Source organism: Alligator mississippiensis, chromosome 4 (assembly GCF_030867095.1).
Source record: "Alligator mississippiensis isolate rAllMis1 chromosome 4, rAllMis1, whole genome shotgun sequence".
Taxonomy (NCBI): Eukaryota; Metazoa; Chordata; order Crocodylia; family Alligatoridae; genus Alligator; species Alligator mississippiensis.
Window position 1 is genome coordinate 87,204,674 of NC_081827.1, and position 144,179 is coordinate 87,348,852.

The 144,179-nt window shown below is 44.1% G+C and overlaps 1 long non-coding RNA gene across 2 annotated transcripts; it reads right to left on the reverse strand.

Moving 5' to 3' along the window:
* Positions 1-27,195: 27,195 nt before the first annotated feature.
* Positions 27,196-90,648, reverse strand: LOC106737872 (uncharacterized). Of its 2 annotated transcripts, XR_002088159.2 has the most exons (5): positions 89,689-90,648; positions 85,308-85,442; positions 30,886-32,126; positions 28,708-28,779; positions 27,196-28,252 (listed from the first exon to the last, which is right to left on the reverse strand). It is a non-coding gene; the product is annotated as an uncharacterized LOC106737872 (long non-coding RNA). The 2 variants fall into 2 exon arrangements; XR_009461644.1 differs by lacking the exon at positions 30,886-32,126 and having other exon boundaries at positions 89,689-89,913.
* Between the last annotated feature and the right edge of the window lie 53,531 nt (positions 90,649-144,179).

Consider the following 144,179-nt stretch of genomic DNA (forward strand, 5'->3'; position numbering starts at 1 on the left):
CCAGACTTTCATCTCTCTCTCTCTCTCTCTCTCTTATGATTATTTGTCTGCCACCCTTCTCCATTTCTAGTGCTTTCTTCATCCCACATACCATTTATGGAAGGAAGAAGTCAGCATCAACCCACAGTCCTCTAACTTTGGTGTGGTTCTTAGGAGAACTAGGAAAGTGGTAATGTTCTTGGCTGGCCTGAATAGCTTTACTATTGTACATTGGCAACAAGCCCCCAAAACGCAGTGCTGGGCTAATATTGGGTCCTTTATTTTCACCTTACTGTGCTGCTCAGCTGGCTGAGTTCAGTATGCTCTATTGGCTTTCCAGATGCCCTGAATATAGCTTTGCTAAACAAGTTCCTGTTCCTCTCTTGGCTTGGGGTAAAAGAGCAGGTAAAAGAGCAGTAGCAAGCCTGCTGAAAATGGAAGAAAGTTTCTCATGGCCCTACTACTAGTAATAGAGACCAAAATAGCTCCCTTACAAATAAACTGGCAAGAACCTTTCAAAATAATGAAAGATGGAGGCTCAAAGATCCCCAAAGCTAGCTTTGTGGGTGATCAAATTTGCAGAGCTTTTTCCAGCACTACACTTTCATCCAGTTACCAACATTTCGAATTAATTCCAGCATGTTGATTCCAACCCTGACTGGCCTATCTCCTCTATGGCAACATCCCTGAAATACAGTCGCATTAGAGTATCACTAATATCCTATTTATAGTTTCTCTTTGGTAAAGGTCCTGTTTACAAGGAAGCTATATCTTCTCATTTCCTGTGAATTTCAGGCCAGAAAGATGCCTTAAGCTCAAGTGTCAATAGGAAAAGTTACAGTATCAAGACCCAGAGGCAGGCAGAGACTTATCTCCTCCAAACAAAATCGCATTTTTAAAGCTAGTGCCTTTTCATTCAGAAGCAATCTTTTCAGTAATGGAACAACACTGCTAAAAACAAGTATCAGAGTATGGTACTTCAAGAGAGGGGGATAATAAGCCTAGCAGAGGATAATCTCAGCAGGTATTTAGGAAAATAGAAAACACAATACCTTGTCAACCCTTGACTTGGCAGGAAACTTCAAACTGGGAAAGACCAACATTTCTAGTATCCTGACATCTCTAAAGGGACATTCAACTGTCAAAATTTATAGAACCTGCTTTCTTAAAATGAGATTTCTAAGCTGTTACGGAGAATCTTGGTTAAAAAGCAGCAATCATGGATGAAAAAGCACTAGTGGTACAATGATCATTGTAATTGCTTACTTCGCCATCAATAACGTCCTATCACTGAATCAAATAACATTGATCTCCTGGTACACATTTCTTTTCCTTGATTTGCTCTCTTCTACCTTAACTTATCCCTCTCGTCAGTTCTCCTCTATCTGGAAAGTGTCAGCATGAGGCTATGATTCACAAAGCCTTCCCAAATAAAATTCTTCATACTGAAATACCATTCCCCAAAAGAACCTCAAGTACAATCTCACAGCCATCATTAAGATGAGAAGTTAAAACAGTGGCCTGAAAAAGAGGCACACCAAAGTTTAGATTTTAAAAGTAGGAAAAGCACAGTTTTAAAAAGAATAGAAAAATTCCTTTGCAGCAAATAATCAATTCTGCCCCAACTAAATAAGAATGTTTGATAATAGGCCAGCTATGTCATTGCCAAAGTCATGTACCATACCAGGGTGATTTGTGTTTCCTTTTAATATGTAAAGTTCCTGGAAAATAAAATGCTTCATGATGTTTTGCAGTAACAGAAGCAATTCTAGATTGTGCCTCACAATGTCTAACAATCACAGCAGCTTCATTTATTTTGCTAAAATGAACAGATGGGTACTAGGGATATTTAAAGTTTGGTTGTTCAGGAAGTGCTTTAGTATTCATAATTGAAAGGTTTTTTTATTATTTCTGCTAACATGATTAATAAAAAACAACTTATCTGGCAGATTTTGATGACAGGATCGGTTGATAAGCAATTGTTCAACTAAACATGTTCCAATGTACTATGGAAGGCACAAAGAGGAATGCATAGCTAAATTCCCAGCAGGTGAAATATCCCCAAAGCTGTGGCATGTCCTTGTGTAATGTTGGTTTAATACAAAGAGAAAAAATCCACCCATTTTATTCAATCAGCTTGAAAATTCAAAAACCAAATGAATACTTCTCTCATTATAAAATGCATCTAATTTTTTTTCAAAATGTACTTAGCTTTTCTAAGCATCATGATGATAGCAGCCATGTTATGGGGAAAAAAGGATAGGATTTGTGACAGAGAATGAGCACCAAATGATAAAACAGCATAATTCTACCTTAAGACTGATTTATCCATCATAAGGAATAGTTAAGGATTATAATTAATTGTAGTCTTTATTGCTTTTAGATGTATGGTTTTTCTATGAACTAATAAATACCTATTATTCCTATCACCAAAAAAATTAAGTTTAGGCCCTAATTGTTTAAGGTTCTTGGCTGCCAGAACGGTATGGAGCAGCTTTCAGAAATCTTCAGAATCAGGCCCAGAAACTATCCGGAAGGCAGAGGATGTGCATTGTCCACTTACTGCTACCTCAAAGCCAGCAGTACCAAGCTGGTAGTCCATCAACACCTAGGCAACAACAGCTTTATAGAAATAAGTTACAGCAAGGGCTGGCAATCTTTTGCCACAGTGGGATGCTGCTTGTAACCCAGCCTCACTGTGAGCAATCAGCAGATATGAAGGAAGTAGATATAAAAAGGCAGAGGCTAGGACCCTGGGGATGCCTCCCTTACTGCATGAGAAAGAATAAGCAGTATGGCAGTCAATAAGACCCTGAGGATGCCTCCTCTGCTGCTTTGGCTGAAGTCTGCAGCTAATTCCTTGAGCTGCCATGGGCTGGATCCAGTTTATTCACAGGCTGGATCTAGCCTGCAAGCCATAGGTTACAGACTCCTGAGTTCCAGTTTTGTACACTGTGGTCTTAAAGCAGCCTTATACTTTGAATATAAAGAAATTAACATACATTTAAATATAAGCTATTGAAAATAACCAGTTCCATAAACATTAGTACCAGACAAGTCTATTCTAAAATAAAGATGCACAAAATGTTTTATTGAAATAGAAGAAAGTAGAAGCCAGATAGTCATATAGTCAAAACACATGTTCATACTTTCTGCAGAAGCATATTCTCTCCACCCACCATATTTGGAACTATTGCAAACTCAAAGAGGAAAAAAAAAACACAAATACACACAAAATACACTCTTATTTTTTCTTTTTCTCCCCGTCAGAACTTTATTAGATCAAAAGGATGAACACACACACGAAAAGGCACAGATCTAATCTATCCATACCAAAAATAGCACAAGAACACAAATGTGAAGATGCTGAGAACTGGGATTACCTTACAATCATCTAAAATTCAGGAAATTGTAGCGGGCATTCCAGAATTTCCTATGAAATAGTTCTCTGCCCTCTCAGCACCTTCTGCCTAAAGCCTTTTCTTTGGCTTGCTATGTTCTGTTTTACAAGGACTTGAAATAGTACTGAAATTCAGATGAAAATGATGAGTCAGAACCAGAATCATTAGATGTGGGTGACATTTTAGTTGGCAAGATAACTATTACAAAATCATGTTGTGCTTTCTAACCTATAAAGAGCAGAAGGATGAAGCTAAACATTCAGATAGAGGTAGCAGCTACAGAAGTAACTTATACATGCTCAGAAATAACATCATTAGCATTAGAACTAGTTAAACAATATTCATTGCATTCAAAGTTGGAAGTCCAAGAAGTACTGGTTATAGCTTTATTGTCTATTCAATGTGCAAAAAAAAAAAATTCTGGAATAGGCATCACAAGCACCTAAATGGCAGATATGATTTAGCAGTCTCAAACCCTGACATTGAAGCTCCAGGTTTCAAAATTCATCAAGCAAGAATTTCTGTGGTTAGAATAGCCATACATTTTGATGTCAAAGGCAAAATATTTTTTCACTGAATAAGCATATTACATGCTGAACACATGTATTCAATCAAGCTATGTAGATCAGTTTAAAAGATTGTGAATTCACAAAACTTAGAAGTCTTAAATATCCCCAAACAAAACAAAAGCTCTATTATTAATTTGATTTTAGAGGGATTCTCCTTTTGGTAGGGGGAATTTGGGAAGGATATTTGTGGTTGTTTGAATACTAACAAAAATCTACTATCTTTTTGGGGGGTTTTTTAGTTATACCAAATAGATATATCTGTACTAGTATATACCATTCCAATAATATAAACCCACATGACTTTCTTATGGTAAAAGAAAGGTGCAAGAAGGGAGTGGGCGGGGGGAGCTATAACATCATTATTTCAGATGTTAATTGCAGTGAGGGCCCAGGGTCAAAGTTCTTATTGTGGGTATGAAAAATGTCTCCTCTGTTCCAAATCAGTAGCAGCAGACATGGCAAAGGGTAAATTTCATAATGGGAGGTGAAGGACAACCAGCCACTGGGGCCCTTGGACAGCTTGAGTTTTTAGTTTGTTTCTAAGACAGAACAGTATATTTTATAAATTTACCAATCCCTGTCAAATTTAACAGTGGTCATCCAGTTGTAGCATTTGGGGAAAGCCATGTCTTCTGAAGAGATGGGGAAAGGGTATGTTGCTAGCCAAGCCTGGCAACAAACTTGTTCATTGAACAGGAACATTCTTGTGCCCCTTATGCTTGTCCCGTTATATTGTTTGTTATTTTTCCACAGAGACAAAAACAATGGAGAGATTTTAAAACCATTTGTTAGGCCACGGATTTATTTGAAATCACTCAAAGCAAAATGATAAATAAAGACAGACCTTCCTTCATATAGATACAGATTACACTTGAATAGCATCCAGTCCTGCTCACTGGCATCTATTTATGCCACTAAACTAGATCATCAGGTGGTTGGGGACATAGGTTAGTTATATGAAAACTAAATCAATAAAGAGAAACATTACTTAGTTACCTCTTTCTACATCCCATGTTTAAATTCAAATTACCGTTCTGCTATCTTTGTATAGGGGGATTTACACGTGACCTGAAGACCTCCAATTTTCTGTCCAATGGGTTCAACAAAAGATAGAGAAAGCCAACAAACCCCACATTTGAAAATGGAGCTTGCTGTCTCATACAGGCACATGGCAACATAATATTGGCTAATACTTACAGACCTCACTACAGTTAAATTTTGGATGCATCCATCAGGGATGATCTAGGTCTATGTATACTGCCTCAGTACAGAGGGACTGATCAGGTGAACCTCAGAGGTGCCTTCCAGCACTGCCTTCTAGGATTTTATTTGCTGAAAAAAGATCCATTAGTGAACAACTTGTAAAAAACCTTTAATTTACATTGTGAACTGCACTATCTTTCCATGACAAATACCATAGCTCAGATAAAAACCTGACTAGGACTAAGAGCTGGATCCAAACACATGTAGAATTTCAGAGATGTTTGGGTCTGGAGTTTCAGCTCTAACAGGCTAGCAGGGTAGAAGCCATGCTCTTCACCCATTTCTGAAATCCAGATCAAAGAGTTCTTAATTCTCTTGTTTGTGTATTGGGATTTGCATCACAAGGGGTGCTTACATACTACATTTCAAACTGTAGCAACACTCTGGGAGCAGACAAAAGTTATATTTGTCACATGATTGGCCCCCTGAAATTGCTCTACAGCCATGCCATGACACATGCATGACTGCAGTGTTTTAAAGTGGCTATTTATGCCACTGCACTAGATTGTCAGGTTGTTGGGGACATAGGTTATAAGGGGATTTACACGCTGATCACGAAACGTATTAACCCTCACCAATTGAGGGGTCAGATGAAGGTGCTCCACTCTGGAGCACCTTAAGGAACCTCTGTTCCCTAGGGTCAGTCCATTGTGTGATTGGGGCTGGGCTGATGCAGACCAGCCCCACCCCAGGTGCTGTCTGCAGGAAGGGAGAAGGGAGAGGAAGTGAGTTGTGGGCTGGGATTTGCCCAGCCTGAGCTGGAGGGGTAGCGGGTTAATTGGAGCCCCCCTGCCTCAACCTCCCTTTTGCCCCTTTGCCAGCTCAGGCCAGGCAAACCCCTGCCCACAGTTTGTTCCCTATAACTTCTCCCCACTCCCATCCTGCATATAGCATGGGAGCTGGGATGGGCACAGCAGGGCGGGGCAGGGCTGGGCTAGTGGAAAGAGGTTGCAGGCAGACTCTTCTGCTCAATCATCTTCGAAGTGGAGCTTGGTTCTCTCCCCCCTGACCCAACAGGGGAGAAAAGGTCATTTTAACTCATGGTGCTTTATGTAAAGTGCCATGAGTTACAGCAAGGGCTTGCGCATCTGTTAGCACCTGCTAATGCAAAGCTCACGTGCCATGTGGTTATAGGATGCATTCTTCTGCATTGGAGAGAATTTTGACTATTGATTAAGTCTGTGCCCCATGTATATGCTCAAAGAATCATAGAATCATAGAAGTAGGGTTGGAAGGGACCTTGTAGATCTTCAAGTCTGACCCCCTACCTGGGCAGGAGGAAAACTGGGCTCAAATGACCCCAGTCAGGTAGGCATCAAGCCACTTCTTAAAGACCCCCAGGGTAGGAGCCAGCACCACTTCCCTTTGAAGTTGGTTCCAGATCCTAGCTGCCCTGACTGTGAAGTAGTTCTTATGGATGTCTAATCTAAACCTACTCTCCAACAACTTGTGGCCATTATTCCTTGTTATCCCAGGGGGCACTAGGGGAAACAAGGTCTCCCCCAAACCCTTCTGGTGTCCCCTAGTGAGTTTATAGACATTCACAAGGTCCCCCCTCAGCCTTCTCTTGTGAAGGCTGAACAGGTTCAGGTCCCATAGCCTCTCATTGTAGGGCCTGCCCTGCTGTCCCCGGATCATGCGGGTGGCCCTCCTTTGGACCCTCTCAATGTTGTCCACATCCCTCTTGAAGTGGGGTGTCCAGAACTGGACACAGTACTCCAGCTGTGGCCTGACCAGTGTCGTGTAAAGGGGGAGGATCACCTCCTTGGACCTACTTGAGATGCACCTGTGGATGCACGATAAGGTCCGGTTAGCCCTGCCGACCATGACCTCGCATTGTCATCCCATGTTCATCTTGGAATCAATGATGACTCCAAGATCCCTTTCTGCCTCCGTGCTCTCAAGAAGGGAGTTTCCCATCTTATAAGTGTGCTGCTGGTTACTACTGCCCAAGTGCAACACCCTGCACTTGTCCATATTGAAACACATCCTGTTTTTGTTAGCCCACCCCTGCAACCTATCCAGGTCTTTCTGCAGTCTTTCCCTCCCTGCTAATGTGCCCACCTCACCCCACATTTTGGTATCATCAGCAAATTTAAACAGGTTGCTTTTCACCCCATCATCCAAATCGCAGATAAAGAAATTGAACAGTGCGGGCCCAAGGACCGAGCCCCGGGGGACTCCGCTGCCCACTTCCCCCCAGGTCGAATATGACCCGTCCACCACCACCCTCTGAGTACGACTCTTCAGCCAATTTGCAATCCATCTGACTGTGTAGGCATCGATGCCACAGTCGCCTAGTTTTTTAATGAGGATGGGGTGAGAGACAGTGTCAAAGGCCTTGCTGAAGTCCAGAAAGACTACATCCACAGCGACACCTGCATCCAATGCTTTTGTGACCTGATCGTAAAAGGCAATCAGGTTGGTCTGACATGACCTGCCCCTAATGAAACCATGCTGGTTGCCCTTGAGCATCATCCCTGATGCCGGCCCATCACAGATGTGCTCCTTGATGATCTTCTCAAAGAATTTCCCCAGGATTGAGGTAAGACTGACGGTCCTATAGTTGTCCAGGTCCTCCCTCCTCCCTTTTTTAAAGATGGGGACCACATTGGCTATCTTCCAATCATCTGGCACCTGGCCCGAGCACCATGAGCACTCGTAAAGCCGTGCCAAGGGCCCTGCAATAACCCCTGCTAGCTCCCTCAACACCCTGGGGTGGAGAACATCTGGACCTGCTGATTTGAACATGTTCACCCCCTCCAGAAGCACTCTAACCTGGTCCTCCTCAACCTTAGGTCTGGAGACATTCCCTTTGAGTCCATCTTGAATCACGGTGGGGGAGTCCCGGTCCCTTCACAAGAAAATGGAGGCGAAGAATTTGTTAAAGAGGTCTGCCTTCTCCTCTGGTGCAACCACCAGATTACCCAGCGTATCTTGCAGGGGCCCCACATTTCCCAGTGCCTTCTTCATCCTCCCTATATATTTGAAAAAGGACTTTTTATTATCTTTGATCTTGGACGCTAGTCCTAGCTCTATGTCCACCTTAGCTTTCCTAACAGCCCCCCTACAGGGCTGAGCAGTGGAGGTATACTCCTCTTTGGAGATAGGCCTCACCTTCCACCAGGTGTACGCCGCCTTTTACGCAACCAGGCATTCCCAGACGTCCTTGGTGAGCCAGGGGGGCTTTTGGGCACTCTTGCCCCCCTTGCTTCTTGTTGAGATCATCACCCCTTGGGCCCTGAGTATCGTCTCCTTAAGTAACGACCACTAAAGAGATTAAGACAGATCCATTTCTTAGTAAATTTAAGCTTAAATATTTTAGATAATATTTGCCAATAAATATTACCTAGCAGCAGCTGTATAATGACAAGACTTGTACACAATGGAAAGAAACACACCTTAGTACATATTAGATGGTCGTAATGACTCTCCTCCCTTTTGATAGGCCTTGATCTCCCAGTAATCAACTGCTTCTCTTTTGCTAATTGTTTATCTGCTACTCCTGGGAATTTCTCTTCCCCCATTTTCCAACTGTTTTTTACTATCCTGTCCTAGCTTTTCTCCTCAGACCTGAAAAAGAATCTATGGAATTTGGAAGTTAGTTTAACTCTGTCCTAACTCTATCCTAACTATGCAGTTGGTCCAATAAAAGAGATCTTCTAAAGACATCTTTGCCTTGTGTACAAATTACAAAGCAATCCAAGAATCAAAATCCAAAGGAAGCTGGACAATGGCATGTTACAAAGGAACAGTGCATATGTTTAAAGAAAGAAAAAGCTGATCTCAAAGAAAAACAATTAGGGAGGATCAATAGCATCTCTCACTCTGAAAAATTAACCATTTGCCTTCAGAAGCATTAAACTTTCACAACAGTGGAATTAATTCTGACTTTAAGGCTTGTTGTATGTTATAATTGTAGAGTATATACCTGTGAGCTAGCTCACCGATCCAAGAAGGATCAGTGTCTCAGGGAAAAGTGAATCAAGCAGACAGAATACTCAGGCAAAATACCAATATGAAACATTCCCTGCCACATAGATTATGACTCCTGGAGCAGGCATCTACACATCTACTTTACTGCTCATTTGACTAATTAGCTCTGCAGTAAAGCGTCACCATCTACGCATGTGATGCTAGTAGACTACAGTAAATTAATTAACTCTGCCACAGGATAGCACTGCCCAACAAAGGTGCTATCCTATGGCAGAGTTATTTAGTGCACCGCAACGTATGTGTAGTAGGCAGTGACCAGAGCTGACTGGGGCACAAAGGTGCTACAGTGCAGGGGCTGCCTGCTGGCTTTCCCTACACTGTAGCACCCTCATGCCCTAGCCAGCCCCTCTGCAGCACTTTGATCCAAGGTGGAGCAGTTCTGAGCTGGCAGGCTGACTCCTGGGGCTCCTGTTAGCTGGGGCTGCACTGCCCTGGCTTAACGTGTTGCAGTCCAAGGAACACATGTAAACGCTGCACCCAGGATTGATAAACTCCTGTGTGAACTGTGCCAGAGCTTATTCAGGTGCACTAATTTCATGTGTAGATAAGCCTCCATTGTCTTTTCACTCAGTTTTCTCCTCTAGTGCCAGGACCTAGGGATAGGAGACTTTTTTCTCCCTGTAGTTTTCACTCTCCAGGCTTTCTACCAGGGAGCAAAGTTCTTTCTCATGTTACAGAGAATACTAGGAGAGCCTACCCACAGTTGTCTAACCCATCTAATCTCTTAGGGCCTTCTTACACATTAATTTTAGCCAGTCCTGGAGCTCTTAACCCCTGGATTGTCCACACATTAACATGTGAAACTAGTTTTAAGTACAGTTTAGGCTGCTAAAAATTACACCACTCCAGGACAGGTTCTGCGTTACCCAGCTTGTATTCATAGTTTCATAGTTGGTAGGGGCGGAAGGGACCTAAGCAGATCATCAAGTCCAACCCCCTGCCATGGGTAGGAAAGGATGCTGGGGTCAAACGATCCCAGCTAGGTGGTTGTCCAGCCTCCTTTTGAAGACCCCCAGGGTAGAGGCAAGCACCGCTTCCCTTAAAAATTGGTTCCAGCTCCTAGCCGCCCTGACTGTAAAATAGTGCCTTCTCATGTCTAGCCTGAATCTACTCTCAGTCAACTTATGGCTGTTGTTCCTTGTTACCCCCGGTAGTGCTCAGGGGAACAGGGACTCTCCCATTGCCTGCTGGTCCCCTTGGCAAGTTTATAGGCAGCCACCAGATCCCCTCTCAGTCTTCTTTTGTGGAGACTGAATAGGTTCAGGTCCCATAGCCTCTCCTCGTAGGGCCTACCCTGCTGCCTCCTGATCACATGAGTGGCCCTCCTCTGGACCCTCTCGATGCTAACCACACCCTTCCTGAAGTGCGGCACCCAGAACTGGATGCAGTACTCCAACTGCAGCCTGACCAGTGTTGCATAGGGGGGGAAGATCACCTCCCTGGACCTGCTCGTGATGCATCTATGGATGCATGATAAGGTGCAGTTAGCCTTCTTAACTGCGTCCCCACATTGGTGGCCCATGTTCATCTTGGAGTCTATAATGACTCCAAGATCCTTCTCTGCCTCTGTGCTGATGAGAAGGGAGTTCCCCAGGCTGTAAGTATGCTGCTGGTTATTCCTTCCCAGGTGCAACACCTTGCACTTGTCCATATTGAAACCCATTCTATTCCCATCTGCCAACCTCTGTAACCTGTCCAGATCTAGTTGTAGCCTGTCCGTCTCTTGTAGCATGCTCACTTCTCCCCACATCTTAATGTCATCTGCGGACTTGAACAAGCTGCTTTTCACCTCCTCATCCAAGTTGCCGATAAAGACATTGAACAGTGCAGGCCCAAGGACTGAGCCCTGGGGAACCCCACTGCCCACATCCCTCCAGGTCAAATATGACCCATCCACCACCATTCTCTGGGTACAGCCCTCCAGCCAATTTGCGACCCATCTGACTGTGTAGTCATCGACACCACAGTCTCCTAGTTTTTTTTAATGAGAATGGGGTGGTCGACAGTGTCAAAGGCCTTCCTAAAGTCCAGAAAGACTACATCCACCGTGACACCTGCATCCAAGGCTTTTGTGACCTGGTCATAGAAGGCAACCAGGTTGGTCTGACAGGACCTTCCTCTAATGAACACATTTTGATTGCCCCTAAGCATAATCTCCCCTGCTGGTCCCTTCCAGACATGTTCCTGGATAATTTTCTCAAAGAGCTTCCCCAGGACCAAGGTAAGACTAATGGGCCTGTAGTTTCCTAGGTCCTCTTTCCTCCCTTTTTTGAAAATGAGGACCACATTGGCCCTTTTCCATTCCTCTGGCACCTCACCAGAGCACCACAAGTGCTCGTAAAGTTGTGCCAGGGGTCCTGCAATGACCTCTGCCAATTCCCTGAGCACTCTGGGGTGGAGATCGACAAGACCTGCTGATTTGAACACATCTAGTCCCTCCAGAAGTTCCCTGACTAGGTCCTCACTGACTCTGGGCCTGGCTGCTCCTCCCTTGGGGCCGTCCAGATTCCCAGTAGGGGGGATATCCCTGTCCCTGCTCAGTAAAATGGAAGCAAAGAAACTGTTAAAGAGATTAGCTTTGTCATCTGGTGCTACCACCAGATTACCAAGCATGTCCTGCAGAGGCCCCACATTACTTGGTACCTTCTTTTTACCACCTATGTATTTAAAAAAAGGACTTCTTGTTATCTTTGATCCGGGTCGCTAGTCCCAGTTCCATCCCTGCCTTAGCCTTCCTAACAGCCCCCTACAATATTGAGCAATGGAGGTATACTCCTCCTTGGTGATGGCCCCTCCCTTCCATTGGGTGTACGCCTCCTTTTTGGCTTTGAGATGTTCCTGGATGCTTTTGGTGAGCCATGGGGGCTTTTGAAAACTCTTGCCCCCTTTGATCCGCATGGGGATTATCATCCTTTGGGCTTGGAGGATCGTCTCCTTAAGGAACGACCACTCTTCTTAGACTCCCAACTCCCCTCCTCTCCAGGACCTCAGTGCCTCCCCAACTAGTTTCCTTACCTCATTGAAATCTGCCCACCTGAAGTCCAGGGCTGCTGCCTTGCGGCAGGCCTTTGACACCCTGCACTGGATGGTAAATTCCAGTAGGCAATGATCACTATCACCCAGGTGGTTGAGCATCCGCAGTCCCCTCACCAGATCATCGCCTGTGGCCAGGACCAGGTCCCACAAGGCATTTCCCCTAGTGGGACTGTGCACCTCCTGGGATAGATGGAGGTCCTGTAACTCAGCTAGGAACTTACATGAGCAGTCAGACTTGGCTGACTGCTCTTCCCAGCAGATGTCCGGGTAGTTTAGGTCACCCATGATGACCATGTCCCTTGACTTAATTGCCTTAATTGCAACGACCTGACCTGAGAATTCCCGGTCCAGCTTTTCCCCATGGTTAGGTGGCCTGTACTAGACCCCCACCATTAGGCCCCTTTCCCCTCAACCCCCTTGTATTCTGACCCAGAGCACCTCAGTCTGCCCTACCTCAGCCCCAGTGCTGTTTGCTGAGGATGTGTATTGCTGTGGCATCTTGCGCCCTTCTGGCAGCCCGGCCTGTCAGGGTGTGACCCCTTCCCTCAACTCGCCTGCCATGACTTTGATGTTAAAACTTACTATGAGAGGGGTCTTCAGTGGAGATCTTTCCCGTGGGGGGCCCTCCCAACGGACAGCAGTACTTATGATCGTATGGCTCGATGTTCCATGGGGCTCCACCTTCCCTACACCCCGTCCACTCGCCAACCGGTTGGATACGTGTTGATGATGGTCTCTGGCCCCATAGGATGGCCAAGGGCCTGTCTACCTGGGTCCAGTTGCTCTTCCTCCCCTCTCAGGGTTTGTCTTATTTCAAAGAAAATATTCCCCTGAGTAGGAGGTGGCTGCAGGTCCACCTCCTTTATCCCTGCCTCCTCTAGGGATCTCCGATGCCTCTTCCCTCCTGCTGTATGCAGGGAACTCCCCTGCCTCCTCAGTCTCAGCTTCCTCTGGGGGCTGGAGGGGTGCCCCTGCTTTGCCTCCTGTAGAAGGCTTAAAGATCTCCCTATCACTGCCTGCAAGAGCCACGCAGGCTGGGTTGCTTCCTTCCCACGCCGGAGCCGGAGCCCGCCTAATGAGCTACTGGCCCGCGCTCTCTCTCTTCGGCTTTCCCTCCACCCCAGTTCCGGCGGGACTTTTAAACTTTCCCGCGGCAGCTGGTACAGCTGCTGGGATTGGCCCAGCTGTTTCCCACACCGGAAACAGCTGATTAAACAGCCGGCGTAATGCCAGTTCGCGCGGGCACAGCTCCTGCTCTGGCTGTGCTGTGGGAGGTGAGTTAGCTCTGCCGGGAGCCTACTCCCGGGGTATGGGGCTCACGGGGTTCACTCTCTCCCCTTTGGGAGCCTGTGGAGGTGCCTCGCCGCCACAATTGCTCTTTGATGTAGAGCACCACACCCCTACCTTTCCTCCCTGTTCTATCCCGCCTGTACAGCCTATAACCCTTGTTGTTTACCACCCAGTCGTGCATTGGATCCCAACAAGTTTCAGTGAGCCCCACTATGTCTGGGTTTGTGTTAGCTAGCAGGAGGGCAAGTTCCTCCTGCTTGTTCCCCATACGATGAGCATTAGTGTAAAGGCATTTAAGGCTTCCTGAGGGTGTATGCACCTCCCCCCCAAATCCCAGGACTATCCAGGTCCCTGTCTCTTACTTGGGTATTTCTTGTGCTCATCGCCTGTCTTGGCTGGGCTGTTCTTGTGGGTGTCTCTTGGTTCGTTGTTCTGTGGCTCCCTTGGTCCTCTCCCTCCCCCGACAAGCCTAGTTTAAAGCCTGCTGGAGATCAGCCAACTTGAAAGAGAAAACACGCTTACCTTTGGGGGAGAGGTGAAGTCCATCCCACCCGAGCATGTCTCGTTCTAAAGTATGGGTCGTGGTCCAGAAAGCCAAAGCCCACCATGAGACACCATTCCCAAAGCTGCAAGTTGACATCCCAGATGCAGGTCTCATGGCGTCTTCCACATCTGCTCACTAGAAAGATGGATGAGAAGACCACCTGTGCCCCTATCTCCTTCAGCTTGCCTCCCAGAGCTCGGTAGTCCTTCATCAGGTGATTTGGGCTGCTCCTGGCTGCATCATTAGCACCGACATGAATTAGGACCATGGCGTAGTAATCAGTGGGCTGGATGAGGGCCGGGATCATCTCCATCACGTTCTGAATCCACGTTCTGGGCAGACAGTAGACCTTGTGTGTCATGAGATCCTGGTGACAGATGGGACCCTCTGTTCCTCTCAGGATGGAGTCACCTATGACAAGTACATGGTGTCTCTTCTTCCGGGTCAACTTGCCCCCTTCAGCCCATTCTGTGTGTGGAGTGACCTCCTCACCAGAGGTTTCCTCCTCACCTTCCTCTTCCTCCAATGTCTCCAGGGCTTCATACCTGTTCTCATGCCTGAAGAAAACATGACAGCTGGTGGAGCTGGTACTGTACCACCATGAGCAGACCTGGCTCTGGAGAGAATCCTCTGCCATTCTGCTGTGGAGGGCACCTCCTGGGGCTCTTCTTCCTCTGGTGCATGGCCCTGCAGGGAAAGGAAATACCCATCAATTTCATCCTCTGCTTCCCTGATCCCCCTCAGCCTGCTAACCTCCTCCTGGAGCTCCCTCACCTGCCCATCCAAGGCCCTAAGACGAACACCTATGGGACAGGTGTGGGGGGCCCCCACCCCCTGCCTCACCCCGGCCCCACCAGGCATCCCCCTCAGGCCAGGGGGCAGGGTGACACCAGTTCCCCCATGGGCTCCATCTGGCTGGAGACCTCAGAGAAGCCCTGGGTAGCTGACGCCTCCTGGGCATGGGCCCTAGCGGCACTCCGTGTCCACACCATTTATATATACACACACGCACACACACACACACATATTTATTTATTTATTTATTTATTTTGTGCAGTTCCTTTGCCTCTCCTCTGCTGAAGATTTCCTCCTGGCCTCTTCTGCTTGCCCACCTATGTGAATGATGGCGCAAACACCGGCACACCCTCACAAAGTGTGCCTGTTTGCGTTCTCTGTTAGTGTGCGGCTCAGGAATGCAGCTCCCTGGCGACTCAGTCAAAAGGGATCTGGGGGGCTTCCCCTTCGGATCTGCCTCGGCTGCACCTGCTCCTACGCCCCACTTACCTTAGGGGGATCAGCTGCTGCTGCCCCCTCCACTGCCTCTGCTGCCTCCTCCACCACTGCCAGTGCCGGTAAGTTTAGGGGGCACACGTGTGGAGGAGCACGTGTGCCCAGTTCTCCCTCTCCTCTCCTCCTCTGGCTCCAACTGTTCCATTAGTGTGTGGCCAATCCTCACAAACTAGCCACCCAAGTTGTAGTTCTCCAGCACCCCAGGATTCAGTGTCCCCTCCCACCTTCCTGTTCTGTGTGGATAAACTTTCCACCCACCTAAACTCTACTGCCTTGGAGGGGGTTCTGACTCAAAGCCAACTCCCCTCTTCCCCTCCCCCCAGGGTGCAACCCAATGCAAACAGTCTGAAGAAAACATGACAGCTAGCCATGTTGCAGGAAACAGATGGGTCCAGAATGGGGTCTGGGGGAGTGGAGGAGGAACAAGGTAGGTGGCCAGATTGGATCCTCATGAGCTAGGGCTTCCTTCCTGGGTCAGGGGTAGCAGCTCCATGAAAAGTGCTGTCCCTCACTGCTCCCACCTTCCAGTCACCATACGGAAGCATGACCACCACCCCCCACACCCCAATCCCAAATCACAATTTATTAAAACATGAGACCTTCTTTAATTTACTTCTTCTTTATTTTAATTTTTTCCCCCACTTCTTTTTACTTTATCCTGCAGTGGCTAACTTCCTTCATTTTACCCCCTTGCCCCACCTCCATTTCCTTTACACTATCCATTTCATTAGCTACTTTATCCCATTAACTCCTTGACTCCCAGCTTCATGTTCCTGCCCCCCCCCACCCCCCACTCCAACCCATCTCTCATGAACACCCCCTAAAGCAGGGATAGAAGCCTGTCCTGGCTTACCAGCCCTGTAGTGGCAACTCACAGTTACAATGCCTAGTCAGGCCCCTGCTTACCAGCCTATTAGTGGCAAGTCACAGCTGTGCAGATGGATGGCTGTCAGAGGATTTTAGCCTTAAGGGCTAGGGACAGACATTACACATAAACTGGTTTAAGTGATCAGAAACTGTTTTAAACCTGTAACAGAACAGATGTTCAGTGCACATAAACCAGTTTGAAAATGGTTGAAACTGGTTTGAGATAAACCCCGTTCAATGTAGTATCATAGATGATTCATAGATTCATAGATGTTAGGGTTGGAAGGGACCTCAATAGATCATTGAGTCTGACCCCCTGCATGGGCAGGAAAGAGTGCTGGGTTTAGATGACCCCAGCTAGATGCCTATCTAACCTCCTCTTGAAGACCCCCAAGGTAGGGGAGAGCACCACCTCCCTTGGGAGCCCATTCCAGACTTTGGCCACTCTAACTGTGAAGAAGTTCTTCCTAATGTCCAGTCTAAATCTGCTCTCTGCTAGCTTGTGGCCATTATTTCTTGTAACCCCCAGGGGCGCCTTGGTGAGTAAAGTCTCACCAATTCCCTTCTGTGCCCCCATGATGAACTTATAGCAGCCACAAGGTCACCTCTCAACCTTCTCTTGTGGAGGCTGAAGAGGTCCAGGTGCCCTAGTCTCTCCTCATAGGGCTTGGCCTGCAAGCCCTTAACCATACAAGTGGCCCTTCTCTGGACCCTCTCCAGGTTATCCACATCCCTCTTGAAGTGCGGCGCCCAAAATTGCATGCAGTATTCCAACTGCGGTCTGACCAGCGCCCGATAGAGGGGAAGTATCACCTCCTTGGTTCTGTTCGTCATGCATCTGCTGATGCACGATAAAGTGCCATTAGTTTTTCTGATGACTTCATCACACTGCCGACTCATGTTCATCTTGGAGTCCACTAGGACTCCAAGATCCCTTTCCACTTCTGTACCTCCAAGCAGGTCATTTCCTAGGCAGTAGGTATGCTGGACATTTTTCCTCCCTAGGTGTAGCACTTTGCATTTCTCCTTGTTGAATTGCATTCTGTTGTTTTCTGCCCATATGTCCAACCTGTCCAGGTCTGCTTGCAGCTGTTCCCTGCCCTCCGGCGTGTCCACTTCTCCCCACAGTTTTCTGTCATCCGCAAACTTGGACAGAGTACACTTCACTCCCTCGTCCAAGTCGCTGATGAAGACATTGAAGGGTATTGGTCCAAGGACCGAGCCCTGCGGGACCCCACTGCCCACACCCTTCCAGGTCGATACCGACCCATCCACTACGACTCTCTGGGTGTAACCCTCTAGCCAATTTGCCACCCACCAGACTGTGTAGTCATCCAAGTCACAGCCTCTTAACTTGTTTACCAGTATGGTGTGGGATACCGTATCGAAGGCCTTCCTGAAGTCTAAGTATACGACATCAACCCCTATTCCTTCGTCCAGGTGTTTTGTAACCCGGTCATAAAAAGAGACTAGATTAGTCAGGCATGATCTACCTGCTATGAACCTGTGCTGGTTTCCCCTCAGCATAATTTTTCCTGCTGGGATCTCGCAAATGTGAGCCTTGATAATTTTTTGAAAGACTTTGCCTAGGATGGAGGTGAGACTGACTGGCCTATAGTTGCCTGGGTCCTCCTTCCTCCCCTTCTTGAAAATGGGGACCACATTGGCCCTTTTCCAGTCCTTCAGGACCTGGCCTGTGCGCCATGAGTGTTCAAATACTCCCACCAGTGGCTGTGCAGTGATGTCAGCCAGTGCCTTCAGTACCCTCGGATGGAGCTCATCTGGGCCTGCCGACTTAAACGCATCCAGTTCCTCCGAGTGCCTCTGCACCATCTCAGGGTCTATGCTTGGTAGTCTGGCGCCCTGCTGCTGCCTCTCTACAATCCCAGTGAGAGCCTTGTCTTGCCCTTCACTTAGGAACACTGAGGCAAAGAACTCATTGAGGAGTTCAGCCTTGTCCCTCTTGTCCATCATCATTTGCTTATGCCCATTTAGTAGAGGTCCTATTCCACCCTGGGCCTTCCTTTTACTCCCTATATATCTAAAAACCAATTTTTTGTTACCCTTAACTTGGGATGCCATCCTCAGCTCCATGGTAGCTTTGACCTGTCTGACTGCCTCCCTACAAGCGCGAGCAGAGGAGGTATACTCCTCTTTAGTAATCTCTCCCCGTTCCACTTTTTATATGCCCCCCCTTTTGGCCATAGACTGCTCTGGATTTCTCTGGTCAGCCAAGGAAGCCTCTTGGCCCCTTTCCCCCCTTTTCCCCACATCGGGATCATCTCCCTCTGTGCCCGAAGGATCATTTCCTTAAGGCACAGCCACCCTTCCTGGGCTCCCAACTCTTTAAAACTCTTACTCTGCAGTGTGTCAGATGTATCAGATGTAACTGATTTGACTCAAACTGGTTTATGCAATGTCTGCCCCAATCCCTTCCTGGTTTAACTTAAACCAGAGTCCACTAGCATTCCCAAATGCTTTGCAGCCCCGGGCAGGGCTCTCTGTTCCAGAGAGCTGGGATGGTCTCTATCCTCTGCTCTCTAGCTGGAGCTCTGGCAGACAAGGCAGACACAGCTGAGTCTGCCTGGCTTCCCCATGCCCCACCCCCATCACCACTCCCTGATCAAGCAGGGATCCCTCCTCCCCTCTCCTACAGCATGGACCATAGCCAGCATGTGGTATGCTAGATAATGCTAAGTGTCTGTGTAAGGCAGACAGGACATTGGCAGACAGGACAGTGTCCACTTAGAGCTTTTTGAAGCTAATCAACAGGTAGCTGGTAATATCCCTCCATTCTTGCCATGGGAAAACTAATTTAAGAAGACCTTGAACTAATGAGAGAGACCTTTGTTTTCTTGATGGGCTGATAAACACTGAGTTAGAGGTGATAAATACTGTGTTATCAGCTCCCTGCTGGGCTAGTCAGGAGCAGGGGAGAGGAGAACCCCTCCCTAATTGGAGCATCCTGCCAGAGCCTGGCCACACCCCTCCTCAGCTCAGCACTGAAGAAGGGAAGGGACAGCTGCTCTAGCACCCCCCAGCTTTTAGCCTGAACCACTACAGACATGTGCCTCTATTTCTTCAGTCCAGAGGGGATTCATAGATTCATAGAATGTAGGCTGGAAGGGACCTTAGAAGATCATCGGGTCCAGCCCCCCTGCACCAAGCAGGAAAGACAACTGGGGTCAGGTGACCCCAGCAAGGTGACCATCCAGTCTCATCATGAAGATCTCCAGGGTAGGTAATTGCACCACCTCTAGAGGGAGCTTATTCCACAGTCTGGACACCCTGACTGTGAAGATTTTCCTAGTGTTGAACCTGAAATGGTCTTCCAGGAGTTTGTGACCATTGCACCCAAGGGTGCCCTGGTGAACAGTTGTTTACTGAGCCCTTGATGTATGCCTCAATGTAGCAGTAAGCTGCTACCAAGTACACTCTCAGCCTTCTCTTCTTCAGGCTGAAAAGTACCAGATCCTTCAGCCTTACCCCATATAGCTTGCAGTGCAAGTTTCTGATCATATGGGTGGGCCCTTCTCTGGACTTTCTCAAGCTTTTCCACATCCTGGTTGAAGTGTGGTGCCCAGAACTGGATGCAGTAACTGCAGCTGCAGTCTCAGCAATGCTGAGTAGAGTGGAAGAATCACTTCCTTGGTTTTGCTGGAGATGCATCAATTGATGCACGCCAGAGTATTATTTGCCCTGCTGGCTACAGCATTACACTGCTGGGTCATGTTCATACTGTGGTCAATTATTATCCGCATGTCTCTTTCATTCATAGTGCTGGTCAGAATGGTGTTGCCAACCCTGTAGATGTGCAGGGGTTTGCTCATCCCCAGGTGGAGCAGGTTACATTTCTCGATGTTAAACCTCATCTGGTTTCGATCTGCCCAACTTGCCAGTCTGTCTAGGCCTGCCTGCATCTGCAACCTATCTTCAAGCGTGATCCCACTTTCCCATAACTTTGTGTCATCTGCAAAATTGGCCAGTGTGCTCTTCACTCCCACATCCAAATCATTGATGATGATGTTAAAAAGCACTGGAGCAAGCACCGACTCCTGAGGGACTCCACTGGCCACTTCTTGCCAAGACAACACAGATCCATTCAGTAGAACTCTCTGGGTCCTAGCCCATGGCCAGCTTTCTACCCACCTACCTGTCTCACAGTTAAGCCCACAATCTTCCAATTTTCCTCATAAGAACATCGTGGGATACCAGATCAAAAGCTTTTAGGAAGTCAAGGTACACATGTCAACTTCCTCTCTCTTATCCAGGTGGCAAGTTACCTGATCATAAAAGGAGATGAGGTTGATAATACAAAATATGCCTGCGATGAAGCCATGATGGCTGTCATTCAGAATCCTACCTTCTGCAAACCTATCGCATATAGACTCCTTGATTAATTTTTCCAGGATTTTCCCAGAGATAGAAGTTAGACTAATTGACCTATAGTTACATGGGTCCTCCCTCCTCCCCTTCTTGAATATGGGCACAACATTGGCCCTCTTACAGTCCTGAGGGACCTCTCTGGAGCACCACAAGTTTTGAAAGAACTTTGCCAGAGGTTCCGCTATGACTTTGGCCAGCTCCTTCAGCACCTTTGGATGAAGTTCATCCCGGCCTGCTAATTTATATTTGTCTACATTTTTTAATTGGCCACATGCTAGTTGTGCAGCAATAGTAGAAAGGTGGTCATTCCTACTCTGCTCCTTCCAGATGTCTGTATGGTTACAAACCAGTTTAACCTAGCCAGGTTAGACTAACCTGCAAAGATTGAATCAATTCAGGCTCAGGCTTTTTGAATGTCTGTCCTTAGCCAAGGTGTGATTGCTCCAGACTTGATCAAGCACTAATACATTTGAGCAGCTAAAGTGTAATCTGTAACAAGGCCCTTACTGACCTTTTTGATGACCTTTTAAGCTGTTTAAACTATCCCTCTATCCAGGTCCTCACAGCCTCAGCTGGAAGGCAGCTGACTAATCACAGTTGGGGCTAGTTGGAGGCTAGCTAGACAATGGGAAATTGTGACAAGGGGAACACTCAAGGTCGCATCTCAAGCTGGCTTGCCCACCTGTATATAGGGCAGTCTGCGCAGTCTCATCTGCCGTGACTTTGTTAGTACAATAAACAGGTCATAAATGCTGGAAGCTGCACATTACATGCCCCAATGCCAGGAGGTGCTATCCATGGCTCCATACCTCCCCTATACCATAGCCCATGCCTCACAGATGGCATCCAAATTTTATTTGCTCCCCAGTCTGAGGCCTGAGAAAATTCAGTCCATTGTTGGCCACTTGCTTGCACACTCATTCACACTGCCCCCCTCTCACAGGGGCCTCTTGCATACAGCCTAGCACTAGGACACACTCCACCACCATTGCTTCCCTTGAGCAGCTCCTTTCAGCCTTCAGGCTTTGCTACTCTCACGCTGGCCCTGCCACCCAGCTACTTCAGGTCAGTCATGCTCCCTTACTCCAAGTGGTGGCACCTTATGCCTTTGCTGGGCTGCTTTTGCCCTAGCACCTCACCAGGCAACTGGTCTTACACACACACACATTTGGGGCTGGCCCATGTATTGCCCTTCAAGCCACCATGGTGGCCCTACTCGATACACCCCTGGTGCAGCCCTTCAAGCTGCCCTCTGCACCCCAAGCTGCACCCCAAATCACACAGTCCTTCAAGCACCCTGCTGCACCCTACTCTGCACAGGCCCTCAGCATAATTCTATGCCCCTTGGGGCCTCTCAGCACTATGCCCCTTGGGGCTACTTATCATACTACTATGCCCCTTAGGACATCCCCTTAGTTCTTTTATACCCACCAGATGGTGGGAGCTGGGGTTAAGGCACCCCAACTTGCCTTTCACTGGGGAGGTGATCAGTCCTGGCATTTAAGTGGGGCTGCCATGCCACCAGCAGTCCCCTCCAGGTCTCCATACTATGGCAAGGTGCAGTTTTAACTCATGACCAGGACCAGGATCCTCCATGCCATCTCTATAGCTCCTGCCCTTACCTCCAGGATGTTCCTGAGTCATAGCTCAGCCAGCTGATTTTTATCTCTCAGCCAGTGGCAGTAAACTGCTGCCTCACCCTATATAAACTGGGTCTCAAAATAGCCACCATAATCAGGCACCTGCTGGATGTCTGTCTCCAGCCCTTAAAGTGGCAAGAACCCAAAGGTGTGCTGCCACAAAAGTCCACCCTATTTTTACAGTTTTAAGGAATGCATTTCTTAATTCAGGATGGAGAGTAAAAATCACAAAATATTTAATGGGACAGAAATTCTGAAATAGTCAATTTTGAGAACTGGGATTTTCCAGCCAGCTGGCTGCATTCTGAAAGATTTTTTTGTTTTGTTGTTTAAAAATCAATTTCACATTATCCCTATTGATATTTTACATCTGGGTTATAAAGGGGTTACCCATATGATGTTCCTGATAAAAAAGGGATGTTTAAGTAAAATTCATATTTTTATTAGAAAATTTCAGTTTTACCAAAAGGACTTACCCTGAGAAATTCATTACATAAAAAATTCCCAGCAAGCTCTAGAGTCAGGCCAACCTCCTCCAAAAACAACCAATCACCCTATGATAGAAATGATATCTAATATTTTGATAATGTTGATTAAATCTCAGTACAAAGCCTGCTCCAAAAATAAGTTTTCTACTCCCATCTTAGTTACAGCCTGAAATCTTGCAGCAGTTTGAGGTAATGCTAGAATGACAAACTGAAGGTAGACCTCAAGAAAACAGATGCTGACACCAAGAGTGGGAGAAACCTGGCTGCTAGCCAACTCCAGTACTGCCATAACCTCATCCAAGTTGCAGCCCACTTTGAGGTAAAGCATCTTGCCCTCAAAGCAGAAAATAGAGGTCAGAGTAAGGAAAAGGAAAGAAAAGCCACCCTACAGCTTACTCTCCCCTGCAGAAAGACCTGTGACTTCTGTGGATGGATCTGTGCCTCAAGAATTGGACTCTTAAGTCACCTAAAGACCCATCAGCAAGCCGTGGTAGAGGTCATCCTAGAAACAAGGGATTGCCAATGATAACACTTCACAAATCACTTTTACCCTTCTACCCTTCACTTCCACCCTTTTACAATGACACAGACCGTTGTGAAATTTGTAACTGCCTACTTAGAATAGCTGCTTGTGCAATATAGCATCTGGAAAGGAAAAGCCTACAACATGTGACAAGCCAGCCCTTACAGGCCACAAAAATTATTCTGTGTACAACACAGAAATGTTGAGTTTGGGTAATTTGTGAGCAGCTTAATCTAATAAGGAAAACATTAAAATGTGTTTTAAGTAGAGTTTAAATGGTACATCTAGTGTTTGTCATCAATCCTCACATAATCTCTGAATAGGACCCAAACAAATTCACAGATTTGTGTTTACTCCTTGGTTTATATACAGCTTTCTCCACTGCTAGAATATATTTCAAGTCCTTCAATCAGTTCTGCAATACAAAGTGTGACAGTTTTCCTCAACCAAAGGATATATATTTTAGGTAGCCAGATGTCTGTACAAACATCTTTTAATTTTATTTTTCTGTCTATATTTTTAAGCTGCTAGTTGTTCTCCACAGATGTAAATTTTTTAGTAAAAAAACTGTAATATTGATTTGTAGGAAAATGACAAGGCTCTTGATATACACTTTTCATCCTTATATATTGTTAATTTGTTTTTGTTTGGTAACAATTATTTATTTGGTATCATGCAAAAGTGATCACAAACAGCATGTGATCATATAATTAAAGACAGCCTCATAAGGCACACACAAACTTAAAGTTGCAAAAGAAACTAACATGCAGGCATTTCATAACATTTGAATGTTTCCATTTGCAACCTAGGCCGTGTGTAGACGAAACGAGAGGCGTGGGTGCACGGCACTTTAAAGCGGGCTAAAAGCTTTTGCATTGCTTTAATGGTGTCAGTGTTTGCATGCCTCGATGCACCTTAAATGACTTGGGGCACAGCAAACTAAAACTACTTCAAGGAGTTTTAGTTTGCTGCCCCTACAGCCACGGAGCAAAGCACTGGGCTCCATGCAGCTCCACGGCTCTGCAGGAAGCCCTGCAGGCAGCCTGGCAGCAGCCAGGGAAAGCAGGCTCCGCCCAAGAAAAGCAGGGAGCCTGATCTCCTCCCCCTCTCCCCTGGAGCCTGCCTGCCTACCTGAGCTGCACAGGGGCCTGGTGCTTCCCTCTGTGGCTGCGGTGCCCCCTGGGTTTTTAAAATCCACCACTTCAATTTAGGGTCCCCGTTTCATTTACACACGCCCCTCACTACTTTAATGTAGCTTCTAGTAATGCAATTTTTTAAAGTGAAAACAAACTCATGTGCAACTGTCATAATCCCTTTTTCCTAGCATGCATCACCAGCAAGGCTAGAACCCTAAATTTTCAGTACTGTAGCACAGACTTATGCCACATCAGGCCACAGAACTAAGGATGTTATTACACATTAATCTAAATATACATTAACAGCCCTTAAACCAGGAGTTTCCACATATTAGGGCAGGGAAACATGTGCTAAGGGCCTTCTGAGTGGCTCAGAGATAATCCTCTTTCATCACAGATTACCTCTAACTGGTTTTGGGCAGCTTGTGTTGCAGTCATGTGCAACTGCTCCACAGGCCCAAAACCTGTTGAGAGCAATTCTCCACCACCCCAGGAGGCATTGTGTCTGGCCGCTCTATCTTCCCCCACAGAGATAGCACAGAAGTAGCTAAAGGTAAGACCCCCCTTCCCCTCCCAGTCCAGGCTCTTCCTGGCCCCCAGTGCTCCCCCCAGCCCCAGGGCTCCTCCCCTGCCACTTGGGACCCCCCCCTCTGCCCATCCCCCTTGCCCTTCAGGGCTCCCCCATGCGTCCCATGTGTCCCAGTTTATCTGCACTGCCAGCACTGTCCCAGAGGAGCAGACAGGGAGAGGGAACTCACGTGCCTGGCCATGGCCACCACCACTGCCACTGGACCACTCCTACTCTCTGGGATGAGCCTAGCCCAGCCCAGAGAGCAGCACCACCACCAGTGTCAGGTGGGTTCCTCTTCCCTGCTTATTCCATCAGGACAGTCCTGGAGCTGCAGGTGAGTCAGGAGCTGCTAGGGGGTGGTGAGTGGGGATTTGGGATACAGGTAGGGCAGGCCTGATCTAGTGATGTGAGGGGGGCTGACCCAATCTAGGGCCAGTGGGGGTGGGGTTGGGTAGCACAATGAGTTTGATCTGGGCCAGTGGGGGAGAGCAGGTAGCACAGTGGGCCCAATGCAGGGGGGTGGCACCCAATATGGGGGCTGGCCTGATCCAAGCAGGTGTGGGGGCAGGCAGCACCTGCCCCCACCCAGATCAGGGATGCCACTCACCCCCACCCCTCGCTAACCCAAAATGGGTCAGCCCTCCCCTGAACTCCCAGAATGGGCCTACCTCCCCCATATCACAGCTCACTGTCCCCACACAGCTCCCAGTTCCAATGGAGCATGCAAGGAAGAGGAACCTGCCTTCTGCTGGTGCTGGTGGCACTTTGTGGACTGAGCTCAGCCCAGAAAGCAGTAGCAGCCAGGTGATGGTGGTGGCAGTGGTGGGTTCCTCTTCCCTGCCTCCTCCCTTAGGACAGTACCAGCAGTGCAGGTAAGTTGGAAGACATGGGGGCAGGGGGGAGCTGCAAGGGCCAGGGGGCAGAGGGAGAGCCTCAAGGGGCAGGGAGTAATCCTGGGATCAGGAGAGAGGAAGCAGGGGGACAGCAGCCAGCTTGATCTGGGCTGGCAAGAGACCATGTAGGAGCAGTGGGCTAGATCTAGGGGTGCAGGGGGCAGAAGGGATACAGCCAGGGCAGGCAGGGTCTGGCATGCCCAATGGGATCCTGCCCACCCCTCAGCTGCTCACAGTCTGGGCCACTTACCCTGCCCCAAAAGCAGGCAAGATAGTCAAGCACAGGGACAATTTGGCTCCTAGCCTGCCCCTGCTTGCCAGCCCTCTAAGGGCAAATCAGAACAGTGCATGCTACAGGAAGTATTAACCCTTAATATGTGACTGTTCAAAGCATGTGCTAAATTTAACATCAAATAAAATTACCACATGGTAAGTGTAATGTGTAAGAAGGACCTAACTACCTCAGATACTGTTATGGTCCCAGAGCTGCATCTTTGAGCAGGGGTAGGTAGGTAGTGATGATAGTCTGAAGTCAGGTAGGTAGCAGGAGAGATTTGTTCTGTGCATTTCTGAATTAGTTAATCTTTGAGGTGCAACTCCGCCCTACCTTAGTCCTCTTTGTGACTCTTCCCAAATGCTTCCACCCAGGAGATGGATGAGACTTCTTTCGCCTCTCTCACAGTTGGAACCCTGTGGTTCAATCACGGTTGCACTGGACCCCTACCAGCCTCCCTATTTTCCCACCATGTTAACACAGCAGGCCACATTATTTGACATGTGCAAGACACTTACTTCTTGAAAGATGTGACCAGCAGCTGCTTAGAGAAACTCAACACTTCTTCTTCAAAAGGAATGTATTCATTATTCACTCAAAAGTACATAGCAAGAAGAAAAGGATTCTAAAAACCCCAAAATGTCTCCATACCCCAGTCTCATATAAAACTTATTATTTTCTTTAAAGCCCAGATCTACCTCACTGCCCAGACCTATTCTGAAGGACCGGGGTCTCAGACCATCTGCTCTCCACACAACCCTTCTTCCCTTTCTGTAGAGAGAGATTTTCACTTCTTATTTTCCCTTTGACAGTGTGTTCATAGCCCTGGCAAATCAAAAGTGCAACTGCCTGGCACTTGGAAACAGCATCTTTCCAATTAATGGAGTAGCCATTGTTCTCTTAACTTTCTTGAAGTTGTTTCTCCAAGATACCTTATCTTTTGCCATTGTTGATTTCTGATTGTGCTTTCTTGCAGACAATTTTGATTCAATTCCATATAATCAATCACACAGAATAGAAGCAACCAGGTAACTGGGGTACACATAAAGTTCAGAATAAAATGCCACAGACATCTCCTTTATTCTCCATATCTCATAACAAAAAAAAGATTTTTGTCCAGAATCAGGTGACAGGTCACTGAGGCAGGGAGCTGGGTCTGCAAAAACAGAAAGGTTCTCTCTCTTCTGTCTCCTCCAAAATCATTTCTCCATTTTATACACTGGTCTGTCCATGTCCTTTCACAGCATCTGATGAAGTGAACTCCAGCTCACAAATTTAGTTAATCTATAAGGTTCAAATCTACCCTGCCTTCTGCTTGACTTCAGATAAACACAGATAAATACTTCTCTCTTCCTCTGGTTCCCAGTGCAGGATGCTCTGCTGCTGCTCCTTTTTCGGTTGCAGCAGGAGCCAGCCTTCATATAACATTTGTGTTCAGTTAGAATTTTATCAGGCTTTCAACTTTACTCAGCAAAACAAAAGAAAGAGAACGGAAATAGTGATTTATAACGTGTTTATGCTTTTAAACCAAGCTAGCACAGGTGTAACCAGATAGTTTTGTGCCTAAGTAGTGACAGTGCTGGGGCACCTACCCCATCCAAGTCAGCATCCAGGGCTGGGTCCAGGGGTGACACATAGTGGGTGCATGTGGATGCACGTGCACCCCCTGAGAATGGCAGTGCACCATCTACAAAAAGGTGCCGCCAACATTGTTTATTTAACATCAAATAAAATTAGTCAGTGCTGGTGGCATTTGCAGGAGCTCCACCGCTTACCGCCGCTGCACTCCCACTGTCACCGCCGCACTCCTACCGTGCCCCGCAAGCTGCCGGGGGCACGCGTCGTTCATGACTGGGGCCCATCTCAACCTTCCATTAGTTATGTGACTGTTAATTAGAATGTCATAGGACAAAAGACGAGGCACATCACTACTCCAAGGGTTTTCTCCCTAGGAAACTGTAAACTATGAAGGCATTAAACCTTTTCAAAAAATAGTTGCTCCACCTTCATGAGGTATAAGGCATCCATCGTTTCCATAGCAGCTGTTACAGGTTTTCTCCTTCAGGGCTTCTTCTGCCTCTATGAAGTCAATCAGCTCAGCAAAATCTAGGTGGAAATCACAATGAATTATAATGAGTTTATGACTTTTTTTAAAAACAGCTGAATAGATTTGCATTTTTCTGTAAGCATTTTGAAAAACCAGCAATCACAACAGTAGTGCAAGCAGAACTAAAATAAACCATTAGGTCACAAACAGAAAAACGCTATGTGTCAATAGCCCAAAGTAGGCATATAGATACAGAACACCATCTACAGTACATGAAACGTACTAATAGCTGTGGAGAAGCTGTCTAATGGAATAGACTTGTGGCTGAGGGTCCAGGAGATCCAATCTGACACCATTCCAAGGGTATCAGCGTATGACTTCAAGCACAGTATTAAGATATAGAAAGCTTAATAGCTACTTTCTGTTTTAGTGCAATGAGTAGCGATAATCTTGAATTTAGAACTCATCAAGTATCTGTCGCCTTTGGCAACACTGCTTTGCTGAGATCAAATACCTTAGTGAAGTGTGTCAAATAGGTCAGAGGCAGGTGACAGTACTTGAGAAATGCTAGTGCTTCCTTGAGAGCCTGTAAAAGAAAAAAGAATATCTGAAATGAGAATCAACATAAGGAAATTCAAATATTCTCTAGATGGAAAGGCACTGTCATGCCTTCTACTCCTCCCATCATGCATTCTATCATTCAAAGGCATTCCTTGCCAGAAGTATGATTGTTATGGGAAGTGCTCCCTGGAGCAAGGCTCTAATGCAGACTCTCAATATATGCACCAAAGCAAAGAACCAGTTAATAAGCCTGAAATACAGAAAAACGCCGTATCGGCTGCATTTTTGAAGTACTAAGATCTTTGTCACTATTTGTCTAGGCAGTGACTGCAATGAGTTCTTGAGGGCTGGCCATGTGGCATCCCATGCAGTTCAGTAGCAGGGCAGCAAAAGTGGCTCAGCTTTTAGAACCATGAGGCGCTAGTCCCATCTTATACAGAGTAAGTGGTCATGTTTCACTGCTTTGGACTAAATTGACCTAAGGAGGATTTGACTGTTGGCCTTGAGAGAAGGAATAGTTAATCACCCACCTAAGTCTGCTAGGTCCAACTAATTTTTTTAATTTAGTTCTATTTTTAAAATCTTTGTTTGAAAATGACCTATGAATTAAATACCTACAGTAACCAGGGCTTTTGAAATACACCCCGTGGAGCCATGAAAAAATGGTTACCTTAAAAATAATCAAAACAATAGACCCCATTTATTTAGTCTATCATCCTAATGACTCAGGGTTAAAGCTCAGCTGGCTGTGTTTGACCAAACGACTGATAATGAGCTACTGTGAAGTACCTGAACTAGTGGCCTTATTTCCATGACCAGCCTCAGACCAAGAGCACATCCAGGAAAGAAGTTATGAGAATTTTGGAGCAAAAGACTATACGGTCCATGGACATTAATCTGTCACAACATCATTTTTAAACAAAATTTCACAAAGCAAGGTCACAAAGGGCATTTCTTATTGTAGTCCCTGATGTCACTACTTCCTCAAAAAATGCTGACAGGGTAGAAATCATTTTCTGGAACCCAAATTTCATAAGTTTTGAGAACAACATTAGAATATAATAAAATTAAAATGCATATTCTTACCATGTCCTTTCCTAGGAACTGAATATTTTCCATTTAGTTGTTTTATGTCAAATAAGGGGGAAAACTCAACTCTTCAATAATTGTCATTAAAAGGGCAACACTCTACTCTTCAATATTCACAGTGGTTCTTGACTTCAGTGTTCTTCAACACTTATGTTCATGAACCAATATCATGTTCCATTCAAGATCCAGTTTTTCCAGGAATATTTTGACCTTACTATTTAAAATATTTTAAAGATCAGTAGCCAGATTTGCTGGCACACTCTGATTGTTTTGTGCTGCTGGAAGCAAAATTGTAAAGCCAGTTGAACTGGTTAGTTAGACTGAGTTTTCAGTACCTTTGTTTTCACATTAAATTACTTATCCTCAATGTTAAATACTCTACAAGATTGTTTTGAGACTGTGTTCCCTAAACTGCTATATTTGAATGACTGAGGTACAAAACAGTGCAACTAACATGCCTCTGTCATTAATTAGATGTATTAGTCAAAAAGGTGTGGTTTCACTTGGGGAAAGGTATCTGTTGGTCATCCTACTCAAAAGAACATCATTTACAATAACTTATTTTATAACATTTTCAGACGTCTTACTAATGCAACTTTTTAAAATAAAAAATAGGACAAGGAAAATATCTACAGGTTATCTAATCCAACTTTGTACCAGTGTTCCCTACAGTTGACTGTCTCATATTTTGTATAATTTCAAAGGCCTTACATAATGGCAGCTGGATAATGCCACTGTGGAAAATATTCAATAAGATGACACATCTCACTGCCAAACCATTTTCTTCAAATTCATCCTACGTTCCATTTTCTCAATTGTTGCATTGTTGTTAGTAGTTTCCATATCAACTACTCTAAATTCTTTTGTTATTCTTATTTATATTAATTATTATTTATATTTCAGAAACTGACAGAGGTTTTGTTATATTATGGGCCACACAGATAGAACACCAGAGGATACTTTCTGAAAGAGTTTACAACCTCAGTATTTCTCTCACAAATTTTTTAATGTTCTGGCAATATTATAAGAGTTCTGTGCCCACCTGGCCTCGAACATCTTGCTCCGTGCCTCTTTGGTTCAGGTGCCCACCGGAATCCGCCCTGCTGTTGCAGATGGTCTTTCGAGGAGGTCTTTACACCCGACGCAGACCACCCCTTTCTCGCCTGCCACGACTTTGAATCTTCTTCAGTGGGGGGGCTCAGTACTGCACGATTTCCCTCGCTGGCCACTCGTTCTTTCAGCAGTCTTCCACGAGGCTCGACCTCCCCTCTACCTTGCCCTATTCCCAGCCTGGCAGGTCACTGTTTATCCTACGGCCAATCTTGTGCACCACGAGTATCTTTCAATCCATAAGTGTACAGCTCCTCACTCTGTTCTCGCTTCCTCCGCCTCAACCCCTTCCGGCATGGGGAAACACAAAATGCTCTATAGCAAAAGAAAAATGCAAGAAAACCACCACCAACACCGTGCACGCTGCATGCGCCCAAGATACACCCTGTGCTCCTATCTGACCGCTAGGGCCCTTTCTTGTTCACCTAGCCCCCCCCGTCCCCCGGCTTGGTCCCCACAGCCCTAGCTATCGTTGCCCTCTCTCTGGGCCTTTACAATGTTGTCACCCTCTTCCTGGGCCTTCCGGTATCGTTGCCCTCTCTCCGTGCCTTCACACTGCCGTCGCCCTCTCTCTGGGCCTTTCGGTATCATCTCCCTCTCTCTGGGCTTTCACAATAGTGCTTCTCTCCTTCCCTGGGGCTCCTCAGTGATACTGCCCTCTCTCTGGGGCTTCACAATTATGCCGCCCTCTCTCTGGGGCTTCGTAGTAAGGCTGCCCTCTCTTGGGGTCTTCCAATACTGCCCCTCTCTCTGGGGCATCTCCTCAGGTCCCCTGGGTCCCTCCACCATCCCACCTGTTTGGAAGCTGTAGGGAGGGCCAGTACCTCCCCCTTCTCTGTGGAGGCCGCTAGGCTTGGGGTTTCTCCAGCTTCTGTTGTCCTCACCCGGCTTTCCCTGAAGTGGAGTTCCTGCCCCGAGTGCAAGCTTGTCTTTACCGCTGCCAACGGCTTCTCCCTCATCGCATGAGGCTCCGCTCCACTCCGGACTTCCAGCTGACTCCCTCGGCTGGGATTCCTCCCGGTGTCCAATCCCCCGCCTCTCTGTGGGCTGTCCTTTTTATCCCTGCCAGCCAGCAATTGCTGCTGACATCACCAGCCGGCCGCAACTGAATGAAAGCGTAGCTAATGGCTCGCGCAGGTTCCTCCCGGTGTTCCTGCTTTGCCTCAGGTCTTGCTGCAAGTAAGTATTCTTTTTTTATTTTTGCTTTTTCTGTTCCTCCCCCGTTTTCTGGACCCAGGGTTCCCCCCTTAGGCTTTGGGGTCTCCCCCATTTGTCTCTCCCTGTGACAAGTTCATTCACTAGAATTTTTTTTCTGCTTTTCAATTAATTAAATGTCTTAATTTTACTAAACCAGGTTTTAGATTTTAAATATTTAGCTAATACAACATTTATTCATTTTTTTAAATATTAGATTTTTTTTTTTTTTTTGTATGCGTGACAGTAGCCATCAAAAAGAAGTTGAAGCGAGCAGACCTGAAAATAGCACAGGTAAAGTCCCAACATAAGCAATTTAAAGTTCTTATATTTAAAGTTCAAATAGTTGTTTAGCTGCAGGTAAAGAGGCAACATAACCAATTTAAAGTTCTTCAAAATGGCCCACCAATATACTTCAGCTTTGATATGAAGGATATGAAGGAATTACTTTTAGGATTGAGAAGGACATTTTGTCTCCATGTTTGCTTAGTCCCTGATTTTACTAATAAGTATAAAATCTGAGGACTCAACTGAGACCATCAAACTAAGTGAGCATTAACTCGTAACAACTTTCAGTCACAATTGAACTGAGCTAGATGTTAGACAGGTATGTCAACAAGGATGTCTAGAAAATTATATTTATAAATTTGCTTTAATAAATTGGCTTGTAGGTAGAGTAAATATTGCATTACAACAATGGTCCAAGGCAACAGCAAGGGTTAACTGGCTACTAAAATCTGTTTATTGGAAAGATTCACATTCTCAGCATTTTAGTATCCAAGGGTCCAGAGCTAGCAGACAGACAGGCACATACATCCTGGGAAACTGAAAATATACAGTGGCAAAAGAACCACTATGATCTCTGAAAACCCATAACTGTCATGACCCAAAGGTCTGATTTTTTGTGTGTGTGCTTCAGCACTAAGAATTATCCCCGTGGGTTTACCGCTTCGTTGCACGGAGGAGTTCTGCTGCGCAGAGAACCCACGTGCAGGGGAGTGTTCCCGCCACTTTGCAGCGATCTTTCTAGGGTGCATTTCCTTTGCAACACAGAAATGCACGGTGCAAAGAGTTCCCGCTCGTCGTATGCAAATTCGTACCCCACAATTGGCTAGTTCTAAATTATTCACACGTGGCGGCTAGTGATTGGCCTGCTAGCCATATAAGAGGCTTAAGCAGTTCCCGCCCAAGCCGAAGAGGACTCCGCATCCATCTCGTGGGGACTCTGGGTGTGCGCGGCAGGGTAATAGAAACCCTGTGTGTCGCTCAGAGGGGTTTGGCAGCCTGATCCACCGCCCACCTCTTCCCGTCTTCGAACGGAGCCTACTATAAGACGTAATGACGAGTTTTATGCGTGCTTGTCCTGGACATCCGGAGTTTGTCTGCGTGGAGCCTAGCAAGCTCCACGTGATTGTTCGTGTTCTGTCTGCGTGGAGCCTTGCAACCTCCACTTGTGTTCGTGTTTTCTGTTGTAACCGTAACTCAAGCAAGTTCTCAGCCTACACCACGACCATCTCGGTGTAAGTAAAATAATCTTAAAATCAACTGTTACATGTCTGTGCCTAATTCTAGCTCGGCACCCGCCCTCTCCGATCCGGCCTGCCCGGGCTGCTGGCCACAGCCCGCGTGCAGAGCGACGAAAGCGACCCGGGGTCAGACCCGGCGCACACAATAACAAGATAGGAACATGCAGACTTAGCAGCAGGTCACAATGACCAGCTGTAACTTGGTACGAAATCCCCAGTTTTGGTGGAATGACCAAATTAGGAGACCAGGAAATAACCAAATTAAGATATATGCATGTGATGTGTTTGACAAACAAAGGATTATGCTGACAGGGCAGAATGTGGATATTATGACAACCACAGGAAAACCAATCAACGGTACCCAGATATCAAGAATCATCCTGAGAAAGAGAATAAAAATGGCGGGATACTGAGGCTAATGGGGGAGGAGGGTGCACCATCAGCCCATCTTGCCCATCCTGTTGGGGCAGAAGCATCAGCCCCCAAACCCCAAAACTGCTGACATCCTTCAAGCACGAATCATGAGGTGGTGTTCACATACTGTCCAGACATACCGTCTCCCTGTAAAACCCTAGGACTGATAGATAAGTAGGATTATGTAGTCATTTTGCTTGCTTCGCTTGTCTTATCTGCTATCACTGTGTATCAATAGAACTTGTCTATTATCAAATGAAGGTCTCATGATCAGTCATACAGAAAGGTTGGGCCTGCCCAGAACAAGGTATCAGTATTGGTTTGTAAATCCAATCGGTTTGTAAAGCCAACAAACAGTAGATTAATGGAAACTGGCAAAAGTGACATTTTGTCATGCAATAAGCCCCCTGAAAGTGTTCTACTGCTGTGCCCTGACAGAAGAGCATGGCTGCAGAGAGCTTTCATAGATTCATAGATTCATAGAAGTAGGGTCAGAAGGGACCTTGTAGATCATTAAGTCCAACCCCCTGCCCTGGGCAAGAGAGAAAACTAGGCTCAAATGACCCCAGCCAGATAGACATCAAGCCTCCTCTTAAAGGTCATGGCTCCTCCCAGGTAGGAGCCATGACCACTTTCCTTGGAAGTTGGTTCCAGATCCTAGCCACCCTGACTATGAAGTAGTGCCTTTGGATGTCTAGTCTAAACCTACTCTCTAACAATTTGTGGCCGTTATTCCTTGTTACTCGGGGGTGGGGGGGAGAACAGGGTCTCTCCCAAACCCTGCTGGTCCCCCCTGGTGAGTTTATCGATGGCCACCAGGTCCCCCCTCAGCCTTCTCTTGTGAAGGCTGAACAGGTTAAAAGAGCTTTAAAAGAGTCCAATTGCATGACAAAAGAACCCTCATGACATGAGGGTTGAGATGAAGGCACCAGGGTTCAAATTACAAGGGAGCTCAGGGGATAAAAGACAAGAACCCTCTGTAAGATTTGAAAAATCATAACCTGGGGGGTCTCTGATTTTATTAGGGCATCATTGTGGACATCCCAATTTTTTTGCAGACCACCTCCCAGAATCAAGGTGCAATTCAAACCCTGGAAGGCACTCCAAAGCAGAGTGGCTTCATTAATTTCATCCCAGCCTTACTCCTGGCAGGAAATGACAGGCCCAGTGCTGTTTTCAGGATGGGAGGGGGAAAGGGATAGGAGGGAGATCAGTCCGAGTTATGTCTAGCCTGTGCTGGAGGGTGGGCAGGTGGTTTGGAGCCTCCCCACAGAGATGAAGACAGCACTGGAGCTGGTGGGTCAGCAGGGCAAGGGGAGAAGCCATAGACATGCAGCCAGCTCCAAAGTGGAGCTCAATTCCCCAGTCCCCTGGAGCTAACAGACAATGTCTGTTGGTGTCAGCGGTTCACTGCAACTCATGGCATTTCCTGTAATGCACCATGAATTAAAGAAGGGAACTGCACATCTGTCAGCACCCAATATGTTTCAACACAAGAGCTGCTCAAAACTCAGAAATTCTGTTCCACAGGAAATTCTGAAACTTTAAAATTTGTTATCAGTTCTGCATCAAAAACAAAAATGTATCAATAATCCCTGGAACAAAGATTTTTTTTAAATCTTAAATTAGATAAAATGCAGCTAAAATGCCCCATTTTGATTTTTTAAAAATTTACTCAGATATGTCTTAATTTAAATAACATTATACATATTAATATACAAATATTGTGAATTTTAAAAAGACATTGCAAAACAAAAATTAAAAATCTTTTGTTGAAATACTTTCTACTTTTAAGTGCAATATATTTGAAATAGACATATTTCCACAAAGGTTTGTTTTTCAAGGAAAAAATGGAAATTAGAAGTCAGGAACTTATGACCATTTTTATTTCATATCCCATTATTCTAAGCCACGCTGCTCTCCTATAAGTTAACTGTTAATGTTTCAAACTCAAAGAAAAACCATATTTTTTCAGATTGCCAGTTCTTTTATTAGAGCAGAGAATTTTTTTATGTTGCTCAAGTGAGTGATTCACTGTCTAAGACTCAGGTTACTAATACCCTGGGTAACCTTACTCATATAGTTTTGACAGTTCGCTAATACCATAGGAAGGAGCTACTAAAGAAAACTATGCCAAGCACAGTTATGACTTGAAAAGAATGCATTCTCTCTTTACTGTTTTTAGATTATCTGATCAATCCCTTAAATTGATCTGATTATCCCTTGAATAATATTTTCTCAAGCATTTTGTACTGATCATTGCGCTCTTTGAAAAATTTGAACCTAAAAGAACCTTGTGGTTCAGAATTTTACCTAATGACTCTAATGAAAGTGGATGAGAGTTAGCATTTCAGTAACTGAAAAAAGGCCTTTTTTACAAATTTTAATTTTATTTTCCATTATTGGCAACACGCAGGAATCCAGGCCCCTGACACAGTGGGAGGTAGGCTCAGAAACTAATTACAGAAATTAATAACATTCATTTTCCCTACCTCTGAAATAGAGACATTTAAAATTTTGAATCTGATGCAGTTCAGAATTTCAGTCTCATTTTTCATGGAAACTTTGGAGCTCATGGATTCTGAGACATGCTTTTGGCTCTCATATACTTACTTCCTTATTTCTGTTTAGAACATACAAATATACCTCCTCTTATTTTTCAATCATAAATGATACTACAATAAAAGCTGGGCAAGTAAACCAGTAGCTGTGTTCCACTGTCTTAAATATTTAGAAAGTACAACAATTATGAATGATAAAGGCATATCCAGCTCTGTTTTATCTTGTGATGAAAGCTTGCTAGTTATTTGGGGGAGGGGCAGAGGGGAAAGAGGGGAAAGAGGGACAGGAACACAAAAGCCTTCACAAATCAGTCTGCCACTGCTTTTTGCATAACCATTTAGATGCAATTTCAGTGAAAACAGGAGTAGAAGTTTTCATAATTTTCTTGATTAAAATATAAGATTTTAAATGGAATGACAAGTTGTCCAAGGGGAAACCAAATTTCTTCATGTCAGGTTTTAAGATGAAATCTTTTAAAAAGTAACAACATAAAAAGAAACATCATTGGAACCAAAATAATTTAAGAGAATCAGCCATTGTTTAAAGTATCTCATTAGCCCCTGTAGATAAGTATATAACCATACTAAAATAAACTCTACTTGTACCTTATTGTTTTATTATACATTTAATTTGGGTGTAATAAACTATTTTTAAAATGACTGATTCTGTACCATGGTAAAATGTCTGTTGGACTAGTTGAACAAGCATATAGGGCAGATTCCTGTCTCTGATTCATTTAGTGCTTAACTTGCTTAACTTGAAATAGTCAAGTCATCCCCTTGACTTCAGCCTTTTCTTGTGGAGAGATGACTGGGTTGTTTTAGAACCTGAATATTCATACTGGGAGCTGCCACTCTAGCTCATGGCACTTTACATGAGTTAGATGTTCACCTGTTGGGTTGGGGGTGGGGGGGGACGGGGTGGAAAGAGGGGAAATCAAGCTGCACTTAGAAGCCAATCAAGTTGAGGAGCCTGCCTGCCGACTCTCTGCCATAGCCTCCTCCTTCTCCCCACCCTCCCCCTCCCCTTCTCCCTCCCTCGGGTGCTGTCTGCAGGAAGAGAGGGGGGGAAGAGGAAGGGGAAGTAAGCTATGGTTTGCCCAGCTTAAGTTGGAGGGGGAGGAGGCTGGGGGCCAGGCACAAGGCAGGGGATCTCCAATCCACCTGTCCCCCTCCAACTTAGACCAGGAAAGCCCCAGCTCATAGCTTGCTCCCCCTTCCCTTTCTGCAAACAGCACTGGGGATTAAAGGATTGACCCTAGGAAAGAGATTGACCCTTAGGTTCAAAGATGATTGGGGAAGTTCCCTAAGGCACTCCACTTTGGAGCACCTTCATCTGATCCCTCATTAGAGGAGGGATAATTTGTTGTGCAATCAGCCACTTTTAAAGCGCTCTGCAGTCATGCATGTGTGTCACATCATGGCTGTAGAGTGCTTTCAGGTGTCCAATCATGTGACAAATATAACTTCTGTCTGCTCCCACTGTGTCATGAGGTGCTTCTATACATCACAGTATACAAGTAGTCCTGAGGTCCTTTAGTGCCTCGAGTAGTAGCGTAACTAGGGGCAGGTAAGCAAAGCACCATCCCCAGGTGCCAACTTAGGAGGTGGGTCAGAAATCCACCCCCACCCCTGTGGAGTCTGTGGCCTAGCCGCAAGAGCAGCCCCATGGCATGGCTCTTGGAGCAGCAGCCAGCTATATGGACACCACACAGCTGCTGTAAGAGCAACAGCTGGGCAGGCAGAGCACACTGCAGCAGTGCTATAGCAGCAGCAGCAGCCAGGAACTGTTTTTGAGTCCCTGCTATAGGTAAGACTCCTGTACCCACCCCCACCAGCTCCCATTCTCAGAACCTGTACCTATCGGGCGCTCTTCCTCCCTTCACCCCTCCTCACTGTCCTCCAGGGTTTGCTCAGGGCACAAAGTCTGCTTGTTACACTTCTGACCTTCAGTGCCTCGACTTCCTCAAAACTAATACAGTGGTGATGAGGAAAATGCATGAGTTTTACACTGAATGCAAGCACCGCTTGGTATCTGCATAGGGAGAATGTTGTAATATTTAACTAGATCCTTGGGAGATGTCATGATGTTTATAACCTAATGATAAGCAATGGGGAGAATTTCAAAGACCAGTGATAGTAAAGAAAGTGCAAATAGTGCAATTAATGGAGGGAACAAAGAGAAGCTGAAAGGAAAGCAAGAGAAAGGCACAAATATAGACAAGGAGGCCAGGGGGATAATAAATCCAGTGTGTGCAACCTTTTTCTAGCATGTGTTGAAAAATGCACACTAAGTGCTACAGAAAATATTAGACCAAATGGCAACTGAATGACCTAGAAATGATGATCACACTGAAAATGTGATGTCTCAGCAATTTTATGAGGAGCCTGCTAGCAACACAATGCCCTTTCCCCGCTCATAAAACCAAAAACGCCAACCAAAAAAAAAACCACCAAGAAGAAACTTCAGAAGGAACTTTCTGACTATTGTCAGAGGTAGAATTCAAGGATGGGAATAGATGAGGTGGTTGAAAGATGACTGGGGGAAATGGCATTAAAAGTAAACATTAAAGGTGATACACTATCCCAGAATCTATATCACTCATAGACAAAAAAAAGGGTGAAATTCATCCCCCCTGCAAAGGCACTATATACTGGGGAGAAATTAATCAGAAATAACAATTTGTAGAATAATATACCACAACCTAATATTCCAGAACTTAAACCATCATTTTACCAGTTGCAAGGAGTTTCAAAGCAAGATTGTGAGTGACTAAACTGAGGAGATACTAAGAAATATTATTCAGAAGAATGCAAATGATTTCTAGTTTCATAGTTGGTAGGAATGGACCTGAGCAGATCATCAAGTCTGACCCCCTGCCATGGCAAGAAGAGTACTGGGGTCAAACAATCCTGGCAAAATGTTCATCCAGCCTCCTCTTAAAGACCCCCAGGGTAGGAGCCAGCACCAATTCTCTTGGAAGTTGGTCCCAGATCCTAACCACCCTGACAGTGAAGTAGTGCCTCCTGATATCTAATCTAAATCTACCCTCTGCCAGCTTGTGACCATTATTTCTTGTTACCCCCGGTAGTGCTCGGGGGAACAGGGACTCTCCCATTGCCTGCTGGTCCCCTTGGCAAGTTTATAGGCAGCCACCAGATCCCCTCTCAGCCTTCTTTTGTGGAGGCTGAATAGGTTCAGGTCCTGTAGCCTCTCCTCATAGGGCCTGCTGTGTTGACCCTTGATCATGAGGGTGGCCCTGCTCTGGACCCTCTCCATGTTGTCCACATCCCTTCTGAAGTGCGGCGCCCAGAACTGGACTCAGTACTCCAACTGTGGCCTGACCAGCATCGCATAGAGGGGGAGGATCATCTCCTTGGACCTGCTCGAGATGCATCTGTGGATGCATGACAAGATGTGGCTGGCCTTCCTGACTGTGTCCCCACACTGTTGGCCCATGTTCATTTTGGCATCAATAATGACTCCAAAATCCTTTTCTGCCTCTGCACTGACAAGAAGGGAGTTCCCCAGCCTGTAGGTATGCTGCTGGTTCTTCCTCCCCAGGTGCAGTACCTTGCACTTGTCAGTATTGACACCCATCCTGTTCTCATCCGCCCACCCCTGTAACCTGTCTAGATCTGATTGCAGCCTATTCCTCCCTTCTAGCATGCCCACTTCTCCCCACATCTTAGTGACGTATGCAAATTTGAACAGGGTGCTTTTTACCCCCTTGTCCAAGTTGCTGATGAAGATGTTGAACAGTGCAGGCCCAAGGACAGAGCCCTGTGGAACCCCACTGCCCACATCCCTCCAGGTTGAATAAAACCCACCCACCACCACTCTCTGGGTGCGGCCCTCCAGCCAACTGGTGACCCATATGACTGTGTAGGTGTCGATGCCACAGTCTCCTACTTTTTTAATGAGAATGGGGTGAGAGACAGTGTCGAAGGCCTTCCTAAAGTCCAGAAAGACTACATCCACTGCTACACCTGCCTCTAAGGCTTTTGTGACCTGGTCATAGAAGGCCACCAGGTTGGTCTGACAGGACCTGCCTCTAATGAACCTGTGTTGGTTGCCCCTAAGCATAACCTCCCCTGCTGGCCCCTCGTGGACATGTGCCAGGATAATTCTCTCAAAAAGCTTACCCAGGATTGAGGTAAGACCGACTGGCCTATAGTTTCCTGGGTCCTCCTTCCTCCCTTTTTTGAAAATGGGAACCACATTGGCCCTTTTCCAGTCCTCTGGCACCATGCCAGAGCACCATGAGTGCTCGTAAAGCTGTGCTAGTGGTCCCGCAATGACCTCTGCTAAGTCCCTCAACACTCTGGGGTGGAGATCGTTAGGACCAGCTGATTTAAACATGTCCAGTCCCTCCAGAAGTTCCCTGACTAGGTCCTCACTGACCCTAGGCCTGGGTACAGCTCCCCTGGGTCCTATGGGGGTCCCGGTGGGGGGGGAGGGGCAGTCCCTGCTCAGAAAAATGGAGGCAAAGAAATTGTTAAATAGGTTAGCTTTGCTGTCTGGTGTGATGGCCAGATTTCCTAGCATGTCTTGCAGAGGCCCCACATTACCCGGTACCTTCTTTTTACCCTGTATGTATTTTAAAAAGGACTTCTTGTTGTCCTCGATCCTGGTGGCTAGTCCCAGTTCCTTCTCTGCCTTGGCCTTCCTGACTGCCACCCTACAGCCCCAAGCAACCAAGGTACAGTCCTTCCTGGTGATGGCCCTTCTCTTCCATTGGGTGTACGCCTCCTTTTTAGCTAGGAGACGTTCCCGTATGCTTTTGGTGAGCCATGGGGGCTTTTGCGCCCTCTTGCCCCTTTGTTTTTTCTCCTTCCAGCACTGTGACTTCTTCAGAGAGTCCCACTGTCCAGCCATGCAGCCAGGAGCCACATGGTGCCGGAATGGGAGGCGGGCGGGCAGGAAAGAGTGGGAACCGGGAACATGGTAGTGGAAGTGAGTAGCCGTGCAGCAGCTCAGGGCCCATGCAATTGCAACATAAGCAGCCAAACAGTGGGCAAAGCATATCAATTAACAAAATTCACAACAATTTGTGAGCTAGGAAAACCCTACATTTGTTAAGAATTTTTCAGCTCCCTTTAATGGTGAACTATGTTTCAGCAAATGCTCATGCAACAAAACAAAGTTTTCATGTAGAGTTCTCAAAAGAAACAAAATGAGAAATAACATTGATAGAGGCAAAGGAAAACAAACAGATAACTGACAAATCCTTAGTCTGTAAGATCTAGTACTTCCAAAAGAGGAAGATGTGTTGCCAGTTGATAGGGTACTAAAGGGGAACACTGACATCTCAGTTGTGTTCCACTTTTTCTTTGAACAAATGTGACCTTGTCAAGTCATTTCATATCTCTGATTTCCCTCCCTCATTTGTCTCTTGCCCATGTAGGCTGTAAGCCTGCTTGGTAGAACTTTACAAAAATTGTCCCTTAAGAGGAAGTCTAAGATCCCTACACAAAATAAAGGTAATTCTATCATATAGCAAGAAACATTTCAATGCCAGTGGCCACAGATATCAATATGCCATATAGAGGTAAAAAATGTAGTTACAGGTTTCACTGGGGTTAGGTTTGTGAAAGTTCCCGTGGTTGGCAAAACTGTGGCTGACAAGACAAAAGGCTAATGGGAAAAATGGTAGGGGGCAGGCTGATGTGCAGCCATGGAAAACTGTGGTTATTCAAAACTGCATACCATGGTAACCAAAATGGTATATAGAGTACTACGGGTGGATACTCAAAACTGTGGTTGGCAAAACTGTGGCTGGCAAGGGAAACCTATCCACACTAAGCAGAAGCGTCACTATCAGAATCTGCACCCTAGACATCAGTGGTGTTTGCTGTCCTTGTGTCCACTCTAAATGGGTGCCTGGGGTCAGTGCCCCGGTCACCCACACCTCATTATGTTACTAATACTAAGAAAAAAAATTGGTTAGAAGTGCCATATTTTGTATGATCACATATTGCTACAAATGAGCATTAAGTTAAAAACGACTCCCCTGCCTCTTGTTAAAGAAGAAAAGAAAAAAGAGAACAGAAAAAATTTTAAAAGACTACACTTAATGCTGGAAAGTCCTTTTGATGTATTTATTTTCTTGATTAAGAGTTCTCGGCTTGGCAAGACCTAAATCAAGATACATCAAAGAGGGTTCAAACTAAGGAGCATCTGAATGAAAAGTATGAGATTACAGAAGGAACATGCAAGAATAACTGTGCATGTGCTTAAGTCATCTGAAAGTGATTGCATCAATGTATAAAATATCTGGAAATAGATATTTAAGTGGCAGTTTAATTCCCTCAAGAGAAAAAGAAATATCTGTTTAAATCTTAAATAAATCCTGTTTAGACTAAACTGCATCCATGCTTTCCTTAACTGAATTGTTTTAGGAGCTTTCCCATCCTCTTTGATTATGTATAAAGGAAAAACCACTACTGTTCCTCCCAGATTTACTGCCAGGAAATGGTAGATTTCTGGAAGCCAATGAATTAGCAATGCACCAAGCCCTCTGAAGGCCTTGTACCTTATACCCTGCATTCCAGACAGAAGTGAAACAGAGCAGCTGGATGCTAGGCCAGCTGAGATTTTTGCCTGCTAGAGCCACCAGCACAACTGCAACAGCAGAAGTTATTTTTCCACTCCTCCTAGTGGGCACCTGGGGCTGATGCCTAGGTTGTTCTGCCTTAATTACACTATTGATTATAGGCCTAATGGTGCCTGGGACTATCTCTTCACTGGCATGAATTTCACTGTATCTGAGCAATGGCATATTGAAGGGAAAGTGAATTTTTGATCCACCTCTCACTGCACTTGGCCACTATGGCTTGAAAGTTAAAGAAATTTTCCTCACAAAGCTTGCAAGACCTTCACTAATCATTCCAAACACTACTAGAGAAAAGCAACAAATAGAAATGAAGATGGTGCCAACAGGGATCAGGCTAGCAAGGAGAGACAGGATAATAAGAAAAGTCAAGGTGAGAAGGAAGATAAGTGAAAGCAATAACAGATGAGTAACAGTAAGGCACTGGTTTTATCTCTCAATATTTCCAATGCAATTTCATTCTTTCTTACCTATGGGAATAAACCTACCTAACACTGGCTGCATCTACATATGCACTTTACTTTGGAATAGAAAAATTAGCTGTGGAGTAGTGTGTCACTGACTACATGTGTGATGATCTGAGGCCACCGTAAACTAATTAATACAGCCATAGGATAGTACTTTTGGGGACAATAGCAGAGTAATGCACTGTGATTAAATGCATGTGTAGATGCTAACTACAGGCGTAAATTGTGCCCAGTCAGCCCAGCCAGCAGGGGACCAGACTCCTGCCTCCTGTCTAGCCACACAGTTCTGTACTTTTAGCACTCTTGTGCCCCAGCCACCCACTCCACTGCCTGACACCACCACCTGGAACCCAGGGGAGAGCAGCACATGAGTGGCCCTGGCATAAACTGCTCCACCCCAACTCAAATTGCTGCTGACACGGGTGCACATGTAGATTCTGTACCTGGGAGTAGTTTACTCTGGCTCAAACTGTTCTGGAGTTTATTGCTTCAAATGAATTGCACATGTAGACTTACCCACCATGACAAATCCAATAAAGTTACAACTGAAATTAGCCTGAGCTAATATATTGACTTTATAATAGTAATATAACTTTTATTCTGTTTAGGTGGTTCAAGCATAATTACTGAAATTTAAAAGAAAAAGCAGGAGCATAAATGTTTTCTCAACAGGAATCACTAAAATAGTGCTACCGAGTCCCAGAGATTAGTAGTTCTTACTTGCACAGTATAAATCAAAAGTAAGGATTCCCTACTATACCACAGTAAACATTTACTTTTTAAAAGTATCATGGTAGTTATATTTTAACAAGGTGACATAATAGTAGTGTTTTCTAGGTTGATTTTTTTTTCAGTGTTCAGACTTCAAGATTTCCTGCAATAAATGTTTTATAGCTAACAAGTAGAGATTAATATTTGGCCTCTAGTATTAACTGACAAGATGATGTTCTAAAAGTCATTATCTGTGACTACTGTCTTCCATGAAATGGATAAAAGGCACAGTATATCAGTCATGGGACTCCTTTAAAATACCCCTTTTTATCACTGGCTGTGTGTGACAGTATATAGCAGACAGGAGGGCACCAGCAGAATGTTTTGAATCATTTCACATATGCTGAACACGAGATATTTAAGGATAAGGCTGTAAAAATCTGTGTATGTATATATACTTTTGCCTTTCCCATACATTAAATACTGTAGCATGTTTAACACATGCTCTAATTTTAGACTAGCAGCAACTGCAGATGGACAGAGTGCTTCCTCTGAAATACTTCACAAATATAAACCTTGAAAATATTTGAAAATACCAGATGAGAATTGACATCAGGGTGAGTTTTAAAAAATTACTCAAAAAATACTGTCAAAATGCAGTAAGAATTGTAGCCAGTGTCCCTGCACATGAGATAACTGGTGTATTTGTGTGGCAAATTTCAGCCTGGTGCAATGCAGACTAGATAACTGTGAAAGTAACTAAATGTACAATAATTCCTAAAGGCTATAACACCATAAACAAGGTGTTAATATCTGAAAGAAATTTTCCACATTCAATCAAGTTTCAATCTTCAGATAATCTTAAATGGTCTTTGAGTCATCCCTTATGTGCATGGACATGCTCTGAGGCATGTAACATATGCAGTATTGCTAACCCCACTGTGTCAAAAATCAAGAGACAAACTCTCAAAAACCAAGAGATTCAGTATGTAAATCATGAGGTGCTCAGTTTTACCCCCAAGCTCCTCACACATCCACCCTGAGCAGCACTCCCCCCCCACCCCCCCACTGTGGTTCCAGGCTCCATGCTGACCTGGTGGGGCTCCCTGAACACCCCCATGGCTGGTCCCCACCCAGGCTCCCAGGGACTTTGTGGCTGGTTCCAGTCCAGTTGGGCATGAGACGCACCAGAAGAAAAAATCCCAGATTTTGAGAGTTCTATCAAGAGATCGTGAGTCAGACTTAATTTTCATAGATTTCATAGATTTCATAGACATTAGGGCTGGAAGGGACCTCGGAAGATCATCGAGTCCAGCCCCCCGCACAAAGGGCAGGACGTCAGCTGGGGTCATAGGATCCCAGCAAGATAAGCAGCCAGTTTCATCTTGAAGGTGTTCAATGAAGGCGCTTGAACAACCTCCGGCGGCAGGCTGTTCCAGACCTTGGGGGCTCGGACAGTAAAGAAATTCTTCCTTATGTCCAGCCTGAAACGATCTTGTAGTAGTTTGTGACCATTCGTCCTCGTCATCCCTTGGGGCGCTCTGGTGAACAAACGTTCCCCTAGATACTGGTGATCACCCCTAATAAACTTGTAGGTGGCCATCAGATCACCCCTGAGCCTGCGCTTTTCCAGGCTAAAGAGCCCCAGGGCTCTCAGCCTGTCATCGTAGGGTCTGCTTCCCTGACCCCTGATCATGCGCGTGGCTCTTCTCTGGACTCTCTCAAGCTTCTCCACATCCTTTTTGAATTGTGGAGCCCAAAACTGGACGCAGTACTCCAGCTGCGGCCTCACTAAGGCCGAGTACAGGGGGAGAATGACGTCCCGGGATTTGCTTGAGAAGCATCTATGGATGCAAGCCAGCGTTTTGGTTGCTTTACTAGCCGCAGCATCGCATTGCAGGCTCATGTTCATCTTGTGGTCAATGATGACCCCCAAGTCTCTTTCTTCCATAGTGCTAACCAACATAGCACTGCTGAGCCTATAAGGATGCTGCGGGTTTTTTTTCCCAAGGTGGAGAACCTTGCATTTATCGGTGTTGAACACCATCAGATTCTCATCCGCCCACTTGCTGAGCCTGTCCAGGTCAGCCTGGATCACCCGCCTGTCTTCTGGTGTGGATGCTTTGCCCCAAAGTTTGGTGTCATCGGCGAACTTGGCCAGTCCGCTTCTGACTCCAGTGTCCACATCGTTAATGAAGATGTTGAACAGTATGGGTCCAAGGACAGAGCCCTGGGGGACCCCACTGGTCACAGGACACCACGATGAGTGACTTCCATCAATTACTACCCTCTGGGTCCGACCCCGGAGCCAATTTTCCAGCCAGTGGATCGTGGGGGACCCAAGACGACAATTGGCCAGTTTCTCCAAGAGACGATCATGGGACACCAGATCGAAGGCTTTTTTGAAGTCCAGATATATGACATCAATCTCATCTCCCTTGTCCAGGTGATAGGTCACCTGGTCGTAGAAGGAAATGAGATTGGTCAAGCAAGACCTACCCGCAACAAACCCGTGCTGGCTATCCCTTAAGATGTTGGCGTCGGCCAGTCCATTAAGGATGGCCTCCTTAATAAACTTTTCTAAGATCTTCCCCGGGATAGAAGTCAGGCTGATGGGCCTATAGTTAGCTGGATCCACTTTCCTCCCTTTCTTGAAGATAGGCACCACGTTGGCCTTCTTCCAGTCTTCGGGCACTACACCAGAGCGCCAAGAGTTTTCAAAGATCCGCGCTAGAGGCTGGGCTATGATGCTCGCCAGCTCCTTGAGTACCCTGGGGTGAAGATTGTCAGGGCCGGCTGACTTGAAGGTATCCAGCTTCTCAAGATGTTCCTTCACAAAGTCAGCATTAATGGAGGGCAGGGGATCACCCTCACCCGGACTTCCCGGCCCTGTAGCAGGCACGGGCGTCCCATGGGGCTGATGAAAGACCGACGCAAAGTACCTATTTAATAGGTTGGCTTTTTCCTGGGCGTCAGTTGTCAGTTGCCCCATCTGGTTCAGCAGGGGTCCAACGTTGCCCCTGCTTTTCCTCCGGCTCCCTACATATCTGAAAAAGGACTTTTTATTGTCCTTGATGCTCAAAGCTAGCTGGAGTTCAGTTGCAGCCTTGGCTTTCCTGGTCTGCTCCCTACAGGACCGGACCAGTGCAGAATAATCCTCCTTGGAGGTGACTCCCATCCTCCATCCTTTGTAGGCCTTTCTTTTTAGCCTCAGGAGGTCTGCTAGGTCCCTGGAGAGCCAGGGGGGCTGCTGTGCCCTCTTGCTGCCTTTCCTCCGAGATGGAATAGACTTAGTTTGTGCATTGAGGATCGCTCCCTTGAGGAGCAACCACTCTTCTTGAACTCCCCTCTCCCTGTGGTCACAGTCCCTTAGGGCCTCACTGACAAGCCTCCTGAGCTTGTCAAAGTCGGCTTTCCTGAAGTCAAGGACTTGCGTGTTGCTGACCGACTTGCCAGCTTTTCGGCAGATGGTGAAGGTGATCAGCTCGTGGTCGCTGTCACCCAGCTTCCCATCGATCACTAGGTCGCCGACTAGGTCCTCCCCAGTAGCCAGCACCAGGTCGAGCAGCGCTTTGCCTCTCGTTGGCCCATAGACTTCTTGAGTCAGGTAGAGGTCATCCACGCACGAGAGGAAGCTCTGCGACCGCTTAGATTTTGCTGAGTGATCCTCCCACGAGATGTCCGGGTAACTGAAGTCACCCATGACAACCATGGTCCTGGAGCAAGCTGCCTCAGCCAGTTCCTGGGCAAACTCCTGGTCTAGCTCAGGACTTTGGGTGGGAGGTCTGTAATAGACTCCCACCGTTGTGTCCCCTGTGCTGTGTTCCCCACGGATTTTAACCCAGAGGGTCTCCAGCCGTCCACCCTGGTCGCCAATATCGGCTTGCAGGGACGCGTAGCTTTCTTTAACATAGAGAGCTACACCCCCGCCCCTTTTCTCTACACAATCCCTCCTGTACAGGGTATAGCCATCTATCCCCGTGGTCCAGTCATGGGTGGAGTCCCACCAGGTCTCCGTGATCCCTATGACATCGTAATTGTTTGCACTGAGCAGGAGGATGAACTCCTCCTGCTTATTCCCCAAGCTCCTGGCATTTGTGTACAGGCAGGCAAGCACCCCCTGGGGGGCTCCTTCCTTGCCCACAGATTTTACCAGGGCTGGGGCTGGGGCGGGCTCCCTTGAGTGCCGTGATCCGCTGGCTTTGCAAGATTTGCTCAGCGGGCCAGCAGTGGCGGTCGTGCCCCTGTCCCCCAGCGGGCTTAGTTTAAAGCCCGGTGGAGCAGGTCAGCCAGTCTGGCTGAGAAGAGCCTCCTCCCTAGGGGAGAGAGGTGGAGACCATCTCTTCCCAGCAGCTCGCTGCCTCTCTCGCCAAAGAGCGGGCTGTGGTCATGAAAGCCAAAGCCTTCCTGACGACACCAGCGCCGCAGTCTTTGGTTGACCACATAGATCCTCCTGTCCCTTCTCAGCCCATAGCCTGATTTCTCAGCCCATAGTCTAATTTTACTTAGAAATTGTGACTCTCATGATAAGTTCGCAAGAGTTGACATTACTGCATATGTGACTGGGCTTCAAAAGCTGAGTGTGTAGCAACATAGAACAGAGATTTTGAAGTGAAGTTCAACTGAGTATTAATGTTCTGAGATGGGGCACTGAATGAAATGATCAAAATGATTGCTACATGATCATACATTGAGGATGACAACATTTATATTTAGATTTTCTTCAGTTTTTCATGCTACAGAATCATGGATGGATCTAGGAATTTGAAAAGGGGGTGGCACATCAGATATAACAACACACATTTTTTTTCTCCAGTTAAGGAGAAACTAGATACTTTGCTAATATGCTAGGGGCTTTGGGCTGTATTACTGGCTAGGGACAGACATTCAAAAAGCCTGAGCCTGAATTGATTTAATCTTTGCAGGTTAGTCTAACCTGCAAAGCTTGAACTGATTTGGAGGTGGATAGACATTCCCTTTTTATTCCAGAAATACAGGCACATGCCTGCAGTGGCTCAGGATAGAAGCTGGGGGGTGCTAGAGCAGCCCTCCCTTCCCTTCCACAACACTGAGCTGGGGGTGGGGGGCATGGCCAGGCCCCAGCAGGATGCTCTGATTAGCCCAGCAGGGAATTGATAACAGTGTTTACCTCTTAAACCAGTTTGTGTGTAATGTCTGTCCCTAGCTATTAAGTTTAAGGTAAAAGTGAAAACAAATATAAATTTATTGGACTATGCACTCATTTGCTAGATTATATATTAAAACAAAGTAGGCAAAATAGCTAAAATATATTGTTTCTTTTGTCTTTTAGTCATTATAGTTAAATATATATATATATATATTCAGATTCATAAAATAAAATCTAGCCTTCTTGAGTGGCTTGAGAGTCCCTTCAGTACTTCATTGTCGGTCATTTCTACATCTGAGCTAATATGACCACAGCTGAGTTAAGGTTTTTAGCTAGGGCAAAAAAAGTCTGCAGGGCTGTGAAATAGAAGAGAGGCATTATGAGGAATGACCAACTAACAGCAAAATTGAAGAAGAAAGGATAGTTGGAATAGTGGAGCATCAAGACATTAAAAAGGAGAGATGGTTGTTAACCACTGTGAAAATAAATTAGCAGGAATCAGAAAGATAATAATAAGCCATGAAGTTAATTGGCTCTCTCAGCACTGCCTGAATAGCAATACTGCTGCCCCTTCCAGGTGAATGATTCTAATGTTTAGGTAAAGCAGGGATCAAAAGGAGGTGCATCTATACCACTGCACCCCCACAGGACCTACCCTGTATAGACATTTTTTGTTAAATGTGATAATTTTGAGGTTCTGACACAATATTTCTATGTTTCAGATTTGGCAATCCTCATTGTGACACTACCGTCTACATTTGTTTGTAATACTCAGTAATTTACTAGATGTCTCCCAGGTCAGATACGCAACAGATTCTCTGGCTTGATCCATTGGCAGATTTCAAAAACAAAAGAAAGAAGAGTGAGGTTGAGGTTTTGTTTTATTTACTGAGCCATATTATCGCTTCTTGATTTACACACTGAAATATAAATCACTTCCTCTCATTCTCTTTCTCCTTTTGTTCCCAAATACTTCTACTATGCCCATTACCTCAGAACATAGCTCTGAGCATCTACTCATTACCTGGGGTATATGGTACTCAGGATATACACCAATTCTTATTGCTTATCTTAAAACATATTGGGTAGAATTCACTCATTTAATCCAGACCAGCAGTGCTTCTCCGGTGATCCAGTAATTCACTGACAGAATTCCTCTGTCATCAGGGGCACCTTCAGATAGTATAGCCAGCTCCTATGTAAACCTTTCTTAGCCCTAGCGTAAAAATCATGACAAGGGTATGAAAGGTCATGGTCAAAGAGCTCCTCACTCAGATAGTTCTCACTTAACAGATGGCCTAGTGAGGGCTATTATCAATTACTATAGTTTAGAGCAGCCTTTGGGCTGTTATATTTTGACAGGGATAGAGATGGACTGCCTAAGAATTGGAGAGCCATAATTAGCTAGATGACAGACCCCTATTTCCCTTCCTTCTTCCAAACCCAGTGCAGATAAATCAAACGAGCCTTGTCTCGTTAACTAGGTCTTATTTTAACTGTCTTCTGTATTTTTGCTCTGTATTTTTCCTGCTTGTCATAAAACAGGATCTACTTCTAGTTAACTCAGTCACTTATACTATCTTAAATATTGATCTGTATTTCCTCCTACTAATATTTACCAGGTCAGCCACAAAATAAATGTCTTTCAAGCTGTGACAGAGTCAATATGTACTTTGAGACTGTAATTGTTACACCTCCTCAGCACTGTAGTACTTTAAAGCCCCAAGCAGCATGCCAAGTATACCATAGCTCAGAGGAACAAATGCTGAAGGTGAGTCAGCTATAAGGCCCTATTAAAATTAGCCCTCGTGGCTCCCAGGAGCTACTCAGACAAGTGGCTACAAGAAGGAGTATTTTACTTGGGTAAAAAAAGGGGAAGATTACAAAAACTCAAGTTCAGTGGGCTAACTGCAATTTAATATTGAACAATGCGGGTTCCTGTTTGGGCCCTTAAGGAGGGCAGTGTGTTAGAGGCTCAGGGCTCCTCAAGCTTGGTACTGGGAATGCTTGTGTAGTCCAGTCTATGTTAGAAACCAAACAGGAGTTTGCAGGTTTTCAGTCAGCAAGTGACAGCAAGTAGCATCTCTCACGGGGGCCTCTCTGCACTGGCTCCCTGCCTGCTCTCTGCTGCTTCTGTACAAATGTCACACAGACCTGCATCCAGCTGCTCTGTTCAACAGCCCTGTTTCTCAGCCATTTTTGGCTCTTGATGCTGCCTAATTTACATATAACTCTATGGCAGTTTGCCACATGTAGAGCTTCTCCGACGCTTCAGCCCTGCCATGCAGCTGCTGCTTCCCCAGGTTCTTTCATGCTTCATTCCAGTCAGGCTCCTACCCTCTCCTCTTACCAAGCAAAGGATGGGAGTATGCCTTTGTGTGTTCACTCAGCAGTCATCCATCAGTAGAGAAAAAATAATTGAGAACTTTAGCTTCATGCTTAGCCAGCCCATTACAATACTTTCTGTGCATTCCTGCCCTGAAAGTCCACAGTCAAGAATTTATATTAAAATACATGCAGAACTGGGCCCAATCAGGATTTGTCTTCCACTTCCCAGAGGGTCCCAGACCTAGAAATATGCAGTGCAAAGCTTAGAGTACTCACAGTTAATGGAGATACACATAGGCTCCAGTTTTTATTAGTAGCCCTTTCAAACACGTGCTGCTCTCAACAGCTTAGCTTAGCACGTTAGAAATGACTGGGAAGTGGTGTTTTAGGGCATCCCTACACCCTCTGATGACTTTCACCCTTCTATGACTTCAAAGCATTTACTGTGAGACTGTGTCTAGACTTTCACTGTCCTGTGCTGACTGGTTGTTTGCTCCTAAGCCATTCCTGCCACACTCTCACTTCCTTCTGCATATCTGACCCTATCACCCTTTCTCCCCTAGTCTTTTCCCTCCCCCTTAAATTTCATCCTTTCTGTTCATTTTCATTCTAATTAGCCCTCCTAACAAAATCTACCTCACTACTACTCTCACGAGGGGAAAAAAAAAAGGTGTCAGTAATGTAGTGTTTGCTAACATGTCTACATGAGGAAGTTTCTTATGAGTGTCCACCCAGAGAATTCTTCAAGGATAACTATAATAGTATGATTACAGGGAAATGCTCTTGCTTAGATAAGCCCACAGGCTGGAAGCCCTTCAGAGCGGGGGGTGCCTACTGCTCTGTGTTTGTTCAGTGTCTACAACAGTGAATCCCTATTCTTGGTTGGCCCTTTAGCACCAATTTTAATAGACACAACTAAAAAATAATTACCTTTAATGGATCAATACAGTGCTTTTAAAATAAAAGGAACCTTTGAAGATCCAGAGAATTCAGAGGGAGTCACCGTCACCACAGTAGGGTTTAGCTTCTAGTTCCCCCTGAAAATAGAACAATTCCCATTTTTCTCTGTCAATGTATAAGGGCTTGTTCTGGTAAAGATTATAAATATACAACTTAAAAGTTCATGAGTAGTGTCTGGCTTCAGTGAAACTACTCACATATAGAGTTGAACACATGTGCATGTCCTTGTAGGACTACAGCCAATTTTTTAAATGTACTTACATTTTGAAATTTTATTTTATTATACTCAGGCCCTCTGGGCAAATGTACAGGTCCTTGTGTTCATGCTAAATATATATTTTTATTGGCTGTGGTTTAATAAATGAATTAGAAGATTATGAAAGAGACGCATATTTTCTCTTGGAAACTAGAAAAGTATTATTTTGGAAACGTTCTCATACCATTGTAATAGACTCAAGATGTATTTGGTAGGATGCCAAGGTATAAATAGAGTTACTGAATATAAAATAATCATGAAGAGGGTTATGTTTATATAAATGAGTGTGTTTTTTGAAGTTAAATGAATATTTCAAGTTCGTATTCAGTCACATGGCAATTTTTTTCCTAAATATTTGTGTTTCGGAAGGTCAGGAAGCAAAGCCATCAAATACAGTAGAATTGAATGAACAAATATGCTTATCATCAGTTACACTCACTAAGCAGAATGTCATTTTGCAAATGTTTCTTATATGTTATAGGGCACCAAATCATTTGTCCAAACAATTTAGAACCACTGGATTATCCATAAATAGAGCTCTACGGTTATTCCTTAGTCACTATGTATAACTGGTTACCTAAGGGTATGTTTATGCTGCTCAGTTATAGTACCATACAGGCCTGTACTGAGATGTGCTATGCTGCCCTGTGCATGCTATCTCCTGAGCCGGAAGTTATGCAGCTGGCGGCAATGTGCGTGTATCAATAAGCTCAGTTCAGAGGCAGAACCTATTGACATGCCTGCCAAGAGTTGCTAAGACAGCTACACTAGCACATCTGGAGTTGCATGTCTCAATATAATGTTGCCTGGCAGTACAATTGACATATCCCAGATCACATAGCATTATTTTCTGTTCATCAAATGGATGGCTTAAAGTCAGATGACGAAAATTCATAATTCTACTGGACACCAAAACTAAAAATTAAACACAGACACTGATTTTATGGCTTATTATACTAGACTTGCTAATTTCTCTTCATTCCACAACCCTCTTCCTTCTTGAATAGTCTTGCTCTTCCACTTGTTGGGTTATCCTTCCTACAACTCTTGTCTGGTCTTTCAGCTAATAGTGTCTCTGCTCTCTCTACAACCCTCATCCATTCCTTCTGCAGACTGCGGTTTTATTTTTATATGGAGTTTTTCACAAGCTATTGTTCTATGCCTTACTTAGCTCAGGCTGTGTAGCACACTGTGTTCCAAAACTTGTTTAAAATCTCTCCCAACCATGCAGTTGGTCCAATAGAAGATATCACCCCCCTGAAATATCCTTGCCTCTGTATAATGTCAGGTGGCATGCTTAAACAAATCACTGGACCTGTGAATAAGATTAACAGTGTGTCTACACATGCAATTATGCAGAGCAATGGATTCTGGTGCTCATCACACAGGAGTTTATTGGTCCCAGGTGCATCATTTCAATGTGCACCCGGGACTGTAGAACATTGAGCTGGGTCGGAGCAGCCCTGGCTGGCAGGGGGCTCTGGAGGTCAGGCTGACAACCCAGAGCTGCTCCTGTCTGGCTCCATGTGTTGCAGAGGGACTGGCTGAGGCATGTCTGGGTGCCCCCAGACTGAAGCACCCTCATGCCCCAGCAAGCCCTGTCAGTGTCTACAGGTGTGTTACTGCACACAAAAAACTCCACAGCAGGATAGTACTTGTATTTACAAGTACTACCCTGCTGCTGAGTTTATTATTTTATTGTGGCCTAATAGGACTGCACATGCAGAGACTGAGACGTTTACTGCAGAGCTAATTAGGCAGCTCTGCAGTAAATGTCTTGTGTAGACGTGCCTAGAGAGAAATAGGAGGAAGCATTTAAGAAGAGAGATAGTAGGCCAAACAATAAACAATTTTAAGAGACTACAGGTTTCTAATTTCTTTTGTACTTGGAAAGAAAGTGTGTTGTACTTGACTATCCCCAATTGCAGACTCCAAAATTTAAAAAAACCCTAGGTTCCTCTTGAAACACACAGAGAAAATTAAGATTTATCTGCTACCTGGTAGAATTTTACATTCATTTTCCTCTAGTTACATTAACACTAAGCAACTGTTGTAGCTTTTTGCACTACCTCCCCCAGGCCTCTTCCCTCTAATGGTACTTACTGTGCCCCCTCCCCATATTTCTGACTAGAACCGTAGAACCTATGGTCTTCCTTCCCATGAGCAGCTTTTTGACACTGCCACGGACGGATGTCTCATAGTGGAAGATTTATATATATCCAGAGCTCTGTGCTATGTCCACAGGTCACTCTGAAGCATCCCCCTTCCTACACTCCCTTGGTTTCTATGATGTGGACCACTATTTTCCTGGCACCAGACCATTGCTCAGAATTATATTGAAAAATATATTCAGGGTCTTCAGCTCACAGGGATTTTAAGTTACTATGCAACTGGGTAAGATGTGAAGTGTGATCTTGAGATAAATAATTACATATCCTTTACTCAGTTCTCTTTAGCAACTCATCCCCCTTAAACCACTGGTTTTTAACACGTTCATTCATCTTACCTGTGCTACCAGTGGCTTCAGTGCCTTAGGCAGAATTTCCTCTTGGTCACTCAGTCAGTGCTGCTTTCAGAAGAGCTAATTCAGCACAAGGAGAGTAGAGAGGAAAGTGCACTGGGTAGGAGATACATCTTCAAAATAGGCCACGACACATTTTTGATGCAGTTATGGTATAGAAATGAAAATAAACCAAACTAAGCATACTTCACAGAATTTTCAGATGTGAGGCAGCTGTTTTAACAATATTTGTAAGAAAAATGTTATATATGTGGCTGATAAAAGCACATACCAGGTAATTATATGGGGTGGGGGGGAGGGTTAATGCCTATGCAGCAATGACATTTTGCATGTCCAGTGCAAAACCAAGTGCACTAGATACGTAGAATCATAGAAAATTAGGGTTGAAATGGACGTCAGGAGGTCATCTAGTCCGACCCCCTGCTCAAGGCAGGACCATTCGCAACTAGACCATCCCAGCTAAAGCTTTGTCTGGCTGGGTCTTAAAAACCTCTAAGGATGGAGGTTCCACAACCTTGCTAGGTAACCTGTTCCAGTGTTTTACTACCCTCCTAGTAAGAAAAATCTTCCCAATATCTAACCTAAACTTCCCTTGCTGCAACTTGAGACCATTGCTCCTTGTTCTGTCACCAGCCACCACTGTGAACAGTCTCGCTCCATCCTCTTTTGAATCCTCCTTAAGGTAGTTAAAGGCTGCTATTAAATCCCCTCTCAGTCTCCTCTTTTCTAGACTAAATAAGCCCAGTTCCCTCAGCCTGTTCTCATAAGTCATGTCTCCCAGCCCCCTCACCACTTTTGTTGCCCTCCACTGGACTCTTTCCAATTATTCCACATCCTTTCTGTAGTGGGGGCCTCAAAACTGAACACAGTACTCCAGATGCGGCCTCACCAGTGCTGAATACAGGGGAAAGATCACTTCCCTTGACCTGCTGGCAACACACCTACCAATGCAGCCCAATATGCCATTAAGCTTCTTTGCAACAAGGGCGTACTGCTGGCTCATATTCAGCTTATTGCTCACTGTAACCTCCAGGTTCTTTTTCACAGAGTTGCTGCCCAGCCAGTCAGCCCCCAGCCTGTACCGGTGCATGCAATTGTTCTGTCCTAAGTGCGGGACTTAGCACTAGTCCTGATTGAACCTCATAAGATTTCTTTTGGTCCAATCCTCCAATTTGTTTAGGTACACTTGTTGAAAATTTCACCTGCAAGCTGTTTACTACATAGCATATAAGAAACTAAAAATCAGTGCACTACCTTCCCAGTTGGTATATTCCAGGAAATACAATTTGCAACACTGTGCTGATTGCTTCCTTTGTTTGTGGTGATTTTGCAGGACCCATATACTGCACATAGTGATTTTTGCCTTTCAAAGGATTTTGAGATATTTGTTTAGACAGCAGCAGGCCTGTGGGCAACTGTGTTGAAAAGGCAAGCTGCAGACAACAGAGAGATGACATATAATTTCATGAGTTCCTGCAAAACTACATGTACATGTACTTGTTTCCAGAGTGCAATAACATTGCACTTGCTCTGAGTGCAATAACATGTGTCAGCTGAAACACTGATAACACAGTAGATTAGAAGCCAGCTACAGATATAACCACTGGGAACATTCAGTACCCTTTCTTTAAAATCATTTGGTGCTTTTCATTGTATATAGAGTACTTCCAATTGCCAGCCTCCTAATGTAGCACTTCCTCTGTTATTGACTCACACTGATTCTAATTCATATGACATTATTTTCATGAAGATGTAGCTTACTTCCTTATTTTTCTTTCAACTTGTTCCTCATCCTCCCTCTACACAATATATTTATACTGAGATTAATGTACTAATTGTGGTATAAATGGGCAGGGTGCTATACATGCCTTCAATTTAAGGCACCATAAAATGTGAAATGCTCCATCAAAATATTCCACATATAATATAGAAGACCATGATGGCTTGTTTCAGTAGTGCCTTAAACGTAAAATGTGGCAGGAGCCGATGGTCAACAGACTGTTGGTCCCAGGGTCCAGACCACACCAGGGTCTCGAAGAACCCTGCGACTGACAATCAGCCAATTGTCAGCTCCAGCCTAACAATGAGTTGTCAAGTTGTGGTGGGGGGGAGGCAAAGATTGCCCCTCCGGGCATTTTAAATCCCTTTGGCTCCACCTCCACCAGGAACGTCTTATCCCTTACCCCTGGCAACCCAGCCAGTGCTTAGTTATGAGAAACAGCTGATTTCAGCCCCAGCCCAGAGAGCCCAGTGTTGAAGACCCAGAAACTTGCAGCCAGGGTTGATTGTCAACTCCAGCCCTGGGACCTGAACCAGGCCCTGTGTTGTCCAGGGCTAGGGCTAACAATCAACTCATTTTTAGTTCTAGCCTCAACAATTAGTTGATTGTAAACACTTGCAACAGACCACATCAGGGCCAGTTCAAATCCTCAGTGCTGTCCCATGGCCTAATCTAACAATAAAATGATTGATATCCCCATCCCAATTCCCTGGTGCAGGGAGAACCTAGGATTATGATCCCAGATTCCACTTGAACTGCAAGCACTAATGGCACAATTGGGTTCTGATCTCCAATCAGAAAATCATGCCTCCTGCCATACATGTGGCATGGCAAGAGGGGCAATCTGTGGGATTGGGGATTGGATCCCATTACATCATTAAATAAATGTGTGCCAGGAGCCTTAGTCTTCATATTTGCTCTTCTTCCTCCAGAGCCTTAATCCTGCATAGGTGCTGTCTTGAAAGATTCACTTTGCACAGCTACTATGTTCTCTCATCAGTCTGACATTTGTATTGGTCTTGAAATAAACACTGATAAGTAATTTTGCACAGTGTAACTGTAACAGGGTGCATGGCTTGGGGACTGGAGCCCAGCCACAGGAATTTAGAGGGCAATAATTTGCCTGCCCAGGAGCTCTGGGCCACCTGGCAGGGATAATTGCCTGGTCTGGGAGGAAGTTAAAAGCTCCCAGAGAGACGACACTGGAAAAGGAGGGAAGCTGAGAAGAAAGGCAGTACTGAAGCACTGTGGTGAAGCCCTTGACTTGGACAAGAGAAGCAGGGAGAGGTGCTCTGTTGCTGTTTTGTTAGTCTGTTTAGTTTCAAGTAGGAAAGGGGGAAGGCTGACCCTTGAGCCTGGCTGAAGGAGTAACGACCAGCTACAGTAAACTTTTGACTACACAGTGACATCTATTTCCTAAGTTTGTAGAGAAAAATGTACCATCATCCTCAGGGGACTTCTGCAACTTTAAGGATAGCAAACAGATCTTCAAATGTGCAACATAGACCTGAGGAAGGGCACTGTATCACCGCAAGCTTGTCAAACTTCTTCCCCAATTATACAATTGGTACAATAAAACACGGGCAGAAATATATAGCTGTGTTAGTCTAAATTCAAGTAGGAGGCAAGGTAGATTTGCACTTTATAGACTAACCAAAGTATGTGTGCGCATGTCTGTGTGCATCTAGCACAAGTTTGTGTGGGCAGAAGCTCACCTCATCAGATAATCTCACAAAAGCTTGTGATTATACACACACACACACACACACACACACACATATGTGCATGTATACATATATACATACATACAGATACCCTGGTTTCCAATAAAACATATCACAAAAACCCTTGTCTCATACATTTCAAAGAGCAACCTTTTTTTTCAAGAGATGAAGATATAATGCAGATTATTTGCTTTAAAAGCTACATCCGGATTATAAAAGATCAAACTAACGCTTAGTGGTTTGCAACCATAGTTTGCTTTATAGAAGAGACTGGCTTGTTTAGTTGTACACATTGTTCTACAACAGTTCATTACTTCCATCAGGTCAACATATACTGATCAAGTCATTTCCTGAGCACTGAAAGGGTTTTAGCTGTTTTCTTTTGAATAAAGAGAAATCAACTTTTTTAATTACTCTTTACAGTTTAAGTTCTGTGTACACACAGCGTTCAACTCTCTTTCTAGTATTTCCATTCTTGCTTCTGATTTGTAGTGATCTTTAGAACTGATCACATTAAAATCATCTTTCCCACAGAGTATGGGGCTTTTCTTACTTGAACGGTGAATTTCCTGAATAACACTGAACTCCTCTAAAAGATATCCCTTTTCTTTTAAGAACACAAATTTTAAGGGGATCAGGGTATTTACTAGCCTGAGAAGTTAGAGACTATGTCAGTTTCAACTGGCTTCTTGAAGATGTGCTATATTGGCCTGTGTAAACTTATATGACTAGATAAGCTTTGACAAGTTTAGAAACTAAAACCAGGGCACGAATTACACTTTGATTCTTGTGGGGGGTCTGCAAAAATAGTTGGTCTGCCCATCGTGATGCCCTAATAAAACTGGAGATCCTCCCCCAGGTTATGATTTGCAAATCTTACAGGGAGGTTCTCATCTCTTATGGGGTGGCTCAACTCTGCCCCCATCAAGCTCTTCCATAATTTAAACCCTGAGTAAAACCAACACTTAAGCTATGATTCTGATAGTTATCTGTATTATTATTGCATTACATTGAAGACAGTTTCAAAAGTAATGATTTTTACATACAGGTAAAGTTTAACAGCAGATGCTTTTTGTAGGGTTTTTATTCAGTGGTGGCAGCATAGGAAGTTGTGGTATTAGTAGGGTGAAATCCTGGATCCACTGAAGTCTTGGGAACTTTGCCATTGACTTCACCCATAACAAGCTATGTTATGTAGCTTAGTCAGAACTGCTTCATACAAACCACAGATTGGAAGAACACACAGAGTTATAAAATCTCATCTTTTGCATGCAGTTTCCCCAAGAGATTATTTTTGGCAGTTTGTCTGGTCTTAGAAGATCTAAAGACCCTGTGTCTCTGCTCTTACAGGTGAGAGATATTGCATATGAGAAATTTTGTCTACAAATATATTTTTGTATGAAATTCCTTAGATGCAGGAAACCTGAAGAATGGAAAATAGATGATAACAAAGAACACCTGTAACAATTGCTTCTCAATGTAAAGTTGGTCCTACCTTAAACAAATTGGTTCACCTTAAGCATATCCAAAACATTTTTAAATGCTTAATGAGACCCATATACAAAGGAGGTATGTACACAATCTACTTAACTGTTTGGGATAACACTGACAAAAGCCAATCATGCATTCACTCATTTTCTGATAATTAGCAGCTGTTATCTGACAGATGCCATTTCCTATACATGTTTTTTTTTGCTCAGTGATAAGATGTGAAAACTTTGCTAAAGGCGGGAATATTTTTGGCCACAGAAACACTTACGTTGCTATGAGATCTCAGATTTTAGGTAGAGAGGCACACAATGAGTTCAAACAGCTGATCTGCAAAACCAAGAAGACTATGTGTTTTCACTGCAGTGTGTGCATAAGCATGAACATGTGCATGAATAATGGGTAATCATGTTTGTTATTTATATTAAAGAGAAAGGCCACATCCTGCATCCTGTTAAAACCCTATGAGAACTATGATATAGGTCCATAAAGGGGTGCCCATGCACATTGTTCAGCCCGTTTTACTGGGTAATTTAACATTCATCTTAATTAAGACAGAATGACTCTGTGCCTGTGGTTCTGCAAACATCGCTTCTTCCAGCTAGTAAATAATGGTAAGAGCCTTTGATCATTACCCTCACAGCAAAATTACCAAAAGCCTAAACATAAATACTATACTTGCAGTCTTCAATTCAGGTTTATCAGATGTGGAATACTTTCCAAGCCCCTGATTTTTAAAAAGACTTTATTAATAGCTAGTTCCAATGTAGAATTAGACATGGAAGTCACCTCTACCACCAGATCTCAACATAGACATGTGCCCTGTGAATTAGAAACTGAGAAGTTTTTTTTCTAGGATAGTACCGGTATGTATGCATTAAAACATGAGTTCATAACTTCTGTTAGTAAGTGCTGTACCCTCTTAGGGGGTGACATTCTCTAATATGCATACAGAGATCATGAAAGGGGACTATAATGTACAGGTGCAGTAGTAAGCACTGTACCTATTTATATCTGTAGCCTGACTGTAATAACCAGTCCAGTATTCCCCAAACACATCATATGTATAAATGACAAAATACCTCAGGTCTGACATTGAAAGATTAGCCTCCTGCACCACATTTCTGCAGTATGATTAATTTATCATTTTAATTATACATCCTTTATATAGCTAAAAGCACCATGGGCTGACTCAATACAGCAACAGTGACAGAACGAATGCTCTTTTCAACATTTTTGGCTAGCACCAGAGGAACAGGTGCCTTTTGTCATGCTGCTGTATACACCAAACTTGCATTTGTAGTAAAGGCAGCAAAACGTGTCAAAAGAAGGAAACAGCTCACAGTATTCAAGCACAATCAGAACCACTGAGTAATGATCTTCTTGGGTTGCCTTTTCCTTTTTCTTCCTGCTTATCTAAACTTGTTTTTCTTGGATCATGGCAATTACACCACGACCCCATGTAGAGGCAGTACAAAGATGTGGCTTGCGCAGGAGGAGCACCAAAGGAAAAAGTACCTGAGGCAAGTCTTCCCCCTCCTGCTTTTTGTGCACAGGGCAAGAAAGGAGGTAAAATCTATTTCATTACTCTTAGGCTAAGTACAGACAGTCAAAAAGCCCGAGGCTGAATCGATTCAATCTTTGCAGGTTAATCAATCTCGGCAGATTGAACCAATAAGCAAGTGAACAGACATTCATGTTTTTATTCCAGAAATGCAACCACATGCCTGCAGTGACCCAGGCCAGAAGCTGGGGGGGCACACACAAGAGCATGCCACCCTGCTCAGCTGGAGCAGATAGCTTGGGCCAAGGCTAGCCCACCCACCCTGTGAGAGGGGGCTTGAAGGGAGGTGCAAAGCATCCTGGGATGCTGGAGGTCTGTGAGTTGACTTGAATCTGTAGGGGATCTGGGACAGAATTTCAATAAACCAATTCAACCTAAATCAGTTAAGTCTGATACTGCATCCATCCAGGTTTATCTTAAACCAGTTTTGGCCATTTTGAAAGCAGTTTGTGTGTGCTGAATATCTGATGTGTTACAGATTTGAACCAGTTTCTGAACACTTATACTGGTTTATGTAACATTTCTGTCCCTAGCCCTAGTGGCTAAAGAATATTGTTCACCCTGGTACACAGCCTGCATTTCACAAGCAAGTACAGAGTGGAGTAAAACCATGATCTCAACTTCTTCTATGCCCTTTCGGAGGGATATTTTCAACCCTGATTGACCAAACAAGAGCCTTGACATAATAGCACAAATCCAAGTCCATCTTTTTTAACTCTGACTAACTTAAATTGGGTAATTGAAATTTGGGGCCACTTGCATGGATTTTAAGACACTCTTCCCTCCTACACAACTCACCTTGCCTTCCTGAGCTTTCTCAGAAGGGATCCACTCCACCACTTACACTCTGTTGTGATCCTGTTCCACCTAGGAAGATGTATAACTCCATGCAAGTCCTCAAAATGTTATTTACAGAAAAAAGCATGAGTAGAGAGACAAGGAAGCATAAAGATGAGGAGGAGGGCTTTCTCACGCTTCAACCTATTAACTTGCTCAGAGAGTGGGAGACCCAGGTTTTAGCCCCTATCACACAGAATGAGGTTGAACATATTCCAACTCTCCGGCAAAATGCCCTAATTACCAGGCAATAGTCTAGGCAAAGCTAAAAGCACTTTCCATCCTTCCTCTTGTCTTCCACTGAGTAGCCATCCTCTGGACAGTGAAGAGTGGCCAGAAAGAAAGCTAGAGAAAGCATGACTTACTGAATTTGGTGATCCTTTGCGGGGGGGGACTTGGATTTTGGCCTCTGCTCTAGCCCCAAGTGTTTTTTCTCCATTATTGACTAAAATAGATAGATAGCAGTTGGCTAACTTCTATCCCAGTGAGCCCAGGGGTCAGAACACTCTAGTCATGATATCTTGCAGTTGACATTTCAGAGTTTACACAGGGTTACACATCTTCTTGGGAGGAACAAGATCAAAGCAAAGCATATGTAGCTGGTGTGGATCCTTTCTGAGAATGCTGGGAAAGGCAAGGTGAGTTGTACAGGATCTAATATCCACATACGTGGGCTCAAAAGCTACTTACACAGCTAAAGCTAGCCACAGAAGTGCTGCTTACACATGTAAATGTACAGTGGATTTGGGCCACTGTGGGTATATCTACACATGAAATTAGTGTGACACAATAAATTCCAGTGCATATCATGCCAGAGTTTATTGCTCCTGGGTGCAGCATTTACATGTGTACCCGGGACCGCAGCATGTTGAGCAGGGTGGTGCAGCCCCAGCTGGCAAGGGACACTGAGGGTCTACCTGCCAGCCTGGGGCTGCTTTGACCTGGCTCAATATGCTGTGAAGGGGCCGGCTGGGCCTAGCTGGCAGGCAGCCCCCACACTGAAGCACTCTCATGCCCCAGCCAGCCCCATCAGCATCTATACATGTGTTATAGCACAGTAAATAACTCTGCCTTGTGTCAGGCAGTATTATCCTACAACAATGTTACTTAATTTACTTTGGCCTAATAACTCTGCCCATGATGCTTTACTGTGGAGCTAAATAGGCAACTGCAGTAAGCATCTCACATAGATGTCTCCAGTGTGTTCCTGCTACACATTATATGTTAAAAGTAACCAGCCTAACATCTCTTTCTTTTTTTACTCTTAGAGTGTGTTCTCACATAGGGTTCTAGGAAGAATTTGTAAAGGCCTTCCTTACCTGGAAATAAAACTCAAATTATTTACTGTGGGCATGTCTACATGTTGTGCTATGTCACTGTACTGTGTACAGCAATGTCGCAATTACATGTGTCTACACATGATCACCAGCTAAGTCACCATAGCAACATGCTCCCTGGGTATAGCACACTGTTATGGCAACGTAGCAGCAAAATCTACCCTTGCGTCACATGCACAGCGCGGTAACCGTCCATACTGCGCCATACTTTAGTACCTTCAAAAGGAAGTACTAAAGCAAGGCGCTGTAGCAGTGTCACCATATGGCAACGTGTAGACCTGGCTGGTGAGGATGAAAGTTTCAGCATGCAATGTTTCACACAACAGAAGTCATCCTTTCTTGCCACAGAGGATCAAAGGAAGGCAGACAGGAGAACATGAGCCTCAGATATTTTGTATCCAATATGTTTGATACCATAAATCCAAGGTGTCAAATATATATGGCCTAAGAACCAGATCCAGCCTTCAACCCCACTGGCCATGGGCATCACCAGCAAGCTTTTCTTGCCACAGCAGATATCCCCAAATCCTCATTGTGCTCCTGGAACCCTTCAGTTGCTGGACCTCCATTCCCAGATGCACTAATGCCCCAGATCTTCTACTGCCATCAGATCCCTCCCATTGCTGCCAGTCTTCCACCACTGGACTTTTCAGCACCTCAAGACCTCTCAAGACCACCTTTCAGCGCCTCTGGACCTGCCACTGCTGCTAGGATCGCAATCACTGTGGTAGCCCTGGCAGCTGTCCCCATGCTCTGAGCTAGATCTGGTCCACAAGAAGCCCCATGGTTCAGATCTGGACCAGAGTCCCAAGAGAGTTTCACATGCCTGCCATAAACCTACAGTTTTAGCATTAAATTGTGTTAGAACTTACAAAACCTTTTGCGAAAGCTGAGCTGAACTCCAGCTTGAGTAACTAAATTCTCATGGTCAAAAATTCCCCTACCATTTCAGTTTCACATTGAAGTCATCTCCACATTGTATTCTAAAGTGTTGTCCAGGTATGCTGGGTGCTTATAGACAGCTGCCATATTAAAGTCAAACAGAAGCTCTGCCATTGATTGATTACATGATTAGACTCTGCTGTAAATATGTACAGTTCTGACTACTATCAAGACTCCTGAGTTTTCCAAAATGTATTATGGTAATCCATTTAAAATGAAAGTGATAGGACTATATGGAGGGTGGGTTGGGACAAGGGGAAACCCCAGCTTAAAGAATTCAAATGTATATCTGAGCAATGTAAAAATATCTTACTCTCATTTGAAGCAAGAGGGGAATTCCCTAGAAAACAAGAAGGGGAAGCTGACATTTAGTGTGGACCACACAAAATAGCCCATTCCAAGGAAAAGGTTACTGAAGTGCAATAGGATTCAGCATCACTCAGTGAGGATTACAGACTGTAGTGTAAGTACGTGGCTGAGCAGCCAGGGTGACTGCTACACACAGAGGCGGCAGTGACTTCTGCTTGCCACTGCCACTGCAATTGCATGGCTACAGAAAAAGCCATTTTTCCCCCTCATCCTCCATTAGCACCCCTGGCAGTTTCCCTATTGCCCCACCCTAGTTATAACACTGATTATAGAGGGTGGCCATGAGACCTGTAACTGCCTACAGGGTCCCTTACCTTCAAAGAGCTTCCGGAAACCTGTGTTTAGATCTCTGTAGCTTCTCTCTTTCTTTACTTCTGAACTTGTCATATTCTCTTCAACTGACCTTGTCATATGGCATGCTTCCCAGAGCAACAACCCTCCAGCAAATATCAGTCAGTGGCAAAAATTCTGTATGTTAAAATCAATGAAAAATGCACGGAATCATAGGTTTCTTATAGAATAGTAATTATGTTCTGTTTCACATTACTGCTACATGTTCATTATAAGGGGAGGGTATTGTACTATATCCGCCATGAAATCCATAGCTATCAGTATTTCACTATCCAAATACCAGTGCCCTATCCTTTGATTTTGTTATTAGTTTAGAAAAAGAAGGATAAAAAAACTAATCAGCCTTGCTAGAATATGCTGCCCAGGGGATGATCACCAAAAGCAAAACGACCTATGAGTAAAAGAGGCATTTGTATAAAACATGTTGTCTGAAGTTACCCATGTCTACATATGAAGAAAAGGTGAAATCTATGGTCATAATGAGCTACCTTAGACAATCTGGATAAAAAGTTATAGGAATCTGAGCTTCCCAAAAAGCAGTACCAATTGTCTAGATCAGGGGTTCCCCAAGCTGTAGTACACATATCCCTGGGGGGGTACATAGGAGAAATTGTGTAATGGCAGACTTAATTTTCACTATAATAATAATTGGCATTCAAGTGGTTAAAATATAAAATGTATGGTGGTAGGGGTACACGGGCAGCTGGTAAATCTAGAAGGAGGTACACAATAAGAAAAAGTTTGGGCATCTCTGGTCTAAATTAAATGTAATGTTAGGCACAGCAATAGGGTTAAAACCCTGAAACATCCTAGAGATCAGAGGTAATTGTGAAGAGGTATTAGGATGATCAGGAGACAAGAGAGCCTGGTTTAGAGGAGAAAAAGTTTGGTTTATGTAGCCTAGCAAAATGAAGGCTGAGAAGTGTTATGAATGTTTTCCCTAAATGCATCAAGGGAATAAACACCAAGGAGAGAGAAAAGTTATTTAAGCTAAAGAACAAAGCTAGCAAAAAAATAACCATAAGCCGGCCATGAATAAATTTAGGCTAGCAATTAAGATTTTTAACCATCAGAGTAGTGGGCATAAAATAGGAGCACCTGGGGATAAAAAACATATATGGTTTTAAATTGGAGCTGATCATTTTATGAAAGGAATGATTTAGTATAGTTCCTTTGTTCCATAAAGGACTATATATATTTGCATAAACCAAAGAAAAATAGGATCAAGACAAAACTCTAATGAAAAGGAGTGAGAGTTGAGTTATTGCAACTTGCAGCTATATATGAATTATTGTATTTGCCACATCTTGAAACCATTTTGTTAGGGCCTCTGCTGTAAGATCAGAATGGGTTTTACTGTATCCCTTATTATACAATAAGAATCCTATTATATATCTATCCACTAGCTTGTTTCTCTTTTTAACCATTGTGAAAATGACCAGCCATCACAGTATCATAGAAAAGTGGAGCAGGAAAGGACCTTAGGATGTCTAGTTCACCTTCCTACTCAAGCCAAGATCAGCCCTTTTTAAACCATCCCAGACAAGTGTTTGTGTATCAGAAGACAAGACTAAGAAAGATGTGAGCTTTCTGTGTGGAGAACAGGATAAAAACTGGAGCCAGAATAAACATTGGAGAAGAGGGTGGTAAAAAAAATCAACAAAAGGTATGCAATCAAGTGGAAATTAATAAGCATCAGTGAAATAAAATGTGTGCTTGGAATTGTTTGTGTGCTTCAAAACATGGTTTGATTATAAAAGTCATAGCTATCACACCTAGATGTGCTATGCTTTAGAATATTTGGCAATGTAACATTAAGTACCACACGAAGCATATTTGCATGAAGAGATACTCAATGGAAAGATAAAGGTTTGTAAGACTGAACTCTCATGCTATCTGTATGAAGAGCCTGGGGACTATGAAATGACCTGTGCATAGCTTCAGTTCTTAAAAAAACTGTTGTAGAATTTACTGGAAATACAGTGATGCTTTGGCCAATATATTGGGTTGATAGAACCAGTAAACACTTAGCTATTACATAAAGAAAGAGAGGAGAAGAAGGGAAGAGAGAGAATACAGTTAATCCCAAAAATATTTTCTAGTGTAGCATTTTTCTTTCTGTAGTAGCTGACAGAGGGCTCTACTTAACTTTTAAGGCCTTCATTTGTTGCTAAGTTACCCTGAGACCAGCCACAGTACATCTCGTCAATAACAATCATTCATTATTTTGTGTACAAGGCTTTTGTAGCCCTTCAGTATCAGAGAGGAAAAAAACAGAGAGGACCAAGCAAAAATTAGAAGCATACATCTTGAAATCCATTTAATATGTTCTGAGTTACACTTGTCAGAGGAGAATCAGGCCATCTACGTTTTGGTCATTTTCTTAAGAGGACTCTTCTTTGTCTGAACAACCATGTCAAATATTCCTGTAACAGAGAGTTAGCGTCCATGTACATTTCTTGTGTCATGAATAGTCAATGCATTTTCCTCTTCCACCAAAGATGTGCTGACATGGAAGCCATTAATGAGGACTGGTTGCAGACTGAGGCAGACTTGAAGACCTGTGAATTAGGGCTTCTCCAGGTCACCCTATATCCCATCAGTTCCATCAGCAGTAGAAGTAAAACATACCACCTTAAATTTAAAAGAAAATTGTTTTCTTGGGTATACACAGATAGTAATCCAATCCAGCAAATGAGTGCCCTAAAGCAGGATGATTTATTATAGAATTCTGCTATACATAAAGATGGATTTAAATATCTGAAAAGTATACAAATATGGGTATGGGCATGTCTAGTAGTGGAAGCTGGTAGGAACAAAGTGATGACAAGGAGATTCAGCCTACCTCAAACAGAAAGTATTGCTTTCAGCCTTCATATTTTCAGCCCAGAAGAGAGCAGGGTCTCCATAATTTGTTTTAAAGCCTAACTGCACGATTCAAGTTTATTCCCTAGAAGAACTGGATTGGTTTTATTTTAAATGCCAGTTCTTCCCCTAAACATTTTGTTCCCATTTCAGGGGGGAGAGGAGAAACCTGGGAGGAAATTATTGGTTTTCTATTATGTGATCTGACATAGATTTTCATCAGCAAACAAGCAAATATGAAAGCACATTTTGAAAAAAATACTTTCAAAACTGCAATATAATATCACAAAATAGACACTAAAAATATGACCAAAGTTATACACAGTTTAGCATTTTTATTTTCAAGCTTCCTTATAGTGCAGTAGGGAGATCAAGTGTGAAATTGCCAATTGATTGAGTTTTACTACAAAAGTTTGCAGTGTGAAAAATAGATGTTTCAGCCAACTCCCAATACACAGCAAGAGTCTCATCACTCTGACGGGGGTTATAGCCACACAGTTATGTATCTGGGTAGATTCAGGCTTAATGTATTCATCCACCGACATTGTAATCTGAGTTTCCAATGTTCACAGCTGAATGCCCTACTCTTTACCTTACTCACTGTGGCGAAAACAAGAATCAGTTTACCATAAGAAAGAAAATGAGAGAGAGAAGGGAAAACAATATGCAATGAAATAAAAACTTCCCCAGTGACAAAAATTAATTCATGATGCTTATATTCAAGAGTAATTTCTCCTGAGACAACAGGTAATCCTTGTTCCCCTGAGTTCCCTTCTCACTTCTAGCCTGCTATCTACAGTGAATTATTACAATAAGGAACCATTCAACCAAAAGCACACCAGTAATCTGTCAAAGCATCCTTAATGAATTAAAGAAACCTCTGTGCCCAAATAGCCAGAGCTGATATTTCTGCTAATTTTGGTCAATTTAATGGAGCACAATATGCTGTTTTATCCAATAACCACTTAGAAAGCCATGTGATGACTGGGATGGGTAAAGCAGTTAGGATAAAAAAATTCACCACCAGGATCTCTATTCAGCCCCTGAATTGAATCTGAACCCTTACTGAGATTTATTTAAAACAAGTTTGGTAATTTCTTTCCCTCCTACATTTCCTTGCATTTCTGCTTTTGATTCATTATAAATCGCTAAAAAAGCTATTCTTCAGAATTTCTGACTGAGATCAGATTAAAGAAGTAATGGACGTATCAGGAAAGAACATGTTCTCATATTTCCAGCCTTGCTGAAAAGAAAAGAAAAGAAAAGAAAAGAAAAGAAAAGAAAATCCTTTTTGTTTGTGTAGCAGGAAGAGGGGGAGAGTTAAGATGACAGAGATTGAAGAGACTTCTTAGGTCATGGTCTCCTCCCTGCTAATGAAAGATGGTTCCCTGCATGACATTGGCAACGTTTTGCCAAGCTGTCAAAGTTCCAAATACTCAAGTTTGTACTACTTCCCGAAGAATACTCCAGAGCCTTATATATCCCACTATTTAAAGGGGTTTTGCTGGTAGTGAGCCAAAACTGGCCTTTTAAATTTGTCCAATTCCTCATAGACATACCAGCTTTTGACATCTTAATGAACTGCTCTCCACCCTTGGAATTTAATGCCCTTCAAAATCTTGTAGATTTTTGCCAAAGTGAAGGTTATTCTGTAGGTACACATAAATGGTGAATCATATGCTTAACCCAGAACCAGAAGACATCCAATTCTGAGATGTTATCTGAAAAGACACAATAAAATACATATGCACAGGCCATCTTAGTAATAGATTTTGCTATGAACTCCAGCTACAGTGCTTATCAGCTCTATGGAGATTAAGGGTTTTTCTACAGAGTTTAGAATATAAAGGGTTGAAGCATCATTGCCATAATAAGCAGAGGTTGCAGGGAGAAGGGGCAGAAACAGAGGCTCCAGGGCAAATAATCCCTACATGCAACTTGAACATATAGCATTATAGTTGCTCATTACACAAGTTGGAATTTCAAATATAACTATTGGGATTCTGTTCTTATAATTATTTGAAGTTTGAATGTAACAGTGTAGTTAATGTTTATTTTGTGTGTGTGTGTAATGCAGGTGTGTGCGCTTAAATCTGTCTATATTTTGCACATGTACACACACAGATGCTGCTCTACTGCTCTTTCACTCAGTATATATTTCCAGACAAAAATGACATGAAAATGGAGTTACCACTAAGAGTTCATGTTAATAATTTAAACTAAATCACATTACAAGGATGTTATAGTTGTCTCCAGACCAAGCATTATAAACCTTAAAAATTCAGGGCTGCGGTTGAATTAGAAAGAATCTAAGCATGCAGAAATATGGAAGCACACAATTAGGTCACATAGATAACTCTACTCCCAAGTGATATCAAAAGGGATTTTTAAGTAATATAATATGTCTTTAAAAAGCAATATAATTGGGACCAAAATAACAAAATTCTTCAGTAGTAGTAGCATTAACAATAATGCTATCAAATTATAATACATATTATATTGTAATGATAATGATGGTGATGATATACAACTCTCATAGCACTTTTCACAATTATGTCTTTCAGCATTTTATAAAGAGGTTAGTAGCATTTCGCAGATGGGGAAACTAAGGCAGAGTTCAACTATTGTACCCCAGGTCACCTAGCAAAACCATGCTTGAGCCAGGAACGTAACCTCATGAGCTTTAGCCTAGCATTCCACAGATTAGGCTATACTTGAGTATAAAATAAAAGCCCAGATGTTTCTAAGTCAGAACAACACAGGTTCAATGGAACATTTCAAATTTATTGAAACAAACCATTTCATAAGATTGAAAAGAAAGTTTTGATTTAGAAAAAAATGCTAAGATTTCAATTTTTGTCTAGATTCAGGACAGTCAAATTTGAAATCACAAAATTTCCCATGGGAAATTCTATTCCTTAGCCAATTCCAAAAAGCACATGATTATTGACTGATGTGCTACCTTCAATGATTTTTTAAGTTTAATTATAATTTGAATTCCCTAGCCTATGTTACTTTGTTTGGGGATGACTACAATATTCCTGTGAGAGGTGAGAGTGTTGTTATGGTAGTTATAGTCCAGGAAATAGGCTAGACGCATCCTTCAAAGTACTCTGAGATGTGTTCATAAAAGTTTGTCTAACATCACTCCCAACTACACAATTGGTCCAATAAAAGATATCACAAAAAAACTTTGCTTCTTGAATATTCCTGTAGTACAGTATACTGAAGCTGTGAAAAAACAGAGAAGTCCATTTCATATTTCAAAATTTAGTTCTCTTCAGATTTGAAATACCCTCCAGATACCTCTACCAGGTGGACTGATATTAAATCCCTGACCCTGTTAATTTTTCATTCCCCACTGTGAGGCCATCTCCAAGGTGGGTCCTGCTGCAAAGCTTCTAGGGTATTTTTATTGAAATGCAGCTTTCTCTGCAAAATGTTTCAGTTTTGACCATCCCAAAATTCCAATGACAAGATGGTTCATCAATTTTGTTTTTGATCAGCTAACCCTAAACTGATGATATGTATCTGAATCTTATCACCAACATAGCACAGTTTTATCAGGTGTCTATCATCATGCTCTACTTTTTTTATGCAGCTTTAAAAGAAATAACACCCTTTCCCTTGGTTCGTTGCTTTCTGGTAACTGGTACTGATAAGCATTTGGTAAATAATGATTAAGAGGAAATGGCTGCCAGACAGTTCTCCAGTATGTTGTTTGAGGGTTGAGTTATTGTAATTCTAGACATGAAGTTTTTATAAGATAAGATTCAGTTCTGTTTAGCTAGGTTCAGAGCTTAAATCATTAACATTTAACAAGGAAGATACTTCCCTTTCTCCTCAGACACTACAGCTATAGCAGCTTCCTTCATATCAGTAAGTTTTCCCCCCTTTAGATTGTATCCAAAGCAAATGAATTTAACTCATAATTATGTGGCAGTTCCTACGAAGTTAACATAATTCTGTTCTTTTATAATACATTGCATTTAGAAAGAGGAAAAGTCCCTTCTTTGTCCCAGTGTTGTTTGTGCGGCAGAAAATTCCCAGGGATGATTCATGGTGCAATACAGCCATTTGGTACAGTCCTTTCAAGGACTGGGGAAGTATGGGGCTTTCCAAACAGTGTTATTGCATTCTCAGCAAGATCAGCAGTCATTATACAAACTCTGGGCATGAGAAGGACCCCAGGAAACCCATAATACAGCAAAAATGCTCTGTGGAATAGACAGTCACAGGAATGCCACAGCCTGTGCATCTGCCCCTAACCAAAAAAGGGACAGCTGTGTAACCAGAGAAGAGGGAAGGGTTATAGTCAGTGCATTTTTGAACTATGTGAATGCACTGGCCAAAATCCACACTTGGGTACACTCAATCATAGATGCTATTGCAGCCCTCAAGCTGCACCCTCTTGCAGGAACCTGTCTATCCTGGATGTCTGTGTAGGTTCTTAAGCACAGCCAATTTCACTTTTCATATTATATGAAATTATGTGTTCCTATCAGATACACAATAGTATTTTATGCTTCAAACACTATAACTGTCAAGAACGGTATTGCAAGAATTGGAGGTATCTTATAGCAGTACAGTATGTCATAATATTCTTTTAGCCTAGTTCTTTAGAGGGAAAGGAAGGAAAGTTGCTTGGAGAAACTGAAACCATCTGTAGATTCCATTACTGAGCATTTGAGTCCCTGCTGAGTAAAACATTGTGTATCTGCTCTTGATATTTACAGCATTTTCAGTCTATCATACTCCTACAAGAGTGCAAATGGAGCAGGACTAGGGCCCTGGAGCATATAGTGCAAGTCCATTTGATTTTCTTCTCTTTCAGTAATGTATTTTGAAGTATTTTTCATTTCTGTATGGACAGTTTACTGACCTTGACTAGTTTGCATTCAGAGGAATTGTCACAATTGCTACTAAACCATGAAAAGACTTTTATGCTGTGAACCCAAAATCATAGCAGTAAATGCAGTACAGGTGACCCTCACTATTCGCGGGAGATACTTTCTCATATCCCCCACAATTGGCAAAATCCGTGAATAAGGCACTGCATTCATGAATGCCGGCTGCGTTCATGAACTCAGTGCCTCCAGCAGCTGGGCGGCCATGGCTGCTCTGGCAACAGCGGGAGTGCGGTGGCAGCGGTGGGAGCATGGCGCTCCTGAGGATCTCCTTTAAGTGAATTTAAGAAGCAGGTTCAGGATTCATGAATATTTGAAACTGTGAATGCCGAACCCGCAAATAGTGAGGGTTTCCAGTATGTTGAAAAATTATTTGATTGGGCTTTTCCCTCTGGGCATGGGTCAGAGAAGGCTTTGCAGAGCTGGATGCTTTTGAAGCTGTCTAACACCTGAGGAAAGCAGGCTAGCAGAAAACCTTTCCATTGAGACTTTCTATCCCTCAGTATCACTTTTGTGGTTATATCTTCATTGCAGATTTAAGTCAGCAATATGCAAGTTAGTTCCTCTCCACTTAGCCTAGCCTGGTTAAAAACAGCCACACAGTGAAATAATACTCAAAGCATTCATCGAGGTTGTTGTAGCAGCCAACGAATGGTGCTAATTTGTTAGTACAGCTAACCACCACAGCTAGTCAAGAATTTTCTGAGGAAACCGTTTTTCATCGTAAAACGCCAATTCATCCAAACTGGAATGCATTGCAGATAGGTATTAATTTTGCAAATCTCCAGTGAAACACAGGTAAAGGTCTGTCAGATCCCTGCTTTGTTTTCTTCCAGCTCACCTAGCAGGCTCTTGGAGAGCCAGTCCTTGGCAGGTGCAAGAGCAAGGACCACAGCAATACCAGAAGCCCTAGGATCCCCACAATTACCCATGGACTGGCAAGGAGCCTAGTAATCCTAAAAACATTTGTTTGTGCCAGGAACCTCAGGGCTATAGAGAAAAACTGCTATGGAGCTAAGAACATGCAAGTCCTGACTTCTAAACTGCAAGGCGTCTGGTTTAGCTGTGAGGCTAGGGTTTCTGGTAGGACCCTACCACTAATGAGCCAGGAGCCTAGAAGTTCTTGAGGTCATGCCTGAAGTAGGAGTCTCAAAACTTTGACTCGCAAACTCATTTTCATGTTTAAATATTTTGATTATATATATTACCATATGTCAAAGATTTTTAATAGTCTGCTTTTAATTACAAAAATGGTACAGTTTAAGAATTTTGGAACTTTCCACTTAATGGCAAATCCAACTCTCAGCTATCTCTACTAGTCTACACTCTTTTAGGCCAAGCAAATACAGGTAAAACCACCCCTACACTCAATTTCCAATTTTTTAACAAGTCTTCAGTAGAGAAGCTTTGCTAGTACAGCTATTTCTCTGCCAATAGACCTCCCAAGCAATATTCCCATGAATCTACACCTAGGTGAAGTAAAATTCTGTTTTCCTTATATTTCAAAAGTTTCTATTAGTTTTGCATGCTTTTTTTTTGTGCTTAATGAGTCTTAAATCAGATAACCACAAAGAACACCACCCATCATTACAGAGAGGACATCAACTTGAAGCCCATTCAAACACAAATTAGTAAAAAGCAGTTTCAGGAGTTACACCTGTCCTAACGTTTTCTAATTATTTAATGTTTGTGATTTTACAATCCTGTTTATCCCTTCTAAAATATCTTTCTCTCTTCCTTGTTGTTGTATGAAAGGTTCACACAAAGAAAATGGAACCTAATTATAGCTGAAAGCTAATAAAAGTGACTGTGCTGCCAAGTACACACAGAACCATAAAAAAAATAGGGCTGGAAGGGACCTCAGAAGGTCATCTATTCCAACCCTCAGTTCAAAGCAGCATCAGTCCCATCTAAACCATCCTAAACAGGTGTTTGTCCAACCCAGTTGTGCTCAACCTTTTTTGTGCTTGGATAGTGCTTGGTCCCTCCCCCACGCCAAATCCTGCCAATGGACCCAATCTGGCATGAGTGGGCATGAGTGGTGGGGCCCTATTCGACCATCGGGGGGGAGGGGGGTAAAGAGAGGCAGCCTAGCCCCAATCCAGCTGTGTGGAGAAAGGGGACTTGGCTAGGTCCCAACCCACTCCAGTGGAGGAGAGGGGACATGGCCTAGTCCTGATCAAGGCCCACAGGGAGAAGGGATGTGGTCTGACTGCTTGGGAGGAAGGGGGCATGGCCCAGCTCCTACCTAGCTGCGCTGAGAGAATGGGGCATGGCGTGGCCCTGCAGGAATAGAAGGTGGAATGACCCAGCCTTGAACCAGCCACACAAAGGGAGTGGACATGGCCCACCCTACAGGGAGAAGAGGGGACAGCCTGGCCCTGATCCAGTCAAGTGAGGAAAGGGGGCTTGGCCCAGCCCTGATCTGGCTATGCCAAGGGGAGGATTGTGGCCCACCTCCAACCTGCTGCAACAGCTTCTATTAATACTCACACCCCTCCCTGTTGTCAAATTTCCCAACTTGTGGGGAGCCCCATGGCCCAGACTCCAAGGCTCTATGGGCCACATCTGGCCCATGGGCTGCAGGTTAAGCATCCCTGATCTAACCTATTCTTACAAACTTTATGAAGAACCCTGTCCCATAACCACCAGGCATTATTCCCAAAACATCAAAAGCCCTAACTTGCCACTGGTGACTCACTGGGGCAAGAATACATGCCCTGCCACTGCAAGGCCAGGAAGTAGTTGCTAAATAGGTTTAATAAAATAAAAGGAAAAACACAGAGATGAAGAAGTTTTATGTTTTTGCATGTTTATTTTAAGGTTTTCTTAGCTATGAACAACTGAATTTCAGTGTAACAAACAGGTAAAATATTTTCAAATAGAAGCTATTTTTAAGTTCTAAGCCTTTTCAAAGCCGCTTTTGAAAACTGACTTGCTCAGGGTCATCCAATGAATCAGTGTCAAAGAGAAATAGAATGCAGAGCACTTGAATCCTACTCTTGTGCCCTGCCTCCCCTCAGAGCTAGGTCAGGCCACCTTTATAATAAAACACTGAAAAAAATGGCAATTGTGTCTAAGCAAGAGAAATGACCTAGCAAGAATGTTTGACCTGGTTTGTATGCCCCTTCCAGCAACTTTAATGAAAGTTCTGAGTAGCGGGACTTACTAAAGGAGGGTCAGTTTGGTTCTACATGATGGACTTTTAAAGATGGGATAGGAAATTACACATGAAAAATTATTGACTTATAGCAGAGTAAGTGAGAAGAACCAGGACGCAAGGTTACTACCCAGTGAGTTTTCTGTGAGAAGGATTTGGTGCACTTCACAATTTGGAGGTGTAAAATTGTGTGTTCTTCATAAGTATTTGCACAGCTACAGGAGGTGAGGCTACACCAATTTTCTTTAAAACAAAAGAAACCAATTTTATGCAACTGCCTGCATTATATTTATACCAGTTATGTAATGAATTAATATTCTTAACTGCAGGTCATTTGTATACAAGCTACAAACTGACGCCTGAAATTAGACCCGTGCTTCTGCTTTGCATGCTGTGTCATGCATACTACCATTAAGTGAGTGGGTGGTCTGTGCTTATTTCCTATCCCAGTCATTCCCAATAAAGGATTTATTCACCATTTTTAAAGGTTAAGGAGGAAATGTGGTAATCATGCTATATGCATTCTCCCATATGATTCATCTTTCATTGCTGAATTTCTTCTTTTTCTCCTTAACAGAACTTCCCTACAATGAATTTCATCAGAATTATATTCTTACATTCTGGCATCTCTCCAACTTTTTTTGTTTTACCTGTATTTCCCAGGCATAGTACAATAAAAATTGTCTTTAAAATAAAGTCTTAAAAAGTACAGATTGAGGGAAAATAATGTAAGGTGTCCCTTTGTCCCAGGTTAGATCCTTGCAGTTAGCCTCTGTTTAACAAGATTGTACAGATCCAACATAATATTTCTGAAGCTAGATATAAAGAATGTGATTTAAATGCTAAGCATTTCCTCTTAAACCATTTGCCTCATTACAGTTAATCCTAATGTCTTTCCATTTAGTTTATAACCTTTCTTGACAGCTGGAGATAATTTGGCCAACACACATATTTGCTTAAAAGGTCAGACGTGACAAAAGCCAAAAGACAAGTGTGAGCCTAAGCATATATAAATATGTATAGGGGTAAACAAATTAATTTCAGGTTTGATAGCTACAGAAAATAAAGACGGTACAGATAATATTTCATAAATGATACATGTTTGTTGCTCTACTTACAATGCACTAATGCTAACTTATTTTAGGAAGACAATATATTGTGAAGAAGAGCACCTCTAATAATTTGTCTTTGAGGTTTTTCTATTTTCCTCACATTCATAAAAAGTGGTCCAAATTTCACAGACTATCTGTCTGTCTGAAAGCAGGGCTTATCTGGAGTGAAAATATGCTGATTTTCTTTTTACTGAATAATGTTCCTGTTTTCACTCAACACCTCTCAGGATCAGAGCCCATATACACAGCTCTCAGAAGGGTTTTATTCCACTGAACTGTTTGTCTTTACCTTACTTTCCTAGGGAGAACAATTTCCTTTACATCCATGAACCATCCTCTTGTTTTCTCAGCTGCCCATTTGTCTTACAGACCATGTCTAGCCCATCAATAGGGCTGAGCATGGGAACACTGCAGTGTTCTCTGTGCAGGCTCCAACCTGAAAAAGGTATAATGTACCATATTGCATGGTGTATAAATCAATGTTTGAAACCAAAATATTTACCTTTAAACTTCCACCTTGACTCACACACCATTCCCTATGAGCAACGCTGCCTGGACCCCATGCCAGCACGCTGCCACATGGGGAAGCAGAGAGCTGATGGGCTTCAGAGAAGTTGGATCAGGCCCCTGGGAACTCAGGCAGCATATGGCCAGCTGGCAGCCTACTTGGCTGGGCCTGTAGGGTGCAGTGCAAAGAAGGACCCTGCATGCCCTGCAGCTCACCCACCAACCATGTGGGGGGGGCAGGCAGGCTCTGCCAAGAGCAGAATCAGGCTTCTCCCCACTTTTGCCTTCAGCAGGCTCCTGCAGCCAGCAGGATGCCTGGCACATCCACCAGCAATGCAGGGTGTTGGTCGGGGGGGAGGGGAGACTAGGGGTATCAGGCAATGCTGGTTTCCCCCCATCCCTGCCGGACACCACATGCTGCTCATGGGGCAAGCCAGCCCCTTCCCAGATGGCATCAGGCATCCTGCCAGCCACAGGAGCCTGCTGAAGGCAGAAGCAGCGCGGGGCCCGATTCTGCCTTTGGTGGAGCCTCCCCGCCCCCCACAGCCAGGTGGCCAGCTACTTCCAGGCTGGGCAGCCCCTGAGCTGCAGTGGGGTGAGGGAGGCTTGTCCTTCCCTCCACAGTGGTGGTGCACCCCAGGGCTGGCCAGAATGCCAGTGGGCCATGTGCTGCCTGAGCTCCCAGGGGCCCAATCCAATTTCTCTGGAGCCCTCCAGCATGCTGCCTCTCCCACAAACCCACCCGGGCTTCCAGCACCACACACACCATCCCCATCGCCTTTTCCCAGCCATGGTCAGGCGGGGTCAACTTATACACCAGATCTACAAAAATCCTATTTTTTTTGTATAGAAATATGGGGTTGACTTATACACTGTGTTGACTTATTCACCATAAAATGTGTTACCTGTCACAGAGGAGAGCTTGGAGGTGCTCACCATCTCAGGCACTTTTATCAGCACATGTTTTTGCCACTTTGAGGCTGCCATATTACATCCATTTTGGGATATAGCACTTCCTGGTTAGATGAGCTGGATCCCAAATACCCTTCCTGGAAATCACCATGCTCTTTAAGGTATTAGGTTATAAAAATTGTTTTGTATTCTGAAGCCAAACACCATCATCTCATAAAGAATCCAGGCTTAATAGATAACTGCACTAGGTCCCCTTTATGTAGCTAGGCTAATACAAATGGATTGTAGGGCAAACATTAGGTTTCTTCCTCATGTTTGACCCAAGGACTGATTCCTCAGTAGATGGACATAGATGCCAAATGGGTCAAAAAACTAAACTCCTAGCATCTCCCAATGCAGAGGGCATCCTGGAGAAGGCTGAAAGGGAAGTCAGAAGCATGGAGATAGTAGCATACCTGGATGACCAGGGCATCAGCCCCTGGCATCAACTTTTGAGTGTGGAGAGGGAGATCGGGCAAAAACAGCAGTAACTGTGCTGCCGGCCCAGCCAATGATTTTACCACATATGCTGATGCCACCCTCGATGCTCAAGCAACCAGTTATGCTTCTGCATGGAGGGAGCACTCTTGAGAAGCATCATGCGATCTATTGAGTATACTAGGAATGCAATTTAAACTTAAGCCTCTGCTAGCGCAGGTATTAATCTCCCTTCTTGGATATACTACTTATATTGGTGACTTCCTGGGGTTGGAGAATTCCTTCCATTACATCATATTACCATACAGCTTTCAGGCCTAAAACAGAGTTATCTGAATAATTGAACAGCCAGTATATTGAAGAAATAGGGCACTTTTGCTTAAACAGGATAATGCCACCTTTACTTGTTTACTGCTCCCTTCCTTCATAAATCAATTTCCTCTCCTTGTAGAAAATTAAAGTCTTGCCGGAGTGCCCCAAAAGTATAGATCTCAAATAAGTCCTTAAATGACACAGGTCCTCATACACAAATAACTCACATACACAAGAAAATATGGGCAACACAATTAATGTGAATTAAAGGTTTCTAACACAGGAGATGAGAACCTGATTCCTGATTTCATTGAAGTCAAGAAGAGATTCTAATGGGGGCAGGATTTCATCCATTGAGTCAAAGAAAAATAGGGACCTTAGGATGTAATCAAGTCCAACTATCTTTACCTAAACCATCCCAGACAAACATTTGTCTAACCTGCATGTAAAAACTTCCAGTGATGGAGATCAAAGACAAATGCAAGGTACTCCACCGAAGGAGAAGGAATCCCCAGTACGCTTATAGGTTAGGGCATGACCTCCTCAGCAGCTCAGCAGCTGAAAGGAATCTTGGAGTTATAGTCAACTCCAAGATGAACATAAGCTGGCAGCGTAATGAAGCCATCAACAAAGCCAATCACACCTTATCGTGCATTAGCAGATGCATGACCAACAGATTGAGGGAGGTGATGCTCCTCCTCTATGCGGCATTGGTCAGGCCGCAGTTGGAGTACTGTGTCCAGTTCTGGGTGCTGCACTTCAAGAGGGACACGGAGAATCTGGAGAGGGTCCAGAGGAGGGCCACTCATATGGATTAGTGGCCTCCATGCAAGACCCTACAAGGGGAGGTTGAGGGATCTGGATCTCTTCAGCCTTCACAAGAGATGTCTGAGGGGAGACCTAGTAGCCACCTATAAGCTTATCAAGGGAAAACAACAGGGAATTGGAGATGCACTATTTACCAGGGCACTCCTAGAAGTAACTAGGAATAATGGGTACAAACTAGTGGAGAGTAGATCCAGGTTAGACATCTTGAAGAAATTTTTCACAGTAAGGGTGGCCAGAATCTGGAACAGGCTGCCAAGAGAGGTGGTACTATCACCTAACTTGGAGGTCTTCAAGAGGAGGCTAGATAGGCACCTGGCTGGGGTCATCTGACCTCAGTCCTCTTTCCTGCCTAGGGCAGGGGGTCGGGCATGATGATCCTTCATGCTCCCTTCTGACTCTACAATCTATGAATCTATGAGATTCTGTAAATGCCCTCATGGTTGGAATGTCTTCCCTGATGGCTAATTAAATCTCCCTTTTTGCAATTTAAATTTATTAATTGTCTGGTCTTCTATGGAAACACAGAAAAAAATGAATTGGTACCCCCTTTATAACAAGCCTTTTTGAACAGCGTATGCCAAGACTGTATACAGTGGTCTAGGTGAGACCTGATTGCTGATTAATGAAGTAGAAGAATCACTTTCCATGACCTGCATATAATACTCTGGTTAATATGTACCAGTATGCTATTAGGGTGCTTTTACTACAATATTACACTGTTAATATAAGCCAGCTTGCAACTTATCCAATCATTCCCCATTTAGCATTTGTGCATTAGATTGTTCCTTCCTACATGTAATACTTTTCATCTTTCCTTACTGAACTTAATTCAATTTATATTAGACCTTTTTTCCACAATTTATCAAAGTTAGTTTGAATCTCAGTTTGGTGTCATCCACAAATTTACTAGGTGTAAAATCAATTCCATCCTCTAAGCCATTAATGAATATATTGAATTGTACCAAATCCAGGACAGACCTTTGAGGAACCCTACCTGATACCTCCTCCCAATTAGACACTGAGCCACTGATGACTATTTTTGGAGAACAGCTTTTCACCCAGTTATGAGCCCTTATACTACTTATACTATTACACCTTATACTACTTTCATTTAGACTGCACATCCTTAGCTTCCTTATGAGAATGTCATAGAATCATAGAAAACTAGGGCTGGAAGTGACCTGAGGAAGTTCTCTAGTTCAGTCTCCCAATTAAGGCACAAATATCTTTCAATAATAGTCTCTGCTACATGTTAGTCTAACCAACACTACTATGAGAGATTGTCTCAAAAGTCTTACTCATGTCAAACTATATCACCATAGACGACTGGTGCCCCCTGAGTCGGGGGGGGGGCACCAGCAACCAATCGGAAGTGCCGCCAGTGCTTCTTTTGGTGCCCCCCTCCCTGGCCGGTGGCAATCTTAGGGGGCACTGGCTGGTGCTTCTCTCAGTGCCCCCACTCCCTGGCCAGTGAGGGTCAATCTCGGGGGGGTAGGGGCCATGTGCCCCTCTGTGCCCCGCCATGTGTCGCCTATGTATATCACATCTACTGTTTTCTTCCAATCCACAGAATCCATCAACTTGTCATAGATGGAAATCAGTTTGGTCGGGCATGACTTGCTTTTGACAAATTGAGCCAGTGTTTCTATTGCCAAGGAAGACAACAAAAAAGGCCATTCCTGGTATGTGACATGAACAAATTAAAATTAGTTGAAGCTCTTAGGGACATAACACAGGAATGGTCAGACTGAATCACACCCACAGTCCATCTAATACAGTTTTTTTGCTCCAACTGTGGCCAGCAGGAAATGCTTCAGAGGAAGGGGTAAGAACCCTGCGGGACAGAGATATTGGGTCATCTGTCCCTAACACTGGGTCTGACTGGTTTTTACAGTTAGTGAGACTTTCTAAGTGCTAGAGTGTGAGATTTAATATCCCTTCCAAAATGTGTTAGCAATAATTATGTCAACTCTGGATGTCCTGTTATCAGTATAAAAGTACAATCCCTTTTTTAATCTTGCTAAATTCTGGGCCTCACTGACTTCCTCTGGCAGCAACTACGTGAAAAAATTTCCATTTAACTGGTTTGCATTTGCACCAGGTTAATTTCATGGAATGGCCTCTTTACCTTGTATTGTGAGACTGGGACAACAGCAGTTTTTGGTTCTCATAATCCCACCTGTATTTGAAGTTGCCTCATGCCTTTCAGTCTAAGCTAAGTTTAAGTCTCAGTTTTTTTCAGTAGCTCAACACCATGCCAAGCTTAAAATGCATAGGGTGATTTTTTTCTATGCTAGGTGGCTGCCTGAAGCTGAATTATTTTGGAAAGTTACAGTAAACAAGTTCAGCCATTCCAGAAAACAAAATTAAGGGAAAGTATAGTTTCTGCCTTTGTTAAAAAATATTCTCCCAACTGTTAATTGAGGTTAACTGTCAAAAGATTCCCAAAGTAAAGCATGCAGTCTTAAAATAGTCCTTATCCATGCAAAACGTCAAACATCTTCACAAAGTATTTTATCTGAGGGAGGACTGGCCACATGTGAATACTGAGGGTCAGAATGACATTAACAATATTCCTTATAACACATTAAACAAACATTTCTTACTCAGTACTTCCGCTGTATTTCCTGATGTCAAAATATGTTATTTTAAACCCACGTTGCAAGTATTATCACTTCCCAAGTTACCAGCTTTGTTTATATCAAATTCTGATATCCCTCATACGTATAGCATGTTGTTTTAAATCATTGGTTAAATCATTCTCTGATACAAGATATGAGGCTGACACACATACCTTATCTTCATGCTATATGTCAGTGCAAAGCACTTCACAGTAAAGCATACAGTATATCAGTAAACGTAGATAATAATTCTGCTGGCCTGTAAAGGAGTCCCTTCATTTCAAACTTCTGACATCTGACCAATTGCATACGACTCAGGTGGTTTTCAATACACCTTTTCAGCCAGTATACTATATCATCTGATTTTAAAGATGCTACAGAAGTCCTGGCAAAACTACACACTGATATTTTATTTGTATTAAGTAAAAATGCTGTAGGTTGTCAACCACAAAATAATAACTTGCTCTTAGAGAACCAGTAATTTACTCCTCAACTCTGACACTGAATTTTCTCATTTTCCACAATACTGTGATGTGCATGGTGCTACCATAGTATTACTCTTCTGTCTTTCTTGTTCATAGCAAAAGAAATGCAACATCTTGCAAGTTTCTTAAATACAAGGAAACTAATACAACAAAACTTTTCTGCATTGAGTCCAATATAAAGAAAGAAGATTTTAATCAAAGAAAAATAGGGTACTAAATTATTTTTTTTTAAACCATGGGGTTAAAAAATTGCCCTGGGGTTTGGCCTTACCTTCCTAAAGTTCCTTTGGAAAATTCCAACCTGCATGTTTATTTGAATGTAACGGAACCACTCATATACTCAACTTTTAACATGTACGTAAATGCAGTATTAGACCAAGGCCTATGCCACTAGCAGAACCTTATCATTCGGCAGGGAAGGAAAGGGTGGCCGGTGCATTGTCCAGCACTCCATAGCCCTGAAAGAGTGTGGCAAGCTAAGGAAATGTCTGCCATGTCCTGAACACAATAGTGATTGTAACCAGAGTAGTGCAAGTGGTTGGTTCCTCTGCAGAGGCACAGTAAACATCAGAGAAATTTCATAGCAAGGTTATAGTGGCGTACAATATAAAGATAGTTGATCAGCTATTATGGCCCATCTGGTTGGTCGCTCAAACCAAAAAATTAGTTTAGTGATATGAATCTAAACTGTCTTTGTGCAAATAGAAGGGAGAAGATTGTAGAGTCCTCTGAAAACATGTTACTTAACATCTGCAAAATCTTTTGCTTGTGATGTCTGTTGAAGAATGTGCATAGGACTAAGGAAGTGGAACCATGACAGGGTTACTGCTGCTCTCCTAACTGTTAACACAAAACACATTTTGCACCTGTTCCCAGTGCACTCAACCTGTTTCAGGGTGGGTTGTGCACAGGGCACACTGTAGTGCTCCCACTCCAGACATGGCCTGTAAGGTTTGCTTTGTGAAGAAGCTGGTTCATCACCCAGCTGTCTTCAGAACAGACAAAACCTGGCTGTTATATGTTACAAGAGCACAGAGGAAGCACAGATCTATTGCAATCAAGTTGTATTAGTTTTGACATGTAAATATACACTTACCTGGAAACTGATGTCACAGTTAATGTAGAGAAGATGGCTAGCCAAGTAGAAGCAATTCCATTTTTTTTTCCTTCTGTTTAGTCCCAAGTTTATTAAGCATCATCATATTCAAGCAGGGCTTTTTGTACGGCTGTCCTGAAGCATATGAAATATATTGTGCATATAATGATTATAAAGCAGGGTACATAGTATTGCATTGTCTTTAATATTTGTTACTGTTACACTTTCCTAGTAACGGTTTTTGGGGGTTTTTTATACAGCTCCCAAAGAGCGCTTTCACCCCACGGAGTCAGACCCTCATCCGAGGTAAATCTGTGTCTCTCAGTTTGATTTCATTAGAGATCCAACAGTTGAGGATCTGGCTTACCTTATTCAAGAATCAGGTGGTGACATGGAAGGAACAAGGTTGTGGGCTCGTCAGAACCCATGAGAACTGAGCATTCAAACTGACATGTTTTAAACATGTTTTAAACAGCAGAAAATCATCTGTTATTAAAAAACAGGAGAATTTTAAAACCTGTTTGGAAACCTTAAAACTAACATTGCCTTTTTTGCTTTGCTTGAGCTTGCCAGTGACCTAGCAGCTCAAAATGTTTTCCTTCTTCACTGCAGGCTTAAAAACAGGGCTACACAGAACTCAACTCAGTGCTGCTGCTGCAGCAGCTGGAGAGACCTACTTTTCCTTTCCATCTTCCCTAGTCTGACCTTCATATTGTATCTTCCTCTTTTTTCATCTCATAGTCTTTATTATGGAGCCTATAGTTAAGTCAATAGACAGTAAAAGAAAATCCCTGTGGGAGCAGAGACTGTGGGCCTATTATAAAAGCTTAAATTCCCACCTGCCACTTGACTAGCGAAAAAGCTTGGATTCACCACTCTATTCCAGATAATGTAAAACTATTTAAATCCTGAGTGACAGTATTTACTAAGACAGCTGTTGGGCTCTCCAGTCACTATGGGATAGGAAAGGGATTGGGGCATTTGGTAAAAATGTTCTTGTTGTTCAATTCTTTGCCAGAAAGACCTGTCACTATTTTTGTCCACATAGAGGAAAATATAAAAAGCACTTTACAGATAATCAGACTTAAAAACAGACATTGGTTTAAATTTTGTTTTCCATTGCCATCCCCTACGATTTCTAGGAAGTGGTGGCTTAGTTATGTACATCATCACAGAAAGAAGGGAAGGATTGGAAGGAGGGGCTGTGTGAATTGTTCGTTTGCCGACAGTATTCAGCTCAATACATTTCTGGGCAGGAGATTAAACAACAAAGATGCTATCATACTTTTAGTCAGTCAAATATTTAACCATTTCCATTTATCTTATTAAAGCTGTACAGTTTTCAGGTACTCCCACCCTCAGTGGTATTTCAAACTAAGTTGTTTATCAGCAAAAAGCAAGAGCTTGAATTCAGTAAAATGAAGCAGTTTATTGTGACCATGGCTAGCCTGCCTGTATGGAAAATTAGACAATGAGTCCCAGTCAGCCGATTAAAGTGAATGGAGAGAATCCTATTGACTTCAGTGAGCTTGGGCCAGGTCTTAAGTACCTGTTTAAATTCTAGATATACACAGTGATTCGGATCTGTTCAAAATTTATATTTTTTAAAAAGGATATGATTATGTTTTTATTGGATTCAGTGTCTGATGGAATTCTAATGGAGGTAGATCAGATCAATGACTTATAAATATTACTGAATAAGAAATATCCATGCAACTGACATCAAACCCAATAGATGTAAAATCTAATGTTTCACGATCTGTATTTGCCAGAACCATCAAGAAGCCCTGCAATGCATACAACAAATGCCAAATGGCCTTATTATTGTCAACTTTGTCCTCACTTTGCCTCATCCAGCTACCATTTCTTTCTTTTCTTTTTTTTTTTTTTTATCTTGAATTAGTGACTTTGGGCCACTAGATTGGCTGCTTTACACCAGTCTGACAGAAAAAAAAAAAGCAGCCAGGATACAAGAATGGAAATGTAGTTAAAGAATCCCCTGGCATGGTAGCCTGGCCAGGTTGTATAGATCCACCATAACCAGACCCGTGTCACTGGATCCCAGCATACCATTCAGACTGACAGGCAGCCTGGAGCATAGCCATTACACCTCATACTCCAGTTATCTCCAGGCAGGGAATGACTTCTGGGGACTGTTCTTTGAAATGAAACGTGAGGCCTCAGTCTATCTCGGAATCAGGAGAACGGTAAAATAGTATCTCCAAGTACAATTTGTCCAGACTTGGAAATTTGGCCCACAATATATTTTGCTTCCCTATAGTGTATAGCAGAGTCTGGGTGCTAAAATATCACTGCCAACAATAATCTTAAACTTATCTTTAGTACACGGCCATGGGGCTGTCAAAAAACAAACCAAAGCACATAGAAAACCCAATGCCTGAGCACTGATTTAACCCCTGAACAGAAGACTTACAGACTCCATGATACCCACTAAAGACTTTTCTATAGATTTTGCTTGGAAGGCACTGTGCCTTCACATTGGTGGGATACATTATAAAGCAGTATAAGAAACAGTATACAAATACAAAAGATTTGTCGTTTAGGTTAAAAAAAGAGCTAGCCCCCCAATCTTTTTAAACTGATGCGATTCCAAACATCCCTATCAAAATGCCAGGCTCCAGAATGAAACTCATTTGAGCAAGAAGCAAAGAAAGCACCAGCAAACAAGGCCTCTGATGCCACATGAATTAATCATCCCACTAAATCTTTTATTTAATAAGATAAATTATGTAATTAATTTTTAACTATAGAAAGGATTTTGATAATTCAGGCAGCTATATTTACCATTCACCTAATTAAATTTTGAATAACCACCTTCAGCCTGTTATTCTCTGTGATTTTGAGCAATTAGAACAAGATACAATCCCTTCCCCCCCCCAAAAAAACAAAACAAAACAAAACAAAACAAAAAAAACCCTAAATGGCCGTGATCCCTGGGAGGTGGAAAGGGCTTTCATAACTTACTGCTGTCAGAGGGCATGTCTACATGAGATGCTTTACTAAGCAGTAGACTAATTTACTGCACAGTAAAGCATCTCCATCTACATATGTGCACATTTACTGCACGGTAAATTAATCTCTGCATAGTTTACTACCTATATTTACAGGTAGTAGCTAACTAACTGCAGTAGATACTGTACAGTAGCACATGTGTAGATGCTGACTGGAAGCAAATTGGACAGTAGCACATGTGTAGATGCCGACTGAAAGATGCTGACGGGTCAGCCCCAACACCAGGGGGGCACAAGAGATGAAGAACTCCCCTGGTTCTGGTGCTGCTCAGCTCCCAGCTCCCCACAGGACCTTGGAGCTGAGCAGCACCAGGACTGGGGAGCTCTCTGCTTCCCTGTTCATCCAACCAGCCCCAGCTGCAGGAGGAAGCCCTGCTGGGCATAGGGCTTGTCCCCATGTGCCTGGGGCAGGGAGAGCTCAGCAGCAGCAGCTGTCTGCCAGCCCCGTGCACATCAGGTCCCCTACCAATGTGCAGGGGCTGAGAGACACCTGCTGCTGAGCTCCCCTGGCCCTGAGCACATCAGAACTGGCCCTGTGTTCCCTGCCAGCTCACAGGCTAGCACCCTAGGGGAGCTTGGCACTCCCCCTGGCTGCTGCAGGGGGTCAAAGCAGTCAAAGCCCTATACTGGGCTGCTACCACTGGGTGTGTCTACACATGCAAGCACGTGCACTTCCAGCAGTTCAAATTGAAGCGGTGCAAATTTGGGCCAGGGCTTTTTGCCTCAGTGCATGTGCCTGGACATATACTTTGGTGTGGGGCAAATTGTGCCACTTGGGGCAAAATAACCCTGGCCTGGCTGCCCCCCAGATCTGCAGCCAGGTGGAACTAGAGCCTGGGGCCAGTACCTGTGCTGTCCCCAGCAGTATAAAAAGCTGCCCTGTCCTGGCCCCATCAGTACAAAAAGCTGCCCTGGCAAGCAGCTCAGGGCTATTCACTCTCAGGAGCTTCTGGGGCCCAGCCAATTGGTACCTGGGAACACTACCCCTTGTGCCAGCTGGAGTGCTGAAGCAGCCCTGAGAGTTCCCTGCACACTCTACCCACTGCAGCAGTCTGGCAGTGGGGGCTGCTGTCTGTCTGTGACCTTATGCGCACCTCCCAGACCTGGATGGGGACTGCACAGCCAGTAGAGGCATCTGCCTCTCTGGGCCAGCTGCCAGTGGGCTGTGGCTGCAGAGTTGGCCTTTGTGTGGCACTACTGCTATGTGTGCCCCTGCTCAGCCATCTGGGCAGCTATTGCCTGGAAGATGCTCCCAGTGTGGTGGCCTGCTTTGAACTGTCAAAGCATGTCCTCCTGGCCCCATGTAGCAGGTCGCCCTCCCCAGCACCATCTTCCCTGTTAATACGCACCTTACGTGGGGCGACCTTGGAGTCTTTGGAGTTCTTCGGTCCCGCCCTCTACTTGTCTGCCATGTCTTGATGGAAATTATTGTTGATGTTCTTGTGAGCAGGAGATTATATTTTGTATGTTGGGGTCTTTCGCCTACACAGGCCTGACCCCTGTCTTTCTCTAGCTAGGCCTCTCCATCCAAAACCCACCAAACAGGGTTTGACTCCGAGGCTCTAGCCTTTTCCAGTGTCAGGCCTTGTTACAATTTGGCCCCCTGGTCATCCTCAGGCTCTCTGCGGCCCTGCTTCGCACTGCGCCTCACTGGTGCTTGGGCTCTCTGTGGCCCTGCCTCATCTGTGGCCCTGTCTCGCACTGTGTCTCACTGATGCTTGGGGTCTCTGCAGCCCTGTCTTACTCTGCGCCTCACTGGCACCTGGGCTGTCCACAGCCCTGCAAAGTGCTGCGCCCTCTCTGGAGCTGGGGTCAGTGCACCCCCAAATGCTGTGCCCTCTCTGGTCCTGGGGTCCCCACACTGCTGTGGGTCCCCTATGAGGCCTCCTCCATCCCCTAATAGCCTCACCCAAGCCCCCGGTATTAGTCAATAATCAAAAAAAATAAAATAAAATAACTGCCACCGACCAATATAATCAAGCAAAGCAGCAGGTCAGCTTACTTTTGCAGGGTTCGTTCTTCAGCTCCCTACCTTTGGCTACAGTCCTTGCTGTGGTGCAGCTGCCATCTCTCCACAGCTTCTGTAGTTCCCGCCTTTGGACCGCTCACCCAGCTTCTCTGTGGAGCTCTTGGAGGCCCTCCTTCCCCTTCGGCTGCTGTCCCCCTTACTACCACTCTGCCCACAGTTTTTATAGTCCTTCCCCTTCTGGTCAGCTGACTAGCTGGCCAAGTTCGGCATTTAGCCCTTTCCTTACCAGCACTCTGTGCCCAGAAAGTTCTGGCCTTAAAGGGGCAGACCTGCTTTCTGGTGACAGGGCTAGGGTTCCCTGTTACACCCCAATTGGCCAGGAGATCAGCAACCTCCAGGGGGGTCCAAGGTGCCAGCACTGAGCAGGATCCTCTGCCTGGGTCCTGCCACTTGCCTCCCTAGCAGGAAATCTGGTGTTCCCTATTTGAACACTGAAAAATCCCTGATAAAATAATCCCAAAGTCACTCTGTAAAATACCCCGAAATCCACATTTCTCCACAATTAAAACAAAAGACCACTATAGAGACAGAGAGTGAGACAGAGAGACAGCAATCAGTTGGGCAATGTTTTATTGATATATCTACAGTGTTAAAGTGATTTGGAAGCCTACCAGTGTCTGTATCATCATAATAAAATTAATTCTAAATACCTATGTGTTTTGCTGTTTGCCCCTGGTCTTCTTACTATAGAGCAGTTAGAGCTCCCTGTGAGCCCTTCACTAACCAGGATGTGGGGACAGCTGCCCCTGCAGCCACAGCTCCTGCCATCAGGTCGCATCCTGTCTGGCAGCTGGGCACACAGGGTGGGTGCTGGGGGGATATGGGGTTTACAGGAGGGGTGTGGGAAGTGGGGTGGAGGGATGTGGGTGGTTGTGGAGGGGTGTGGGGGGATGTGAGGTGTATGGATCATGAGGGGACTATGGGGGGGCTGCTCAGGTGGGGTGGTTCCCCTGCCCCCTGCAGGGCAGAGCCCCCTGCACAGCTCACAGACTTCCTCCCCACAAGCCTACAGCCCCCCCATAGGGGCCACAGTCCCTCACAGGGGTTACATCCCCCCCCAACAGGGGCCACATGGCCCCTACAGGGGCTACCACCCCCACCTGCTCAGGAAGGGTGGGTCATGGCCCACATGCCCTACCCCTGCATGCTCCCCCAGCCCCCTGGATTGCTGCTCTGCCTAGCCCCATCCCCCATCAGCTTCTTCAGTCCCCCGATGGCTGCTCCACCCTGCCCCACCCCCCCACTTGCACTCCCAGACCCCCCAATGGCTGCCCCACCCAGCCCCACCCCTACCCACTCCCCAAACCCCCCAATACCTGCCACACCCAGCCCCATCCCCTGCTTGCACCCCAGCCCCCCAATGGCTGCCCCACCTGGCCCCACCCCCTACCCACTCCCCCAGACCCCCCCGATACCTGCCACACCCATCCCCATCCCCTGCTTCCACCCCAGGCCCCCAATGGCTGCCCCACCTGGCCCCACTCCCTGCCCACTCCCCTAGACCCCCTGATGGCTGCCCCACCCAGCCACAGCCTCCCAGCACTTAAAAACCCCCCCACAAAAGCCCTGCACTCACTGGCATTAGCAGCAGCTGTGGGGGCTCTGGGGTCACATAGCAGAAGCCCCTCACATAGCTCCTACTCCCCAATCACCCCCCCGCAAAGCCCAGCCACCTGGCACCTGTGCTGCCCCTGCCCCATCATGCGGGTCAGCAGGGTGCTGCATGACTCTGCGGACTGTCATGCAGCTGGGGCTGCTGTGGCTGTCATCTGAGCCCTGTGCTGTGCAGGGGGGCTCTGCCATGAGGCCCCAGTGACCCCCAACAGCAGCTGCTATTGCCAGTGAATGCGAGGCTTTTTTTTTTTTCTTTTCATTGTTCAGATGCTGGGGTCGGGCAGGGCAGCAATCAGGAGGCTCAGGGGGCAGGCAGGGGATGGGGCTGGGCAGGGCAGTGATCCAGGGGGTGGGGGAGCAGGCAGAGTAAATGGGGGTCCTCTCCCCACTCCTCCAGCCCCCTCCATGCCCTACTTACTGGCACAGAGCCCAGGTCCAGCTCCCTGCAGCTGGCATGCTGCCTGCCCTGTATAGGCAGCACTAGGGTGACGGCCAGCCATAGAGATGCTCTGGCTGTCTAGCAGAGCATCTCTGTGGAGAACCAAGTCTCCGGTTGCCTCAGGGCATGGTCCAGGATCCTGCCCTCCCCCAGTTTTTTCCCCCCGCAGTATTTTTTTTACCCCCGGATATCCTGGGGTCTAGTTTTGCTCCTGCACTGCGAATTTGCAGTGCAGCAAGCATTTTTTCATTCCTGCACATGCTTCTTGCAGCATCTCAAAGGGCTTTGATATGCTGCAAGACACACGTATGCGATCATTAGGACACACCCATTGAGAGCAGATTTGCTCCCAACAGGGAGTATGTGTAGATCAAGGGTGGGCAAAATACAGCCCGTGGGCCAGATCCGGCCTGTGAGGCCATTCTGTCTGGCCCATGCAGCCCCTAAAAAATTTAGAAAATTAATATTAATGTGCCCTTGTTTCCTGTCAAAAATGACAAGAACCAAGGGCAGTAGGACCCAAGGGAAGCCCGGGAGGCTCCCACAACAGCAGGGCCTGCCCAGCCCCATGCCCCCCAGCCGGAAGCCCCAGCAGGGGCTTCTGGCCTGGGACCATGCAGCTGACCCAGCACGGGAACCTCAGGTAAGGGGGAAGAGGGAGAAGAAGGGCAGGGGAGGACCCCGGGCAGGGAAGGAGCCCAGGGAAAAGCTGAGCATGGGGGAGGGAAAGTGGCCCCTCCCCTGCCCTGTCTCCTGTGCCCCATGCTGCAGCTGGTCACAGCCCACGCGGGGCTGCCTGTGTCTGCTCCAGGCAGCCCCATGTGAGCTGCGAGCAGCTGCAGCAGGGAGCGCCAGCCATGGGGTGGGTGAGGGGCCTCTTTGCCCTGTGCTCAGCACCAGCTTCTTCCCTGCTGGTGAGCAGGGGGTCAGGGCTGTGCGCTGCCCCCCACCTGTACTGCAGGGCTGGGGGGCACTGGGAGTGAGCAGGTGCAGGAGCCAGTAAGAGCACAGGCCCCCCACCAGTGTCCCAGGTCCAGTGCCAGAGGGGCCCAGAGCAGGGTGGCAGGAGTGCAGGACCCAGCCAGCAGGGGCTCCATGGAGCCAGGCCAGTGCCCCCCTCTCCCTGCTGGTGCAGCCCAGGCCAGCTCCACAGACCCCTGCCAACCTGTTCCCCACTTTGGGCCCCATCGGTGCTGGCCCTGGGACATTGGTCCCAAGATGGTGACCAGGGGACAGGGTACCTGTCAAGGGGCGGGGCTACCCATGTAGCCCTCGACAGCCTGCCAAAACTGGGTAAGTCATCCTCTGCCCAAAATAATTGCTCACCCCTGGTGTAGATGTTCTCCCAGGAAGTCTTTATAGCAGGGGCAGGCAATTTTTTTGGGCAGAGGGTTGCTTACTGAGTTTCAGCAAGCCATCGAGGGCCACACGACAGGCAACCCAGGGCAGATAAATGTTAATTTTCTAAATTTTTTAGGGGCCCTGCGGGCTGGATAGAATGGCTTGATGGGCTGCATCCGGCCCCCGGGCCACATTTTGTCCACCCCTGCTTTATAGCATTAATAGCACATGTAGACATGCCCAGAGATAGTTACGTATAACTCCAAACTTGCAGCAATGGATCCTATAATCCCTATTATACCCCTCCTGCAGTCAGTACTTAGAACACGTGAGCAACAGTGGAGATTTCAGGGATAAATTTTTGTACTCCTGGCAAACACATTAAAGAGCTTTACCCACCCCAGAATTGCATTGTTACAGCCTACATATTCATTTCCTTTCCCTCCAACCTCCAGAAATATTGATTTAATATATTAAAGGAGCTTCACTTGGGAGAGGGAAAGGAAATGATCAACGAGTTCCTGTTTTATATCATTAATCATGCCTCACATAATCTACTAACATCTCAGGCTCTAAGGAGGCTAGTTACAAGGACTAAGAGCACAAACATCTGCATTGGGAAAGAGATCTTTGGACAGTTAATCTGCTTGTTTGCATTCAACACACCCAGACTCTTTTGTAAATAAAAGGGAACCAGTCATGTTACTGTCTTCCATGGGTGCTGCAGACTTGTATGTTCTGGATAAACATATGAATCTCTGTTCCTAGATAACCTGGAATGGAGAAGTCCTGAGTGCCCTTAACCACAATTGACATCAAGGGGAACAGAGGGCACCTCACATCTCATGCAACTGCACTTTTAATATTTATTAATCCAAATGATATCTTAAATGTGTTTGGCAACTTAAGGTCAGCCCCCAGTGATCCTTGGTAACGTTATCACAAAAGCTGTTTGTTTCTTGCATGAACAAACATAGAAACCTATTAGCCTTTCCCTTTCCAGAGTTCTTGCCAGAGCTGGTAGCCTGGGAAAAAAAAAATTCTCAGGTCTAAAGACTCTGCTACAGTTACTCATTGTCAGCACTGTATGACATGGTGATAGGGCTGAGTGTCATTAACAGAGCGGGCAACAGCTTTAACCTGATGAGCCTCAGGAAGGGCAAAAACATGTATCCAAGGTTTCTATTCCTGACTTTTAAAATATCAAAGTTCTTTTCTAACTTTGTCATGCTGACACTCGGCCTTACTGGCACGGCAAAGCACATAGTATTACCCAGGGCACAAAGCTATACAGTTTTTCTACTTTAATTCCTTAATTCTTTCCTTCTGAACTATTTCTGACTTCAACATATGCAGAGTTCAGAAAGAGTTCACACTCATCGTTTGCACAGGGAGAGCTGAAACCTTCGGCTTCCATTTCATGGGGATGATGTACTGGCACTGCAGGGGTAAGAAAAGATGCTTAGTATTTATGCCAGTCTGGCACTTACATTCAGTGCTGCTTAGCCTTAGAAGCTTTTCACATCTCAGAAGAGAATTTTAACTCCGTTTGCAGCCTAGGATAACAAAAAGAAAAACATGGCATAATACAGGCTGTCACAGCTGATTGGCTCAAAAGGTCACCTACTCTTTTCCCCTTCCAGTACGCTTGTTTGTTTTTCCCATTCCAGTACATGATTTGTATGATGTGGGAGTATTTTATTTCCTAATTCAATGGATCCAGTACTTTTCCAAAAGAGTATTGATGCCAGAAACTACAATAGCTACCTGTATGAATATGAAACTTGTAGGGATGGAATGGCTTTGTTTCCTGTGTCCAGAAGGTTATTAGAAGTAACTGTGAGAAAAACAGCTAAATACACACACACATGCACACGTGTGTATACACATATATATGTATACACACACACACACACACACACACACACACACACACTCTAAAGGTATGGTGAAAGGTTCCTTTTCAAGTTTAGGTTACAGCTCTATTACTCCCTACAAGGCAATATGGCACTTGCCTACATAGTGGAATATATTATTTTAGATCAGTTATATTTATGCTCAGTTATGAAGCAGTATCATTCATTATATCAAACAAGGAGTCAAACAAGGAAAAATAACTGTGTTCGTGGTAGTAGAAATGTTTGCACTAGACGGGAAAGAAATGGGACAGCTATCATTATCACTGGATTTTACTAAAGCATCACAGCACACAATAAAGATTGGGAAGGGAGTATTCCGTTCTATTGCTACATAACAGTAAGAGAAAATTATCTTTAGTTGACCCAAAATTGAATGAATGGCTTAACCAAGAGTCACTGAACCATGAGCCTAGAGACCTGGGTTCTAATTCCCTGTTCTACCAGGGTCCTCTTGGACAAGTCACCGCACTACAATTCCATTTTTCTTCTTTTTTCCTTCTCCAGTGTAGATGGTACTTAACTTGCATAGCACTTTGTATAGCAAGTGTCACATAGCACATTAACAAAATTCACATTGACTTCAATAGTCAGACTATCACCTCCTGAGATCTGAGCTATTATTAGCATCTTTAGGCAATGCTGAGACTTCTTCAAAGTAGTTTTTCTTCTTACACTTTTTCAGGACAACTTAAAACAACACATTAAGAAAAGGACTTCCCTATGAGGGCACACAAAACTCTACAAATTTCATTTCCTAACTGAATGCTACCCATGACCTATAAACCACATTTCAAGTGAAGGTGAAAAAATCTGTATAATCAACTTGGTCAATTTTACAAGGGATATTCTGCCTTTGGCTCAAGAATTTCTTCCTTTATTGGATAAATTTATGATATGAAGAATGAGAATTGATAGTCCTTGTAATTTTACCTGAACTAATAAACTTCAGTTGACATTCTCCTTTACAAACCTGATACCTTAGGGGTTTGTTAGGAAGGCTTAATTATTGTTTACAAAGCATGTGGATCTATCTGTGTAAAAAAGGGAGCATATAAAAGCAAAGCATTTATCAATATGCCAGCTCTTTCTTTGAATCTCACTGAGCCATTTGCTTCTAAAATCTCCTGTGTCAGCATGTATTACAGAATTAAAACCCTATTTTGCTTGTCATTTTTAAAAGGGTCACCCCTTAATTTAGTTGGTCAGCCCTTGGATTTTTATGGGATTAGCAGGAGTGCATGAGTGACTTTTATAGCAAACAATTTCACACTAAAGGAGGAAACTCCTAATTTATTCAGAGAAGGGGCTGTTGAATAGAGTGTACAGGATATGTCAAAGAGCCTGTTCTTGGGACCTGTCCAGTTCACTTCCATAACCTGAAGAGATTGGGGATAAGTATGTGAACATCCAGATCCTAATCCAACTGAACCTCCCTATACATACAATTTTGAGGTTTGCCCTTCACTTGGAACAGAATGGTGCCCCAGGTCACAACCAACAAATCTGTACAATCCTTCTCTGTTTACTCCAGTTAATTCTACCCAGTGATATCACATCTAGTCTGTCATGCCAGGCAATATTTTAGAAAACAAAACAAAATAAAAAAACCCCACACTCATCAATCAGCTGTGGTTGTTCTCCATTTGACATCCTCCCTCACAAGTAAATGGTTATTTGAAACAGGTTTGTAGCGTTGAGTGATCTGTTTGCAAGACACTAGCTCACTAAAGCTGAACCAGTGTCTTCCTGTGCTTTACTATACCATAAGGTGGCCCTAACCCTGACTGAGACCTCTAGATACTGCTGCAATATGAATATTTAATAAAAATGATGATGAAAAGAGGGCATATAATCTCCACAATATTGACTCTTTTTCCTCAAAAGTAAGAGAAGTGACTCCATAGATGCTCCATCAAGGTTTACATCTATAGCTGAGGAGCATGTAGACTTTGGAGAGAGAATCATTCTTTAGACCATTGTGCCCCAAATCAGCCATCATGGGAACAGAGGCAGGCATATATGAATTTAATCATCAACATACTCAACTAGATAGCTAGCTTGAAGCTTATGAACAATCCCATTGACTTTAAGTCAAAATGAGACCCTAATTTAGGAAGTTCTCTCTTTCACAGTGAAGAACCTACCTGAGAGAGAGGAGTGCCAGGGCTAAGGAAGCTTTGTTAAAATAGGAACCTAGGAAAAACTCAGAGACAACAGGTTGGAAAGCTTTAGAAGTCTCCACAAGTTTCCACAACTGTGCACCTCCTAGAAAAGCCACAGGTTTTGGGAAAATAATTCAGATGGCCATCTATGTATGGCCAACTGTAAAGAACTGATCCAATAGCTTCTATGATTCTTTTAGGGTTTGTTTTTTTTTATTTTTTTCTAAATAAATCAGTCTATTCCCCTCCCCGCAGCTGGTCAATTAGAATTTTAAAATATTCATTCTTTAAGCCCAACCGTTTATATAAAAAGACAGTCATGTAAAATTACGTATGTATGCCTTTCTATAGGAAGTCTCATAATTTTGCCCCTTCTTCCTCTTTCTGAATTGTCCTCTTGAGTACAGCCCTATGGGTTTGATTATCATGAATTCACCCCACCTTTCAGCTGCCTCCTTTTGGTTTGTACAGTAATTGAGCGTCGATGATGTTTCACACTACATCTACTGCTCTTCTCAAAGGATCTATTACAGGGTTCACAGGAACAGCATAAGTCTGAGTCGGCATGTCTGTAACAGCATCCACAGTGAAAAAAGCTCCATGTAACCAGCTTCATTTTGTGTTCGTCAGGAAAGGTCAAGACAAAATTGGAGTCACGATAAAATTGGTCAGAGTTTGGAATCTGTCCCACTTGAGCTTGATTTCGTTTCTCCAGAGAAAAGAAACTGTCTTTCATTATCTGGATACAAAATTTATTGAATATTGATATACATGTCACATACAAATTATACATACAGTAATTCTTTGAACACCTTGAGAAATTAGCAATATAATTGAGAATATTCTTAAATACAAGTGGTTAGCCGCTGCAAATTCCTGTTAAGGTGAAGGCCTACGTTTGTATTCTTTGCATTATTGTTTATACTACCAACTTAATTTATTCTGTAACTTTGAACCAGAAGCAGAATGATGGCCTCATGGAAGAATTCAAGATTTTTAAAACCAGCTGCTTACAGATAAGCTCCTAAACCCACTAATACTTCTGCATCTCAATAGCCTGATTTTCAAATAGCCATCTGTGAAGCACAGGAGCTTCTCAGTGCATAGTACCTTTGCAAACCAAGCCAATGAAATAGTGTAACTGCAGCTACTTTTGTCTGGATTAAAATATTACCTTTTGGAGGGGAAAATTACATACATTACCAATTAAACTACTGGAAAGTTATTGTTTTATACATGATCAAATATATAAAGACTGCTTCTTCATTTGTTAGGTTAACTGGCTTTCCCTTTTAATGAGAATTTTTCAAAGTTATAAATGTGGGCACTCCTTGTGTCCTTTAACTAGGGCACAGTCTGTCACACTGCAGAAAACTCCAAGGGAGTTTAGAAAACACCGTAAGGTTCATTTTAGCAAGGCACAAGAGCAAATCTCCGAGCCTTGTAAATTCCAATGTCCTGCAGGGAGAAAGCTGCTACATCATTACAACATGCCAGCCTTTGGAGTTACGCTGACACTGACACTCCAGTCACCCATTTGTATTGTGTCTCTGCAGATTCAAAATGGGAGCAAATATTGCTTTGAGCAGGATAAACAAGTGTCTGAAACACAGGACATCATCTCTGTGTGGCTGCTTTCCTAACTGCACCCCATTCTATGCCCAGTACACTCTCCGTCACACATTATAGAGCCCCACCTTCCTGCATAGGGTGTATGGTAGGGCTATGCGAAGCTTCAGTCCTCGATTCGATTCGGCAGAGATTTGGCCTGATTCAGTGGCCGAATCTCCGAATCCAAATCAAATCAGAAGACCCTTTAAACTCTCCAAATCAAATTGGAACCCTCCAAAATTGATTCAGAAAGATTCGGAGATTCGGACATATACACAGCTTTAAATGCTTTTTCTCTAGGTAGCAGATGGCTCATGAGTGCTGCAATGCTGGGGTGCATGGAGCATCCCACAGGAGTGCAGGGGGCACTGGTGGCACCTCATTTTCCTGGGTCTTTTTTGAAATGTGTTTATAAGGTGGTATAAGGGTTTATAAGGGAGTTCTGTCCTTCAATCCCTAATGCATTAGCCAGCCTGAAAAGGAGAAAAACAAAATTCTTAACAATCCTGTTGTGTGGAGGGGTGGACACATTTGCAAAGCTTGATGATGCTCATCAATATCTTCCTCAGTGTACACTTGTAGAGCTTACTGAACCACAAAAGGAAACAATAACAAGATACATGCTTTCCTGCTAGAAATGCTGCCTCAGCTCCTTTCTCTGTCACATACCCAGTGTTTAGCACATTAATGATTGCTCTGAACAAAGACTAAAGGACTTAGAAAACGAGGCAGGTGACAGCACTGTTCTTCTAAATGGCTCATTTGCCATGAGAATAGAACATATGATACCAGAGTTTAAGATGAAGATAAATGTAATTAGTAGGGTTATGAAAGATGTTAATGGATAACAAAATGTCTGCTACTTTGGTTCAGATAAATAACCATATTTTTGATTGTTTAACAGCATTTTTTTGGTGTAAAATCTAAGAGTGGAGACATCTTGAGAACAGGACCTCACATGAGATTTTTGTATTGCAGTCCAGCGTGGAACACTGCAAAAAAAAATTATTTTTGTTTGTTTGTTTAAAGTATTCCAGCTGGAAGTCCTGCTATCATATTCAGGCAGAAGCTTTAGATCAGTCTCAGTAGAAAACTTATATCAAACTCTTTGGCAGGGATTTGTGCTCAGTTCAAGTTCTAGATAGAAGTTCAGGTTGGTTATTGCATCTAAGCCAACTGGTCTGTCCATTTCAATTCATAAAATATTTTTTAAGGACCATAAGACATCCTAACTAGACTGAGTCTATTTTCTAAGAGACATAAGAGTAAACCTACCATAACCAACCAACACACATGGGAGTTGTAGAGCAGAGTTCTACTAACAATTGCTGGAAAAGAATAGGGAGCACAACAGCACAGCCCTATTCTTCCTTATTCATGCCTTCTTTGAGCCTTGGCTTGACAGGAAAAGAGACCATAGTGGATATTGTGCTAATAAAGTTGAGGTAGTTAACCTAACCTATGTCCTGGTAAAGCTAATAAAGGTTCTGGTGTGCATGCTGTCATCATGTTGTTTTTGAGTTCTCTAAGCATTGTCCTGTTGCAGAATTGCAAGGAAGCATGGAAGTGATCCTTATTCATTTTCCCCAAAACTTTGCACACATGCACAGGGTTACATACTGTGTTACCATGCTTTAATGCAGTGTCAGTCATTCAAGCATGTTAACAGTGTATAACTGTTGCCCTGTGGGGTCAGGCCAACTCTCAGGATCTCAATATTGCACTGTTAGACAGGAGGGTATGACACAATTGCACAAATACAAACACAAATCAATTGAATGCATACACACACACACACACTGCCAACTCAGGCACATAAACATCCAAACCAGCCCACACACATGCATACCTATCACCAATTCAAGCACATACACTATACACCCCAAAAGTTAGACAAAAATCAATTGTCCATACTCACACACTCAGTACACACACACACATATCACTCATGCGTATATCATGCACACAATGACACACACACACACCAGTTCACATACATACAACCGACCTACACATGTACAGCCAGGAAAGTGAGAGAGACAGGAGCTTGGGGCTGGAAACTAAGGCAGACAGCTGAGATATTGAGGGGGGAGGGGAGCAGGGCACATAAGTGGTAGCAAGGAGGAGACAGCCAGGAAAGAAACTGAGGCAGAAACCTGAAAGCTCAGGGGAAAACGCAGTGGGGATAAGACAGTGGCAAAGAAACAGGGGGTTTGCAGGCAGAAAGGAGCTCAGGAGAGGTGTTGGAGGTGGCGGTGAGCCAGAAGCAGGAGAGGCAGAAATGAGACAGAAGTTAGGGGGGCGAGGAGCAAAGATTGGAGCAGGGAAGGACTGTAGTAAAGCAAACCCAACTCAGGGGTCCAAATAACAGTCTTATTAAATAGACAGCACACTACACTGCCCCATGAAGTTATTGGTTCACCCATACATGCGCACTCGCACACACACACAAGCACTCACAATGGCAACAAGAGAAAGAGACTCAGTGGAAGGGTTGGAGTCCAGGTAGGGAAGAGAAACAGAGTCCAAGTCTTTGGTTGAAGAGGGGGTAGTGGGTGATAGCTACCTATCCAGGCTGGAAAGGGGTCTTTGCCCAGCAGGTGGTGTCCAGAGGGGGGTTGCCGGCAGGGCCTCTGGGTGGATAGGTGGTGTGGCATGGTGCTGGTCCAGATGGAGAAGGCGTCCCAAGGAGTCAGTCTTCACTACCAGTTTTATGGGGCAAACTACCTCTGATCTCCTATGGGGAGGGCCTGTCCAGGCAATGTCAGTCCTGTCCCAGAGGGCTCCCGGTGTTCTTACTGACCATGTGCAGCCCTGGCACAATGATGCGTTGTCTCATCTTTTGTTTCTTGAATGCTGAGGGTGATTCCAAGGGCTGGGTCGTTGGTGCAGGTATTGGTGTTAATGGTTCGGTCATTCAGAGGGAGCTATTTTTAGACCTACTGCCATTGTCTCTCAAGTACCCTCATTCTTCCCCATTCATTCAGGAACCAAGTTACACAGGAGGGGTAAGTGTGAGTCATAGGTTACACAACCGGGCCTGGGGTCAGGATGGAGACTTGACAAACAAAATAGAAACTTGACATGACTTATGCTAACTTACGTATGTAGGCCTAAATCATATAGTACCAGTAAAACAGTAATATAGAACAGTAAAAATCAATATAAACATAATAATTATACAATATAAAGAAGGAGAAAAAACAAAACAAATACAGCTTGCTACCAAAATAAAATGCTGAAGTTTATCCTAGGTCTTAGCTCACTAATACTTATCTATAGGGAACAGAGAAGGAGAGAAAAAGTCAGAAATGGTTGGGGAAGGGGAGGGAATGCATTTTAAAAGAAAAAAAAAAGGGGGGGGGGGGTTGCTACATAACATATAGGCAGAATAGCTGCTATATGCTTCCTGACCCTTCCTTTGAATAGCAGGCATAGCCAATGCACAGAAAAGGAAGTGAGTAGCTTTCTAATACGTGATGGACGGAATTCATTCCTTCCAAGTCAATAGCATACATGTTCCTCCACCAGTACAAGACACATATGAGGTAAGTAAACAGGCAGGAATTTTATTTCTGACCTGAATTTTAACACCTCAAAATGTTGCTATGACTTTGAGTTATAGAACAGTCATTTAAAAAATAGAGTAAAATAAACATGGTCTGCTGTGAGTGCAGTAGGAAGTTAGAGAAGTTTCCATATTGCTCTTCAGAAGTTATAACAATAACAGTGTGATTTCTTTCTTCTAGTTCCAAAGCCTGACACAAGTTGCATCATTGCTGTGAATAACAAGGTGATGCAAGAAGACCATTGCCAAGAGACACAGGAGAAAAAAGGGACATTTAAAGCTCTCAAACTTAGACCTGAACCCTACAAAGCTCCAGAATTCATTTAGAGGCCAGCAACCAGAGCTGTGTAAAATGAATCATAAAGCCAAGGCAACAATTTTGTAGCGGCATATGTGATCTGAAAGAAGAGGGGGTATAAGAAGACATAGGTCTATTGGTTCAACTGCAAATCTCAATGGTCAGCTTTGTCCCATTATATGCATCAAAGTAACATTTTGTGTTTTACTAATCATTGCCTCAGTTTTAAAGCCATAGCACCATAGCCAATAGAGCTATTTCTTCACCTCCATACAATAATTCATTTTCATGAGGGGCCTTCCCCCCTCAAATGCTAAGAAATTGCCTGAGCCCTGAGACTAATGTAGACTCTTAGGTCATGTCCAGATGAGCGTGGACGTGTGGTATGAACATACTGCATATGCAGGGGCTGCATGTGCCACTCAAAACCAGAGCCTGGCTGGCTGGAGCCCCACTCCAGCTGCTGACCAGGCTCCAAACATCAGGATTGCCATTGCTGCAGCCCCAAGAGGCCCCCAGGCCTCCAGATAAGGCTGCTGAGGCCAGCACAGTGCTGACCCTAGCCTCCCCTAATCCTCCGGGGTAACCTGCCATGTGCCAGAGGTGTGCTGCCACTAGTTGTTCCCCGGGAACCAAACATCCATGCTCATATGGACACAGCCTTAAGGACAAATTCTGCTGGTGTGAATGAAACTCAACATTTCACAAATCAATAGTTTTTATCTCACGGGAAGAATGGTAGTGAAAGGCAGAGCTATTTTTCTGTAAATATCACACATGCAAATAGTGTATGCAAGAGTTTGACAGGTATGCTTTACTTTGCTTCTTGAAGTGTATAATATTTTTAATATCCAACAATTATTGGATTTATCTGGATGGATTCATGACAGAGGATGCCATACTGCACTGTAATCCCAGGCTAACAAGCAATTTCATCATATAGTTGAATACCTTAAAAATTGCTAATTTAATGAAGATTTTTCTCATTTAGAAGAAAACACTCCAATCTCACATCGGGGGGTCTGCTCTTAAGCTAACTGCATTTCTGTGAACAGGGAGGTAAGGGGTGGTAGATGGAAGAAGGTGGCCAGGAAATGCCTTCTTTTAGATAAGGCTGTAAATCAATACCTGTTCATCTACTTCAACTCAAATATGTTCTGAATGCATGTCTTAACAGGTGATAAGGTAAGTATGTTTTTGGTTCACTTTCTCAACTTCCTAAAGTACTCTAAATGGAAAATGTTTTCTTCAACCCAATTATTTGGCATAAATAACTACACATAGGGTGCATCTATGCACTCACTTTACTGTGGAGTTGACTAATTAGATCCACAGTAAAGTGTCACCATCTACTCATGTACACTTAGTAGGGTGTAGTAAACTAATTAACTCCACTGTAGGATCGTACTGGTCAGGACAAGTATAATTCCGTGGCGGAGTTATTTAGTGTACCACAATGCATGTGTGGATGGTGACTCGGGCTGGCTAGGGCACATGGGTGCTGCAGTGTAGGAGCTGCCTGTCGCCTAGCCCTGCACTGAGGCACCCTCATGCCCCAGGAAGCCCTTCCACAGTATGTTGAGCTGGGGCAGAGCAGCTTCAGGACAGCAGGCTGACCCGCCTGAACCTGCTGCCAGCCAGGGCTGCTCCAACCCAGCTCAACATGCTGCAGTCCTAGGCACATGTGTAAATGCTATGTCTGGAAGCAATAAACTGTGGCACAAACTGTGTCAGAGTTAATTCAGGCACATTAACAGCACATGTAGATATTCCTACTATGGACAAATTCTGATGTCAGCTACATCTAGGATTTGTAAACAGAGCAAACGTTAACCTAGATTTCTACCATATACCATATGTTCACTCTGAGGTCCGTAGGTAAATTGTGCATTTGCATTTAGCTAATGTGAAACACCTTTAGGAGTGACAAAAATTGTTGCTTGATAGGCCCAAAAGCCCCACATCTGTCTAAACAGACCAGGTGCACAAATGTCCCTCACAGTGGTCCATAGGTACACCCCAGACCCATCCTAGAGTGGCGCAGGGGAGAGAGAAACCATCCCTAGGAGCTTAGAGAGCAATTCATGACACTTATATCCTGCACTTTTTGGATAAGACTGGTCACATAAGGGGAACATTCACTGATTAATTCTACCGGTGTTGAAGGAAGCAACGCAAAGTGACCATAACATTTGACTTAATCAGTGAACCTGGTTCCAAATTTTCCACAGCATTATCAGAATTGATCGTTTGTCCCCAAGAAATATATTTAAAACATAGCAGTCCAAACAGGTCTTATTTCTTTACATCTTATTTCCAGACTTCTCCAACTGTCAGCTGCACCCCTTTGATAGGAAAATGCAGGGAATTAGCCACCCAGCAAGAGATCAAATCTGGGGGTGGGGGGGAGGACAGGAATCCATTCAAAAGTGAGATCCACTTATGAAAGGCTCCATGTACTGTGTCACGTACTCAAGAGCTTGCCCCTAGTTTGTACTTCAGTATATCCAACGTTACTAGAAATTCTTAATTTTAGGGATTGGATCATCTAATGGGAGTTGCTGTAGGAAGGTCAAGTACAAGAAAAAGGCCAGGGTTGCCCTCTTTTCAGGCTCCCTAGCATATAGATTGTGCCAGCTTCTTCCCCACAATGTTGCTGACCAGTTCTGAAAGCCTGGGTACAGCAGGAAAGAGGAGCAAAATCCTACTTCATCTCCATCTCTTTATGGCAATTTGAAGCCCAAGAGCAAAACGAAACAACCCCAGTATTTCTGTGTGTGCAGGGCGTAGTATCACATGCATACATTACATGAGACATGTGAAGGGTAGGAAGTAGGACTAGGTAAATTTTCTTTAGCAAATTATTTATTTGCTGAAAAATTATACCTCTATTGGGCCATCCTGAAACTGAATTTAGGTCCAACTCTCAGAACAGTTGCTGCTGAAAATTAAAAGAGAAAAAGATTCAGGGCTAGATTAACAAAGCCAAAAAGAGAGGAAGAGGTACATGCATTACCTCATTGTGCTCTGGCCATCACCAGATTGCATTCCCTGCTCTATCTGAGGGTTCTTGAACCCTTATGTACCACCTCCAACCCAAGAGTCCTAGCCAACAGGCTATAGGGTACTGGGTTCATTGTTCTCAGTTTCTCCTATTGAACCTATTCGTATGGATTATTCTGTGAGCCAGAGAGAGATACAGCAATTATAAAGGCTAGTTAGTAGGGCATACATTTAAGAAGTGGGACATCTGGGTTCCAGTTCCTGCATGAGATGGATTTGGACTTACCCAGTGGAGACTCAGTAGAAGAAGGGTTTTTTGTGGTATTTAAAAGAAAAATGAAGGATCACATTTACCAGGAAATGTAGGTGTTGTTTTGATCAAAATGTCAAGGAATACACTATGAATATGACCTAGTCATCCTTCCTTCCATCTAGTGGTTTTTCAAGAGGGTTTTAGCTACCATACAAAAAAGTAGTCAAAACAAAATTAATAGAAAATCCTAACAAAAGCCTCTTCGGGACTGCTGAAACCTATGTAGTCAGCAGGGAGTACTATGTGGCAATCCATTCTCTTTAGAAGACCAGATGAGATCATTCATATACAGAAAGAAGTGCAGAACAGGTAGAAAGGGCCAATGTTGCATCTGATACACTGCTTCTCAGCTAGTGAGAATGCAAGGAAGTTATCAGGAATAGGACTGTGGAAAGCTTCGGGTGCTGATTTGATTCGGAGGAAATTTGGCCCAATTTGGCGGCCAAACCTCCAAATCTGAATCGAATCAGGAGACAAATTAAAAGGTTGGAATCGATTCAAAACTCTCCAAATCAATTCAGAAAAGATTCAGAGAGCTTCGGAGATTTGGGCAGTTCCCACCTCCTTCTGCAGGGAGCTGGAACTGGACTCCATGCCGGTAAGTAGGGAGCAGGGAAGGGGAGGCTGAAGAAGAAGGGAGGGGACCACGGGGGGACCCCTGCCAGTGCCCATCCCCTGCCTGCTCCCCCCAACCTCCCTGAGAGCCTCCAATCTCTTCCCACTGTCCCAGTCCCCACCCATGGCTGCCCCACCCAGCCCCAGCTCCCAGCTCTTCAAAAAAAAGCCATGACTCACTGGCTCCTGCCGGGGGGGGGGGAATCCCTGCTGCCCCCAACAGCCCCACATTGCATGGGGGGGCTCTGCCATGAGTCCCCCAACCCCCACCTGTTCTCCCAGCCCCACCATGGCTGCCCCACCTGCCCCAGCTCCCACTTTATTTAAAAAAAAAAAAAAGCCCTGCGCTCACTGGCTGCTGCAACTGCCTCGGTGCTTCTGGGGGCTCATGGCAGAGATTGCCCCCCTGCCTGGGAGCAGCCAGTGATTGAGGAATTTTTTAATTTATTTTTTTAAAGAGCCAGGAGCTGGCGTGGATGGGGCAGCCATGGGGGGGGGGGCGCGGGCTGGGAGAGTGGCAGTGGTCTGGGGGCTCATGGCAGAGCCCTCCACAAAGCATGAGGCAGTGGTGGGCAGCAGGGATCAACCCGCCCCCCCCCCCCCACCTGGCAACAACCGATGAGCGCCGGGCTTTTTTTTTCAAAGGGCCGGGATCTGGGACCAGACGAGGTAGCCATTGACAGGGCTGGTTGAGTGAGCAGGGGGACAGGGCAGTTTCGGAGATTTGGCCAATTCAGTGGTGACCGAATCTCAAATCAGAATCGGCTGAATCGACTTAGGACAGTTTCACCGAATCACTGTATCGAAACACTGTCCCCCGAATTGACCAAATCCAACTCTGAAGCTAATACTAGCTGCTTCACACAGGCCTAATCAGGAACACTACAATAAATACAAAAGAGCAGCTTCTGCTTGGTTTTATGTATATTTGCATGTATTCCTGTTCAAGACAAGAGGCCCAGTCAAAATAAGTGGGAGCTTTGCAATTGACTTCAGCAAGGCCAGGATTTCAACAAATCATAAAGACAATTTAACGTCCATAAAAAATTATCCCCTATTCTTTGTGTACATGCAGTGCCCCAAAACATGCTAGGCCATTTTCAGAGTAAATAAAAGCATGACATGGTACTTGTCTTAAGGAGCTAACAACTGAAATTTCAGACATTGCACATCAACCAATGTATTGTCTAAACTGCACGGTTAACCACGGTGATTAGAATTTAGGCTAGTACAAGTGTACATCTCTCCACTGCAAAGCCCTACCTGAGTTACCGAGTCCTCATTATTTTCCACACATACCTGTATACGTCTGGAGTTTGTACTGAGATATTCTAATATGTCCTCCCATCCCTGCACAATGTTGATGTACAGTGAATTCAACTGGAGTTAAAAGGAATGGGGCAAGGAGGGAATATAGAAATAGGTCTCAAATAAATCATTTTTAGAGTTACATCATTAGTTAGAATGATGCTTTCCCACATATATTTAATTGAAGTTTCTGTCAATTGTGGTATTGCAAATGTTAAACAAAAAATTTAGATAATTGTTTTTTTAATTATCTCAAATTATTTTTAACTTTTATATTTGTTTATGAATAGTTGATAAATTGTTGGGGCCCTGGAAACTGCCCTGTCATGTACAAAAGAACTCCTGCCCTAGGAAGATTAAGATAGGACTAACTCCCAACATGAGAACTCCCTGAGTTCTGCCAATGACTGTCAGTGGGGTTTGAAGTCAGTAATCTTAGAGTCCACAGATGCTCAGTGAAATGAGGCTGACTTACTAAACAGTAGGCCTGTGTGAAGCAGCTAGTATTCGCTTCAGATTCGGCCGATTCAGGGGGCAGTGATTCAATTCAGTGATTCGAATCACTGTCCCAAATCGATTTGGCTGAATCTGATTTGGAGATTCAGCTGCTGCCAAATCTGCGAATCAGCCAGGCCCATCCCCTGCCCGCTCTCCCAGCCCCAGCAATGGCTGCCCTGCCTGGCCCAGCTCCCAGCACTTTGAAAAAAAAGCCCTGACTCACTGGGTGCTGCCAAGCAGGTGGGGGGGGCAATCCTCACTGCCCCACACTGCATGGGGGGCTCTGCACAAGCCCCCCAATCCCCCCCAATAGCTTCCCCCGCATACTGCAGCTCTGGCCCTTTTAAAAAAAAAAGAAAAAAAAAAAAGAAAAACCCCAGACTCACCATTCCTGCTGGTGGGAGGCAATCCCTGCCACCCCCCACTTCCCCGTGTCAGATGGGGGCTCTGAATGAGCCCCCTGAAGGCCCAAGGCTGCTGCAGGAACAGTGAATCCCAGGGCTTTTCTTGCGGGGGTTCTTAAAGGGCCAGAGCCATGGTGGGCAGGGCACCCATGAGGAGGATGAGGGACCAAGGGGGGTTGGGGGGGCTCATGGCAGAGCTCCCATGCAGCGTGGGGCAGTGGGGATCATCCCCCTGCCCAGCAGCACCCGGTAAGTGGGGCTTTTTTTAAACCACCAGGAGCCCGAGCAGGCGGGGCAACCACGGGGGGGCTGGGGGAGCAGGCAGGGGATGGGGCCTGGCAGGGGTCCCCTCATGGTCCCCTTCTCCCTCCCCCAGCCCCACCTCCCTGCCCCTCCTTACCAGCTCTGAGTCCGGCTGCAGCTCCCTGCTGTAGCCACCAGGAACTGTCCAAATCATCAAAGCTCTCCAAATACTTTCCAAAGATTCAGATAGCTTTGAATTGATTTGGACCTTTTAATTGGTCCCCTGATTTGATTCAGATTTAGAGGTTCAGCCACTGAATCAGGCTGAAATCTCCTCTGAATCAAATCACCACCCAAAGCTTCGAACAGTCCTACTACACAGAGCTATTGTGAGGCCCAGTTAGGTAATTTTTGTATGGCACTTTGAAGATGTGAAGTTTTGCACACTACATATTTTTATTATAGATAGGCTGGCAATTGTATTGGCTTGTTTGTGGAAATGCAGAAGACTACTGATGCTGAGAGATTCCTTCCTATGAAAGCATAAGTCATTTCTTATACTGAAATCTAATAAGACTGGCTGCCTTACAGAACTTTCTCAAGTCAAAGTTTGTTGCCTGAAGTTTGCCCTTTGGAACCTTAACAGAGAGGGACATAATGAACTTGTTTTTACTGTGGGAAGATCAAGAAAATAGAGAAATGAATCCCTCAACATACCAAACAAAATATTCAACTTTTCAAATGAAATGTGTACAGGAAGCAAAATGTAGGTTCTGCTTTCCACAGTCACTGGCCCCTGACGCAATTGCTGCTTTGCAGATAGCCTCTTGTTTTGATGCGTTTCCCTCAACATTTTGGCTGAAAGCAGGAAGTACAGCAGTGAGCGAAAGCTCACACGGGGGGAGGGAAGAAACCAAACATTCTCAAAGCTTAGAAAAGGTTTGGGGAAGGGGATGAAGAGTGGACAAGGGATCAATTTAGTTCAATCAAAAAACCCCTCTTTAGGTGTAACCAAAACAGGCATAATATGTTTAATTGTATTGAAAACACAGAGGAAGCACAAAGGCAAAAGGACTGCACTGGATGGCAAAGAGTTCAAGTGATTTTAAGAGAAATTCCCAAAGGAGAAGTATGAAATTGAAAACCTAAGCCAGCTGTGTTATTTAACAGTGGGAAGCAGATCCTGTGCATGCCCAGAAACTGCTTTCTGTAAGCTCTTATTATGCCTCAGCATTCCATTCAGACAGTATTCATGGCTCATGGAACTACTCAAAAACCACACAGAGTTCAGCAGAGAGCTGTACAAGAGCTGTGTTTCTATGCTTTACAATAGATTGGAAGGAGGACCCAGGAAACTATAGGCCAGTTAGTCTTACCTCGATCCTGGGTAAGCTTTTTGAGAGAATTATCCTGGTGCATGCCCACGAGGGGCCAGCAGGGGAGATTATGCTTAGGGGCAAACAACACAGGTTCATTAGAGGTAGGTCCTGTGGTAGCCTTCTATGACCAGGTCACAAAATCCTTAGACACATGGGTAGCAGTGGATGTAGTCTTTCTGGACCTTAGCCTTCAACACTGTCTCCCACCCCACTCTCATTAAAAAACTTGGGGACTGTGGTGTCGACACCTACACAGTCAAATGGGTCGCTAACTGGCTGGAGGGCCACACCCAGAGAGTGGTGGGGGATGGGTCATTTTCGACCTGGAGGGATGTGGGCAGTGGGGTCCCCCAGGGCTCGGTCCTTGGACCCACACTGTTCAACATCTTCATCAATAACTTGGACGAGGGGGTAAAGAGCACCCTGTTCAAATTTGCTGATAACACTAAGATGGCGGGGTGGGGGGGTGTGATTATCCCAGAATGGAGGAATAGGCTGCAATTGGACCTAGACAAGTTACAGGGGTGGGCAGATAAGAACAGGATGGGTTTCAACACTGACAAGTGCAAGGTGCTGCACCTGGGGAGGAAGAACCAGCAGCATACCTACAGGCTGGGGAACTCCCTTCTCATCGGTGCAGAGACAGAAAAGGATCTTGGAATCATTATCGATGCCAAAATGAACATGGGCCAACAGTGTGGGGACGTGGTCAGGAAGGCTAACTGCACTTTGTCATGCATCCACAGATGCATCTCAAGCAGGGCCAAGGAGGTGATCCTCCCCCTCTATGCGACACTGGTCAGGCTGCAGTTGGAGTACTGCATCCAGTTCTGGGTGCCGCACTTCAGGAGGGATGTGGACAACATGGAGAGGGTCCAGAGGAGGGCCACCCGCATGATCAGGGAGCAGCATGGCAGGCCTTACAAGGAGAGGCTAAGGGACCTGAACCTGTTCAGCCTCCACAAGAGAAGGCTGAGGGGGGATCTAGTGACTTATTACAAACTAGTCAGAGGGGACCAGCAGGCATTGGGGGAGTCCCTGTTCCCCCAAGCACTCCCATGAGTGACAAGAAATAATGATCACAAGCTGGCAGAGGGTAGATTCAGACTAGACCTCAGGAAGTGCTACTTCACAGTCAGGGAAGCTAGAATCTGGAACCAACTTCCAAGAGAAGTGGTGTTCACTCCTACCCTGGGGATCTTTAAGACAAGGTTAAACGCACACCTTGCTGGGGTTGTTTGACCCCAGTACTCTTTCCTGCCATGGCAGGGGGTTGGACTTGATGATCTGCTCAGGTCTCTTCTGACCCTACCAACTATGAAACTCTGAAGATTGGACTTTTTTGTGTTAGGCCTTCCTTGTGATTGTATGTTCCTTGAATCTTGATAAAAGTATCAGATTCCAGTTAACCCAAGAATTTGAGTGGTGTAACTAACATTTGGTTTCAGATATTTTTGACACCTCACATCCCCTTGGCTTTCTTTCCATAGCCCCCTGGAACCTGAACGCCCTCCTGCCCTCATGAAATGTCTTCTGAAAAACAGTCAAAAATAGCTTTCAAACTCATTTCTTTCCCAAGAAGAGGTGTAGATGGCTGGTGCCCTCTTCTCCCTGGAATCTGAAGAGCTGGCAAGACTCAATTCACAGAGACTCGGTAGTCTTGCTATATTCCTGTGTCAGTTCTATAGCAAGCAGCAGAAAATGACTATACTGCCCCAGCTAGGATTTCCCTTGTTATAAGCAGGGATCCTGGTTTTCTCTGATAAAAAAAAAAAATCCCCAAATTTCTGATTTAAAAAAGAAACCCAAAACCCACATTTTTTTATGATCAAAATGAAACACCACTAACAGACAGACAGACAGATAGATAGTAGGGCTGTGCAAAGCTTTAGTCACCGATTCAGTTTGGCAGAGATTTAGCCTGATTTGGTGGCCAAATTTCCAAATCTGAATCAATTCAGGAAACCCTTTAATCTCTTTGAATCAGAACCCTCCAAATCGATTTGAAGAGATTCAATGATTCAGACAGAGACATAGCTTTAAATGTTTTTTCTGGTACCTCAAGGTATGTAGAAAAACATTTAAAGCTGTGTTTGTGGCTGAATCACTGATTCTCCGAATCAGCATCAAATCTTCAGATTTGGATTCAGATTAATTGAATCAGGACAGTGATCCAAATCAACAAATCGAATCACTGTCCCCTGAATCAGGCTGAATCCAAATCAAATACAGCCCACTTTGCACACCCCTAATAGATAGATAGATAGATAGATAGATCTAACTATATATATCCATCTATAGATAGCTAGATATATCAATATATAGTGGCATTTTATTTTAATCACAGAAAAATGTGGATTTTAGGTTACTTTTTTAATTTGAAAATTGGAGATTTTTTTTTCTTTAATCAGAGAAAACCAGGATCCCTGCTTATAAGGGAAGGATTGTGCTCTGATGTCACTACCCTTTTATCTTCTGTAATCCCTCCCCAATAGCCTGACAAAGGAGAAAGTTTAATAAAGGAGTTATGTGTTAATAAATAGGAACCCAATAATGTAAATTAGCATATCTGGAGTGATTTCAGTGATGCTACACGAATCCAACAGCTATGGATCTGAGTCTCTGAGTGTGTGAAATCTGTGTGCTGGAGGGCTGGAAGGAGACATAAGCTACTGTAGTTTAGACTCACCACTGCATTTGGCACACTGTGCCTGCATGCAGGATATATAAATATTATTGTTCAGGCTGTAATTATAATCACTATACTTATGGTTACAAAACCCCTTTTTCATTACAGCTCCTATTTTCAGGTATTCATCTCTTTGTGAAACAATTGCCTTTGGGCCTGAAATTTACAGGCTTGGTCTCTGCTCAAAAGGTTAAACAAAAGGTATTTATGAAACTCTGCGTAAAAGTGCAGTTGAGCTATTTTTGCGTGCCAGGAAAGTTCATAAAATTAATGTTTCCCTTAATAAAAAATGCTTAAAATTGAATATTCTTGAGTATGTACAAACATTACATTTAGACTGACCTTACTAGAGTTAAGTTAATCTAAATGCCCATCTGTGCAGCCTTTTTTTTTTTTTTTTTGGGGGGGGGGTGTTAAATTGGGGCAAAAATGTCAGGCCTGATCTACATTAGCTTACTGAGAGGTAAAGTAACTTCGATCAGGAACAGGTTAATCCAATCAAGCAAACATTTGCACACAGCGGGCAGTAGAGTCCCTCAGGGCTCAGTCCTCAGGCCCACACTGTTTAATATCTTCATCAGCAACTTGAACAAGGGGGTGAAAAGCACCTTGTTCACATTCACGAATGACACTAAAATGTGGGGAGAGGTGGGCATGATAGAAGAGAGGGACAGGATACAACTAGAGCTGGACAGGTTACAGGGGTGGGTGGATGAGAATAGGATGGGTTTCAATACTGACAAGTGAAAGGTACTGCACCTGGGGAGAAAGAACCACCAGTATACCTATAGGCTGGGAAACTCCCTTCTCATCAGCACAGAGACAGAAAAGGATCTTGGAGTCATTATTGATTCCAAGATGAACATGGGCCGACAGTGTGAGGATGCGGTCAGCAAGGCTAACAACACCTTGTCATGCATCCACAAATGCGTCATTAGCAGGTCCAAGGAGGTGATCCTCCCCCTCTGTGCAACATTGGTCAAGCCACAGTTGGAGTACTGCATCCAGTTCTGGACACTGCATTTCAGGAGGGATGTGGACAGCATTGAGGGGGTCCAAAGGAGGGCCACTCTCATGGTCAGGGGCCAGCAGAGCAGGTACTATGAGGAGAGGCTATGGGATCTGAGCCTGTTCAGCCTCCACAAGAGAAGGCTGAGAGGGGATCTGGTGGCCATCTATAAACTTATCAGGTGGGACCAGCGAGGAATGGGAGAATCCCTGTTCCCCCGAGCACTACCAGGGTAACTAGGAATAACGGCCACAAATTGACTGAGATTAGGTCCAAGCTAGACATCAGGAAGCAGTACTTCACAGTCAGGGCGGCTAGGATCTGGAACCAACTTCCAAGGGAAGTGGGTGGTGCTCACCCCTGCCCTGGGGGTCTTCAAAAGGAAGCTAGGCAATTACCTAGCCGGGGTCGTTTGACCCCAGCCTTCTTTCCTGCCCATGGCAGGGGGTCGGACTTGATGATCTGCTTAGGTCCCTTCCAACCCTACCAACTATGAAAGTTTTAAACATTCAGAGCATACTCCTGGGGCTGGGAAAGCCCAGCCATTCATTCCAGCCCCAGGGTTGACCTTCTTCCCACACCCTGAACCCTGACTGAGCTATTTTTATCCCCCACAAACCACCACATCTCTGAATGGACCGCCCCCCCATGCAGATCCACCAAACTCCACCCCAGGCCTGCCAGCCCCACAATCCCGCCAAACCTTCCTACAGACCTGCTAAGCCTCCTATCTTGCCCATTCCCCACCCTGAGTTACTTGCACCAGGTTTCCTGAGCAGCTCCCGGAACCAGTGAACACCAGTACATGCTGCTTCAGGTCTATGATCATGCAGTTTAATGTAAATCATGTGATTATAGGTTGGGTGTGGCGAACATTTGTACACAGCCCATGTATCTAAAACTGCTGATGTTTTTGAGCTGCCACATGTAACTAATGTCGCTGCTTTATCTCTTGAACTGAGCCTTAGGAGGGTTAAAGTGTTGTTTGAAGACAAATGTATAAAATGAGGGCTGACAAAATAAGGGAAAATGCACACCACAGAGAAAAGGGTTTTTATAATGCACAAGCCACGATTATCCAATATAGGCACCTAAAGTATGGACACTAAATCCCTATTTGGACTATTAAATCAGCAGTCTGGTACTGAATACTTGTGGCTGTCATCTAAATCAATGTCTACATATGTAAGTCCATTCATGCAGCAAAAAGAGTAGAAAACTAAAACAATTGCAGTTGCAGAAGCAAAATGTGTAGCAAAACTTGTAAAATTATCTCAGTATCCAATATCTCATCTCATATATTATACACCTAAATGATTTGTGCCTCCCTTTCTGAGCATCTTCAAGTCTAAATTCATAATCTCCCAAATAAAGTTTATTATTTAGTGAAAATATTCTGCAGTGTTTGATACACAAAGTGTTTATACAATTTTAAGTAACCTAGATTTGTGCAATATTCTGATTATTTGGTATAAGAAATAACAAGGACATGAAGTGTGCAATTTAAAATATGCCTCCTTGGATGGGAGCATTATTATCATTCAAGTTGGTAGTCTTAAGAGTGCTATTGTAGCAATGATGTTCAAGTTGCCATTTATTTTTTAATTTCTGGTTTAACCAATGAAACCTAAACATTGCATGAACATGGGTTTTGTGTGTTTAAATTTGATATCCATACTATGTATTTATCTTCTTCATAATGTGTAATCGATTTTCCACCCCAGAGGATGCATAATGGGGTGTGTGTGTGTGTGTGTGTGTGTGTGCGCGCGCGTGTGTATATGCAGGTGAGGGACTGGGGCTATTAATTAATACTTAAAGGCATACATCTTAGAAACAGTAAAGATCAGAGGAGCATCTGAAAAAATACAAGCATCTTTAACTGACCTAATTGATTTCAACACTCCAGTATCTCTTCCCTTCCCAAGGACACATCACTTCAGGCAAAATGTGTGGATTAATGTGTTTTCACAATTTAAGAGAAGCAATGATTATGTTGCCAGCAAATAGCCTGGGTTACTTGGGGAGGCTGGAGCTGAAATGTTTCAGCCTATAAATCACAGGAACTTTGTGCCAGGGGGCCAAATCCTGTTTTGATATGATTCAGTATAGAGAGATTCCTACCAGACCACTCCATATAAGCACCTAAAGCAGATCAGGTTTCTAACTACATAGCAAAGAGCAGATGCAATTTTTCAAGATACATTTGTGGGTTAAAAAAAGTCAGTAAAAATGTTACCAAATTCACAGTTCAGTTCAAACAACACCAGAGTCCATACATTAGGCAACACTCCAAGTATTTAATGATCTCTTCTGGGTTTGTCACCCAAAAAAAGTACAGAAGGGTTGGTAAATTGCCTTAGTGTGAAAAATGATAAGTGTGTTTGCTGGGCAAGGTCAATGAAGCAGTTCAAAACTTGTGGTTGACAAAATCATGCTGGATTGCTGAGTCTGCTCTTTTGTGGAAATACAAGTATCAGAGTGGCCAAGTAGACAGTTTTCTTAACCAAACACTTCAAGATGCTAGTACAATGCTAGATGCAGAGATCTGGCTTATTAACAGAATCCAAGAGTTAGGAGTTTCCAAGTAAGCCTTCTGAAGTGCAAATGTGAACCAAATTACACCACATTACAAAACTAATGCATTTTATCCCGATGCTTTCAATATTATTTTGATGAAAAGTTACAGGTCTAAACATATTTGGAATTTTTTCGTGGGGTGTGGGTAGGGGGGGAGGGAACAGAAGTTATAATAGAACAGGAGAACTTCAGAAGATAATGTGCCTTCACTGAATAGTCAGTGGGGGCAGATACAGTAATTCCAGCTTTTGAAGTAACTGGAATTAACAGAAAACAAGGATAAATAATAGTGTTTTCAACACTTCACATGAGCCTCCCTAGTACTTGTATGCCTCAGTCATTAACAGATTTTGAACCTTAGGAGCAGCCTATGAAATAGGAAAGTATTTTCCCAGGCCAACTGGATATCTCTCTGTAGTTCTGGGAATTAACATGAAGTTTACAAAAAAATTGTAATATTATTAAAATGATAAATACTGGGGGGGGGGGGGGGGGGGGAACCAGCATCTGCTTGTGCATATTCTATAATCAAGAAAAGAAAGCTACATGTATCTGATAAAATATTCACTACTAATTATTCATTCAGCTATAGTAATATAGCAGCCCAAGTGTCAAAGCACTCGCATCTAGCCAGGAATCTTTACAGAAGAACCTTTTGTGATCTCTCTGCCCATTGTGCTTATGTTCTTATAGAAAATCCTCAAGAAGAAATGTTTGTAACAAGCTATAGAATTCAAGAGAGAAAAAGCTATAACCCCATTGTAGAATTTTATAAAATAGTTTTAAAATAGTATACAATATAGACTAGAGTAAGTTTACTTGTAGCCTATAACTTTCTACAGAAGTCTATTGGCTGAACCTCTAATAAATTCTATGTGGGAGTGTTTCCAAAAAAAATCCCCACCTACACACACAGTAGCGCTTACTTCTCTATGTCTACAACATCTAACTTCATCTCTTCCTCATTTGCCTCCCATGAAACAACTCCAGTCAACTAATCTTTGTTCCTCACTTCTTTTACTGCTTGTTCCAGTCTGTTTGCCACCCAAATGGAGGCAAACAACCCAAATGCAATAATACTTGCCCCTCACTGTTTCTACATTTTTAGAAAGAATTAAACTTTCCTTGAAGTTGAGAGGCTCTTAAAACAGAAGCTTTTACAGGCTGTGCCAGAGAGAACTGGAGAAGGGGGGAGTGTAATGGGAGGAGGTCTGCATGTACTGGTGGTAAAGCTGGGGGATATTGGTGGAGTTCCTGGGACCTATAATTACAGTCACAGTATAGTATTGTCTATTCAGCTTTGCTCATTACTAAGTAAAATTGCCAAACAGGCTCTGTTGGTTTTTCCTGTCAGTTTACAGTGGATAGTCTTGAGTTCATTGAGATATAAACAGTACCACCCAAGAACAATTTGGAGGGAACATGATATATACAAGGAGAAAACGCCACACCGGGTGAAATTTAGTTCAGTTTAATTCTATGGGATTGATTAAAGTTTTTTGCTCATTCATATGATGTACCTAAGAAGAGAGGAGGAAAAGAAAAGAGAATGATGGATGAGTCAAAGCATTGGCTTCACATCATTATTTTTTGGGGATTTTTTGCTTTATTTTTCTTACAGTGAAACAGTAAAGGTTTTTCTTCAAACACTGAGACATCTGGCCTCTACAGTATTTTAATGCATCTCTTGAAATCTGATCTGTATTCATATAGGCAATAAGCATTCTTTGAAGTTAGCATACACATAAACACAAAGGTTTCATCAATACAGCTATTCATAAAACATTGAGGGTAGGAGAAATCCATCCATCCCCAGATTGTCCCAATCTCCAACAAAGCATCTTATTCTGAGTTGGGACTCCACTCCACCACACACACACAGTGTCCAGTTACTCAGACTGTATGAATTGATTTAGAGTGGGAACGGAAGCAGAATGGACTCCCCGACTTATCAGCCCTTCCACAGACTGAATTACTCATTAACTGTGTAGCAGTAAACATTAAGAACTTTTAACTGATCTGAAAACAAGGTTCTTCTTTTGTTAGGCAGCAATCATTCAGAGCCAAAAAGTGTGATGGAGGCCTGTTCCTTTCAGTGTCTGAGGTCTAACTGATTGCTATTGTCTACAATTCTGGAAAACATAACCACTTTCATCAAGCCCTTGCAAGATCCCCTTCAAGGTACAGTTCCATACATCCTCCTTCCAAGGCCAAAAGCACCATGAGTGAACTAATAAAAGTATAAAAGCATAATAAAGGGTTTCAAAGATATATATGCTAACAATGTCCAGGATGCTCTGTGCTGTCAAATGTACCTATGGATGTCTCCTAAGGCCGCCAACATACATAACAATTAAGATATGGGAAAAAAGTTCATGCCTGTACAGAGAAAGCTGTATAAACCACATCTGCCACCCAACTGAGCAGCATGTGTAGTTTTGACAGGCCCCAATGCACGGGAAGCCTGGCATTTGGCTGCCACAGCCTGATGCCAGGCTTCCCATGTATAGGGAAGTTTAAAGCCATCAGGGATGCACATTTGTTGCTAGGAGATGTCTATATGGCACCAGCCCAACACTACAGTAACCCAAAGTCACAGCTGGACCAATTACCTCAAGTTTAGAATATCCAGCTCAGGTGAGAGGGTTGAATGTGTGTTGAGGAGATGGATTAGGAGCCACACTTGAGTAAAAGCCCAATGAACTTTGCCACAGAAACATTTCCTATTTGAACAACTTCCAGCATAGTGCTTTCTTTTTGTGTTCTCCATCATAACAGACATCTGAACTGGACACAACTGTCTTTGCATCTGAGGGAGTCAAGTGGCCTTTCTTTTATCTTCATACTCCTTGTAATTACAAACAAAGTGGTCATTGTTTCAGAAAGGTATTACGCTATTATAGACATTGTTGACAATTAGTGAAATCATACATGGTGTTTCATTTGAGTCTTTCATAGGCAGCACGTCCCAAAGTCTCCTTTTCAGGCATATTGTTCAAATGAATTGACATGATGACTCTGTTGGGAGGACCTGGTCATGGGTGGTCTGGCCTAGTGATTGGCCTATTAGGAGAAGGCAGGAGCCAAATCACAGGCTAACTCGGGGTCAGGAATCAGAGACCAGATCCAAAGGAAATCCAGGTGCAGAGTCCATGCCAAGACAAGGTCTGGGAGCAATATGCCAGTGCTGCAGTCAGGGTACCCCAGAAGGTCACAGCTGAAGTGAGGGTGAACCAAAAGTCAGATACCAAGTTATCAGATCCAAGGGGAATATCCAAAATCCAGAGCCCAGGAACAGCCGAGCAAGGTAAGAAGTCAAAGAACCAGGAGTACAGAATCAGAGAGGCTTACCAGAGGAGATCTTCAGAAGAACTGCAGTTTGCCACCACAGATGGAATGAAATGGGGAGGCTGCTCTCCTCAGCATCCAATCAGGGGGCCCTACCAGTGGCCAACGGGTTCATTAGCTGGGGTAGGGTGGCCCCTCACAGCCCCAACCAGGTGCATCCAACTAGGCAATTAAGCCTAGGCTGGCTGCTTGTTAGGGCCCCTGACATCTGTAGCATTGACAAAGCTGACCGGCATGTGCTCAATTGTTGGTCTAGTAAGCCAGTGGGGGCCAATCTTCTTGGTAGGCATGCCACAAATTAGCCCTGCACCCTTCCCATGTGCCACCGCTGTCCCCCCTTCTTGCATGTGATGCTCTGCTGTCTGCTCCTTGACCCCGTGTTCTCTGCTGTATCTGCTATTATGCTATCCCTCCCCTTCACCAGTCTGCCCCATGCCCAGAGCTGGACACAGGCATGGGCAAACTGGGTGGCCGCCCAGGGCCCAGACAGAAAGGGCACCCAAAATGGTAATTTTTTTTCCATTGCCCAATTATCATCATCATTCTGGCGAAGGGGGTCCCAATACTAAAGTTCACCCAGGACCACCAGGAGTCTAGGTATGGTGCTGCCCATGCCACACACAGCAGTTACTCATGCCACTTGCAACACCCATGCCTCACATTAGCCACTCCTGTAGTAACCAAATGGCATTGGACAAAATATTTGCTCTGTTTGTAGTAGGTAAGGGTAAATATCACAAGGACCTTCCTACTCTCCCAGTGGCTGGATTACAGGTGTCTATGGGCATCTTTACATGTGGTCCAGGGTGGGGGAAGGAGACACTTTAATTAGAGGTGTCTCTGAGAACTACTTTAATTAAAGCACCTGCAGTTTCATGTGTATTCAGCATCCCATGCTTCAAAATGGTGGCAGGGGTGTTTTAACTAAAGTTTGTTTAACAAGATTTAAAGTTCCCCGCCACCATTTTGAAACATGGGGGCACTGAATACACATGATATGGAAGCTGCTGCAGCACGTTAGTTAGCATGCTCCAACAGACTCAATTAATTGAGTCTGCACCAACACGTGCTAATTAGCACATGTCAAAGCAAATATCCAGCTCATGTATAGGTGCCCTATGATTTGAGAGAGCTGTCAAGATTCAGCAGCCTGAATGAAGTATATTTTAAAAGAGCTACTCAAACACAACAAAAATCTCTCATTAGAGAAAGTTGTAAAAACTTCCTTAAAGTTAAATTAAGGAATTTCCGCATGTGTGAGATCTGGCAGATCTCAGGATCCAAAAAACACCCCGCAAAACCCAGCCAGTATGTAAATGTGCACAAGTCTATTCAAGGGGACGATGTTTGGCTGTTTATAGCAGGAATATGCTTCACCTTTGACAAAGTGATAAAATAGCATGTAAAGCCTATGAAGACACACTGCTGTGGCTGAAAGCTCATCAGCTGATGGAATTCACAGCCACAGGAGCTGAGAACTCTGATCACTGACAGGAGTTCATGGAGCCCCCTCAGACTGGGAGGTCCAATGATTAGACATGTGCCCCCATAGCTGGGAGCTCTGTTAGCTGATTGGGGCTGCCAAGCAGGGGAGCTCATTTGGCTCCCCCAGCTGGGAGCCCTGATCAGCTGACCAATGCCCCCAGCCTCAGGAGCACACAGGATTGTGCTTTGGAGGCTGGGAGTACTGGCTGCACATTCAGTTACAGGCATGATAGGAACCAGAGACTAAGTTATTACATGTATTTTGTGCAATAACTTTGCTGCTTAGTCCTGGATTTATCACACCATTAATTTCTTAGACATTAGGGCTGGAAGGGACCTCACGAGATCATCTGGTCCAGCCCCCTGCCCAAGAGGCACGAAGTCAGCTGGGATTGAATGAATGTGTGGCCAGGTCACTACATATAATTTGGGTCCGGTGCCTCAGTGCTATGCTTCATATCCTGGAGCTCACATGAGATATGAGAAAATTTGGAGGATGCAGCACCTTGCTAGAATGGCCAACAACACAGTGAAAATTTTGCTCTTACCCTTGAGGAATGGTCTCTCTCAAAGCAGGAAATGAACAGTCACTCCCATGCCTGTATGTAGAAACTGTTGGCAAATGGGGACCACTGAGTGATGGGGTATCCATAGGGCCAAAACATCTGGAAGTATCCTGGGTCTCTTTACAACACATATAGGCAAACCTTGCCAGAAATGCTAAAATGACTGCTCTTCCCACAGAAGTCTTCCATCTATTGACTCCTCTGTGAAATCCTATGAAGTATGAACTTTCATTTCTACCCAGGAGAACTTTTACAATCTTTTCTCCGATGCCTGATGAAAGGTGATTGTGCCTGAAAGCTTGCGTTTAATTTTTTTTTTTTTTTTTTTTTGCAAATATCCTGTTGGTCTAATAGAAGATATCACCTCTACCATGAGCCCTGATTGCTCTACTAGCTGAATTCTAAGAATAAATAAAGGAACAGAAAAGAGGGAGAGGGCCACACAGGCTTGCATGCAGAATATTTCCACTGCATCATGAGATATCTTTCAAAATATAAACCCTTGAGGGCAAGGATTATACCCTTGTCTACATATATACAGCAGACAACATGAAAGGCCCTCAATCTTAGCTGAAGCACTGTTCTAATAAACAAACGACCACTTCAGTGTGTGAAGGCATTTCCATCACCATTACAAGAAATGTGCACTCTCTGTAATGGTCTAAAATCAATTGTTAGAAGATTAGAAATATGACATATCTTCCTAAGCAGCCAGCAAAGCAGTAGGAGGAGGAATGAAGGGAGAAGCAGCTATTTCTCTCTTTCCAGTTACTTGGAGTGCATCTTCTGGGTGTTTTTAAAAGTTGTGTGTGAACACATGCAGATTTTCTGTAAGCCACCACTAAATACCCGAGTTCTCCATTTTGCATTTTTTTTTCTGGAGATGAAAGTGCCTGCTGAAACAACTTGTTACTATGGGAAGAAAGCTATTATAGGGTAAGTAAAATCTACCAAATACCCGCAAGAGTCCAACCCCTCAGAATAGTTTGATTTCTTCTCTCTTTTTAATAGCACTTGCTACTTGTGTGAATTCATGTTGTAAAGCCATGAATAATGTTGACATTAAGTACAGATTTCTCCTTTCAGAGACACCTCAGGCTGGGTCTTTCAATTACTCACTATCATACTTGGCCAGTTTTTGCATTCTAATATATATAATATATGCACTAACATATTCTGGCCCCAATACTATACTCATTGCAGCCCCTGAGTCCAATTTTAAGGAGAGTTTTTTGCACAGATCACTTTCAGAATGAGACCCAAAATACCATAAAAAGAGTGCAGAGATGGGCATAGAACTGGTTTAATTTTTTCTTTTAACTTGACTTGCTTCCCCTCCTCCCCTAACTTGAGATACACTGCTACATACATAACATTTTATGCAGTGCCAGAATCTTAAGGGGTACTCTGAAGAGGAGGTGGAAAGTAGGAAGGGAATCTTTCCTGTACATCAAAAGCAATTTATTCATGTTCAGATTATGGCAGCAGAGAGCATTGCTCAGTCCCAGTTTGCTGTAAAAGACCATTCTCAGAAGTCAGAGGTGCAAGGTCTGCTATTTTCCCATGGAGATCTGTAGGTTAGGAGCTGTTTTCTGGAGGAACAGGACTGGGAGCATAAAGTAGCAACTGACCCAAAGAGTCCATCATCAGGACATAAACATGGATAGAAATAAGTGCTTGCTTGGGGTTCTGTAAACTCTCAATTCGCAGGGGTCAGCAGCCCAGTGCACTGGATCTGACCTGTGGAACCATATTATCCACCACACTGAGCCAGAGGTCTTTGGCCATATTTCAGCGATCATAGAAAGTTAGGGTTGGAAGAGACTTCAGGAGGTCATCTAGTCCAACCCCCTGCTCAAAGCAGAACCAGCCCCAACTAGATCATCCCAGCCAAAGCTTTGTCTACCTGGATCCTAAAAACCTCCAAGGAATGAAATTCCACAACCTCTGAGTAACCTGGTCCAATGCTTTACTACCCTCCTAGGTGAGAAAGTTTCTCCCAATATCCAACTTAAACTTCCCTTGCTGCACTTGAAACCATTGTTCCTTGTTTTGTCATCTGCCACCACTGAGAACAGTCTAGCTTCACTCACTCGGGAACCCCCCTTCAGGTAGTTGAAGGCTGCTAATAAATCCCACCTCAGTTTTCTCTTCTCCAGATTAAATAAGCCCAGTTCCCTCAACCTCTCCTCATCAAATCATGTGCCCCTTCACCTTTTTTGCCATCTTACATTGGACTTACTCCAATTTGTCCACTTTCTGTAGGGGAGGGGGGCAAAACTGGACACAGTGCTTCCAATGTGGCCTCGCCAGTGTCAAATAGATGGGAGAGCTTCCTCAAGTGGCTTTGACAGTGGGCAGGCTTTACCTGCTGTCATGGGGCCCCTACCCCATTACTGAAGACAAGTGAGCCAGGAAGCAACCAGCTGGCACGAGGGCCTGGGAGAAACTGGTAGGAGTAGAGAGTCCTTTAAGAAAAATGGCTGTTTGCCCCAGGTGCAGGGAAGCCCAATCAGGGCTATGATTACTGGGCCTGGTGGGGACGTGGTGGGTCAGATGACCCAGGGGAGCATGGCTACAAGCCTCCTAAATCCAAGAGCATGACTGAGGTCTCAGATGAACTCTGATCTACCAGGGCAGAGGAGTGCCAAAACACAGGGGCCTGAAAGGAAGCACAGTGGTACCAGTCATTAAAGTCAAGTTATTCTGGTTATGGGTTTATTCATTACTATTGTGGTGACACAGACCCAGGCTAGAGTAGCATTTTAGTTTGAAAGCAGTTTTGCTTATACCAGCTGTGTTTAAGTTTAAAACTGGAGGACAGGGTTGTGGCTACAGGGCAGAGAGGAGACCACTATGGGTGGGGTGCCTACTGGGCACAGAGCCTGGAGATAAGCCCCAGTGAAGAAGTCTGAGGTATCAGATAGTGGACCAAGGCTCAGGGCTCAGCAAGAGAAAAAAGGGGCCAGGGCTGGGATAGCTGAAATTCCAACAGGTTTCATAGATTCATAGAAGTAGGGTCGGAAGGGACCTTGTAGATCATCAAGTCCAACCCCCTGCCCTGGGCAGGAGAGAAAACCAGGCTCAAATGACCCCAGCTAGGTAGACATCAAGCCTCCTTTTAAAGATCCCCAGGGTAGGAACCATCACCACTTCCCTTGGAAGTTGGTTCCAGATCCTAGCCACCCTGACTGTGAAGTAGTGCCTTCGGATGTCCAGTATAAACCTACTCTCTAACAACTTGTGGCCATTATTCCTTGTTACCCCGGGGGTTCTAGGGGGAAAAGGGTCTCTCCCAAACTCTGCTGGTCCCCCCTGGTGAGTTTATAGATGGCCACCAGGTCCCCCCTCAGCCTTCTCTTGCGAAGGCTGAACAAGTTAAGGTCCCGTAGCCTCTCTTCGTAGGGTCTGCCCTGCTGTCCCCGGATCATGCGTGTGGCCCTCCTCTGGACCCTCTCAATGCTGTCCACATCCCTCCTGAAGTGAGGCACCCAGAACTGAACACAGTACTCCAGCTGCGGCCTGACCAGTGTCGCATAGAGGGGGAGGATTACCTCCTTGGCCCTGCTTGAGATGCATCTGTGGATGCACGACAAGGTACAGTTAGCCCTACTGACCGTGACCTCGCATTGTCGGCCCATGTTCATCTTGGAGTCAATAATGACTCCAAGATCTCTTTCTGCCACCGTGCTCTCAAGAAGGGAGTTTCCCAGCTTACAAGCGTGCTGCTGTTCCCACCGCCCAAGTGCAGCACCCTACACTTGTCAGTATTGAAACCCATCGTATTTTTGTTGGCCCACCCCTGTAACCTGTCCAGGTTCTGCTGTAATCTGTCCTTCCCTACTAGCATGCCCACCTCACCCCAAATCTTGGTATCATCATTGGTGCTTGGAGGCCTGAGGAAGCATTCCCTTCAAGGGGAATCCCTCAAGCGAAACCCACACCCCAGGCATGATTGTGGCAAAGAAAGCTGGGAGGTGAAGGAAACCAGGGTAATAATCCCAGCCTCAGGAACTACCTCCTAAATAGACAAACCATAACACAAAGGCATGGCAGGTGGGAGACTGGGGTGAGGTGGGACCAGAGAGAGCCAGCTGGTGGGTTGAACCCCAAGGACACCAGGTGCTGAGGTGGCAGACCCATGAGGCTTATTACACCTGCATGGCAGCCTGATGGGGGGAAGAAGCATAGCAGCAGCACTGTGAAGGGGAAGGGAAGGCGGGACAGCACAGGCCAGGTCAGAAGCAAACTGACTTCATTAAAGCAGTCCCCTGCTCCAAAATGTTGCCAATCTCTGCTCACATGTTCAACCTTTCTGTCATATATCTTCATAAGTCATAGAAAAATAGGACAGCCAAGGAGTCAGCTGAGGCCAAGGTTGACTCAACTCCTGTAGAATCAGAACAGGCTTCCTACCCAACAGATTGCTAACAAGTCATACTCTTACCTGTGTATCCTCCTGGGCTCCAAACATGCTTCTGTTCAGCAGAGCTGAATTTTGTTTCTTTCCACCCACCTCTGTTGCTATTTTAAAAAAAAAAAAAATGTTTGTTTAAACCTTTATGCCCAACCTAGAGAGACAGGTTTGGATTTGTAATGTTTAAAGTTCAAGTCAGCCTCATACTGGAGCCAGCGTCATTTGAGTGTTGGGGCTCTTTTTGCACTACAGTGCACAAGCCAGCTTTATCAATTAAATTTTTACAAGGCACAAAGGATTGCACACGTGCTCCAAGCTCTGAGGAAACTGACCCACTATGCAAAAATACAAGCATTAATATTACTCCAGTGGGCACTTTTATGCTATATCAGAGACCCAAAGTGCAAGATTATACTTTGTAACAAGACTACTTTCCCTTATCTAGTATTAGGAATTTAAATTGCTCCTTATGAAAAAGAAAACATATAAAGATAGCAACCAATAGAAACTTAAGCCCATTCTCATACTAGGAGTCATCATGCTGTCCTGTGCTCCTCCTCACCTAGGCCTCCCCAGTACTATTCTCAATCATTTACTTGCAAATTCTTGGAGTCTCAGAAACACTTGTGTTTGTTCTGGTATCTATTCCAATAGCAGAGATCAGCCCAGTACACTAAGAAGTATTTACAAATGCTACTGCAACTTCACACAATGCCATTCTGGTTGTGTGATCATTTATTTCTACTATTACTAGTAGATATCACTTATACCTGCAAGCCAAAGGGAGGTTTCTGTAACCAAGCTTCCTTGAATTTGATTGCTGTAGCCAGGCTTCTATTGTGAAATACTAATTCATTCTTATGGCACCACCTTCCTGAGAATGTTTGTTAATATCTTTTTTAGTCTAAAGAACAGCAGGTCTAAAGTTATTCATCTTATTTGTTCTGTCCTAGGACTGAGAATGGGGGTGTGTGAAATCAACAAATGTTGAATGTTAAGACCCAAAGATTGGGCTTCAAAACCTGACTTATACACCAGGAAATATGGTATCTATTGTAATGGTATCTATTGCATCCTTTTTAACAGCTGCACAAAAAATATACACCATATCCTCCCCACCCCACCAAGAAAAAGAATCAATTTCTACCGCATTCAACCAGCAGTACTGGTTAAATGAAGCCACAATATGCTAAATGCATAGTGGGTGCATCTACATGCAATGCTTTACTGCACATTAGACTAATCTAATACTTAGCAAAGCATCACCATCTACATGTGTGCAGCAATTATTGTGCAGTACATTAGTCTAATGTGCCATTTTCTAGTACCTATAGATACAGGAACTAGAAATTGGTGCATTAAACTAATGTGGATGCTGGCCAGGAGCAAATTGCTCCCGGTCAGCCCAGGCAGGGGGCCCCAGGGGGTGGAGAGAGCTGTCCTGGCTTGGTAGCATGCTGCCTCCCAGCCATGTCAAGATCAGGACCCATCCCCATTTCCATGAACAGGGAGAGCTCTCCACGACAGCCAGGACAGCTCTCCTTTGCTTTGTAGAGATTGGGACAAGTCCCCGTGCCCTGCCAGCTTAGGGCTGGCACCTGGAGCTCCCCCTAGCTGCTGTAGAGGGAAGAGCCAGGCAAGAGCAGCCCTAGACTGAACTGTTCCCAGCAGGAGCAAATTTGCTCTTGACAGGCACACATTCAGATGCATGCGCAGGCACATTAATTGCCCATGTAGACATACCCAGAGGGTCCTAGCTGAAAGATGCCTGCTTCAGGAATAGACACCTGATGTTTACTAAGTGTTGCCTGTTAGGGGCAAGAATCTATAAACCAGTCAGTCAAACACCAGTAACCAGCATCGTACCAATTTAGTATAAGTTCCTTAACTATAACCCTGTCAAATTATCTATGCAGAGCATTCTCTAATCTAAGAACCATAGCAGAATAGAAACAAGGCCTAATATCACTTTCTTTCAACACCCTGCTCAAGTGTCTACCAAGAGTTGCCAGTAAAGGTCTACCTTATTTTTATTTCAGCAATCGGCAGACCAATTTCCAGATGTTCACAATCCACAACCATAAAAATTGTCTTGATATAGATTCAGCTTGGCAAGTATCTGCATTCACGGTTGATTTACAGTGCATAGTTAGTGCCCGATTATGTCATTGTGCCATTTGCCAGAGTATAAATAATGTATGAACCTTCATTAATATAACCAGGAACAAGTAGAGTCAAGATCTTGAGTTACAGCTAAATTCATGAAAAGAATGTGAATAGGTGGATCATTCAGGGCTGGAGAAGAAAGGAACAACAATATACTTAATTTAGGCACCTCAGTTATCTAAAACAATTCACAGGTATCCACAGTATGAAGTATAAGAAAGTGCTGAATTAAAGATGGGGTGAATACACAAAGTAGTACCTGCAAAATTTGCTGAAACCTGAGCATGTAAGCATGCCATCAGCCTAGTAACTTGATCATAGCCTATCCGTACAGTACCATTACTCAGGCATGAACTCGGGACTTGCATTGGCTGCTTGATCAGAAAAGTGACAGCACATGGAACCTGAAATTATTGCTCACATTGCACCCTCTACTGACCTACTCCTATAATAGCTCTGGGTAAGGTCTTCTGCAGCTGTCAGCCTGCCTTGCTGGCTGAATAAATGATCATAACATGCACCTCAGAGGAAAGTGGTGTCAGAATAAAGGGAACAACTGATCATGCACTAAGCAACCTACACAAGGAGAAACTGAACTCTAAACATAAACAAAAAATTATGGGAATGGGAAAGTGTGGCAAAGTATTAAGCTATATATAACAAGGGTATCCAACACAGCTAGGAACTTTTTTTTTTAAGTAATTTATTCCCATTGTATGTTAGGGGACAATCCTGCAACAACAGGGTTTGACAGCCAGACTCTCATCTTTGATTTCTCTCATTTCACAAATGCAATCAGTTAATTTCACACCACTGTCCTTAACCAAAGCTGAAGCACAGCCAGCATTATGGATATCCCTGGTTATGGCTGATATAAAGGAAAGCAAATGAGAATTCAAAGCCCAGATTATGATGGCCTTGCTATGGAAGTATACTCTGCCAATATCATGCGCAGAAGTCAGTGTCAACCTTGGCATTCTTTTGAGAGCTTGAGTCTGGCAGATATTTCAACTAAAGGTGAAAGACCTGCTTAGTGAAGTTTCAGATATTGTTATTCTTCTCTTTCAGCAAAGGATTATGCACCGACTTAACCAGCAAGTATTATGAAGAATGATGGCTATGGTATTAGCTAGTAGAGCTTGTACCCCTTAGCATAACTCTTCACATGTAAGGCCAGGTTAGTACCCAAATTTTGGTTTCAGGACAGAAGAAGGGCCAACCTAATATTTAGCTCAATCATCTCATGATTAATGCATTTGCCATGGGCAACCACGAGACTCATGTTCTAGGCTCCCCTCCCCCAGACGGGATTTGACTCTGTTTCCTGCTGCCCAGTAAAGTGCTCTGACATTGATCCTATGGGGTAGGGATTGCTCAAGCCCCTCCCCAACCTTCCTCTTCAAGTTGGTCCACTGCACATTACATTTAATATTCACTATATAAAAGCATTGGAAAAGAATCCAGACACCCTCTCATCCAGGGCAGTAATTGTCTTACTGTCACTTGCATGCTATGGCTTGCTTGCTTCCTCCCCAGCCCCCAGCTTTTACTTTCTTAGCTGTGCAGTGGGCCAGCTTCAAGAAGTGGGCTAGAGAGGAGTCTAGGTAATGCCTAGCCTATGGCCCGATGATTATATTTGCTGGGAAGCAGGAGATGAAGAGTCAAACACCATCTGCGTGAGGGAGACCTAGAATCTAATCCCAGGTAACATATCCTATATATAAGGTTGGCCTAAATGTAGAAGAGTCTACCTTGCTTCCAAGCAAAGTATGCACACAGGCCAGTTCTGTTTCACTACAGTACATAAGAACCCCATGTACAGTCCCAAACTGTACATAAGAGCCAAAAATTACAGGACTGCAATATCGCATTAGACCTCAGCACCAGTATACAAAACTTTCAGTGACTAAGCCTGGGCCATTCACACCATGCCAGGAATGGCCTGGTGTCAGAGAATCAAGTTGGACTTCTATTTTCTGGGTCCTCACAAGGTGCAAAAATTAATTACTTTCTCTCTCCAAAACTGCGTCACTTAGGTTGTCAGTACAGTAGCTCATGGAACACAAAATGAGTGTTGTTTCAATAAAGTTACTGGGCCAACAGCAGATGCATACATTGGCATTGAATACAGCAAATTTTGTAAGCAGCAGGGATGAACCTGCTTCACCAAAGATTAAGTCTACACAAAGGAGTTGCATTCAGCATTGGTAAAGAGGCTCATCTATTGTCCCTGGCAAACAGTGCCAAAGATAGAGTACCCTGGAGACAAAATGTGAGAGTAGTTAAGAAATGCATTTGCCAAGCTCAAATGAAAGAGACACAGCACAATGGTAACTACTGAAGAAACAGCTGGGCCTAGTGGCATCAGACTGTGTCTTTCAGTCCATGTTATCAACACTTGTTCATATAGCAAGTATGTTCTGAAGAAGCACTTGTCAGTTGCCATTTGTTTACAAAGAGATGAATCAGGTCCAATTTCAAATGAGGCTTTTTTTAATTCCTAAGTAAAATTGCAAAGTGAATAGCTAAATGATAACACTAACAGAATACTAGTTTTTACCATAATAAAGCCCTACTGCTGACAGCTGAGGAATACCGAGATGATACAAAGCAGGTTTTGAAGTAATAGGCAAAGCTCAAAGTAAAAAAAAATAAAATCAGCCTCCCCTCAGACTCTGCCAGCTCTGAATTTGGCATAGAGTATGTCTATAGCACTCAAAGATACAGGTATGGACTAAACTCTTCCAGTTCGAAAAAGAAGGTCCTATGCAAGCTTCATGCCTGAACCTTCCCTTCCAATCTGCAATGCTTTTCATGATGAGGACTAGTTTTTGCAGCACATGCTGGATACTTAAAAACTCCTGATGTGCACAACTATATACAAGTTAGGTAGAGACCTTGCATTTGAAGCATTTGGTCAAAAAGTAGATGCCCATACCTGAAGATTTGAGACAGGAATTCCTTTACCTCCCATATCAGGCATTTGAATCCCTCTTGGGCCCCCAAGAGTGTAGCCTTGAGAATCATTATGGAAGATTTAGTTTTGGTTTAAAATAGCCTCTGAAGCAAAATATAAGTATTTTAAACCTTTTTCTTAATTTCATTTTCCTTACGAGGAAATCAGGGAAGTGGTTTAAATGTTTTAAATAAAGCACTTTTGTCCACACTGAGGCATTTCACAAAGGCAATTTGATTCTGGTGAAGTTTTCTTCTTTTCTTGTTTTAATAGGCAGATTTCCAACTGAAAATTTGTTCCTGTTGTTTTAATCCAAACCATGATTTCTCATTGTAGATATGAATAAAAATAGTATCATTTTAAGTTTTACAAAAATAAAATTCCACATTCCTGACAACTCTACCAGAAGAGTGAGCTATGATCTACTGATTCTTCACTAGGGAAAGTTTAGGCAGTCAGAGATCTGCAGAAAGCTCTATACTATGGTTTCTTAAGTCATCTCTTTGCAAGTGACCACATTTGCAGGACTGTAACCCATTTTTAGATAAAAATGGAGCAGTGCAATGGCAAAAGGACTGGACTAGTTCCAAAAGACCTGGAATTTAATCACACTTCTGTCACTGGCCTCTGATGTGATCACAGAGAAGTCACTTCATTGCCCTATACCAGTGTCTGCTTTCACCTTTGCTCTGTATAGCCTGTAAGCTCTGTCTTACTGTGCATAATCACAGTGCCTAGTGTAACTGTCTCCAAGTTGTCAGTTGAAGCCTGCAGGCTCTCCAATAATACAAATAATGAGTAAATAATATCTGAGATACTAATAAAACATTTCTGTCAAAAATTCTGCTCATTCTAAGAGAATATGTAAAATGTTGATATCCTTGAGGGATTATAGGGCAATGAGCTGTATACATTTGGTGACATTAATGATATGGGTGAGTATTTAATACAGATTTTCCTTCCATATCTATTAGGTCACTTAGTAATCATTGAAGTACTCACTGGACCCTCACTGGTGTTTGACCTGTCTTTGAAAATACCCAGAAAAGCTGAAGTTAATAGGAGGATTCAGGTGACTTAAGGATCTTAAGGACTTAAGGATCAGGTCTTTGCATAAATTGCACATGACCAGGAAATTTTAAAAGCAGCTAGGTGATTCCACTTTGAAAAGTATTTTGAAGTTCCAAAATTTTGCTGTGCTCTGGTTTGGAACTAAACCTAAAGCTTTCAAGTTTTCAGCCAAGGGGCAAGCCCTGTGGTCCCTGACTCAGTCAGCATACCTGGTTCAGCCATAGATCCTGGAATCCCTGCTGCTAAGAGCTTGCTTCAGCTCATGTGTGCCGAACCCAGACAAGCAGCAGCGAAACAGCTGTTTCTCCATGGCTGCTCTTGAGACTTCTGTCTCAGACATATATGCAACAAGCAGCACCGTACCTACACTCCTGGCAGCCCTGGGCAAAATTTTAGTATCGGTCCCCACTTTGCCAGAGATAATGATGATAATAATAATAATACTAAAATTTACCATTTTCAGGCTCCCTTTCTGTCCAGCTCTAGGCGGCTCCAAAGTTCGCCTGTGCCTATGTCTGGCCCTGGTGACAAGCTGTGAGAGATGCCTCTCTAGCAGCTTCACTGCTGCCTTTCTGGGTTTGTCTTGTGGGCACGTGCTTGGGAGGTGAATGCCCCCAGCACAGCAGGATGCATCCTGCCTGGGCCTGGCCATTTCCCCCTTCAGCTCAGCACTATAAAAGGGAAAGGAGGGCTGCTCTAGTGCCCCCTGGCTTCTAGCCTGAGCCACCAATGGAATGAAAAGGGAATGTCTATCCATGTCCAAATCGGTTCAAACTATGCAGGTTAGACTAACCTGCAAAGACTGAATCAATTCAGGCTCAGGCTTTTTGAATGTCTCTCCCTAGCCTGAGAGAATATCATGCTATACAACTATATGATGCTACATGGAGACTTACTTTGGAAGGGGTTGCAGACTGGATCCTCTTTGCGGGGCTTACACTTTGGAATTTACAAACCAATACGCTTTAAAAAGGATGATCTTCAGAGCAGGCCACAAGACTCATTTCTTCTCTTCACACTATTCCCCAGATGTTAAAAAATAGGAAACGATTATTAGAAAGAAGATTACTTTAGTTTTCAGTTTTTTTCTGGTGTGGTCATACTAGAAAGTATTGATCAAGTTCAAAGTATGTTACATTTTCTTCCCCTGGGTCAGTATAAATTTAAATCTTATAACAGGCACCAAAACTGAATAAGTACATATTCCCTTTCCAATCTCTTTCATATTGTATCATACATATATGTAAATGTTCCATGACTGGAAAGATAAATGAGTCTACTTCACTTTTCTGAAGAAACCATCTTTCTTGTTTTTTGGGTTTGTTTGTTTTTAAATAAAACCCACCCACTCATGACATGTCAACATTTTGATAACCCTGAAGGTATATTAGAAAAAGGAGCCTAGGGAAATTTTTCCTTCTAAGAAAAGAAAAGAAAAAAGACAAACACATTTTCTCCTTTCAGTAATGGTTAAAACCTTGAAATGTTGATTATTTTCCCAGTCCCTTCTTGTGTGATTTGGGTATATTTGTCTGGTCTGAAAGGGATTTTTGTAAGTGCCTTTTAAGAGAAATGCCACTAATTACTTCTGCTATGTTGAAGGTCAAGCAGTGTTTTGGGGGGGTTTTATGGTCACTTTTCCAGGGGAGGGATTTTTTGGTTTTGTTTTTTTTTCTTAATTTTTTTTTTAAAGGAAAAACAAAAGAAGGAGTTGCTTTATACCTTGACTTAAGCTATTTTGAGGTTAATAATGAGAGGACAGTAGTTTCTACCCTTTAAAAACATTTCTCATACTTTTTTTTTTAATTATAGAATTATGAAAAAAAGACCTTAGCATGTTTTGCATATACTGAAATTGAGTTATTGGTTTAGAGTAGAGTTCAATGTACGGGTAGATCCCACTGTCCCCTGCCCTCTCCCATGTGGTTTTTCCCCCCAACAAAAATCTAGGGATTTCTGACAAAGAAGTTCCTTGGCAAGTTGAATCACCTTGGCGAGATGATCACCTTCACCATCCGCCGAAAAGCTGGCAAGTCGGTCAGCAACACGCAAGTCCTTGACTTCAGGAAAGCCGACTTTGACAAGCTCAGGAGGCTTGTCAGTGAGGCCCTAAGGGACTGTGACCGCAGGGAGAGGGGAGTTCAAGAAGAGTGGTTGCTCCTCAAGGGAGCGATCCTCAATGCACAAACCAAGTCTATTCCATCTCGGAGGAAAGGCAGCAAGAGGGCACAGCAGCCCCCCTGGCTCTCCAGGGACCTAGCAGACCTCCTGAGGCTAAAAAGAAAGGCCTACAAAGGATGGAGGATGGGACTCACCTCCAAGGAGGATTATTCTGCACTGGTCCGGTCCTGTAGGGAGCAGACCAGGAAAGCCAAGGCTGCAACTGAACTCCAGCTAGCTTTGAGCATCAAGGACAATAAAAAGTCCTTTTTCAGATATGTGGAGAGCCGGAGGAAAAGCAGGGGCAACGCTGGACCCCTGCTGAACCAGATGGGGCAACTGACAACTGACGCCCAGGAAAAAGCCAACCTATTAAATAGGTACTTTGCGTCGGTCTTTCATCAGCCCCATGGGACGCCCGTGCCTGCTACAGGGCCGGGAAGTCCGGGTGAGGGTGATCCCCTGCCCTCCATTAATGCTGACTTTGTGAAGGAACATCTTGAGAAGCTGGATACCTTCAAGTCAGCCGGCCCTGACAATCTTCACCCCAGGGTACTCAAGGAGCTGGCGAGCATCATATCCCAGCCTCTAGCGCGGATCTTTGAAAACTCTTGGCGCTCTGGTGTAGTGCCCGAAGACTGGAAGAAGGCCAACGTGGTGCCTATCTTCAAGAAAGGGAGGAAAGTGGATCCGGCTAACTATAGGCCCATCAGCCTGACTTCTATCCCGGGGAAGATCTTAGAAAAGTTTATTAAGGAGGCCATCCTTAATGGACTGGCCGACGCCAACATCTTAAGGGATAGCCAGCACGGGTTTGTTGCGGGTAGGTCTTGCCTGACCAATCTCATTTCCTTCTACGACCAGGTGACCTATCACCTGGACAAGGGAGATGAGATTGATGTCATATATCTTGACTTCAAAAAAGCCTTCGATCTGGTGTCCCATGATCGTCTCTTGGAGAAACTGGCCAATTGTCGCCTTGGGTCCCCCACGATCCACTGGCTGGAAAATTGGCTCCGGGGTCGGACCCAGAGGGTAGTAATTGATGGAAGTCACTCATCGTGGTGTCCTGTGACCAGTGGGGTCCCCCAGGGCTCTGTCCTTGGACCCATACTGTTCAACATCTTCATTAACGATGTGGACACTGGAGTCAGAAGCGGACTGGCCAAGTTCGCCGATGACACCAAACTTTGGGGCAAAGCATCCACGCCAGAAGACAGGCGGGTGATCCAGGCTGACCTGGACAGGCTCAGCAAGTGGGCGGATGAGAATCTGATGGTGTTCAACGCCGATAAATGCAAGGTTCTCCACCTTGGGAAGAAAAACCCGCAGCATCCTTATAGGCTTGGCAGTGCTATGTTGGTTAGCACTATGGAAGAAAGAGACTTGGGGGTCACCATTGACCACAACATGAACATGAGCCTGCAATGCGATGCTGCGGCTAGTAAAGCAACCAAAACGCTGGCTTGCATCCATAGATGCTTCTCAAGCAAATCCCGGGACGTCATTCTCCCCCTGTACTCGGCCTTAGTGAGGCCGCAGCTGGAGTACTGCGTCCAGTTTTGGGCTCCACAATTCAAAAAGGATGTGGAGAAGCTTGAGAGAGTCCAGAGAAGAGCCACGCGCATGATCAGGGGTCAGGGAAGCAGACCCTACGATGACAGGCCGAGAGCCCTGGGGCTCTTTAGCCTGGAAAAGCGCAGGCTCAGGGGTGATCTGATGGCCACCTACAAGTTTATCGGGGTGATCACCAGTATCTAGGGGAACGTTTGTTCACCAGAGTGCCCCAAGGGATGACGAGGACGAATGGTCACAAACTACTACAAGATCGTTTCAGGCTGGAAATAAGGAAGAATTTCTTTACTGTCCGAGCCCCCAAGGTCTGGAACAGCCTGCCACCGGAGGTTGTTCAAGCGCCTTCATTGAACACCTTCAAGATGAAACTGGATGCTTATCTTGCTGGGATCCTATGACCCCAGCTGACATCCTGCCCTTTGGGCGGGGGGCTGGACTCGATGATCTTCCGAGGTCCCTTCCAGCCCTAATGTCTATGAAATCTATGAAACCTCTCCACTACATTTTTAGAGTTACACAACTAGCTAGCACTTCCCCCTTTTTTGATCCAAGTTCTATGACAGTGTAATCAATTTAAATATCCTCTACATGTCTCAGTGGTCAAAATGCATTTTCAATGCCTGATCTGATTACTGATCACTCACCCAGCACTGTGTGCATCATCAGAAACTTTGCTAACAGTGGATCTGACAGAAATGTTGTCTGACATGATAAAAATACTCACAAGACTCATCTTTTTGATAGGCCAAAGCATATGTGAGGAAATTGCCTCTAACTTAATGACAAAAATTGTAGGATCTTTTCTACTTTGTTTTCATTTCCAAATACACACATGCTGTCACACCTAGGCCTGAGTGTGGACTTTAGGTACAGAAAAAAATCAAACCACCCTCTTCAATTACCAAAATAATTATTGAAAGGAGAGGAATTTTAAATTAGTAGTGGGATACCTGGGGACAGTTGCAGATCCAAGGGGAATGCAGCGATTGCACCTTGCTTTGGATTCTTGCTCCACACAAAGTTTAAAACCGACTGCCTGGGAAGTACCATGACATTTCTATTCATACAGCACTGAGGACTTCATGATTCATTATAATTTACTTGGTTCCTGCTAATCTCTTTTCACTTCACTCATGTTTTAGTGGTCTTGATGTTCCACTTTTCAAACTACCTTTCTTCTGCAATTTAGATGTTTGTTGGCCATTCTTGGTAACATCTCTGATTTCATTGCCTCACAGATTGTTTTTAGCTCTAACTAAAAACCTTACCTCAGGTGTGGTCATATTAATTCAGGTGCAGAAATGACTGACACTGAAGTATTGGAGGCACTGTCAAGACATTCAAGAAGACCAGATATGTTTTATGAATCTGAATAAGAAATGTACATGTAACTACAATGACTACAAGACTAATGAAACCATATCTTTTGACTATTTTTGCCTAATTTGTGGGTTTTTTACTCTTAATATAATCTAGCAGGTTTGTGTATACTCCAGTATTTGTTTTTGCTTTGATCTTAATCTGGAAAATATAGTGCTAGGCCCCTAGCATATTAGAAAGCTTTTAGTTTCTCTTTAACTGGGGAAAATGGGTTGTGCTATATGCAACACTGCTATATGCCACACTGTCTGCAATCCCCCCCCCACCACCTTTTCAAAATCCTAGATCCACCCATGCCTGAAGATACAGCAGCCCTATCTGGTAGTACAGAACATAATTGCATGACTTCAATGTGAATGTGCGACTAAAGAGAGCCAGAACTAGAGATTTCAGTTTGCATTATGCAATGGCTTGAAGCATAGGTCTTTCCTTCTATTTTTGTAAAACAAGGCTTATCGTAGAATCATAGAGAAGTATAGCTGAAAGGGACCTCCAGAGGTCATCTAGTCTAACTCTCTGCCTGAGGCAGGATCTTCCTTATCCAAAACATGTCATACAAACCATAATCTCAATTCTGCATAAGACTAGTGTCAAACCTGACATAGCACATACCTAACGCCTTAACCTGCCACTGGTAAAGCAGGGGAACCACAGAAACCAATAGCTATCCCACTATAGATGAATGCAATGTATGTTACAAACCTTATATCACAGGCAGGGTGTAAGGTAGTGTTTGGAATTTACCTGGACTATTTTCTTGCAAGGGTAAGGCTTTCTTTTTTCTTTAAGGATTTTCCACACAAACATGTGAATTTCATTTGAGATGCTTAAGTACTTGCAACAGTGGATGCTATTTGCATTGACAGAAAGTTTATTTTACTTCAGTGTATTGCTTCCCTCCCCATCCCCCTTTATTTCTCATTGAAAAACAGCAGGGACAGCACCAAAAGAGAGAAGAGGTATTTTTGCAACATCTTAAAGCAGCTAAATTGAATTGCAAGATTTTACTGGGACTTAAGAATCCCCAGCTGCATGGTAGGAAACAAGATATTTTAGAAAATTCTATTAGACTAGCATATATTGTAAAAATTTGTCCCTGCAGTTCAGCAAGGTGTGTGTAAATACAACTTTCTATTTCTAATCAGTCCTCTTTTCATTTTTCTGATCCAGAGACTGGAATTTAATAAACATCACTAAGAGATTTTGCAGTTCACAATGAAAAAGTCAGAAACCTTATCTTCATTTTAGAGACATGAAAATGGAGGCATGGAAGCAAGGTGACTTGCCCAAGGTCATCCATAATTAATGTGCAGCGTCAAGAATAGAACTCCCTTATCCTCGTGTTCAGTGAGCCTCTTCTCTGGTATAATGATGCCTCTTTTCTTCCCCCACGGAAAAAGAATCTGCTGTATTTAACTAGGTCTCATCAAATAAATCAGAGCTCATCTTGTCACCCATTCTGTTCACTACAGGTCTTCCCTTACCCCTTCAAAGCTACCCTGTATGCAATGTCAAGTCAAATTGGACTGGAGGAAAAAGAAAGTCCTTCTTTGCATCTGACCAAAGTATTATACTTTGCTTCCCTGACAAGGGATGATAAGAAAGGTGGCAACACGAGGCTAATTTGAAGCTTAGGCCTTATAATTATAGCATTCTATTATTAGAGAAAGGACAATGCTCCTACTTCTGCACAAATTCATGGGCAATTGCTTAGCAATGTTGAGAAAGGAAAAGAAACAGAAGTAATATGACTATTTAATGAGGTTTCCAGAAATGTCTTACATAATTTAAAGTTTGTTCAAGTGCAACAAAGATTTGTTACATTGCCATCATTTTCCCTGCATGTTACATTTTACAAGTATGGCATCTTAGCTTTAGGACTGGATAGATTATACCCTACATGGTGATTTTTACCTGCTGCCCTGGTAGGCAAGGGTGATGAGAGGCTGTGGGCTAGCAGTATTTTCCATAGGAACTATGCTCAGGACACCAGCAATACCTTCCTACACTAGAGGAAAGTGCAAAATAACATCATTTGCATGCCTTACTCCACGTTTTTAAAGGAACAGCATTTAATACAGCAGAGAAGTTGTTATGGTTTTAGAGAGGGGAACAGTGAAGAAATTCATTGTCCTTAATTTTTTTAATCCCCACAACAGTATTGGGCTACATTTTGAACAGTGAAATATTGCAGGACTAAGCTTAATTTTTGTATGGAAGCACACACTCTTCTTCCTTTCCTTTCCCCCTCTGCTCCCCTCTGTGAACACATTGCTCCCAGTATTAGTAACTCTGCTCTTGGTGTCACATTGGACACAATCTTTTCTTTTCTTTACAGCCAAAGAGAACACAAAATTACATCATCTCTGAAAGTAACCAAGAATCCAGGCACCAGACGGTATTTAAAAGGGAATCATTAGCTGGGGTGAGGGCTTACACATAGTGAAAATCTCCTGTCAATTTAGGATCTAGCTGTCTACATAAGGGTTCAGTGGGTGTAACATCCACTGGCTGTCACAGATCCATTGCAATATACACTAGCTAATGATTTGTCCCAAAAAAATCATTTATCTAGAAGACGATACATGTTATTGCCCCTGTCACCCTTAGACATCAGCAATGCTGACTGCTTTGGAAACTTCCTTCTCTGGGACTTAGATTTGATCACCCATCTGGAAAAAACAGTTTCCAGTTTATTTTTAGGAGGCCTTGTGATAGAGATATCAGAGACAAGACCTAAACCACCCTTTTATTGAAAAGCATAAGTGGGAAGTGCTGACAGTGGAAACAAATCAAGAGAAAAGACTAGGATTTGAATAAGGGGGTGGAGAGTGAATTTTAAACCCCTGTGTAGAAGAGATCCACGTGTTTACATTAGGCTTAACACTCCGCAGAGATTTTTCAAGTAGCCTTGAACATATGGTTCTATATGTTTTATTTAAAAATAATTTTATTTAAAAATCCTGCCAGAGACTCATTCTCTTTTGGCATACAAAACAGTGCTTGTGAGTGTTCAGCTGCTTGTGATAATATGTATTTAGAAGCCAATTTCAGATCAAAGTTCTGGTATAATTTTAAGATAGCTTATGAATGATATGCCACAAAGGATTTTTAGAAGAAATAGTGGATTTGTTTAGTTTTAGTGTAGGGGTCAGTACAGAATTTTCTTGGGGGGGGGGGGGGAGGAGGGGGACGAAGATTATGTACTTCCCTACTATTTGGTGGGGAAAGTACATTCAAACCCATGCCTGTGTACTATTTTGTCTTGTCTGTACTGAAGTATATGCCTTTGCAAAACTGCTGCTTCAGTGGGATTTCATATATTATGTATACTTTAATATTTCTTCATAGTGTAATCTTAAATATTTCAATACTGTCTCCAGGCTTAAAGGATAGATCTCTTCTCCCTATCCCTGGTTCCCACACACTATTATGCCTAGAAGTCTTGTCTTTAACCTTTTCCATACTCCATTGTTCCTCATAATGTATATAACAAGATTCATATTTTTGTTGCATATTTTTTTCTTCTGTTCTAACACAGCTGTAGAAGAATAGCAAGTCAAATTTGGAATTGTTATTGTTTGATAAAGAGAAAGTGACATGGAGATTCAAGCTGTTTCTATATAATCCACTTTATGGAGTGGCCCAGAACTAGCTGTGTAAAGGTGTAGTTATCTATTGTATTTAAACCATTCTAAAAGCACTTAACATTCAAACATTCATACATTAAAGCTCATTAATTCATGCTAAGTGCCTTCTGAACATCTCAAAGTTATGCCACTTCAGTCGAAGTTTCTCTCTGAGACATGTTATTTAGGTCTTCTTAGGGTACCTTCAGTCTGCTCCACAGAGATAAAAAGATTAATTTGAAGTCCTTCAGCATCCCAGGATGCACTGCTTCCAGCGTCCCTATCCAGCACCATACCTAGGGTCCTGGGGGCCCTAGGCAAACTTTTAGCATTGGGCCCCCCTTCACCAGAGATAATGATAATAATAATTTTAAAATTACCATCACCCTTTCTATACATTGGGTGAGATATATTGCATTTCTGGAGGTGAAGCTGTAAGATCTGGGAATGCTGATGGCTTTGTTGTAGGGTGTAGTAATTGTGGGGGTGGTAGAGATGTGTTGGCAGGTTTTACATTTCTTGTCATGGCATGATCTGGATCCATTCGGTGCGTTTTGGACCATAGGAAGTTTGTTTCTGGTGATGAAGTAAGCGAGGTTTGGTGCTGGTTTGAAGGCTAGGATGGGAGGTTCTGGGAAGATCTCTTTAAGAATTAGGTCTTCTTTTAGTATGGGTTGCAATTGCTTGAGAATTTTCTGTACAGGTTCCAGGGAGGAGTGACATGTCATAACCAGCGGTGTGCAATTTGTGGAGGGGTTTCTTCTCTTCTTAGAGGAGACTAGACAGTCAACTTGCTGGGGTCACCTGACCCCCAGTTATCTTCCCTGGTTGGTGCAGGGGGCTGGATCCAATGATCTTCTGAGGTTCCGTCCGGCCTTACAATCTATGAATCTATGAATTAGGGTCAGTAGAAGAAGAATTATCTTTTCTGGGGTTTACATCAGGGTGTAACACAGAATATTTCAGACAGGTGAATTACAGAAAGTTGAGTTATACCATGGAGAGGAAAAAAATCCCCCTCCTCTCTGCCCCAAGAGGCCACTGCAAAAGGCCCTGAACACTAAGACAGAAGACCTATCATATTAACAATTCAGTGAACAGAAATAGTAAACCATCTTTAGTTTGACACAATGTTGCACCCAGTTCTTACCAGTAAACTGAGTAGCTGTGATGTGGATTTTTTCAGTCAGGTGAGTGAAAAACTGGCTTATGGGACGCACCCAGAGAGTGGTGGTGGATGACGCGGTTTCTCCCTGGAGGGATGTGGACAGTGGTGTCCCCCAAGGCTCTGTCCTTGGACTAGTACTGTTTAATATCTTCATCAGCGATTTGGATGAAGGTGTTGAAAGCACCTTTTCCAAATTCACAGATGACACTAAACTATGGGGCATAATAAACACACTGGAGGGCAGGGAGAGAATTCAGGCAGATTTGGACAGACTGGGGAAGTGGGTAGATCAGAATAGGATGCAATTCAACAAGGATAAATGCAAGGTGTTGCACCTGGGGAGAAAGAATCTCCAACATATCTATAGACTGGGTGGTACCACTCTGAACACCACAATAGTAGAAAGAGATCTTGGAGTCCTGGTTGACACAAAAATGAACATGAGTCACCAGTGTGATGAGGAAATAAGCAAGGCTAACCGCACTCTTTCTTGCATCAGCAGGAGCATCACGAGAAGGTCTAAGGATGTGATAATTCCACTCTATGAGGCACTGGTGAGGCCGCAGATGGAGTACTGCCTCCAGTTTTGGGCGCCGCACTTGAAGACAGATGTGGATAACCTTGAGAGGGTTCAGAGAAGGGCTACTCGTATGGTTGAGGGCCTGCAGGTAAGACCCTACGAGGAGAAACTGAGGGATCTGAATTTCTTCAGCCTCCACAAGAGAAGGCTAAGAGGCGATCTTGTGACTGCCCACAAACTCATCAGGGGGGCCCAGCAGGGAATAGGGGACACTCTGTTTGCCACGGTGCCCCTCGGGGTTACCAGAAATAATGGCCACAAACCGAAGGAGAACAGATTTAGATTGGACATAAGGAAGAAATTCTTTATGGTAAGGG